Raw genomic sequence first — 144179 nt, forward strand, 5'->3', positions numbered from 1 at the left:
AGGGGTCAAGGTGAGCTGTAGGGGGGCAACATAGAGTTTCACAGTGACAAGTATCCAAATAACACTTACACTCAAAGGTTCTTGATTAAACAATTATTTTTAAATGTAACGTTCAGTTTGAATAAGCCTTCTTTAGAAGGGAGCAAATATGTAACACTTAAATATACTTCAAAATAAACACTCTCAGTTTCAATAAATCAGTGGATACCCATTTGGGATGGCACAAAGACACCTCCTACACCCTGAGGTGACTTCAATAACTAGGACACTGTGGACATTGATATATCACTGGTACATTTAGAGCAATACTGAGGTTGGTGTCAAAAGGAAAAGGTTAGGGAAGGAAACAATGGTTAACACGTTTCTCAAACAGGTAAGCACTTTTGAACCAACCAATGCAATGTAGATTAACCCTTTCCCAGCTATACAAGTAATGAATGTATGACTTTTTTCAGGGACAGATCAAAACACAAAGTCAGAGGTTAGAAGAGTCTTCAGGGAGCCAGGACAGCCAATGTCACTTGAGCAAAGTCTAGGAGAGCTGAGGCACTTCTTGAAGGTAAGTAAAAAGTCTTGTACAATGTTTTTAGAGAGTTTTGTAGAAAAAGAAATAACTGTTGGGCCATAAGCTAGGAGGCTTGTCGAAGGCAAAGCTGTAAGCAACTCTGCAAAGGGCAGCCATGGCAAGTCTCAACTGAGAACAAGTAAGTACCTCTTAGTTCACAGTACATTAGGTCTGAAGAAATTGATTCCAGCTGGCTTCTGCTCCTGTTGTAGTATGGCAGATCCTGTTGTTCCTGGGCCCCAGACGTGTGGACAAGAGGGAAGACGTCTGGGGACACCTGTACTAAAATTCGAAGGTCGGCGGGCGCAATGGGCAAAGTTCAGATCAGCAGCACTTCACGGTTTCAGCTTCTCACGAATAGCACAACCACGGTTCTCGGATACCTTGTGGGCTTTCCTTGCTTCTGGGGTCCAGCACTCTGTTAAAATGGCTCGGCTTGGTTTGTCCTGCTTGGAGGGAGTCCGGAGGATCTTCCTGGAGCTCGGGTCTGTCTTAAAAACGATGCACTCTATTCTGGTGTTCGTCTCCCTGGCACTCGGTGCATGCAGCAGCAAATGGAAGTACAGCCAGCAATGAGAAGATTTCCAGATGAGCTTGTCTTGTGGTGGATTGGTCCCACCAACCCAAGGAGAGAAGTCGTCCTTTGTAGGGCTTCTCTAGTCTAGGCGAATCCGAAGCTTCAGCACTGCAGCAGGACTTTACCGGGCAAACCAATGGTCCAGGAGTTGCAGCAAGCGTCTCTCCCAAGTTCTTCTTCAGATTCCTTCGTCCTGTGGTCGACTCTGCCTTCCTTGCAAAAGACCTCGCCTTTTATGCAAGTCTTCCCCATTCATTTGCAGGCTAGCTGTCACTCACACAGCAGGCTGGCTGTCCTGCAAGGACAGCCAGTTGGCCGTCCTCCAAGGACAGCCAGTTGGCCAATCACCTTTGGGTGCATTCCTGTAACCAAGGAGACTAAGTGCAGGGAATTTTGGGCACCTCCCTCGCTTCCTGCCCTGCCAGCCATGCTGGAGCAAGAGGCGGGCTTCACCAGTGAACCCTGCCAAAGACAAAATGAACAAAAGGACCAAACCTGGTTTGGCACACAGAGTAAATCTCAAGAAGGACCTTTTCAACAAGAAATGGCGAAAAAAGAAGACTGGGTCTATTTTGACAGAATGGGCACCCATGGGCGTCTTAATGCAGCTGCAATTGCAGCCTGAAGTAAAAACACACACTGGTAGGAAAAAGTAAACCACTGCCACGAGCCATTAATTGTAGAAAGGGTAACATAAAATATTACATGAGAAAGTAGTCAAAGGGGATAATAAGTTACCACTCCAGCACTCTCTGCAAGATAGTGTGTGCTGGGTCTACAAAGTTACAAAAGGTAATTAAAGTCAATTTCACTTTTCTGCTCTTGGAAAGAGTAGTTTAACCAAGGGATGATATTAAAACCTTTGGGAAATCTAAAGGACTTCCCGGTGCCACTGCACTGAAGGTGCTGTGTGTCACAATGTAAAAAGATGATGCATATGGAGTTTGTCAGACTCCAAAACCATAAGAAACACAGTGTTCAAATCAATGAAAAATACATGAGAGAGTGGGACAAAGGTCGCACTCTCTCCAGGATAAAAAATTAAAATTCCTAAAGTCCAGCAAAGGAGCTGGGGGTCTCTAAGGTATAAAGGAATGAGCACATCTCTGAGAATTCTCCCTAACAGAGGAGTAGGTGTGGGAAGTGTCTATCGAATAGGAAGAGATTGGACTGAGGGCCCTGGACCAAGACAGTGCAATTTAAGTAGAAATTGATGATGGTCTTGGAGGAGTGGAAGGGGGTCAGGAGGGCCTCCCACCGGTTCCACCATTAATTGGAGAGGAGGAAAAAGGAGAGAGAACAGAACAGAGACCATATGATGGGTCCATAGGCCTGGAGAGGGAACGTCAAAGAGGATGTCAGCGATAGGGAGGCCTGGGCTGGAGACCAGGATGTCCCTTTTGAGCTTCTTCCGACTTAGTGAGAGGGATAGGATAGTCGATAGAATAGCAGTTAGGGAAGATAGGTGAGACAGAGAGCACCATAGAGGGTATGGGGAAAAGAGGGAGGAGTGAGGGGGGGCAAGCAGATGGGGGTAGCGCAGGGGGAAGACAGTAGGAAGGCACAAGAGAGGAAAGCAAGGAGGGAGGCATAAGAGGGGTCACGCACAATTGAAGGGGAAGCAAGAAGTACAACACTGAAAAAGAACACTGGACCCTTGGGGGGGCCTAAAGGAGTGAGTGGAGAAACCAGATCAAGAAACAATTGAACACACACTACAGTTTACAAATCATCAGGTTATACTGAGGTTCGTTGCTTAGGTGAGATTGCTCTCCATTTTGAGATTGCCATTGTTACTTGGTCATGTTCTTTTCACTCATTGCTCACAACTGTAGTAATAATGGGTCTGTGACGATCACGTTTTTTTAGACCGCAGCCTATCGGGTTGGTCTTTTGACAGCCACTGGATAATTCCTTTGAAGCTGGACAGCACGTGGTTTCTGAATAAGGGATTGGACCCTTCAATTATTTGGGTGCGGTAAGCAGGCTACGGCAACTCACTACTCTTCAGAATTAATCGCTAAGCAGGAGGGAGTGGATACTCTTTACCTTTCTAATTCAGTTCTGGAGGCTGAGTTTCACTGCTCACGTCTAGCACCTCAATATGATCACTTATTATTGGTCTGAATAGGCGCACGGTTTATTATTACTTGTATTGATATGGAGACAATTATCTTCAATATGCACTACAATAGCATGAACATAATTACTTGAGTGAACCTTTAGTGAATCATGTATTGTTATGGAATTTTTGTGCAATATGGGGTGAACTCCTAATCTCATTGTTCCCTGTTTTTCTATTTTTCTCCAAAATTACATTGGTTCTACACGGACCTTTCCACTAACTGACTCCATCCCTCCTTTCCTGACCAGATGTACATCAACATATGGTATGTTTGTTCCTTTTTCTAACACTGGACCACCAACACATCCGTAAGTGTATGACTTCTATATGGAATATGTTGTTTATGTATTGAGTTATGAACTACATAATGTTTTGTGAATGGTATTTAATGACACAATGTCACTACATGTCATGGGTCATTGATATTTAATGTTTATAAATGATTGCAGACTTGAGGATGACCAGTTTGAGTCGAAACACGTGTCGGCTGACCAAAGGAAAATAAAACCGACTCTAATTTTGAGAACTCAAAGTGTCATACGACAATCTTTTATTACTCCAGTGGACTTTGACTAACTTGATGGTAGAGCGCAGGTTACCTCTAACCCTCCCAAACCCCCCTTTTCTGCACACTACAAAAGTACTCAAGGGTGTGAGAATGCAAGTATGATACAGAATACAATACAGCATACGCAAAACTGGTAATCCTAGGGGATCTGGAGGGGAATGCACACGATGCAGACAAGTATACAATACAATGGTCACACTACAAAACAAAATACGCAAACACTAGTAATCCAGGGAGGCCTGGGAGTAAGAGGAAATGCAAATGATGCAACAGATTGACAATACAATAGTCACAGTATAATAGGGCGAGGAATGCAGAGACACAAGCGGGGAACAATACACTGGTAGTGGCCCAAGAGAGCCTGAAGAGGAAGGAGGGAATGGAAGTGGGCCTTGATGGCGTGGGGAGCAGCGCTGAGAAGGATGCGCAATGCCGGGGGAGCATGGACAAGTTACGTGGGGAGCAACCCAAAGAGGGATGCACTAGGACAGGGGAGCGTGGGCAAGTTTCGTGGGGAACAACGCTAGAAGAATGCGCTAGGCCGGGCGAAAGGGGACAAGTCGTGAGGGACGCACGTGGCGTGCAAGATGGGGGGAGCTGGGCCTAGTTGCCAAGGGATAGCACATGGCACGCAAGATGGCCTAGGTTGCGAAGGATTGCAAGCAGGAAGAGGGAGAAGGGATGGATGCGCAGGAGGGAGGAAGCGGGGCCTAATTGCCAGCGAGTGCACAAAGGGAAGGGAGAAAGGACAGACGCGCAGGTGGGGGAAGTGGGGACTGTTGTGAGGGGGATGTGTGAGGGGCAGGAGGGAATCTCCTTCAGTCATCTCCCACAAGATGACCCCTACAAACTCATCTTTCGCTGGATAGCCTCTTCATTTTGTGGTGTAATTCACTAGATAGCAATGGGGTATCTTTCACTAGATATCCCCTCTCTTCATGCTGCAGCATCTTTCACTAGATAGTCCCTGCACATAGTGGCATATCTCACTTGATCACAATCTGGCATCTTTCGCTAGATAGCATCGCCACATAGTGCCATCTTTCACTATGTATCCTCGTCCTACTGAAGCATCTTTCACTAGATAGTCCCTGCACATAGTGGCATCTTTAACTAGCTCACAATCTGGCATCTTTCGTTAGAAAGCTTCCATACTGTAGCATCTTTCACTACATAGCCCATTCACACAGTAGCATCTATCAATGGATCACAATCTGGCATCTTTCACTGGATAGCCTCTTCACATAGTGCCATGTTTCACTAGGTTTTACTAGATATCCTTTTCACATGTGTGACAGGCAGCCCCGTTACATAGTGGCATCTTTTACTGGATCACAATCTGACATCATTCACTAAATAGCTTTTTCACATAGTGGAATGTTCACAATTAGATGAAAATCTGGCATTTTTCACCGGATAGCCTTTTTACATTGTGCCATATTTGGCTAGATATACTCCTCCAACTGTGGCATCTTTCAGTAGGTATCCCCTACACGTTGTGGCATCGGTCACCTGATAGCCCCTTCCCACCGTGGCCTCCTTCTCTAGATAGCCAACTCACATTGGGATATAATTGACTAGATCTAGATAGCAATGGGGCATCATTCACTACATAGCCCCTTTATACAGTGGCATCATTCACTACCAGACCGTCCTTCACATTCTGGTATAATTCAGTAGATAGCAAGGGGGCGCCATTCACTAGAACGCCCCTCAACCCTTCATGTATTTATTTATTTATTTGATTTATTTATTTTAACATTTATAGCAGCGCACACAGCCCACTGGCATCTAGACGCTAGTTACAGAAGTACAGAGTACAGAAATACAAAGTACAGAAACAAAGTCGGAGAACATGTAGAAATGGTTACAGCGTAAAGGTAGAGAGTGGAAGCATGCTCTGGGGAGTGGTGCCTCATGGTACAGGGCTACTTCTGGTGAGCACGAAGGACACGATAGGATAGGTGTGTATGCATAATCTGGAAAAGCCGAGCCTCATGGTACGGGGGGAGGGGGCAGCTACAGATGTGCCAATGAGTGGATCGCACATACTATAGTGTAATTCACTAAATAGCAATGAGGCATCTTTGACTAGGAAGCCCCTTCACATTGTGACATCTTTCACTAGACACCCCCATCACACTGCGGGCCCCGCCCATTGTGGTATTAGTCACCAGATAGCAATAGTGCCTCTTTCAATTGATAACCCCTTCACACTGTGGCATCTTTCACAAGACATCCCCTCCACACTTTAGTCCATTCACATTGTTGTATTATTCACCAGGTAACAGCAATGCGTCTTTCACTAGATAACCCCTTCACATGGCTGCAACTTTCACTAGACATCCCTTCACACTGCGGTCCCTTCACATTGTGGCATCCTTCACTAGCTAGCTATTCCCTCCACACTGTAGCTTGACCACAGTGTGGTATCCTTCACCACACAGCAGAAGGGCATCTTCCACTAGGTAATCCCTTCACACTGTAATCCCTTCCTATTTTGGTATTATTCACCAGATCCTAGCAACGCATGCTTCACTTGAGAACCCCTTCACATTTCACAGCTTTCACTAGATACCAATCATATTGTGGTATTATACAGCAGATAGCACTAGTGCATCTCTCACTAGACACCCCTTCACATTCTGGCATCCTTCACTAGCCATTCCGTTCACACTTTACCCTGTTCACAATGTGGTATTACTCACCACATAGCAATAGGGCATCTTTTACTGGCAAAACCCACCGAATTGTGGCATCTTTCACTGGACATCGCCTTCTCGCCGCAGTCCCCTAGCATTGTGATATTATTCACCAGATAGTAGCAGAGCATCTAATACCAGATAGCCCCATTTACATGGCTGCCCAAGCATGGGTTGCACTGGGGCCAGGGGCATGCCAAGAACACATAAGGCCATCTTTCTTTGGAAAAACAAAAGCAACAGTGAATAAGGCAACATGTTCACATCAAATAAGTTAGTCGTCATATTTTATTTCATATCCTGGACAGCATGGTTCATAACATTGGAGTAGTTAGCATGAAGGGGGGGCCCACTGCCACGCCCCCCGTTAGTGAGACCAGCATACTACACCCTCATAAGAAGCGCACAGCGATTACCATGAGCCACTTATTCAAGTAAGGCTGTTAGTTTATTCCAGCAATGTTATTACAGGTAATATCATCACAATAGGTCATCAGTAAGATACAGCATACAGACACCAGTCACCCATATGTTGTAATGGGGAGAAACCCCCCTATGTATCAGCAGGCGGATAGGCCAGGGGGAATCCCATGCCTAAAAAACAGAACAGTCCAGTAATGTGACAAAGTGCTGTTTCATTCAACAAAAACCATATAAAACATGGACAGCAATGTATATCACAGCGATTTCTGATTTTTTTCGACTCGCTTCAGGCTTGACAGCAGTTTTTAAGCGAGCATGATGTCACAATAAAAGATACATCCTAAAATCCCAGGGTGGGAAGGGATTGGATGAATGACTAAATTAGTTATAGATTCTATACAGGGTTAGTACTCTGATGGGTCAGGCCATATCTAGTAGCTACAAAAAGATACATGGGGAAACATGTCACCAGGGCATGCTGTGAGTGGTGGCTCTAACACTGTTTAGGGTGAACATTAAAGGTGAAGAGGGATTGGTCAGTAGTGGCGATCTCAGCCTTGGCACTCTGGACGGTTACCAGCACATGAGCAACAATTGAAATTGATGGCAATGGCCCCAATGTGCTGCTTATCCAAATACGATTATCATTCTATGATTCTTAGACCGCAAGCCAGGACATTTACCTTTAAACTTTAGACTGTCCCCAAGATATGGATGGGAAGGTCTCTGTCTGCCCATGTCTGGCTGTAATGAATAGGCTTTCTCTGCCGGCTGCAGCTCACGTGCCTAGGGACTGCTTTTTGACTTATTCTACTCAGTATTTTATGAGGATTGTGGCCCTTTTACTGTGAGAGTCATTACCTTCCTTAGCCTCTAGAGACTTGTTCGTGCTATTTGGTGGGAATTTCACCTTCTAGCAACATGTGTTTCCTTGCTTCCTTGGAAAGGATTGTGTCTCATGCCTGGAACCTGTCTACCGTCTGCACTGTTTGGGTGTCAGTCCAAATCTTTCCTCCCACGATAACCATGCAAAACGGTCCACTTGCAGTCTGAGCGGTTCAGACGTGACTTTTCTGCTGGCTCGGCGAGGCAGGTCCCCTCTGCAGTCTTACGACTTCTCGATGTCTCCCATTCACCTAAGTGTGGCTGCTTCCTCCATCTCGGTTTACATGGCTACTCATTTTAGTTGCGTTCTGCATTAAGCAAGCTTTATGTGTATTCTCGTGTGTCTTGCGTTTCAGCATAGAAAAGAGAGTATATGTTTTCTAACTTAGTGTATGCAAGCATGTTCTTTGAGCAGTTTGACCTAATTTTCATGTATCTTCGTGTTGGGTGTGTATGGGCTTCGTGTCTAATGTACCTACGTGTAATGGCCTCACGTCATTTCCCTTCTTCATGATTACAGCTCATTCAGTTGTTCCATCGCCTGTAGGTTTATTGCCTCGATGACATCATCTGAGTAGGGTTTGTAGGGCTGCCTCAGTGGGTAGTGTCTCTCACTCCAGTGGTACAATGGTGGTGAGGGGGTAGATGTCAGGAGCAATGTGCACCGTTCATGTCTATAATGTCAAAACGGGGGACGGGCCAACGCAATTATGGAGACGTTCATCTGCCTCTTTTCACATCCTACTTCTGCCAGGTATTTCCTTCAACTGTCCGTGTGGAACCCTCATCCGTTCAGCAGAAGAGAATTCTATGATGTCATAAGAGTCTGTGCTAAAGGATAGATGAGCAGGATATAACACATCATCTGCCATTACATTTTAAAGACAACATCATCACAAAGCATCACTCACTAATATGCCATAATAACCCCTGCGGTGCTCCTAGGACCTTATATTGTTATCAATATTGTGATCAATATTCTCTGCCAATAAGATGGAGAAAATTTAAATTTGGTCAGAAGATTGTAATTTTCTCAGAGGGAGGAGAGCGAAGGAAATGCCCATCAAATTAGCACTGCAGTTACTCAGAATAGGATAACGACCAACTCTCAAACCCAACCACTTTCTCAAAGCTGTTTATCAAGATTAAGATGATATAGTTATCAAAACAGAAATAAGGTGCAATCGTTAGCACTGGCGCAACAATAGTGCTGCCTCAATTTACAAGTGCTATCATTAGCACTGGTGCATGAATAGTGTCGCCTCAATTCAAAAGTGCAATCATTAGCACATGCGCAACAATAGTGCCACCTCAATTCACAAGTGCAATCATTAGCACAGGCACATGAATAGTGTCACCTCAATTCAAAAGTGCAATCGTTTGCACAGGCGCCATAATAGTGCTACCTCAATTCAAAAGTGCACCCATTAGCACTGGCGCAACAATAATGCCATCTCAATTCAAAAGTGCAATAATTCGCACTGGTGCAACAATAGTCTCACCACAATTCAAAAGTGCCATTGTTAGCACATGCGCAACAATAGTGCCACCTCATTTGAAACATGCAATGATTAGCACTGGAGCAACAATATTGGTGCCTCAATTCAAAAGTGCAATCGTCAGCACAGGCGCAACAATAGTGTTGCCTCAATTCGAAAGTGCAATGTTTTCATATGTGGGGGTCCTTACGAGTATGGCAGTAGGGACTTAACGGGACCGTTAAGGATGGTGGTGCCGTTAAGCCCCTACCGCCATATTCCGAGGTCCCTTAGCGGGTCCCAGCAGGAACAGCTGGTCTGACTAGCCGTTCTTTCAGGGACCCGTTAAGGGACCTTGGAGCTAATAATGGGCCTGCAATTTGCAGGCCCGTTATTAGCGCCTTCCCCATTCCCACTGAGCCCTATGGGGGCTCAAATGGGAATGGGGAATGGTTTACTGAATGGGGACTTACCGGGTCCGCATAGGTCGGAATGTCTCGGTAAGTCCCCATTCAGTGGGGGTCATTATGACCCGAGCGCAAAGGGATACCGGGCACCGGTAATGACACTGGTGCCGGTAATCCCTTTGCGCCCTATTCCGAGGTCCCTTTGCGGGTCCTTCCTTAACGCTTGGTTTTAGCAGGCATTAAGGACGGGACCCACAAAGGGATACCGGGGTCAATAACGGTACCGCAATTTGCAGTACCGTTATTGCCGCCTTCCCCCTTCCCATTGAGGGACATATTGACTGTAAATTATGTACCAACAGAAATGTTGGTGGATTCTGGTTAACCGTACATCATGATTTTATTTTATCTGTAGAAGAAAAGTTATGGAAAAAAGATGTCAACCCTCCAACCTCCTGACATCAATCCCAGTGTGTATGGGCAAGTGCCTATCAAGGTTTTGGCATATGAATGGGCTCGAAAACAGTACAAGGGACACAAGACTGAAGGGAAGTTGCATGTAGCGCACAAAAGAGAAAGTGTTCTGGGATAGGACGAGCAAGCCGCCTTGGAAATAGAAATATGCTGTGGATAAGCTATTCCGGTGTTGAGGGTGGAAGAGCGCAGCCTAGCAGAGAGCAATGTATCTGCAGATTACTTGAAGAGTGCATTTCCCGTTGTGTTTTCAGACAAACTAAGGATGTTGCATGGGTTTTCACACAAGATTGTACTTAAGAGAAGGGCAGTGCCTAAGGCCTAAAAAGTGAGAAGGGTAACGGAATTGTCTAGGGAAGGTCTGAAGGTTGAACTCTCTAAACTGATGGAGGCAGGGATAATAGAGGAGATCGAGTCCTCAGAGTTTTTGTCACCTGTGGTTTTAGCGCATAAACAGGATGGGGGTCTTAGAATGTGTGTTGACCTCAGGGAGCTTAACATGAGCATCTGGATGGATCGACATCCCCTTCCTAGTATAAGTGAGCTTTTGGAAACCATAGGGCAATCTGTGTGGTTTTCCACATTTTACTTGTCCTCGGCATACTATCAAATAAACTTGCACAAAGAGTGTCATCCCCTCACATTTTTTGTCTCGCCATTTGGGGCATATAGGTTTTGTTGGATGCTGTTTGGTTTGGCATCTGCATCAGCCGTTTTCCAGTGGTTGATGCAAGCATTGCTTGGGAAAGTCCATGGTGTAAGTTAATTCCAAGATGATATACTTGTGTGGGGTAAGGACAGAAGACAACATGATGAGAGAGTGTTGAATGTGATGCAAATCTTGCGCGAATGCAGTTTAACTGTGAAACTAGCTTAAGTGTCAGGTGTGTTTTCCCAGTGTTACGTTTTTAGGACACACATTGGATGTGAATGGCATAAAACCAAGGTACGGTTTGGTGAAGGTGATGAGGGAGGCACCATCGCCTGTGAACAAGGAGCAGCTCAGGTCGTTCCTGGGAATGACTGAGTACTACATGCAATCAATTCCGTTGTAAGCTGAACAAAAACTGTGTGCATGCGTATGTTGTTGAAGAAAAATTTCAAATTTGTGTGGTCATAACATTGTCAAAATGAGTTTGAGCAATTGAAGAAGGATGTAGACATGGGGGCGGGGGTCATTCCGAGTTGTGCGGTAAGGGATACCGGGCACCGGTAAGGAGACTGGTGCCGGTAATCCCTTACTGCCCAATTCCGAGGTCCCTTAGCGGGAACCGTAAAGGACGTGTGGTCTGACCACACGTCCTTTCCGGGTCCCGCTAAGGGAGCAGGGCGCTAATAACGGGCCTGCTATTCACAGGCCCATTATTAGCGCCTTCCCCATTCCCATTGAGCCCTATAGGGGCTCAAATGGGAATGGGGAATGTTTGGTTGAATGGGGACTTACCGGGTCCTCCAGGGTTGGAATGACCCGGTAAGTCCCTATTCAGCCACACTGGACCAGGACCCGGTATGGGATGCAGCCATGGTGCTAATTGGACTACAACTCATACGAACCTTTCATATTGACTATGCCAGCTAGGGCTGATGGGAGTTCCAGTCCAAAACATCTAGAGATCCAAAGGAAGCAGAACTCGACTCTAGAGTTAGTATGCTCCTGCAGTGGCAGAATGTTCATGTAGGGGCAGTCTATCCCTGTAGTGACAGTCTTTATCTGCAGTGTCAATCGTGTCATGTAGGTCCAGCCTCTTCCTGAAGTGTCAGTCATATTCTGCAGAGGAAGTCTGTTCATGTAGGTTTGTTTTGTATTATTATTTAGTTATACAAAATAACCTTTAACAATCCATAACAATCACAAAAAATGTAAAACACATAAAATAAATAATTACAATATCATTACAATTCAACAATTCATCCAATTATTAAAAACAGAATTTCATAAGAATAAAAGAAGAAATCCATATCACCTCATGTTCATAATAGCTACATAAAAACATGTGCATCCCTAGACAGTTCTAACTGTGAAGAATTTAAGAACCCAACCACTGCCTGTACAATTGATGTTGTGCGTCCAGCTAAAAAATTCCTGATCACCCAGAATCAATACATTCTGAAACTTCTTAAAAAGTGTGTCTCTTTCCTATTAAGGCATTGCACACTGTCAATAAAGGCTTTAAAGTCTCAGGTTCATCTGTCTCATTACAGAATCGGCAATTGGCGGAGGCCAATAATACCAAACCATAGTATTTCCCTGGTGTGTACTAAATTCCATTTAAATCTTTTAAAAAGACAGCTAGTCTGTCTATCTGGATAGATTGAGATATATGGAGCCAACACACAGGCTTGCTTGTGCTCCAAAGACAAATGGCTCAAGGAATCATATCCATGCATGTCTTCAATAGTGGCTATCCAGTCCAGTTCGAACAGACAACATTTCACTTTCACAGGATTCTCTATCAGGTCTTGACTAGATAAGCCAGTATTCATGATCAAGTTTTTTTTAAAGTAATCTTTATATGTATTTATTATTTTCTCCCAACAAACATGTTTACAACCAAACACAGTTTTCATTCATCATGAACCGTTTACAAAATACCCACACAGCCGCTCCCCTTCCCCCTAAACCTCCTTTTTCGTCACTGGGTACGATATGCACTGGCCAAACTTATGTTAACTAGATAGGAGCCAATCATTTGTCCATTCAGAGTCTTTTCGATCGATCTGACTTTCACATAGGCACATTTTACGAGTTTCAAGTGAGTGTTGCCATGTGGTAGAGACCCCATCCATCTCCAGATCGACCCCTTCTCCCCTATACTGCCTTCCCCTTCCCAGAGGCTTGCTGGGCCTTCAACCTCCATCCTTGCCATCCAAAATCCCCATTCATCCAGAAATGGCCCCAACCGGTCATTCACCAATGCTGTCAATTTTTCCATTGTTATCGTATCTTGGAGTTTCTTTTCCCAAGCTGATTTTGTTGGGAGCTGCTCCCCCTTTCAGCTCAGAGCTATGGTGAATCAGGCCGCCCATAGCACCGTTTTCTGGGGTCTGGTCAGTCAAAATTCCAGTTTATCAGTGGTCGGGAGGCCCAAGAGTATCTGGAGGGGGTCCAACTCAAGGGATTCCCCAGTAGTTTCTTTAATCCAGTTTAAGACCCCCGTCCAGAACAGTTGGACTTTTGGACAACCCCACCACATATGGGAGAAGGTACCAGGCTGTCTGGCCACATCATCTGGGAACATTTTAGACAGTATGAGATGGTCCCTACAGCATCCCTATGCCAACCCTGCAGGAGCTTAAAGTTGTGTTCTATTGTGGCAGTGAACAGGTTCCCGTGGAAGGCTATTTTATGTATCCTCTCCCATTCATCCCCAATATTTCCCGGCCCACGAGATCCTCCCATATATTTTAAAATGTTTGTCTCTCTTCCATGTCAGCTGTGATTAGCACCTTGCAAAGCTGTGAGACCATCCCTTTCCTACTTGTGGCCGAGGTCAAGGTTTTCCCGAAGGGCGTGTGGTCCCTCGATAGTAAGCCCTTCCATTTGGGTGTACTGATGATCCCCTTGAGACTCAGGTAGTTGAAAATTGGGATGTTTGTATAAGGCATGTCATTGCGCAAAGCTTCCATAGACTTGAAGCTTCCCTGATGAAAGAGCTGACCGACCCGCTCAAGCCCCTCGTCTGACCACTGTTGGGAGTATTTGAAATTCTGCTTGCTGAGGGGTATTTGTGGAGCCCAAACAGAGGTCAGAGGTGAGGGCCAGGAAGACAGAGCAACTGTTGCTCTAGCCCTGCGCCAAGTAGCCCACAGAACTTCCAAGGTTGGGTGGATCTTGAGGTTGGGTGGGATATCCCACAAGCAGTCTCTCACTTTCCTGGGATGGGTCTTGAGGTCCTCCAGAAATGACCAGTAGGTACCCTGGTCATCCCTCATGGGTTCAAACATTACTCTTAGCTGAAGCACGCAGTGGTATTCCTGAAAGTCGGGGAGACCAAAACCACCCTGGTCCCTGGGCAGAGTCAGCGTCGATTATTTAATTCTCGCTATCTTGTTTCCCCAGATGAACCTGGACAGACCCCGTTAATATCCCTGATAAAGTCATCTGGGATGATCACTGGGAGTGAGATAAACAGGTAGAGAAGGCGAGGCAGGATATTCATTTTCACTGAGGTCATTCGACCATACCCTGACAGGACCAGTGGCTCCTACCTTTTAAAGTCAGCTTTTATTGTCACCAAGGTGCCACATAACCTTGTCTCTTGTTCAAAAGCTAGGTCGGTCTTACCCATAGGCATCACCCAAGACTTGTCTGCATTTTTCTTAAGCCCTGAAAATGCTCCAAATTGTAAGATCTGAGACACCAGTTCTGGGAGGGAGGACCGTATATCAGAGAGATAGACAAAGATGTCATCTGCGAAAAGTGATAGTTTGAATTCGGTTCCTCCTTGAGTTATCCCTTTAATTTTAGGGTTGGTGTCAGAATGTACCAAAGTATTAACTGAAAAGGATACAACACTCAAAAGGATACAGGAGGTAGGGTCTTCCGGATCCCTGTTCACACGATTTGATAGTTGTGAAGTCAATTGAAGACCTTCCAAATGATACAACCCTCTGGCTGATAAAACAGGCAGAGCGATGGATCACTGGAAAGGGCGTGGGTAAGGATAGAAAGCCAGCCTAGGACAAATTAAAGTATCATGAATAACTGCTCCAACCTGAGTATGATGAATTAGATAATGACAGGAATGTTCACACTGACCTTTAGTTTAGGGTAGAATAATCCAGAAGTCTCTTGATGGATTTGAATGAAGAACAAACGACAAGGAAGGGTAAATTAGTAAGGGAGACTTATCCCGAACGGAACGAGGCTCACGCTAGATACGGGTTGAATTCACCACAGGATAGCGTCCAAAAGTTCAGTTCAATGTCACCTTCCAATAATCCTTGAAAAGCTTCCTTCCCACTATAGGGATCAATCCTTCTGTTAATTCCACAGATGCAGGAGTTAGAAATAGCGTTCTTTTTAAGGAAAAACAAAGTACACGCGGTTATAAACAGCCGCGAAGAAAATAACGTTTGAAGACAACGTGCGCGTGTGGATTTTACACGCGGGCAGGATTCGCGCAGTCTGGGCCAGCCGCGTGTGAAGACAACGTGCGCGTGTGGATTTTACACGCGGGCAGGATTTACGCAGCCATGGCCAGCCGCACTTGAAGACAGAGAGCGCGTGTGGATTTTACACGCGGGCAGGATTTACGCAGCCTTGGCCAGCCGCACTTGAAGACAGAGAGCGCGTGTGGATTTTACACGCGGGCAGGATTTACGCAGCCTTGGCCAGCCGCACTTGAAGACAGAGAGCGCGTGTGGATTTACACGCGGGCAGGATTTACGCAGCCTTGGCCAGGCGCGCTTGAAGACAGAGAGCGCGTGTGGAATTACACGCGGGCGGTGTTCCCGCAGTCCGGAACAGCCGCGTTTAGAGACAACGTGCGCGTGTGGAATTACACGCGGGCAGGATTTACGCAGTCCGGGCCAGCCGCGTATGAAGACAGAGTGTACGAGTGGATGTACACGCGGGCAGGATTCCCGCAGTCCGGACCAGCCACGCTTGAAGACAGAGAACGCGTGTGGAATATCACGCGAAGGAATAGCTCCAGGAATCAGCGTGTGGCGGAACACACGCTATTGAAGGCCCAAAAGTAGCTGTAGAAATATGCCAGGATGCAGATCAGAGGTTCAGCTACACAACGCCAATAGATTCGATCAGAAGCAGCGAGTGAAGTTTCTACGCTGCTTAAATACGTAATACCGTGGTTCACGTGACGAAGCAAAAGTCACGTGAAGTTAGCGACGTGAAAAGTGCAAACGTCGTTTTCCCGGTAACGTATCGAATAACCTCCATTTTGAATAGAACGGTCTAGCTGTTCTACGAGCGTAGCGTCCAGCATGCATGACAGTTGGCCCTAACGGAAATGGCCAAAGGCTCCATTGCCAACAATTTTAATGTTAATGTTAAAGGATATTTGTACTGCGCACTCTCACCAGCGGAGTGGTCCCCTGGCGCACTGGCGGTTCTGAAAGAAAGGGGAAGGAGGGATGAGTTAGTGGCAATAAGCTGGAAAAGTGCAAGAGAGCAGTGATGTGCTGTTGGTGGCTTCAGCCTGGTGGGTCAGTTGGCTGCGCTTAGGGTGTTTTACGATCGGTAGTCCTTGTGTGCTGTTGTACGAGTCTATGTGTGGTTTATTTTGTTGTTGCAGTGTAGTGAGGTTTGTGCGGATTTTTGTGTTGTAGGTTTATGGTTGTGTTTGGTTAGAGTTTGAGGGGTGTATGCAGAGGGGTGAAATTGTTAGTGGATTGGTTAATTGGCGTTGCTGTCTGGAACTGCAGTGTTAAATTTCTGTATTCTCTCCACGAGGGGGCAGGAGCGTCTCTGCCTCTCTGTCCTGATCTGTGGCGTCCGATACTTACAGTCCGTTTCACACTTGGCATCCACTAACATTCATAACCTTATCCAAGTTCAGCCTCGGCCACCTACGTAACACCTGTCTGTATGCGGGGCAGGTAGGCGTTTGTGTGTCGCTTTAAATCTGACCCAGAGAGCATTCCCAATCCAGTCGGTGCGCGGCGACGACTAGCCAAGGCTACTCCATCCATATGTGGTGGGTGGTTGGCATTCATCATCTTATTCAGTTGTTTTTGCATGCTTTTGCTCATAAGGGAATGGGAAGAGGGGGCAGCCCTGTCAAGTTCCTCTGGTCAGTCCGAACGGGGCGGACAATCTTCTGTTAACCTGTACGTGAGCCGATGGGGCTTTGTATAAGGCAGTAACCCAGCTTCTAAAATTCATAACCAATCCCATTTTCTTTAGGACTTCGGTCATGTATTGCCATTCCACTTGGGCAAAGACTTTTTCAGCCTCGATGGTGACAAGGCCCAGTTCACCATTCTCCTGTCCCATGCAGTGCATTGAGTCTATAGTTTTCCTAATATTATGTGTGCCTTGTCTGCCCTTAATGAAGCCTACTTGGTCACCGTGGATTAAGGATGGGAGCACATTTTCCAGTCTATTTCCCAAGAGTTTTGCTAGGATCTTCACGTCTACATTTAGTCTGTACGAGGAACAAAGTGCAGCATTTCTACCTTCCTTGGGGATTAATACTATGATTGCTCCTATCATTGTTTCTGGGGGGGTCACCTGCCTGGACCGCATTAAAAACTCTAATCAGAGAAGAGGCTAGGAGTGATTAATAACATTCATAAAATCTCACAGAGAAGTTATCGCTTCCCAGGGTGGTGCCCCCTTTCATTCCCATAATCATCCTCAGCACCTCATCTTCTTCTGCTGGGCCCACAAGGCCTACAAGGCTAACTCACCTGGGAGTCTGAGGATGGGGAGATCTGCTAGGAGGTCTTTTATGTCTGAGGTGTTACCTTGGTATTCCGAGGTATATAGGGTATAAATAGCTCTAAACTGTTCCCCGATTCTCTCAGCATCATATACCCTCTGGCCTTTGATGGACTCGACTCTAGCCACCATTCTACTCTTCCTTTCCTTCCGCAATTTCCATGCCAAAATGTTGTCTGCCTTGTCCCCTTGTCCCCTTCTCATAGTATTTTTGCTTGAGAAACGCTAGTTCCTTGTCTGTGTCCTGAACCAACAGTCCCTTCAGTTGGATTTTGTTCCTTCTAAGCTGTCCAGGGTTGGGCGGGGAGTGGCTGAGTCTTCCCGTGTTTCAGTTCAAATTCATGCTATCTGCTCCCTTAGTTCCTTTTCCCGTTCCACCCGTTCCCTCTTTCTATCTGAGCAGTCCTTATGAGCACCCCCCCTTATGGTCACCTTGAAACACTCCCAAAGGGATTGGGGTCCCACCTCCCCGTTGTCATTAATTTTAAAGTGCTCTTTGGCCTCCATGAGCAGGGCTTGTGCTACTTCATTATCTTTGAGGAGGAAGTCATTGCACATCCACCTCCTCTTGGGCCTCCCTGTAGCCGAGTCACCCACCACAACTTTCACAAGATCGTGGTCTGACCACGGAACTGATTTGACTTGAGAGCTTGAGGATTGGCCCTTAAGTGCAACATCCATCAATATCATGTTTATTCTTGAATATGAATTGTGAACCGGGGAGTAAAATGTAAAGTGTTTGGTTCCCCTATCTGTTTCCCTCAGGGTGTCAGACAACCAAAGCTCCTCATTCACTTTACGAAATCTCTCTGAGACTTTCTGACACTGTCGGGTTCCCTCGCCTGATCCTGAGTTAGAGCCATCCCTGACGGTGTCAAGGACCATATTGAAATCGTCCCCCAACACCAGACAGCCTCGACAAAGAGCTTCAGCTTGTCCCCCAGTTCCTCCCAAAACTGTACCTGACCCACATTAGGGCAATATACTGAACCCAACGACAACGTACAAGTGTAGTAAACCCCTGCTTCAAACAGTTTGCATCTCCTCATCCCATACAGGATTAGTCCCCCCCACAAAGGTCTCATTATGTATTATGGGTTCTCTCCATTCCTTTCGGTGTCACAAAACCCCCTTGCCCCACACTTTCACTGCTATGGGTAACCAATCACTAGCAAACACCATCTTTGAGGGTACATTAGCTAGGCCCCAGGGTCTGCTTGTACCGGGACCAGAGGGTAAGTAAGATGGTATCACAACTGGTGACCCCCAACCCTACACAGGAGTCAAGGAGACCTTATACTGTACACATGTTTAGTGACCACCTGGTCAGCCTTAATTCCAGAAGGTTCTTTCAGGGGGTATTACGTTTTCTGAACTTGCGGTAGAATGGGATTCAACACTTGTTCGACTGTTTAATGTGCCACGTGTTCTCCCTTTGTTGGCCTTCTCTATCTCCAAGGCTCCTTGTCTTGTCCCCCACCAATTCTTTAGTGACTCTGTGTATGTCGTCCTCAGTGATGAGCTGGTATTTGTATCCCATGTTCTCAAATGAAATCAAAAAGGAGAAAGCCCCCTCTGTAGCGAATGCCCTTCTCCGCCAGCCACTTGATCAGATGGGCGCACAGCCTTCCTCTCGTTAGGGTGTAGGATGACAAGTCTTGAAAGACAGTGATCTTAGCCTCTCCTTTGGACACCGGGCCCTCATCTTCTCAGGATGATGGTGAAAGCGAGCAAGCACAGATCTTGGACCTCTGGCTGCCCCGCCCGCTCTGTGGGCTCTGTCAATTTTTGTCTCGACTGTCAAATCCACGCCAAACAGGGCCTTTGCCACTTCATGAATCGGTCTCCCGAGGTCCCTCTCTTTCTCTCCCACTCTTTCTGGAATCCTGACGAATCGAAGGTTGTTTCTCCTCTCTCTATTTTCGAAGTCGTCCATCTTTAACGTAATTTCTGATTCTCTCCTCTCCAATTCCGATAGTCTTATGTCCATCTGTGACTCTAATGTGTCCAAGGAGGATTGTTTTCCACTTGTAGCATATCATCCATACTGTCCACTCGTTGGGTCAATCTGTCCAGCTTTCCATCTATATCAGCTCTTATACCCCTTATTTCCACCATTAGTGAGTCTATGTCTTTTTTAATGGACATTTGGTCACTGACTTTTGTAGCCATGGCATTGTCGTTCTCGGGTTGGGAGGGGGTAAGGAGCATGAATAGTTGACTTGTTGCTTAGTGGATCGCCGGTCCATATGCAGGAGGGAAGTCTGTAGTCAACAAGAAAGTGCAAGGCAGATCAAAGGGCTTTGAGGCCCCCCTGGGGGCTTCCATCCTATTGATGGTGTTGAGGGGCTGCTGTCTCCCACCTCTGCTGTGCTCAGTCATCTGCCTCCACTTCAAAGTGCCCCTGAGGCCTTCAGACCTCCGTGACCCAGCCCCTCGTTGTCTATTGACCACCCTCTTCTCTCACCAGCTAGGTCATGAATGGCTAATGGATAATGGGGCCAGGGAGTCGGGCCAGAGTCCTCCTCTCCATTTTTGCCGGCATCTCCTAGCCGTGTCACGGAGTCTTGGTGTTGTCCTCGTGTTTTGCGGTAGGCGGGCACATGCCCCTCTTCAAGGCCAGGGGGTCCACACCTCACCACTGGCATCCTGCACCCACATTGATCTCACTTTAACAGGGCAGGCATCTCCCCCTCTAAGGTGGAACGGGTCCTGGTCTTCCCAGTGGGCATCCTCCACCAGGCTTCTTGCTCAGAGTTATTGCACCAGCCCCATTTAATAATCACCCAGGCCTTTGATGAGTCTGCTCTGCAGGCGGGCACCATGAGCTACCACCAGAGGGGGTCTCCAGCCACCCGCTCCTCCTGTTGGACCCCTGTCTGCCTCACTTGCTGAACAGGGGTGTTTAACTGTGGGGGTGCTTCCAGCTCTGTCCCTCACCTGGACCAACGGTGCTTTCTCTTTAGAGTGTTACAGTCTGCTCTCCCTGCCTCTGTGAGAGTTTGATGGCTCTCCACAGGGGACTCCGGATCGCGTCATCTTCCCAGGCAGTCTCTGCTTCCCCCGGTGGGACCCACCACAAGCAGTGCCAGGTCAAACAGATCCCTGCTGTGTCCCTCACTGTACAATGGATGCCTCCTTGCTGATTCCCCAGCTCCAATCGCGTGGGGGTGGGGAGGACTCCAATGCTCAACTCACCCACTGCCCACCGTTTGTCTCTGGCCACTGCATCCCTCGGTCGGGGCCTCTCTCCCGCAGGGCCTGCACAGGTCTCCTGTGGTTTGCATCCCACGGTTCCCTTAAACCTTTATGGCACTTCCTCCTCCTTTGGCGCTGTTGGAAGGCAAAGTCAGCCGCTCAACCTGGGATTTTTCACAAGACTTGGGGCAAGGGTGCCCCAGGCACTTCTTTGTCGCTCTGAGGCAGGTCCAAGGGGGAGCTCAGTGTCCCTAAGCGTTTCTGGGGTCAGGAGCTGACGCAACTATTGACTAATCGCCATGATCCCCCTGCTGGCCTCTCTTCTCGATCAAGTTTAAGCAAAATTGAGAAACTTCACATATAAATCCATCACCATTAATATCTAGTATTCTTTTGAAAGCATAATACAGAGATTCACTCAAAGCATCTAAAATCTTTCTATGAAAGGATAGAAGTTGCCAATGAGCTCGGCACGTAAGCAAATAAATACTGAGTTTGTATCTTACAGCAGCCAATTGTATGGAATTCAAAAGTCTTAAAGGTCTACTCAAGATCAAACCCTCCAAATAAATTAAAATAATCTAAAACCCATAGCATCTGAACTTCTAATCCATGTAATATCTTAGGAACAATCTTTCCTTGATAAAACTTTAAAACCGGAATTATAGTGAATTTCCCATTCATGGCATCTACTAAGCTAAACTGACTAGACAACGAAAGTGCCCAACTTTTCATCCATTCTTTAACTTGTAATATATATTGTTTGGAAATAATTGGAAAACCAAGATAGATAAAATGATCTACCTTTTCTAACACATCATTGCCTATTCGTCACTGAAACGACAACGTTTTTTTTCTCTTGGTACAGTGCATTATGATAGTGTTTACCGAGGTCATTTTAAAGGCATACATTAAATACTGCAGATCCTTCTGAGTACAATCAAAAATTAAAAAGTCACCTGCATATGCCAACCATATTGTTTTTATGTAAACGATTTTAGGTGATGCAAATGAAACCAGGCAATGTAGCTCACAAGGGATTCCCCAAGTTTTCAGTTATGTCAATAAAATGCCTCTACCAACTGCATCCAATGCGGCTGAGGGATCAATCGTCACTATAAAAACAGATTCATGTATTTTTTTTTATTTTGTATTAGCTGAATTTAATCAACCTTTCAAATATCAAATACAAAAAATGTATACAACATGAATATAAAACCATAGACATATTATTTGCATTTACATCACAATTATCTTACATTCCACACAAACCACGAAAACCATGACGGAAACAAAACTATACATAATCATATAACCAATATATAATAAGGTCCACACATACATTTGATAATTTTCTTTCTATTTGTGGTTTCTCAGTGTCACAGCAAAATAGGAGTCTTTTACTATTGAAAATCACCAAAATTGATTCAACACATAAGTAATCAGATTTTTCTTTTTGTTTCCTATTCAGTGTCAAGTTTGGTTTTCGGTAGTCTCCAACTTTAGGCATGTCAAAAAGTTGACAGTTGCAATTTGTAAGGGTAGATAACAAGCACCCAAAATTAATGACCAACACAAATCCTGGTCTGTAACGCACAGATATTTACAGTGCCTTGTATAGTGTATTTCACGTAAAGATCGTAAAGCACCACATTCTGAAATGATATGTTCTAAAGTTTCACAAGCGTCTCTCATCAAACAAAAGCGGCAGTAGTTGTCATTTATGGCTATTTGTTTCCGCTTGGCTTGCACCTCCCTGGTGTTCCATAAATTAAAACGTAACCTTAGAATACCATTACGAATTCTAAGAGAGGGGCAACGGATCAAATAGGACGGCAAGGTTCATCGTTTTTTATGTGGAAATCGGGATATCTCTATATTATGATATGAGAGACATGTTTTTTAGACCATACATGATTTGTACATGTTTCAACATAAAAACATTTAGGTAAGTTCTCATGTGCTTTCTAAAGCCAGTCTGCCATTGTTTTATTCTTCAAAATTCTATTCTCAATGATTCCAGGTGCCCCAATAGCAAGGTTGCGAATACCTTGCTATCGGCATCTAAAATAGCAATTAGCCGAATTAATGGAATCAAATCGGGAGCCCTTCTTGTGAATTGGTACAATATGGATGCTGGAACATGATTTCAGAAAAATATGTGAGTCCACCACCTGCTTGAAAAGAATAGTCAAAATGGAGGACCAGACAGCTGGGTTACCTTTAAATAATACATTTGACAATTTATTGGGACCCGAAACATGAGAAGTTCTGATCTTCTTCAGCACTTCTAATATGTTATCGTATCCTAGATCCACTTTCCAATCTTCATTATTTACTACTAAATCAGGGCTCTTCCCACATTCAGGCAATTCAAGCACTGCAAACAATGCTTCACAACCAGAGACCCGGTCTTGCTCTGAAACTGAATTTAATTGTTGAGCAGGCTGGGACACATCCATATGATTAATCAACCCCCAAAAGGCTTGCAAATGTGTATTTCGTTCAGTCAATAGCATGCCATTGACAACCCTTTGACTCCTAATAGTCCCCTCTGCCAATTCTTAAAGTCATACTTCACCGTCTTGATCAAAGAATCATTTTTAGATGGGCTCGGGCCTCTCTTGGATTTTAAACACCTAATATGCGCTCACACATTTTCTTTCCTAACTGCAACTTCCGCATCGTATGCATGTGGGTGTTTTTTCGCACAACAATTTGTCCGAAGTTAAGGAACAACCATAGAAAGCTTCAGAGTATCTTCCACAAAGTTATCAAAATGATCCACAGAGAAAGTTTCATATTTCCAATCTAAAGAAGGTGCACTGAGACACAGGCCAGGGTACCATTACACTATTCCCCTTACTCACATACCAGGATACGCTGCAGGGTTAATAGTTAGATCACATGGACCTCGCTCACAATCATTCCTAAATTGAAATACAAACTCTACAGATAATGTACAATGATCGCTCCACTCAATCAATCGTAAGGCATTTGCATTTGTCACAAAGTCAAAATCCCACAGAATATTGTCAATGGTGGAGGTAAGAGTCCCCTTGCACAATGTATAATTATCAGGTATATCACCAGGAGTAGCGTCAGTAAGGCATGCATAAACCTAAACCTCCTAGACTTTTTAAACATTGCCATCCATATTATTGCTTTGCATGGATCTTTCCCAACCGTGGTATTTTCACCAGTAAAACCTTTGTATTTGTGTAAGTAGCATTCAAACTCACCTGATAGGATAACCTGACCACCTAAAAATGTGGCACTCCACTCATTCACACACAATAATGTATGTCTTTTATTTATTGGGTAGTTGTATGGCGCCTACACATCAGAAAGTGTTTCCAGGCACCACAAGACAAGAGGGAGTTGGGGTGGGGGGGGGGAAGAGGCGAAAAATAACAGTAATGGTCTTACTAGGCCTTGTGACATTCAGATTGTGCAAATGCAATAAACAGGAGGTGCTAGGAGATGGGAAGAGGGAAAAGTACATGGTGGGAGGGGGCCAGGGGGATTGGCAAGTGCAAGGGGGGCCCAGGACAGCAAAGGCTTGGGTAAAAGGTATAGGGGTCAACTAGTGCTAGGGAGGGGGTGGCATGGGACAAGAGGGAGACTGGACGAAGGAGTGCCTGGCCCCAGTAAGGCTCGTGAGGGATACAGGCAACCAGACATAGAGGTAGGTGGAACTAGCAGGGGAGGGGGATGGAGAAGGAGTAGGAGAAAAGGAAGGTCTTGAGAAGCTTCCAGAATTTAAGGTGATCCAGCTCAAGCAGGAGAGGGGAGGAAGGCCATTCCAGAGGGAGGCTCCTGCTGAAGACCGAGATCTACCCCCCACTCTCTGCTTGGAGAAGAGTCTGACTTGCAGAGAGTTAGAGCTAGAGGACCGAAGAGCTCTAGCAGGGAGGTATTTAGGGAGAGAGAGTTGGATGTAGCAAGGTCCCAGGCCCCAGAAAACCTTGGGATGATGCAGAGGGTCTTGAATTTGATCCTTGCAGCCACAGGGAGCCAATGGAGAGATTTTAAGGCTGGAGAGATGCAGTCCCCGGGCATGAGGCCCAGGATAAGTCTTGCAGTCCTATTCTGGATCAGTTGAAGAGGGCTGAACTGGATGATCTCCAAACAGCCCTTTAAGATGAGTAACAGTACCCTCGAGATAGATGGGGATGCAGATTCATACTCATGCATCAAATAATCAAGACAACTCAATAGTTTAGCAAAGTGAGTCCGTTTAATGCCAAGTCCATAAAACGGGGAGTACAACAAACATCAGCAATCGCTCGATCTTCTGGCTCTCTTTACTTTTAGAAAAAACACAATATTCATAGCAAAAACGTGTCATTGCTGACATACAACATGCACACGTACTAACATCAATTTACGTGGCAACCTTAAAAACCTAACATGCAACGTGATTGGTTATAGGAAGGTAACTTAATATAGGTACTATATCTGTATATGGTAACGGGGAGAGGGGATTGGATAATGTCAGGTGGGGCAACTAAGCCCTCCCTTCAAAATGGCCACTATGAATGTCACTAAAAGTATGACATCCCATTGGCTCTACTCACTATAGGACCCTAGATTACATGGTACACTATGATTAGGTTGGCACCAATGCCACTCATACTTTTCCACCTACGTCTAGCAGCACACAGAAAGCACATACAGGTGCAGAGAAGCTTGTCTGCACCCCAGCTTCCCACCAAATATGCTACCATCAATCATCACCTCAGTAGTCATGTGTCAATTACTTCTTTGTAGTTTGGCCTTGAGCCTGCTCTGTGCTCTGAGAACTTTTAAGGAGTATAGTCATGGTGGGGATCCATGCGTAGGTGTGAAAGTCTCACTCTTCCAGCCTGCCTTTATCACGTGACGGGACACCGTGAAATCTGCTTTTCTCCGTGTCTTTTCGTATATTTGATTTAATTCTACCAGTTCTCTGATGTCTGTGGCTTATCTTGACCTTTCTGAATGGGATCCTCTGTTCTCTTTTCTCCTTAATTGTATCCAATATCAGCCCATTTCAGCCAGATAAGACCTTGGCTTCTTGGCATGGTCTTCCTTAGCTGAGTTTTGCCCAGTCTCGATTCACGATTTTCTTGCTGTGACACACTCCATTTGAGGCCTTTGTAACCTTTGTTCAATTCTGCTCATATGCCTAGTGGACTTGCATTCATACATAAAGTGCTTCTTGAGGTACATACTTGTAAACGTTGGCGCTTGCCGCAATCTATTAACTATTAAGCATAAACTAGCTTCACGATTTCTTGGCCTCTTGCAGTTACTTGCATCTGTACACGTTTAAACTAAATAAATATCTTCATCATGTATGTGGCATATGTTTCTTCATCTTGAGCCCAAGCTGTCACTTATCCATGGTATCTCCTTTATCTTTCGCCTCTTGTCAGTTTTCTCAGGTCGTTATATCTTCTATATGTGCGTCAGTCCGATTTCTTATGACGTCACTATTCATCTTCCTTCATTATCTTCTTTGTTTCTTCGGGTATTTCATTCAAACAACCGTCATATTGTCTAGGATATGGCTTTCTTAATGGGTACCTTACTGTCCAGGTTTTCTTAGGTGTGGGTATATTAATAGGTGCTGTTACACTGATAGGTACTGGCCAGGGCCCATGTGCTGGTCTCTGCTGATTTAACTGTTCTTCATACGTCACATAATTTGGTGTGAACTCAATAGGCAATGGGAGGGGGGCAACTTCGTCTTTAGGACGGAGGGAGGAAAGAGGCAGATTAAGGAAGAGGCTATTACAGTAGTCAAGCATTGAGAGAATCAGAGCTCGGGAGACATTGAGTTTCTGGGGGAAGGTGAGGAAAGGGAGAATGCCTCTGAGGAGGTAAAGCTGGAAGTGAGATTTCTTGACAAGTTCAGTGATGTTAGCTGAGAAGGAGAGAGAGGAGTCAAAGATGACACCCAGGTTTTCTGCCTCACAAGAGGGTGAGGGGAGGGGGCCCATGGAGGGCAACCAGAGAGTAGGAGGGAAGGAGGGGGCAGGAGTCCCAATGAGAAGGATCTCAGTCTTACTGGCATTAAGGCAGAGATCATTAGAAGCACACCCTGTCTGAATAGTGGTCAGACAAACGGAAATAAGAGAGGAAGAGTGGAGGCAGAGGAGGAAAGCTTAAAGGAGAGTTGTGTGTCATCGGCATAGCAATACAATTTGATCTGTGAAGTAATCGAGATTACCAATTGCCTGGTGCCAGTACACATTTAGGATTAATATGTCTAAAATGTTGGACTCATTACCCTTGCATGAGTAGCTAAGACACCTTTGGTAACATTTCTACTTTTGATAATCACCAATTCCTTGCAGGACTTCATCAAGGGGGAGCAGACCCCCATATGGACGACCCTGACAACGTTTTTAAGCAGGTTGGAAACAAGAGCCATAACCATCAAATGACAGAACTTTCAAGAGCCAGATCTCTTGCCGTGAGATCAAACCATGTTTCTTAAAAAAAGGGTCCATGTTAATATTGGTTCATAGATGGTTATGTATATGAGAGTTCCAGAATATGAAACTTAAAGTCCTTTCAGGAAGACATTTGCTAGGAGCAACATGGTACTTGCCCTTGATTCACCAAGCATAATGCTTCTGATAGCCAGGACTAGTCCCTCATAGGTTCATCAACCAGTGGCCTATTCAGGATCAAGTGGATCTCTCGAGCATGACCTTGACTCAAAGAAATAACAATCTCCTTAGGTAAAAGTTGACCCCTCATTCCATTTTCATCAGCAAACCCCACTAAACCTCTTAAAGGATAAAGGGATATATTGAAGCCAAGTGCCTGTAGAGATTGAACCTCTTTCATAATATTTTTTACAAAACAATTTTCGAGTTGACACATAGTAATGCTCGATCAGTTCTATACAGATCAATAAAATCTACTCTATTTATCTCTTGTTGATATTTCCCACAAGGTTGGCACCTCCCCAAAGAGGCAGAGAATATTCAAGGCGTTTAACACTAAATGCTTATTTTCTGGTAACATGCTTTATAACTATTTTAAATGATTGGGACACTCCATACTTTTTATAATTGGGACAATCACCAACGTTCCTAACTAACTTTGGGCCTACAGGGAGTCTGGAACAGAGAGATTCATTCTCCGTTTCAGGACCTTTTGCGTCTCTTAAAACGCTTTATACTTGATCACTAAAGCCCACTTTATCCCTCCTTTGCCAGGCGTTCAAGCAATTGTCTCCTGTCACCAGCATACTCTCGGCTTGGGGAGGATTAAGAGTTGTGTTTCCACACGCCAAAGAGCAAACTAAGGGGAACTTAAGTTTTCTTTGCCCAAATAACATGGATAGACCGGCTGAGAGAATCGAGTGTTTGTTGTAGCTTCTCTAAGGTGGTCAATAAATTCTGGAGTTGTTATTTTTGGGGCTCACACAGTTGAGGGAAAATCTGTTTGAACGCAACGTGAGACTCATATTTTTTTTCCACAAACTGTAAAGACTCTGCTGACACAATAACACCATCCGCCTCTGATAGATCTGCTGATATAACTATGTCGTCCTCATTGGGCGAACATTCGGAATCTCTGGGGACACATGGCTGAAAGATGTTGATTTGGCAGTTACTTTCTCCAGAGCCGGTAGAATTGAGGTTTGCTTAAATATAGAGCGGGAAAACATTCTAGTGGCTTGCTTATTAATATGCCGCAGGGCCGTTTTTTTGTTTTTTGGGATTTGACTTGGTCTTTCCCCTGAGTTTTCTTATTCAACTTACTTCTGCCCCTTTATCCCTTATTCACCACTAAATCATCCATAACACCTGAAGAAGTTTTGGTAATAGTTCACTGCTTAGCAGTAATCTCTTTTCAAAGTCAGAAGTTTGCACTCCTGAACAGCTAACTTGATTCAATATTTCACATAAATTAGCACTTGACTGATGTAGGACTGGAAACCGCAAATTAACCACATCCGCCATGCCACCAAGTCGGGTTTCATGGGGTGAGGCTTGTACCATCACACTTCTTCCCTGATTACTTAGTCCAGGAAATACACTTGGCACTACGACACAGTCATCCTTAGGCACGTCCCTTGCGTGGTCACCTGTATACCCTGCACACTGACGGTTATGCAAAAATTCATGCAATTTCCTTTGTACATTGATGTTTTCAAACTTCAACAGGAGTGATTGCAATAACGTCAAATTTATTTTCCATTACGCCTTAAGGACTTCTTCTGAAACCAGAATCCAGAGAACTTGGTTTATTTGAGCTAGAATGCAATTCTGGTTCTCCATGAGATTTATATCCAGTTGTCTTAACGCTGCTGAAAGTCTCCTTGGAGGAACTGGGCGGGTGTAGAAGTATAAGATGAGATTGACGAGTCAAAGTCATGTGATAGAGTCCCAACCAAGTCAGTAGGAGCATCTAATAAACCAGAGTCATTACTCCGATCTTCTGTACATGGGGACAATCGTGCATCTGCTAAATAATGTTGTGTAATATCCATGGTTTGGGGTTCTTTGTTCGTCTGAAAATTGCTTGCGGTGAACTGTTCAAAATAAATCGGTTTGCATGCAAACAATTACCAGACAAAGAAAGAACCCTAAGCCCTCTTCACATTCAACCCAAAGGTGCCCACCCCCAGTCCCCCTCTATCAACTTACCTGCTTGCTCGCCTCCTGGTCCCTTGAAACCCTGCGGCGCCAGATCTGTCCCTCTACCGCGGGTCGGATCCGACGACGCTGCGTCCCTTTTTCTTTATTATTTTTCCAGTTCCCCGCCACCCATGTTGAGGAAGCGGGAGACACCCCCGCCACACCCAAGGCCAAAAATGACGAACATGGAGAACGGGGGACACCCCTGCAAACCCTGCTCCACATGTTTGTTATGTTTCATAACAGATCCAATGGAACTGGGCGAATTCGGTCAAATGCACCATTCAATCGATTATAAATGATCAAATAGGCTAATACCATATCCACAACATCAAGGACAGGCAACAGAGCATCATTAGAAATGTTCGGGCTCAAAGCAGTTATGATGGGCTGAGTTGGAGCTCCCACTTCTTTTATAGCATCAAGGGCAGTCGGATTAAAACAAATAGGTGATTTCCGTTGATTTCACTGGCTTTAATAATTTTGGAAGCTTCAAAATTCGATCCAAATTACTATCAGAAGGATAGGCAGACTTATTTTCATAACCGGTTGGTACACTAGATGTTCCCTCCCCAGAGGTAAAGGTAAGGGCAGATTAACCACCATCAGCAGTGATTCGTCCAAAAATTGGGGAATTTTGAATGCATTTGACTTGCTCCTTAAATTGTACATACAATATCCACCAATGTTAGCACACACGAGCGCAAGCTCAAATTTCAGCAGCAGCGCAAGCAAGGACTGAATCCCTCACCGGTATTAGGGGATCAGTTTGACCGACACACACCGGCACTCAGGAAGCGGCATCCCCGGCAATATAAGTGCTGAGGTAAGGCAAAGACCCTGCTGCCTTATGCCTCGCTGCTGAACTGCACACAGTGTGCTCACCGCGCCCGCTGCACGCTTAGATGATGTTTTAAAGTAGGATCTGGCTCTCTACAAAAACACTGTAGAAAGACTCCTTGCAGCACAAACTAAGTCCAGCAATGCCGCTGCTAAACTGCACACTGCTTGTGTACCGTTCATGTAGGTGCAGTCCATCCATATAATGTCAATATATTTCTGTAGTGTCTGTCTGTTCTTGTAGGTGTGGTCTAATGGTAGTGTCAGTCTATTTCTGCAGTGTCAATCTGTTCATATAGGTTCCGTCTATCCATATCAGTCTGTTTCTGCAGAGGCAGTCTGTTCATGTTGATTCTGTCTAATTGTAGTGTCAGTCTGTTTCTACAGTGGAAGTCTTTTCACGTGGGTGCAGTGTATCCCTGTAGTGTTAGTCTATTTCCGCAGTGTCAATCTATTCATATAGGTGCAGCCTATCCATGAATTATTACTCTGTTTCTGCAGAGGCAGTCTGTTCATGAATGTGCCAATTGTAGTGTCAGTCTGTTTCGCAGTGGCAGTCTGTTCACGAAGGTGCTGTCTAATGGTAGTCTCAGTCTGTTTCGCAGTGGCAGTCTGTTCACGAAGGTGCTGTCTAATGGTAGTCTCAGTGTGTTTCTGCAGTGGCAGTCTGTTCATGAAGGTGCTGTCTAACGGTAGTCTCAGTCTGTTTCGCAGTGGCAGTCTGTTCATGAAGGTGCTGTCTAACGGTAGTCTCAGTCTGTTCCGCAGTGCCAAAGTTCCTTTGGTGTCAGGTCCCTTTCTCTGATCCATGTGCAACACGGGGCCCGGCGGGAGGTCTGTAAACGGCAACACCTGTCCATTTCGCCCCTCTGGGCCCCTGTCTCGGGTTTCTTTCATGGCTGCAGACATGTGGCGGGCCTCTCTGTCACAGATAGGGACGGGGGGGGGGGGGCTGGTCGCCTTGTCCTACGCGCCTTGTTTCACGCTCTTTAGTCACGCCGATGGAGCCACCATTAGTCATTGGAGGAGCGGAGCTCAGGCGGGCTCGGCTAGGGGCCTAGAGTAGCGATACTGCCGACTTCAGGCGACAAACCCAGGGGCCTTCTACGTCTGGCCCATAATCGGATAGAGCTGCCTTTTGGAAAGGGTACGGGGAGCCCCGGGCAGAGCTGGCACAGACCAGGTGGCAGAATTACGGCGCACCGCACGTGGACCTCACTGTGGGGCGGGTCCCGCGTACTTCTCTGCCCGCCTAACCCCGTGCGTTCAGTCTATAAACGAGCGATAATGGAGGAAGGGCGCCATCTTTACATTCCGAAGTGCGAACATAGGGAGAGCCGTCAGACACCTCTGCGGCATATCTGTGAACGCGCAGGACACCCCCAGGCAAGGAAGTGGTGGGGGGGGGGGGCTCACATGCTCTGCAGCCTCTGGCCCTCCCATGATATCTCATGGACAGAGGAAAGGCACACTGCCTGGCCGTATCCACGCTTCCACCGAAGGGCGCCTCCTAACGGGTGTTTGGAAGATTGTCGGGCGACATTCCGAAACTCCCGCCCCTAATCGCCCGGTTTCCGAGTCGAAAGCTGCATTTGCCAAAAGTGGATACCGAATATGAAACCGTTTTTTCACACAGTGCAATTTTAGAACTCGAATTCAAGCTGTTTCTTCAGAACTTTCCATCCGCTTCTTAGCAGACTGTGTCCATGTAAATAATCAAAAACAAAAGAGCAATGGGGATAAGAACGCATTGGAGAGAGATATAAAGCGTTGGGGGTTCAGTTATTAAATGCCCCCTATTCGGCTCGAGCCTGGTACTCTGTCGAATAGTAAATATTCTCGGTGCAGCCCTATTTCTTCTCTACTCGGCTCCTTGACCCCCCTCCCTCCCTGCCTGAGTACGAAGTCCGGTCCAGGGCCAATGCTGTTTAATCACGCTTAGACATCATGCGTTTACACAGCATCTGACAGGCTTCAGCATTCCAGCACCCAGAGGGCACCCTGGTGTGTCCTGACATACTGGCCCTTGACCTCGTATATCAGGGGGTCCAGGCTGGGACACCTCCGCCACTCACGATGAACAGTGGCCAATGGGACAGCCCCACACTGGAGCCGCCGGTGACGTAGACCATAACACACACCACACACAGTTCGAGACTCCGGTGCCAACCGCAAAGGCTCGAGATGCCCACTGCACAGAAGATGGACGTCGTTTCCAATGTGCCTGGAAACAGCCCGTTCACTTCGCAAGGGGTCTCTCTGGTCGGCGTGGTGTCCCTACGCACGATTTGGCGTTGTCCGGGCCCCGCCCCACTGCAGTCCGAACTTTGGGACACCCCGTGTGTCAGGAATTGGGGGGTGTCTTCCGGCGTCGCCTCTCTCATTCCTAAAAGACGGGTTCCCACTCGTGACGTCGCAGGCCACCTTGTCTGCGAATTCCCCGACCTGTAATCTCGATGTAATCCACTATTTGCAGTTCGATTACATTCGTTTACACACGGCTTCCCCGAAATCCACCCGCTATAAGTGTGGTTAGAAGGCGTGCATCTGTGCCCACCTTCGCGTGACGCAACTTCCGGATTCTCCAGACATACGAATATTGCCATATGTTTCACGCGGGGGCATGGCTGTGGTGTCGCCATGTCACGCGGTACCTACACGCACCATAACGGCGAGATTTCTCGCGAAAGGCTCAGTTGTTCCCCGAGCAAAGAGTCAGGCAAAGGCGCCTGGAAGCAGCGCTGCCAAACCCAATCACGCTTATGATAACTCGGGCACCGTTTTTTTGAAATCACGGACTGGGTGGGTATAGTTTGTATATTAGCCCCCTGATGCCACCAGCACAGCGTGGACTCTATTCTACGATTTACAATGCAATCCCAGCCTGATCGGGTGGCAACTTCACATCAGCCCGGCATGGCTGCATTGGTCGCAGTCCAGGCCTTTCTGGGCCGCAGCTTCTTTTAAACCACTCCAGAATAGAGCAAAGGCACGCGCAGACTCAGATATTTGAGATCACAAGCTGCCGCCATGCATTTGCCCAAAGCGACGTGTTTCACTGCGCAGCAATGAGCCTGGTGTTAGCGCCTGGTGTCCATGCACATCTAAGTGGCATAGCGGCCCATGCCCCAGGGACCTCTGCAGGTGCCCTTTTGCCTGGCTGCCCCCGCCCCCACCTCGCTTGAGCCAGTGCCTCTCCCTAGTAATGACGTGATCGTTTCCAGAACAGAGGAGAGCGCGCTTATTTATGGGGAAAACATAGCAGGTATTTGTAAAATAATGAGGGCACCCGCTCTGTTCACATTTTTCGCTATAAACACCCGCCGGCGGAGCTTGCTTTGCTACCCCCGCGCCAGAAGGAAGCAGTTGCTGCACTCGGGCCCCTGGTGACTTCATTCGTTCCCCACTTGTGGCCGATTTTTTGATTTCCATCGCTTTTAATTCGCAGCGAAGCAAAGTGGGCACTTTACTCGGAGACGGCGTCATAAGACACGCGCGGTAAACGATGGGCAGCTGCGTATTTTATGAACTAAAATGTTTGCACATTTGTTTTGAAGCAGTTGCATCCACGTCTAGCGGTTACATACAGTTCAATTTACAGAGGCGCTATGCAAATGTGCCAATTCGCCTTACACTCTCACTCGCTCTCCATTCAACGCTTCGAAATAAGATGTAGAAAAAGCAAACTTTTCCCGAGCACCTAGCTATAGTCACATCTTAGGAGGCCACACACGCCGTGATGATGTGCAAATGATCAAAGGCAACGCACACACAATAAATAGAAGCTCAGAAGAAACATCACCCCATTATTTGCCAAGGGGGGAAACGTTTGGAGTTCTGATCACCAGTTATTATTGGCATTCCGGCGACCCGAGCTGATATCATAAAATAACAACACCCTTTATAAAAATAAAAAAATAATAAAAAAACGCATGAGTCTTCATGAGGATCAGTAGCCACCATGGAATAGGAGTTGGGTTACTCCGCCAGTTGCCCCACTGTATATTGTGGTTTTGGACGGAAGAATCCAATAGCGCAATCTTCTTTTTAAAGGTGACCATAAGCTGTCAAAACACCACCTGTACTATTCATCAGGTAATTAAGAAACAACCAAAAAAGAAAGGACAACAAGGAAGCAACACAATCTCAAACGTGCAATCAAAGCAAAAAGAATGCACACAGTCACAGGAGAAAACAACCAAGCAATGAAGCAAACAAATAAAAGAAGCAAACACACAGGAAAGAAGCGAGCAAGAAAAATACAACCAACAAGCATGTGATCAGAGAAATAAGCAGAACGAGCAAACACCCGGGAAACAGGAAAGCAAAGGGCAATCAAAAACAATGAACAAGTAAAGCACAAAAAAGTGCAAGCAAACAAAAACAGGCAAGGATGCCAACGAGTAAATAGCAAACGTGCCACTAAGAAAAGAAGCCAATAAGACATGACACAACCACGCAAACAAACTGAAACATTAACATTCCGCAGTCACTTGCAGTCTTCATTTGCAAACAGAAAAACAAGCCAATCGCGTTTTCAGCATGAAGACAATGTGAAGCGATTGCAGTGGCCATGTAGCTTGTGCGGTGCTGGATTGACTGTACGTGCCCAGGGCATTCAGGTACATTAACGCCAGAGGTCGAAGTAGGCAGCAGCGGTCGGGAGCGGCGCTCCTATACTTTTTATTTTTAAGTTTCACTGTTTCTATACTTTTATTTTTAAAAAGGAACCGTTCTGGAACGGTATAGTTTTAAAATAAAAGTGTAGAAAAAAGTTGAAGCTTGCACACTGCACTGAACATTCCCTTAAATAATAGGTGTGTTTGTTTGGGGGTATGGATTGTGTGTGGTAGGGTGCGTAGCGATGGGGTTTGAGAAGAGTGGGGCAGACCGGCAGGGAACATAGCTTCACCCACTGATCAACGCTCTCACCCCGTGGCCCTGGGGCGGTACACAGGGATGGGCTGGCAGAGGGCACGGCATGGCGCCCTCCCTGGGAGGTCTGCTGAGCTAGCGAGAGAGGCGAAACAGTAGCTGTTGCCCTCTTCAAATGCGTTCCTATTTCACACCCACGAGGGATCCCGACCCCGAGCGTGCAGGGGTGGCCAGGGAGGCCGGACAGACCCGCCTGGACCCCCGCACCACATTGCCCCACGCTGCTCAGCTCAAAGGCCGTCTCCCGGTACCTAGAAACGAGAATGACGCTTCCGCTTTTTATTACGCGCTTCATGCTGGTTTCTACTCGTCTTCTAAGCGCCGTATTAGTCGGCGGTTTCATCACCGGATTATATGGCAATCCATCTTTCCATTTCCGAAGAATGCCAGGAATCGAACCTGCAATTTCTGAGCTACATATGGATTTCCAAGAGGACATCTTAATTGGGTATGACATTTGACACAATCTCCCAGATCCAAATTCTTTGCGGTTCTAGTTCTTGGAGGGTTTACATTTTGGACGACTACGAATAATCTAGGAACGTTCTTTCGGGAAAAAAAAAAAAAACTGTGGAAAACAAGTTGGCTAGAAACTATTTGCAAGAACCCGTACGTTTGAAACATGTCTCCTTTACGTTTTAGGAATTTACTTTGCAACTTTGCTCTCGATTGAGAATACGAATTTCCAAAAGCATCGAATCCCCACAGCCCAACACTCTGGCACATGATGTAGCAGTGATTTGATGTCGGCCTCCATCTAGTCCGTGTGGCGAGCTCAGATTGCGCAGAAACTAGACATGGCGCCCCGTTCGTCATCACGTCCTTTCTTTCTTTTTACCAACTTCCAATTTCCCGCCCCATGGCATTGCAGGGTGTCAGACTAATGCAGTCCAGAACCCACCATTGCGAAGGGACCGCCCGGGCATCACGCCGATTCCTTGACAAATGAGACGATCCGAAAGTTATTTCGTTTTTGCGCCGACACCATGATGCTTCTTTTCTGTATAATATCAACATCCAGGCTGTTTCACGCCCCCTCACACCATCAGGGGACTCAAGCTTGATTGGGGAGGGGTGTGCATTTCGTAATGCTCGAGTTCCAGATGTCAAGTCACCAGGCACTAGAATATAGCACCGAGAGGAGCTGCGACCCCAGACAGACGGCCCTTTCCCAGCTTTTGCTTTTTAGGCGGCAACCCTCCTGGAACTACTCGCCGTAACAGAGCCAGAGATAGACACAGACTCACACGCAAAGGTTTTCGGACGACATTTTATGAACACACACCCACGCAGAGATAGTCACACGTTTAATTCATAATGGGCACATAGCCGCTTGAAAAGCTTTGTGAAGGAAGCAGTACACGAATGCACCCCAGTCTCGCGGATCAATAATTGTCTAGTTTTTCACCGGCTGCCATTACCACTACCTCCCTTTTTTGTAACTAGAAGCACGGATTTTTCCTGTACATTTGGAATGCCGTTGATTGTCATTTTCAGAGAGTGGATACGAGGAACACGGGGTAGGAGTTTTCCACTCTTCATTAAGGCCCACACGGCGCCCCCACCGTGTCCTGCGACTGTTGTGAACCACAGAGTGACTTGCCCAATTTTTCCCGCGTTACCTGACGAGCGCGTGTGCTGACATCAGTGCGGTTGGTGAAGTAATACCGGACGGTTTTAACGGAGCGCTATGGGTGCCGAGCGTGGGCACACGTTTAAGCCCAGAGTGGATGGGTCATACGAGCGTGGGCACACGTTTAAGCCCAGAGTGGTTGGGTCATACGAGCGTGGGCATACATTTAAGCCCAGAGTGGATGGGTCATACGAGCGTGGGCATACATTTAAACCCAGAGTGGATGGGTCATACTCGGAGACTGCGTCAGAAATCGAAGCGTGTTTACTGGAGCGAGTGAAGGTGTTTAGGACCGAGGAGTCGGTGGGGCACGGGTTACCCCGGAACTATTCCTGAACCCCTCAGAGCAGAATGGCCAGAAACACTGCCCACACGCTTGAGATCAGGCTGGCAACATGTCTAGAGCCTGATTTACAAGCATGTTTTAACATGGGAAAGTCCCACTGAAAAATTTTAGTAACTCAGAAGTCAGATGGGCATAAGACATAGATACTAAAAAGTTAAGTTTAGGGTGGGAAGGCATGTTTCATGAAAGGTGAGAGCAGGGTACAGAGAGGCAGTTACTGCAAGCTAGCCATAGATACTTGCTGAAAAGTTGGGAACCAGGGGAGGCGGCATCCATGCTTACTGAAAGCTTGAGTGCAAAATGGGCAGCAACATTTATTGAAAGAGTGAGAGCAGGGCACACAGAACCACTGGCTGCAGAGTTGAGAGCCAAGTAGGCAGGGCTATTTCCTGAAAGGATGAGAGCAGGATAGGCAGAAATATTCACTGAAACATTTGGGAGGAAGATAAGGAGATCTACTTACTGACGGGATGAGAGCAGGGTAGGCAGAACTATTTATTGAAAGAGTGAGAGCAGGATAGGCAGACACATTGACTGAAAGCATGAGAGCAGGATAGGCAGAACTATTTATTGAAAGAGTGAGAGCAGGATAGGCAGACACATTGACTGAAAGCATGAGAGCAGGATAGGCAGAACTATTTATTGAAAGAGTGAGAGCAGGATAGGCAGACACATTGACTGAAAGCATGAGAGCAGGATAGGCAGAACTATTTATTGAAAGCGTGAGAGCAGGATAGGCAGACACATTGACTGAAAGGGGTAGGACCTGATAGAAAGGCATATTAGATGAAAGTTTGAGAGCAGGATAGGAAGAACTATTTATTGAAAGCGTGAGACCAGGATAGGAAGAACTATTTATTGAAAGCGTGAGAGCAGGATAGGCAAACATATTTACTAAAAGGGGAAGGGCCTGATAGGAAGGCATATTAACTGAACGCATGAGAGCAGGATAGGAAGAACTATTTATTGAAAGAGTGAGAGCAGGATAGGCAGACACATTGACTGAAAGCATGAGTACAGGATAGGCAGAACTATTTATTGAAAGCATGAGAGCAGGATAGGCAAATGTATCTACTAAAAGGGGAAGGGCCTGATAGGAAGGCATATTAACTGAAAGTTTGAGAGCAGGATAGGAAGAACTATTTATTGAAAGAGTGAGAGCAGGATAGGCAGGCACATTGACTTAAAGCGTGAGAGCAGGATAGGCAGAACTATTTATTGAAAGCGTGAGAGCAGGATAGGCAAACATATTTACTAAAAAGGGAAGGGCCTGATAGGAAGGCATATTAACTGAAAGGGTGAGAGCAGTATAGGAAGAACTATTTATTCAACGAGTGAGAGCAGGATAGGCAGAACTATTTATTGAAAGCGTGAGAGCAGGATAGGCAAACATATTTACTAAAAAGGGAAGGGCCTGATAGGAAGGCATATTAACTGAAAGGGTGAGAGCAGTATAGGAAGAACTATTTATTCAACGAGTGAGAGCAGGATAGGCAGACACATTGACTGAAAGCGTGAGAGCAGGATAGGCAAACATATTTACTAAAAAGGGAAGGGCCTGATAGGAAGGCATATTAACTGAAAGTTTGAGAGCAGGATAGGAAGAACTATTTATTGAAAGAGTGAGAGCAGGATAGGCAGACACATTAACTGAAAGCGTGAGAGCAGGATAGGCAGAACTATTTATTGAAAGCGTGAGAGCAGGATAGGCAAACATATTTACTAAAACGGGAAGGGCCTGATAGGAAGGCATATTAACTGAAAGGGTGAGAGCAGGATAGGAAGAACTATTGAAAGAATGAGAGCAGGATAGGAAGAACTATTTATTGAAAGAGTGAGAGCAGGATAGGCAGACACATTGACTGAAAGCGTGAGAGCAGGATAGGCAGACACTTTGACTGAAAGGGGGAGGACCTGTTAGAAAGGCATATTAACTGAAAGTTTGAGAGCAGGATAGGAAGAAGTATTTATTTCAACGGTGAACTTACGATGGACAGAAAGATTTAATGAAAGAGTGAGCAGATTTCACAGATATAGCTGCTGAGGTCTATGAGCAGACTGAAGTTGTAAAGAAACCTGTGCAGTAATATTCTCTTCCTCTCTCCTCTGCTAATCTCACAGTTGCTTGTTTGGTGGCCAGGGCCCTTATGCATCCTCGGGGCCCTGACCTCCCACACCAAATCACCCCCAACTTCTGTCTATCCTCAGCACTTGACTCGGCTCACCTTCCATCCCTGCAAGATCACAGTTACCTTCCATTGCACTTCACCTGTTGTTCACCCTTGAGCCCCCAGCGCCTATCCCATTCCCTCTCCCTTCTACACCTGCACGTTCTGAATACTCACATGGCATATTAGGTTCGTCCTGCCCCTCCTACGTTATTTACCTTTTCCCATGTCCCCTCCCTGTTGCGCTGTGGACACTTTGAAATAGTTTTTACTTCCTGTATAAGTGCCTAACGAGCAAACAATAAATACATAAATACAAGTTTTTGAATCACAATATCCATCCGGCGGTCCCAGAAAGCCTTCACCACTGCCCACTCTGACCTGAGCGGGGATACAGTTTACCACCCTGAAAACTCATCCCAAAGAAACTTAAGGATCAGATAATCGCTCCACATGCCAGTGGAGCGATTCGTTTTGGCATGAGCATTAACGGTCACAGGTCTCCGAGTCTTTTACATCACAAATGCCACCTCTCACAGACCATTCCTTTCAATGCCCTGCCTCTCAATTTCCAAATCAACTGGTGCCGTTTAATGTCCTGATGTGATCCCCCTCTCCCTGTTCAAGAAGAGGGGTGGGGGATAACAGGAAGTACCACAACAGGACTTCTGCTAATTCCAATAGAAGGTGAAACCAGGACCTACTTAGCCGGAATAGAACCACCAAAATAGCTTCTGCCTTGTAACTTGTGATATTCAAAAGAACCATGTGAATCAATGGAAACAGATCACAAATGCATCAGGAATCACAGCCACAGAGGAGAGAGGGAGAGCACGTGACTTCCATGCTAATGGATCTGGCGCCTGCTGCAGATCCTGGGGAAAAGACCATTTACTGAGGAGGCTCATCAGTAGCTGACCAGATCTCAGAGAAATTTAGCAGACTGCTCTTGGGTGCAGGGACTTACTCTTAGACCATGACATATCTCTGGAGGGGGTGAATGCTAATTGGCCAAAGCTGGAACCTTGCCTATAGCTCCACAAATACACAACACCATGTGTTCTTCAATTTTCAGAACATAATGAGTTGTCACCAGCTCCTGATGAAGATGGTTCGTCAGATTGCTCTTCAGTCTCATTGACCAGTCCTCTGGGAGCCACACCATTGCCTGGTCTGGCTCCTGATAAAGAGGGTTCCTCAGTTTGGTCTGCAGTCTCATTGACCATTCCTCTGGGAGTAGAACCATTGCCTGTTTTGGCACTCGATAAAGTGGGTCCCTCAGTTTGCTCTTCAGTCTCATTGACCATTCCTCTGGGAGGAGAGCCATTTCCTGGTCTGTTGCAAATCGGGCCCTAGAAGCGCCAAGTCTTGTGATGGACCAGGTGCAGCTCCTCCCATTTGATGGCGAATCACAATGGTAAACAAGTGACAATTCCTCTTTTCAGGATGACTCTAGAATCAGCAAATTATCCAAATTTAGTAGAGCTGCAATTACTTCAAGATGGGACGAGGCCACCACTGGTTCAGGAACATTTGTGAACCCTCTATGACCAGTTTTAGACCAAAATGGCTTAGTCGCAAATTGTTAGTGCTGACCTTTTATTGCAAATCTCAGAATGATGTTGTGACTTTCAGATGGGAACATGGAAATCAGCATCCCTTAGGCTCAGAGAAGTCACGCAACCCAGTGATATTTCGAAGTGTGCCCATTTTGAAATGATCATTTAAAGCACACCTTTTAATACTCTTTAAACACAACACAATCTGTAAACACCTGGAAGGCTAAGGGACATTGAATATAAAGGACTAGGATCCTAGCCTTTCTTTGGGGGGATTATTAAAACCACGCCCCCCCTTTCATCTCCATGACCCCCCAAATAAAAGCCCCTCTTCTGTTTGGATGCTGAGACCATGGGTTTGGAAACAGCCCAGCTGCAGATGACGTGATGGCAAATCAAATCTTGTACCATATCTGGACAATTCTTAAGACCCACAGATCTATTGCCAGATTGGTACATGCCTCAGAGAATTGCTGAAGTATGCCCCCTCCCCCACCATAGCAGGCCATTTATCCTCAGTATAGTCACAACCTCTGTGTCCTGGTTTGCTCTCAAGATCGCTGGTCTGTCTCTGCTTGAGAAATCATATCTCTTCCTTAAGACCCAAATTGATTATTGGTTGACACCTGCGTTCAAAAGCCATGACGAAATCCTGATGACCAAAGACGAAACATCGGCCCCTTGAGTTTCCCCCGCAGTGTTCCAGCATTCTTGTCACCCTTGACTATCACATCAACCTCCCCCCCCAAGTTGGTCTCCAAACCCTGAGAATGTCAGCTTTAGGGCTGCATTCTGGAGCAAAGCATGGACATGCCCGTCACACATGTGAATGTGCCTCCTAACCATCACATATGCCCCTGAGGCCAGTGCTAATGCCCTGGTCCCATCACATGTCAGGTCAGATAGGAACTTAAACTGCTGGTTGATCATTTCTATTTTGGGGGGAAATCAGCTGGGAGTCACTGCCCCTTATTTGAATAGATGTGCAAGCCCTGAGCGATAGGTGAGCCTCTCTATGGTTCTTCCGAAGAGCGACATTCTTCTTTTTGTCCACAGGGTCTGTCATTGCTGCATCCTGTGAGAACGCAGAGAAACACCGGGTGAGGCTTGATAGCAGAGAGTGAACTGGCAAAGTCTCTGGCATTTATGCTGCCACCCCGCTCAATGGATATAATGTAGACATGGAACGTGGTAATTACATCCTTTCTCTGTCACTCTATTCCCATTGAAATCTATTTTAAATGAGCGTGAGGAGAGGAAACACCAAGGGAGCCATCCGATTAGACAGACCTAGCTGATGCTCTGATGGTTGTCCTGGTTGTTTCTGGGCCGGGAACCACATGCTATGGAGTATACCTTCAGCAAGGATTGCAGATACAGATACCTTCTCTCTTGCAATTTAAGACTCCATCTCATCCTAAGTGGAATCAGACCTTTCAAGGTCGGATGAATAAAAATAGGACAAAGACATTCCCCTTAACATATTGTCAAAGGCCATGAGACCTTTTAAAAGAATTTTACAATTTTGGGTGATTGGTTACTTAATTTTTTAAGTAACCTTTTTTAATGCAACTAAATTGCCATTGGTTGTTGAGTAGTCATGTAGTGTTTTTATTTGATTTGGTATTTTATAATGTACCATATGTATACAGGATACTTCAGAGGACAGACTAGATGTTATAATGAATCCTTTTAAATGCTTACTTTTGGGAACCTTTAGTTACACATATTCAAAAATATGGAGCTGATAATAACCTTTTCATGATTAAAAAGCACAAATGCAATAAAACACTAACATCAGGACAGGAGACATGATTAGTAAGTTCCAGATAAAGAGTGACAACGCTGCACCAGAGCCTATTGTATCATACACACAATACAATGGATGGAATAGCATCAATCTTTTATGTCGTTCAATTATTTGACATTATTCTTTAGACTTCATTAAAATAAATATTACAGTCCACTAAAAGACAAAACGCCTCATTATGAGTTTGGTGGTGTGTAAAAAAAGTGGTGATTATTCCATTCCCTATTTCATCAAAAGAAGGGACGTATACATACTTATTGACATGGACTGTTATCTTCAAAACTCTGGAAACACTGACATATACAACCACTCAACAAATGTGGGCTGTATGAAACCTAAACAATGGCATATATCAAAAAACAAGGAAATGTATCCTTAAAATTTCATCTTTTAATTCATTTATAAAAAAGCACAAATATCAAAAACATTAGTACATTTATACCATATAAAAAATATACACATATTTAAAAGTAGTCATTCCACCATATAAAGTCAAGTTGTACAAACACTCATAAACATATGCAGTAGCAACTTAATTCCTCTTATTTCCTACTGTATATAAACAATTAGCCCAACTTATATAAGTTTCTGTCCTTGATGTTGCTATTAACTGGACATTCTTCAGGGGCAGAAGAATTTTTGTTTTGTGCTTCCTGTAGACTTATTCTCTATGTTCCTGGTTCCTATAGCTGAAGATACATACAAACATAAAACATATTACTACATGGGCATAATTGGTTAATTCATTAAACCTAGCCAACCTAATCACCATTAGGATGCATCAAGAATATAATATATCATATACTAATGCTTCTTACTTGTAACAATAAATGTTGTTCAAGTTTATATGACAATTATACATTTGTCCTTCACTTTCACAATGGTTTTCGAGGAACAGCCAAATTGCTCACCAGATTCTCTATTATCATTATAGACTAATTCATACCTTCTCAAACATAGTATAATCATCAATCTCACTCGTAATATATGAAAAAAACCGGGGGTGAAAAAATCATCCAGAGTAAGATCTCACCTCTGTCCCAGTACAAGTTTTTATCTCTCTTGGCAAAGGTTTTGTAAATTCTTTTAGGCCCATCACAGGACAATGCATTTACCATGTGGGTTAAGCATAAGATCTAGTAAGAGCGGAAAAAAAACTCTATAAGTTTGTAAAGTGATGAGACGAAAAAAGACTTACATAAAAGACTTTCAAAGAAATGGAAAGCGGGTAGATCCACAACCATAACAAAAGTCAAAACTATTTACCTTCGTATCATTGGTTTTTAAGACATTATTATCTAGGATCTTATGGTATTTAAAATACGCTTCCAATCCCTGGTTTGTTGATCACTTAATGGGAGGGATGGCGTGTCACCTAAAACGATAAACACAGAAAATACCCCTCAATATTTACAATAATGGATTGTCTATGAAGGCTGAACTTATCCGCCCTTTCAAAATCCCTGGCTTACCTCTAAACAAGAGCTTTCTCTAGCAAATCTGCAGTCTGTTGTTCTGTATTACTGACTCGCCTGTAATGCGGTCCTTATCAAGCCCGTTTGTGCGTTGCAATCATGCGCAGGCCGATGACGTCATCACGTACAACGTAACGCGATGACGTCACGGGGAAATCGCGCCATTTCCTAGGTGATCCGCTGTGTATTTACTAACCCCTGTTCTAGTTCTAAGTATTTACTAACCTTTGTACACCGTAACGCGATGACGTCACGGGGAAATCACGCCATTTCCTAGGTGATCCGCTGTGTATTTACTAACCTTTGCTCTAGTTCTAAGTAGGGCATAAGGTAAGAGGATTACTTGCACGGCCACCCAGTTCTCTAAAACATCGTACTAAGGCAGATTGTAAAAGCCTATATTCAGGACCTATAAAAAAATTTTGTAACTACTCCATAGGACCACCCTACATTGATAGATCTATATATAACTCAGAGGACTAGAACATAATGTATCACCACCGATCATCGGTGTAAATTCATTTAAGTGATTACCCTACATCAATATGAAGTGTCAAGATTACATTACATCATTGCATATTACATAGGTATTGGCAGATATACACATTTTTAGTATTCAATCACCATCCTTAGGGACTGTCAACAGAGGATGCAAGGCTCACACAACCCAACCATCGAATATACGATGATAATTCATTTAATATTGTGCCATTCAATGTTTTCATTTAGCCCTGTTAAATGGCTGTTAGTTAGGAAAATTAATTTTTGTTCCAAGTTGATCAATTTTCTATTGATATCTTCCTGAGTTCCCACCACAGGCTTTTGGCAGCAATACAATTACTGATGTTTTTAGTGCACCACCAAATTCTGAGCTTGACCTTGAAGTAGAGGATTTATCTGCAGCATGTTGTTGGAGGCAAATCCTACACATTAAGACCAGAAATCGGTGGATTTTCCAAGAGAAAGTACCGCACACGATAAATGCACCAAAAATCCCCGTACAGTTCAAAGGGCTCCAAAAATGGGGATGTTCACTGTCATACCACTGCCATAATTTTGTGGTAATTCCACAGGACCGAGTGGTGGTAATGGAAAATGATTATGGCATCAAATTGTTAAAATGGTCTGGGAAATCCCAGTTTAGGCAGAAATGAGAGGACGGGAAATCATGCACTCAAATAGTCAAAGTGAAAGTCAAAACCCACTTTATTAATAATCCAACACAAAGCAGGGACAGTGCACAAGCATCAAATCTTGCGATTCTCGAAGGTTCTCATGCAAAACAACAGATTATAAACCAAAAACACATAATGATGATGAGCTCAAAATACAAAACCTATGAGGTAAGGGGATTGGCTAGGGGATAGCCTGCATATATATTTCTATAGGGGCTAATCTCCTAATTGGGTAAAACGTATCTACTGCCTTCTCCGGGGGCTACCACTAAATTGATAACAAACATAGGACATCCCTTTACAGGTAATGATTAGATAGGTTAATACTTTTTGCACAGCCTGGCATTGGGGGTTTTCATTTGCTGGCATCTCACTCACCAACCTTGAGAAACTGACAGGTCATTAAATCATGAGCCAAACTGGGAGTAGGGGAAGAGAGGCCCACAAGATGCTAATTTACTTCAAGAAGAATACCATCCCTCATCTCCCAGACCATCAGCCAGAGTGATCAGCTTTGTAGTTAACCTTGTATGGCGCCCCCAGTCTGGAAATATGTGTGAGGGTCCCAGCAGGTGTCTTATCTGTATCTGTACTAATGAATTGACAGTGTTCTTGAATCATGGGTCATGTGCGAGAGGACCACATTTTGAATTGTTTCACCCTGCATTTATGAGTATTTTACCTGTTATTAATTCAAATGTTATTGTTTTTTTATACCATAGGGGACCTGTTTCGGCCTACTCTTCACAGAATCTTTTAACCTATAATTAGCCACATCTGGCTCACAATGGACGGCTGTACTTTTCCAGACTTGAATTTCTTCTTGCGTCCTGAGATATTTTATCTAGTGTTTCGATGCAGCGTGCAGACCCTCCCAAATGTCTTCGTAACCTTTGCTGGGTTGCATAGCTATTGTCTGTGCAATGCACAAGTCTGTATTTCAGTGACTTCAGCAGTTTGAGTTTTTGTGGAGTCTTGAGGCCTTTCATTCACTTAACTGTGTGCTGCCGCTCCCATTTTGGAAAAGATGGCTGCCCATTACTTTTGTGTTTCTATGTTAGTTAGCTATCTATGCGTGGTATTTATGTTGCATTCAGCTTATACATGGTTTATGTTAGTATTCTTCATGGGTAGATGGATGCAATGGATTTTCCTCTTGTATAAATGTATATTTGACCTAGTGTATGTTCTTCGTGTTGAGTGCACGTGTGCTTCATTTCTAGTGGATGCGTGTGTATGGTTCTATTGTCTGTCTGGTCATTCTCGTCATCTTTAGCTCACATCATGCTCATCATTTGCTGCTGTGGGGTGAAATCTAGCCCATGAATGCCAGAATAAAGAGGCCAGCGTCATTTGTAAATGTTCACCAAAATATAAGGGCAGCACAGAAATGATGATATCAGACATAAGGCCTATTGAATCTAATTCACCAAGGAAAGAAAGTGGGCCTAAATTAAAAGTGCAAAGATGTGCGCAATGCATTTCAGGAAAAGGAAAAGGAAGACATGTGACTGACAATCCATGGAGAGCTGCACTGACATATAAAGAAACAGAAGTGCGTACCGTACCTTCAATGTAATACCTTAATTGTGCTCCAAGCAGCTGAAGTGAAACAGAGCCCATTGCATGTAAAATAAATAAAAGCATGTATTTTTTGTTTTTTCCCAAATTGACAGTATGCTAAGAGAAATGCTCACTACACTTTCAAAACTTGAATATGGTGTTCCCATATAACAGACCTATACATATGGACAATCCAGAAGTGATATGCATATATTTTGAAAACTGTGTGCCTTATAAAATGTCAATTAATTTGTAGTTGTTTGTAGTTGTTTGTGAGTTTAAAATGCCATGTGCTGCAGGGTATATGAACAGTTGTTTTTCCCGAACATGAAACTAACCTCCAGGACCTGCCCTCTGCTGCCCTGAAGACCCATGCCAGGTTGTCATGGAAAGGGGCTGAAAGCCAGAGATCAAAATGTTCGAGGCAGAAAAGACAGAAGATTATTTCTCTGAAATAACCTTCTGTCTTTTCTCCCCTAACCTCCAGGTGTCACGTCCGCTCCCTCTAGGAGGCGGCTCACGTGGACTTTCTGGCACAGGTGGAGGCGAATTTCATGCATCGCCTCTACCTCCTCCAACATGGCGGTAGCAAGGAAAAGCAGTGCTCCAGCCTTCCGAATCCGAGTGTCGGATGACTCCGCCCCCAACCTCGCAGAATGGATTTCCTTCGGCGGCGTGTTCGGTCCAGCGCGTTGCTACTGTTTTCAGAGGCCACGCTCCGTGAGTTCGTAATTCTACGATAGCTCTCTTTACCCTTCGAATACTCCGCTTGTCTGTAATCTTTCAACCGTCTCTCCCTTTTCTCAGTATCAGACTCCTCTGTCCTTGGTCCTCTTCCCTACCAGCTCTCCACACACTTACACCGAAGGCATTGGTTCTACACTCTGCAGTACGTATAGTTCCGTACCCCCCCAGCATACAACATACTTTCATTCATTCCATCACTAACCTTTCTCCATTCTTCAGTCTCTTCAGCAAGGACAGGGAGTTACTTTCTACCACGCGCTGAACAGAATACAACCTTCGTGCAAACCGTCTTACACCCCCTCAACAGACATTCAGACTTAAAGGTATATCGCTCACCAGAGTCCTACTGCAGCAATCTCTCCCTTTTCTAAACACCACCTGGTTTCTCTCTTCAGGATAGTTTGCGATCGCAAGTCCAACTCCCAAAGTCACTCCTGGGAATCAAGACTCGCCCATCGCTTCTTTTGAGTTCCTGGCACAACAGGGTTTTCTCCCCCACAAGGGTTTCCCTGACTTCCCCTTCTCGACCTGGGTTTCTCTGGCGCGGGGAGAGGAAGTTAGGTGAGCTTTCCATTCTTCTCTACGAATTCCTACTGGACCAGGTTAGTGTTGTCTTGTTGTTTATCTGATATCTGCAGTAGGGACTGTGAACACCAAACCTTTGGAATAAAAAGGTACATAGATTGTAACATCAGGACCTGCCCTCTGCTGCCCTGAAGACACAGGCCTGGTTGTCATCATCGATGAGGGACATTACTCAAATATATAGAAAGAAATACATAGGCTTAGATCGAAAACACAGTGAAGACCAGATAAGCCATGTCTGTTCTTGCAGCAGGAGTGACCTTGAGGTCACACGTCCCATAAAATGTCCATTAGTGTTGCTATGAGGCCATGAAGGAAGAAGCAAACATAAACACAGACCAGGCTCTGCCTAGTCACATGTCTAAGGAGAAATGAAACTGGAGGAGCAATGGTCGGGGCTGGAGTGAAAGAGGACTTTGAAGCTGGAGTTTAAGTTAATTGAAAAATACATTCAATCACATAAAAAGGGCAGTGTACATATCACAATGGCCCTTCCAGACCTTTATTAAAGGTGACAGTGACCCATTTTAACCATGCTAAAACAGTTTTGGTGTGATAAACATAACTAAAGTTATTAATGAAAATGTGATTTAGGCCTTCTTTTGATTCAGAGAGATGTGAAAGTTGCTATGAGCGTGCAGGTAATAATTAACATGGGAACTGTAAAGTGGCATATTTTTCACTGATATGGCTCCTGAGTAAATGAAGACAAATTGTATCTCTGCATAGGAAGGGTGTGCTGACTTCAGACTAGCCTTATCTGATTCACATTAAAATGTAGTTCTTAAAAATATATTCATATATGTAAAGATTAGAAAATGTAGGATACTTGCCATGTTGAGAATTTTTTTAGTTTAAAACATGACCAAGCCTATCTGTCAAAGTGGGATGATGAAGCTCTCTCCTCCCACAGCTGTCCCAAATCACTCCCACATCCCCTTGTCCTGTTGGCGTGCAGGTGGGAGGTTGGTGGTGAAAATGAGCCAATCCTTTTCGCGAGAATCATGACAAGTTTGTAATATCATTTGCCCTATACCTAGATCAGTTTGCAGTAGATTTGGACTTCTTCCACTAATTCCGAGAGGCAACATGCTGCTGATATCTGGTGAGAAAGATCCCAGCAGAGATGCCTAAATCTTGATTTGGAGGCAGGAACCATGGTACAAGCTGACTGGGACACTCTGGAGGAGATCATTGACTGACCCCCTGACTGCCCACTTCAAGACCTCTCCTGCAAGTAGAAGTACCCCAAAGCCATAGATTGTGTAGGCTCTATACTTTTCCAGCATTGTTTCAGTTATTTCCCCATAGAAAAATATTCTGTTTGGCTGTGTAGATCCCTAGTATATTTAATTACAGTAAACCAATTATTTCCCCTATAGTGATCATGGGATGGGTATTGTTGGAATTTGAAACCAACAATATTTTACCGGTGTGTTGTGAGCCAGTATAGACATAAAGATTTACCAAAATAATCAATTCGAAAACCCTGCTTCCACGTGAGTGCGCAGGGTGCAACACAAAATTCCCCCATTGATCCCCTTCATTTTAAATCAGAAGGGGAAGCCTAGAAGCGCCCTTGCAAATTCAAGGTGCAAAACAAAATTGCCGCTTTGTACCCATTGTGCTCTGACCAAAACCCCAAAGCCCTGCATGTTCTTGTTAGGTGTGGCAAAACAAATTTCCCACTGCTTTTCTTTCCTTCACATTGCAGCTGTGCTTAACATCCCAAAACCGATTTTCCCATTGTGTTCCCACTCTCTGCCACTGCCTTCTATTTGGAGGAGTCCAGTCTAATTGATATTTGGAGGCTGGGAGTTAAATAATATAACTCAAATCAGAAATCACTGTGTGTCTTGAATTGTTCTTTTTCCATATTGGTGGGTGATTTAAAAAGAAATAACTGTGACTGCATATCTCAGTGTTATCTCTGTGTCGGTGCCTTTACGGAAGTCATTTTGTTCTTGTGTTGCCACAACATTGGTAGCTGATGTTAATCTATTCGTGAAATTTGGTTTAAATAAATGTATAAATATGTATATCCCGAATACACACCGGCCTGCTTCCTAGTCCATTGTGGCACCAGGTACTTGTTGGGGTTAGGTGCGAAACGGGTTGGAGGCCTTACCACATTGAACCATAACAAAAACTAAAAGTGCTTTATTGTGCACCACATTCATCGTGGGGAAAGGAACTCCCAGAGTTGGGTGTGACCACGTAATAAACCGCAATAAAACTGGGGGCTCGTCCGGGATTGGTAGATGGTTTCCACTTGTGGCAGTGAAGTAGCAGCAGACTATTCATTTAGGTGTAAATTGCATTTCAGTGGGTGGAAAGTTGTGTTGCATTGTGAAGGCACCATTCAGACCTGTACCCTAGGTTCCAGGACGGTGTGTAGATAAATATTAATTGACTGTCATTGTAAGTACAAATTAAACAGGAACAGGGTTAAAATTTTGTCCTTGCATAGAGAGAATATTAGATGCAGAACACATTTCTGAATGAGCACCGTAGAAATTAATATGGCCAGGAAGCACCTCCTTTCCAAACTGTTTATTAAGGGTGAATGGGTAGAAAAGGAGCAGACATGTGGCAATATAGAATGATGCAGTAGGTTACCAATGTAAATGTTGATATGTGGCAGGATAATTGGCTGTTACATCAGGCCCTGACAGACTTTTATATGACACAGACCACCAGAGATGAGAAAATTAAAATGGCTCAGCTCACGGCATATATGTACTTCCATATGATGATCATGGAAGAACGATACCAGGAGAGTGTAGCCTCTGTGCAAAAACAATCTGAGTTTTTGGATCAAGCACAGAGAGAATTGAAACAATCAGAGGAAAAAGCGCAACAGAGCCAACATTCAGAGTTAAAATTAGAAAACATTATTCAGCCGCTAAAAGATGAGTTAGTGACACAGCAGGGAGCGAATTTAGAGCAAGAGGCTGAATTTTGTGCACTGAAAGAGGATTATCAAAAAGGTGTTCAAAATCTGAGTCAACAAAAATTAAGTGAGAAAGGTGTGCACAATAGAGCCTGTTTAGAGAACATTTAAGCAACTGAAAGATGAGAATTGCCAGTTGATCATTAGGGATGTCAATTCCCAGGTGGAATTCGATGAGGAGCATCACAATTTGAATGCTCTGAAATGACACAGAGAAAACCTCAGGGAAGAGAATAGCAAATTGTGTCAGGAGAAAAGTGCCCTGTGTCAGAAAGTTTGTCAGTTAAAGACAGACACAGAGAAAAGTGAGTTATTTTCTCAGGAATGGACTGACAAGAGAATGCAAAATAAAAAAATAAGGGAACATGTGAGGCCAAGTAGAAGTTGACATAGATCAGGCAACACAGGCCAAAGGTGCACAAAGGGAGGCGATAAGTCTGCAAAAGAAGAGGTCTGAATATGCTCAGACAATGTAAGCCTCACAGAAGGAAAACAAGTCCCTTTGTGAGGAGATAAAGGGACTCAGTGACCATGTAGTGGCACAAAACAAAGTACTAGAGGCTACTCAAGCCTTGATAGCAGAGTTGAAAACGCAGGTCTCTATATATCACCAAAAGATAGGGGCTGAGAAAAACAAATCTGAGAGACTGGAAAAGGAGATGGCCAAATACAAGTATGCTTTGAGGCAACCTGACCAGTTAGAGTATGGAAAGGCACCCTCCGATCACAGAGTGATGTCCTCTTTACCAGGGACCTCAAGCCAACTCACCACATTATAGGTACAGGGTGCTGCTCACTTCATGCCTGCCATTTTGCAAGAACAGGGAAACAATGAGGTAGCTGGAATCAACCAGGCCTAGTCCAACTGAGCCGGAGGGCCAGTCCTTATCAGATATTGATGAATATTCATCTTTATGCCGATTTAAAAATACCCTAGCATGTACTTCTGACTTGGAGGGCTCCTATGATGAAAGTATCAGGGAGTTAGACTGGAAGGAACAAAAGTTATAAAGGGACCACCTGGTCCACTTTTGCAGAGAGAGCAGAACCAGAGTCCAGGTCTCAAAAGAGTATTTTAAAAACCTTCACATGTTCAGGGAGGTGGGGGGAATTCTCCAACATACCTGGAAGAAGGGATGAGGAAGATGAGCACTCACCTGTGTGAAAAGGGGAGCCCAAGGGAAGTGACCCAGAGAGTCCACAGCACAACAGGGGAGAAGAGAGCAGACCCCATCATTCTGGGAGGAATTCCCAGTCTCATAGAGGTAGCAAGCACCTAGAGGACAAGGAGGGTACCACCAATTGTAGCAGCTCTGAGTCAGAGGATGAGTGGACTAAGGTGCAGCGGAAAAGGAAGACTACCAAACAGAAGAGAGGTCTTGTAAAAGACCCAATTCAGCAAATAAAAGCCACCAAGAGCTTTATGACAACATATCACAAAAATTCCAAATACTCAGTGTGGAAGCATCTAAAGCTGTATGACCGAATGATGACATCTTTTGGTATAAAGAATTATCAAAATTCCATGGAGTTTGTCAAATGAACATTCTCCCTGGAATACTCCAGCTTCTTTGCTGGGCTGGAGCACCAAGATCACCAAAAATGGTCCACCTATAAGGCGGCTATCATAAAGCAATTCTCCATGCACATGAACCCTCAGGAGGACAACAAGGAACCCTACAACCTGCAGTGTGGAGAAGAACAAGCACCTAGAGAGTTTGTACAACAGCTGAAGTGGGCATTTGCCCAGACCTCTAAGCGGGTGAACACAAATAGCCAGGAGTTCATTAATGCTTATTTCCTCTACGGTCTTTAATAAAGTTATCCAGCAGCAGGCTGAGGAAAAGGACAAGTTAGGTCCACTATCCACAGACATAGTTAGGTTGTTCAACGGTCTGGAGCAGACAAACTGGCCCCTTTACAACTGATGAAGAAGCCGCCTTCTCACTGTGCCCCCTGGTATACTCCCGCACTCCGGGCATTACACCCGCAGGTATGGCAGGCAGAACGGCAATGGAGGAAAGGATATGAGGCTCATCTTCATCAAAGGTATAAACAGCACTGCGTTATCTACCATAATGCTTTAAAAACAGACAAGTCTATTTATTTTGAGGATTCAATCCAAGCAGCAGTGAACATCCCCAAACAATTATATGAGATAATTAGCAAATTGACTAAACCAGATAGTAATACACAGATAGCCACCTCACAATTTTTGTGTGATGAGCTCTCTACCTTTTTTATCAGTAAAATTGAAGAAATTAGGAAGGGAATCGTGGGTAAGGAAAACCCAAGCAATTTACATTATACAAACGTTGAAAGTGGCATCCTATGATGTTGGCCGGAAAAAGGCAGATGCCCTTTTTTCTGACTTCGCCTTAACGAACAAGGAGGAGCTAATTAAGATAGTTGCAAAGCTTAAATCGGTGTCTCCCTTAGATCTCATTCCACCGAGACTGTTTAAATCATCGCCTATGGAGTTTTATGACACACTGGCTGCTGCAGTAAATGCGTAATTGCAGTGGGGCGTAGTTCCATCTAAGCTTAAAGCGGCTTTAGTTACTCCATTGCTGAAAAAGCCATCACTTGTTCCTCTGATTTTGGCTATCGGCCTATTTCACTCTTGCCCTTTCCTATGAAGGTTTTGGAAGCAGTAGTGACCCCCAAATTGAGAACTTTCTTGGAAAGTCAAGACATCTTAGATAACATCCAAATGGGCTTTCGCCCCTTGATGGGAACCAAATCAGTTGTGATATCGGTATTGGATGATCTTACCATGATTAGGGATGAGGGCAGCATGATAGGTCTCATTCTTTTGATACCATTGATCATGGAATATTGATGGCAAGGCTTGATGAGGCAGGACTTGCTGGGGCAGCTCTGAATTGGTTTCATGCTTTCTTGACCTCTCACTCGCAGATAATTTCCCTTCACCCCTACCGCTCCTCTCCGGTTTCTGTCTCCTGCAGTGTTCCGCAGGGTTCAGCTCTTTCTCCCATGCTTTTAAATGTATATATTCGCCCTTTGCTCATCTTGATTCATCCGTTTGGCTTTAGAGTCTTCTCATATGCAGATGACACACAGATGCTGTTTAGACTTGACACTAAGCAGGGTCATGTAAGAGATAAGCTAGAAAACTGCCTGGAAGCCGCCGGAGTCTGGATGGAGTCAAATTGGCTCAAGTGGAATGGTGGGAAGACAGAGATTCTGATTTCGGGCCTGCCAGGGCCTGCTTTTGGATGGTCCGATGCTTTTTGGCCTGCATCACTGGGCCGTTACCTAAGCCTTCCAAGACAGTTTGTAATTTAGGTGTAAAGCTTTCGGAATCCCTGTCTGTGGAGGCGCAGGTTAACTCAATGTATGGTGCAGGCTTTGTTAAGCTCAAACAGCTAAAGAAAGTCCTCCCGTTTATTTCAGATAAATTTCATGCTCAAGTAGTGGCAGCCTGTGTTAATGGGAGCCTGGATTATTCTAATGCCGTTTACCTGGCACAGCCTGCCTTTCTTATACACCACCTGCAGGTGCTACACAACGCAGCAGTGTGTTTGGTTACCCACTTGCCAGCCAGAGCAGGAGTAACAAAGACTAGACAATCTCTCCATTGGCTCGGGTACAGTTTAAGGCGCTTTGCATTATGCACCATGCACTAGGTGGAAATGGATGCTTAGCCATCCAGGAGAAACGTTTTAGATATAGCCCGGTGCGTTCTTTGAGATCCTCTAATGCTGCACTCCTTCAGACACCCAAGTACAGGAAAGAACATTTGGGTGGCCGGGCCTTTTCAGTGGCCGACCCCAGGCTTTGGAATTCACTGACTGAAAATTTTAGAAAAATTGAGGGTTTCTTATCCTTCAAAAAGCATCTTAAAACGTTTCTCTTTAGATGAAGCTCAGAGATACTTACCCCCTTTGACACCTGGGTTTCGTTTACATCTATCCAGACTATCAGTTGTTTGAGCAGCATGATGCCTTGAGTGATAGAGCACTATACAAACAAATTGATTGATTAATTGTTTGATGCACTCCAAAAATACATCATGACCCAACTGGCAATTGGGTGATAGAACAGGCCATCCGCATTTATGAAGTACAAATCCATCTGAGAACAAAAATAACCCCACAAAACCTAAACCGTCAAACACACCAGCTGCTGCAAAGGTGGCAGAGGTGAAAAATACCCCCATATTGGACTTGGAAATGGGGGGGCCTAAAAAAACTCCTCTCGCTAATAAGCCGAATGAGAGGCAGAGAAGAGCCTCTGATCCAACACAATCGGGTGGTAGCCAGGCATTGTATCCGACCAATGCTCCATCTGACCCGGCCACCTGTATCAGCACTAGATACAAGGGTAACAGACCCATCTTGGGGTATGTATGGACTCCCCCGGGACATGGGGGTCTAATCAGGTAAGTACTGCCCCAGGAAACCTCCCTCAAAACTTCCCTAAGAATTTCCCTCGTGAGGGAAGAAATATTCAACCCCCAACCTAAGTTTCTTTCCAAGATACCCTTCAAACCCCAACTTCCAGAACAATCCTCCTCTCTCTCCCCACTTTCAGGACAATAGATTTCCAAATCAGGAGAAGGGAGACCAAGGATGCAGGGTTATCAGGGAAACTGTGAATACCCAAGGTACTCTGGGAGAAGGGACAGCTACCCTTTCTGGGAGTAGCAAAGGTATGAATCTAGACCCCTATACCAACCAGAAAGCATGTTTCAACTGGGGCACCAGTTCCAACTTTTGACACAAGACTTGGGTCGCATGTTTAGGGCTCAGCAGAGCGCTCAGATGGAAGTTGCTGACTAGAACAGCTTTACACCCAGGTCTGGTGCCCCGGAGCAATGATGGGAAGAAAACTCCAACAACCAACAGGTTCCAGAGGAGGAGGACCCGGGGGGAAAAGGAGATGCAAAGCCATAGAGGAAGCTTCCTTTCTCACCGGAGCGAAACCCCTGGAAACCTCTGATCCCAAATGCAGATCTCCTACCCCCAAAAAGCTGGAACCTAGGGCACAGAGGGTAAGTAGGAGAAATCAAGAGCAAAGGAAAACCCACTTTGTGGAGGAAGTCTGGGTCATCCCGTTCAAAGGGAAATAATCCTGCAGGATTCCGGGAAGAAAATCTTCTCTTTCAGGGATGGAGGGATCCCTCCCAAGGAGAAATAGGTCCCAAATGATCCTAACTAATACAGGATAAGTATGGAGACTGACTCAGAGCAACCAATTCTTGAACCCCAACAATGTCACACAGAGAACTCTAAAAGCAATGAAGGATCCTCCCCCCAAACAGGTTTGGGCAACTGTCTCCAGGAAAAGGGGGACAGCAAAGAATCGGGGGAAAAAAGGAACTCCCACCAGCCCATTTTTTTTGCTGGCTTCAAAACTTTCTTTACAGAATCCCAGACTCCGACACAGAAAACTGTCCAAGATCAAAATAAAAAAAAATAACTACCAAGCTCGCATAAAATGCACATTTTCCTTGTCCCAATTAAGAGAGAGAAAGCAGATTTTATGCCTCTGTCAAGGCACAGGGTCAATGTGCATTGTCAGCGCTGGTGGATACTCAATCCCAAGCCATCCTCCTGTCCAACAAGGCCTTTGTCCAAATGAATTCAGGAAGGGGGGGAGTCACCAAATTCCCCTCACACATCTTCCTGGACAACTCCAAAACTTCAATGGAAATAATATTTCCATTGAAAGGACTGCGAATCTGGTTATCAAAATTGGGCGACATAGGGTGAAACACCTGGTGATAGTTATAACTCCAGAGGCTGTTCTCACCAGATTTGGCCTGAATAACAGAAGAAGTTTCATCAGTGAAGCATTATTCAGGAAACTCACAAAGGATCAGACCATTCCAACGTTTAAGTTGATTGATAAGTGGGAAATGGGCCTGGAAACTCCAAATTCCAAACATCTCCTGCCTAGCAGGTGTATGCTAAAAATGTCCATTGGAGACTAAAGCATAGAACATAATTGTTGGGTGGTGAGAGATGTCCCCTCTGCCTTTTGCTTAGACAGTGGCATTCTCAATCGAATTGCAATTAAGTTGGTCCTAATTAATTACAAATCCTGGTCCCGACTGGTGGGTAAACCCATGGGCTTTGACAACACTGAGAAAGCATTTGGGTCAGCTCAATTGCTGCTGTATGTGGTTGAAGTTCAAATGGGCGAAGAGGTCACCATCCCAGGACAGGTGCGACAATTTACAATTCCCCTAAAAATGAAGCGAGGACAGAACCTCAAAACCAAGGACGCTTATATTCATTTTAATTATCACCTCTAACCGCAAGGTTTGTATTTATATCCGACACCACTAGTTGACCTGGAATATGACACCATTCGAATATTGGTGGATAACAGCGACCCTAGAAGTATCACACTGGGCGCAGACACCTTTGTTTTGAATGGCGGTTGATGCCCAACATTATTCTATTGACTTAGGTAATGAGATCATGGGACCAATTCCAAAAGACTGTTACAATTGTGACAACAATATCCCTCCGTAAAAGATTATCACCCGGCAAGGGTGGAATTTCCTGGTGTACTCCTCTTGCCCATATGGTGGGTAAGAGGTAACCTGTGACATCAGGAAGGATGAGGTCATATTTCAAGTACACAGTGACTATCTCCCTTCCTTGAAACCTCTTGTCCAGGCCAACACCATAACAAGAGCTCTCTCAACACAACTGGAGGATCCTGCTGAAATTGCCAAACCCAAGGTCTTTCCAGGCTGTAAGCAGATGGCCGAAGAACAAATCACTCTCGCTGATGCCTTTGAGACCGAGGAGCAAAAGCAGAAGCTGAAACAGGTGTTTTGGGATTTTCTGGAAATCTTTGCTGTGGATTCGTACCACTGTGGGTGCACAGTGATAGTTTCAACCTCCATATCAACAGACCTTGAGATGGCTCCCATATTTGTGAAGCAATACTGGTTGCCTCTCGCGTGTATGGAGTCACTCACAGAGATTATAAAAAATATAGAATTCCGTGGGATAATTCGTCCAGTCCACAGTACCTTTAACAACCCGTTACTGGGGATACTTAAACCCAATGGCCAATGGAGACTTTGCGCAGACCATAGAGAGTTAAATAAACGGCTCCACATGTCAAGATGGCCCCTTCCCTACATCGTTAGGGACTGGCCCAGATCTAATGGTCAAAGGTGTAAACTGCCATTGACCTGACCAACGGTTACTGGACAGTACCTATGAGTAGGGAAGTCCAGTACAAGCTGGCCTTTACGTTTGGGGGGCAGCAATACACATGGACCCAAACCCACTTTGGATACATAAACTCTGGCAATGTATTTAACATCTTCCTACATAAGACCATGCTAGACTTGGGCGAAAGGGGAAACCTAGCCTATGTAGATGATGTTTTAATCAAGAGCAACTGTGGAGGAATATATAGCTGAAATACAGTATGCTCTGACTCAGTTGCAGAAAGATGGAGCAAAACTGTCCTTCAGAAGGCATAGTGGTGTAAGACCAGCGTGAACTTCTTAGGGCATGAAATCACCCCCTGAGGGTCTCAGTCCCCCAGCAAAAAAGGTGGAAGCCTTACTTAAATTAAAAGACCCTACTAGTCTGCAAGAACTACTAAGCCTTCTTGGACTCACGAATTATAGTAGAAAGTTAATTGAAGACTATGCAGAGGTCACACGACCCTTGGTCCATTTACTAAAGGCTGGGGTCAAGAGGGAGTGGGGTTCAGAACAATCTGAGGCAGTAAAACAACCAAAGAGAAACCTTTCCCAAGCGCTTTGTTTGGCTTACCCCACAAAGAACAAGGAATTCTTCTTGGAGACGGGCTTCTCAAATACATGCTTAACAGCAGTATTATACCAAAAGTATGACAAGTTCAACAAAGTAATATTGTACACGAGTAAGACTTTGTCCTCTGTGGAGGAAAAATTCAATGGTTGTGAACGGGCACTCCTGGCAACAGTGTGAGCGTTGAAGAATTACCACCCTTTCATCCAGAAGGAGCACATCATTGTCGAGAATCCTCACCAGCCCTTGCAATATCTCCAAAGTAACTGAATCCAGACAGGGAACGTGAGTAATTCCAGAATTACTTCCTGCATTCTTTCCATGCAAGGCTTTCCTGTGGGGGTCAGATATGGCCATAACAAGAAGAGTTCCCTAGCGCAAGGTTTGGCTGACTAGCATGACTGTGCTCAATAAAACTTGAGGACGAAAGTCTAAAGACTCAAGACAACATGGAGGCGTACCTTACTTCCCAGCACAACGTCTATGAGCAAGACACGTGCAAGGAGATACCCACAGTTTATGTGGATGGGTGCATCTACCATATTGATAATCACAGGGTAAAAGAACTCGTGTCTGGCGTTGGTAATGCCTGGATGAATGACCTCCCAGAGCCCTCTGCCGGGTACAAAATAGGTCCCAGAAGTAGTCAGGTGGAAGATTTGATGGCAGTACATCAAGCCATCCTCCCTGCCGTGGAACACCAACTGAAATAACTGGTCATAATCACTGATTCAGATTATGTCAAGAATGGGTTCGCAGAGCACCTGATTAATTGGAAAAACCGAGGCATGCTGTGTGCGAATAACCAACTGCGCAAGCATGGGAAGTTAATCCAAGCAATTGATGATCTGGTCACCTCTAATGAAATGACTATCTATTGGAAAAAGATCAGAGGTCAGTCCAGAATGGATGGACCAGACAAAACTGGAAATGACTTGGCTGACCAGTTGGCCAAAACCGGAGCCATCCATGGGGATCTCATAGAGACTGAATCCCTGTTGGGGGAAATCCAGGTCGCTGTTGTCACCAGGTCCCAAACACATGCCCAAAATGAACTCTCAACTGCCCAGTGTAGTAACTAAACCCCAGATCCTGATTTGACTACGGCACAAAAAGAGGACCCGATTATTGGGAAATGTTATTGAAATATTGAAAACCCTGTGAGTTTTCCTCTGACTGAATCCGATTATATCAGGAAAGAGGATCTCTGGGTGTTGATGAAGTTTTCAAACATTTTCCAAATCCAAGACAGTTTGTTGGCACGGAGATCCATATCTGGATGTGACCAGTGGGTGGTACCTACCACATTCCGAAGTATGATTTTAAGTCACACCCATGACGCGGCCACTGCCGGTCCTAGGGTGTCTCATACAACATCAGACATTTTGCGAGATGTCGCATACTGGCCACACATTGGTCAGGACCTCCACCTATACTTATAGGGGTGTCTTGTGTGTGCTCAGTTTCAGCCAAGTTCCCTCAAACACCAAGCTCCTGTACAGAAAAGGGGAATGACACTGTCTTGGTTGGATTTGCAAGTCGATTTCATCGGGCCAGTGATTCGCTCCTCTATAGGAAACAAGTACATGTTGACTGTGACATGCTTGTTTACGAAGTGGGTGGAATGTCTTCCGGCCCTAAATTGTGAGGTGGAAACAGCTGCCGCCCTAATGATCAATCACATCTTTTCGCGTTTCAGCCTTCCCCAAAGGATTGAGTTGGACAGAGGAAGTCATTTTACCAGTGAGGTGATGGCAAAGATGTTGGAGATTCTCAGGGTAAAGAGAAAACTCCACATTGTCTACCACCCAGCCTCGAGCGGGGTAGTTCAGAGGTACAATAAAATGATTGTGGGCATCTTGAAGAAGTTTGTGTCGGACTCTGGACCTAGTTGGGACATCCGATTACCGCTTTTCCGGATGGCCATCAGGTCTACACCATCTTCTACAACAGAAATGTCATCATTCGAGCTAATGACTGGACAAAAAATGGTGCAACCTCAGCATCTGCTCTACAGAACTCAAGAGCAGCCCTGATCAATGTGTCCACGACTCATGAATACATTGAGAATTTATGAAAACACCTTGAGCATGCTTTTGTTTACGCTCAGCAAAATTTAGACAAGTCGGCAGAGGGGATAAAAACCCTCTACGACTTAAAGACCACCAAGAAAGAAGATTCCGAAGTAGGAGACAGGGTCTACCTGTACAATTTCCAAAGGAACCAGACCAAAGAGCGGAAGTTCCTCCCCTCCTGGCGTGGCGCTTTTGAAATTGTTGATAAAATCTCACCTGTCGCCTAAAAGATCTGCATCCCTAAAGGGGAACAGATGGAAGAGAAATCAGTTCACATCAATCAGTTGAAAAGCTGTCACCGCAGCCAGAACCTGTGACTGATTGAAGAACCCAGTGAGGGTAGAGCACAGGAACCACCTGAAGAATAAAGGTAAAGTATGGGATCCCGGATGGAGAATATAACACATTTACAGGGAGTAGAATACTTATCAGAAATGTACAAAAAAAGAATTGTCATTGTTTGAAAGTGTGTATGCCAAAGGAAATGTGATGTGTAACTTGTTGTGTTGTTGTCAATTCGCATGTCAATACTGGGGAAAGTAGTACTGTATGAAATACTTAACCTCTCTTTTATTCTCAGCAGATTAAATAACTCCTTGCCTTTACAGGCCTTAGGTGGAGCAACCGGAAAGGGAGGGGTCCAGGACCAAAACACAAAATCCGAAAAGAGTGGACTGCAGACCAGCATGCCACTCCTTCAGGACAAAGAAATGAGCAGACATGCTCCCACATCGATCCCTGGAATTAAGCCAGGCCACAAGGAAACAGACATCTCACTCTCTCCTTGCTCTTCTCTCTGTCTCATTGGAATCAAAGACCAGTAGGGGTGATTTGTGGGGTGAAATTTAGCCCCCGAAGGCCAGAAATAAAGAGGCCAGAGTCATTTGTAAATGTTAACCAAAATATAAGGCATGCACAGAAATGATGATGTCAGATAGAAGGCCTATTGAACCTTAATCACCAAGGAAAGAAAGTCAGCCTAATTTAAAAGTGCGAAGATATGCACAATGCATTTCAGGAAGGAAAAGGAAGACATGTGTCTGACTATCCATGGAGAGCTGCATTGACACATAAAGAAACAGCAGTGTGTACCATACCTTCAATGGAATACCTGAATTGTGTTCCAAGCAGCTGAAGGGAAACAGAGTCCATTGCATATAAAATAAAGAAGAATGTAATTTTCATTTTTCCCTCATCCAAATTGACAGTATGCTAAGAGAAATTCTCACTACACTTTCAAAGCCTGAACATGGTATTCTCATATAACAGCCTTACACATTTTTTTAAAAATATTCTTTATTAATTTTAACAATTTGTAACCAAACATATAACTTTATCAGTGCGACGTTCATGGTTAACATATCTTAATTCCCCTTCCCTCCCCCCCAAGACTGCTATTTGTTCACCAGTCCTCGTTGTGCCAGCTTCCGGACCTGGGCTATTCGCTCCATCTGAGGTAGCGTCTGACGCATTGGGATGGAGCAATGGCACTGTTAGCGCTATCCATTGGTGCAGGCCTTCACTAGTGTCTAGTCTCTGTTCTTGTATTGCAGTTTCCCATGCTCCGGTTTCGTCTGTTATCCACCTAGTAAGGTCCCCCCACCATTGTGCTACGCTTGGATTTTTGGGGCTCTTCCATTCCATGGCTATGCACCTTTTTGCCGTTATATATATTAGATCTTTAAGCCTGTTCAGTGGTTTGTTTTTACTGCTGCATTTGTATCTGCCCAAGATGCAGGCCGCCAGTGTTTGCACTTCCACATCGATGCCCGCTCCTGCCACTCTTGCTGCAGCTTGTGCCCAGAAACCTCGTATCACTGGACAACCCCAGAACATGTGGGTCATTCCCGCCCTGGGTTCATTACATTTGGGACATACCTGGGTTCCTGCGCCTCTAAACTTTGATATGGCTTCTGGAGTGAGATATGCTCTATTTCCAATTTGGCATGTCTAAGGAGAAATTAAAATGGAGGAGCAAGGGTGGGAACTGGAGTGAAAGAGGCCTTTGAAGGAGTTTAAGTTAAAGGAAAAATACATTTAATTGCATAAAGAGGGCAGCATGTCACAACGGTCCTTACAGATGTTTATTAAAGGTGACAGTCACCCCCTTTTAACCATGCTAAAACGATTTTGGTGTTATAAACATAACTAAAGTTATTAAGGAAAATGTGATTTGGGCCTTCCCTTGATTCTGAGAGATGTGAAAGCTGCTATGAGCGTGCAGGAAATAATTAACATGGGAACTGTAAAGTGGCATATTTTTCACTGATATGGCTCCTGAGTAAATGAAGAAAAACTCTATCTCTGTATAGGAAGGGCGTGCTGACTTCATACTAGCCTTATGTGATTCACATTAAAATGTAGATCTTAAAAACTATATTCATATATGTAAAGATTTGTACTTGCCATGTTCACAGATTTTGGAGTTTAAAACATGACAGAGCCCATCTGTCAAAGTGGTATGATGAAGCTCTCTCCTCCCACAGCTGTCCCAAATCACTCCCACATCCCCTTGTCCTATTAGCACACAGGTGGGAGGTGGGTAGTGAAAATCAGCCAATTCTTTTTGGCAGAATAATGCCAAGTTTGTGATGTCATTTGCCCTATAACTAGATCAGTTTCCACTAGAACTGGGCTTCTTCCACTAATTCCGAGAGGCAATCTGCTGCTGAAATCTGGTGAGAAACATCACAGCAGAGAGCCCTAAATCTTGCATTGGAGACAGAAACCACGAGACAAGCTGACTGGGACCCCTTGGAGGATTCAGAGGAGATCCTTAACTGCCCCCCCTGGCTGTCCCAGTGATGCCCCGATGGTCCTTGATGCCCACTTCAAGGCCTCTCATGTAAGTAGAACTACACCAAAGCCATAGATTGTGTAGGCCCTATATCTTTCCAGAATTGTGTCAGTTATGTCCCCATAGAAAAATATCCTGTTTGGCTGTGTAGATTTGTAGCATATTTAATTACAGTAATTCAATGAATTCCCTTATAGTGATCACAGGATGGGTATTGTTGGCATTCAAAACCAACAATCTTTTCCCAGTGTGTTGTGAGCCAGTATAGACATAAAAATTTGCCAAAAGAATCAATCCCAAAACCCTGCTTCCACATGAGTGTGCAGGGTGCAAAACAAATTCCCCATTGATCCCCTTAATTTTAAATCAGAAGGGGAAGCCTGGTAGCGCCTTTGCATATGCAAGGTGCAAAACAAAATCGCCCCTTTGTACCCATTGTGCTCTGACCAAAACCCCAAAGCCCTACCTGTTCTTATTAGGTGTGGCCAAACAAATGTCCCATTGCTTTTCTTTCACATTGCAGCTGTGCTTAACTTCCCAAAACCGGTTTTGCCATTGTGTTGCCACTCTCTGCCACTGCCTTCCATTCAGAGGAGTCCAGTCTAATTGATGTCTGGAGGGCTGCTGGGAGATACATATTATGAATCAAATCAGAAATCCTGGTGTTTCTTGAATTGTTCTTTTTCCGTTTTTTGTGGGTGATTTAAAATGAAATAATTTTGACTGCATATATCAGTGTTATCTCTGTGTCTGTGCCTTTACTGAAGTCATTTCGTTCTTGTGTTGCCACAGCATTGGTGGCTGATGTTAATCTATTTGTGAAATTTGGTTTAAATAAATTAAAAAATATGTATATTCTGAATACACACCGGCCTGGTTCTTAGTCCATTGTGGCACTGGGTACTTGTTGGGGTTGGGTGAAAGATGGGTTTGAGGCCTTACCACAGTGAACCTTAACAAAAACTAAAAGTGCTTTATTGTGCGCCACATTGATTGTGAGGAAAGGTTCTCCCTGAGTTGGGTATGACTGCGTAATAAACAGCGACACTGCACCTCCTTGGGAACTGGGTGGTATGGTTGCCTCAATGAATAACATTTCTCAACTGGGCGGTATTGGGCTGGGGAGGAGTATTAGCTATAGATGACATATTCATATGTCCCTCAACAAAACTTGACTTGGAATGACACTCCGAATCCTCTATAAATACAGAGAGGCCTAATAGTAATACATCATGTAATAAAATGTTACAGTAATGAAAGAAAAACACAGCTTCAGGGTTGGGGAATTGTGTTAGCAAGAAAGTCTCAATAATAGCTGCTTCCTGGGCTATTGACAATATGTACTCATTAGAGCGATAATTGCACAATATCAAATTCCGAGGGCTGCCTACATTTTCTATTTCATTCTACCAACAGGGGATCTTGAATCAATGTATGGGTCATCTCTTTCAAGTAAATAAGACATATAGCCCTCATTATCTGGAGAAAGTTTTCAAATGCACAATTGATGGCATGTTTTCAAGCATTGCAGCCACATTACTCCAGTTATCCTAAAACTTAAAACTGAATGCAATAATAATTATAACCTGTCACGTGAATCACAATTGTGCCCTTTCCTCAGCAATCTGCTATTTGCTACTCAGGGTTCGTCAGCCATTTGGTACAATATGGCCGTGGCTCCTCATGGGGCATCTTAGTTAATAAAGGGATAACATGGGTTTGAAGTTTAATAACATCCATGCCACTTTTGTACATGTTGAATACCAGTTCTGTTGTTCCTCTTTGACCAAATGTGCTAATGCAAAAAGAAAAATGTGCTGCATCATTTCATAATACATTTAACTCACATTTTCCCAATTTTAAATGGAACTACCATTAGCTAAATACACATCACAACACATGATGCACATGATGTATTACTTCTTACAATTTCCAGTTTCTATATTATCTGTCTATTTGTAAAATCGCTGTAAAATGCTTCAGCACATGGTAAATGCACTCTGTAGTTGTCTGGAAACTATGCATTTTGTGACTTGGCAGGCTCCACATAGATACTCTGGCTTATATGAACTGTTGTATGTTTGTGAGGGTTTACATACAATGTTTACTACTCATCTATGTACAATCTCTACCCCATGTTCAATACAAATGTATGTTGGAACTTTGCACAAGTACTGGGTAGAATATGGCCTTGCAGATCAGCATTAGGGATCTATATATTCTTTTCTGTATGGATATGTGCTGGGCATTTTGACTGGCAGAGTGCCCTTCACAGTTCATATCTTTTTTGAGAGATTGTTGGAATAGAGTTGTGGGTGTCCGCTGAATCCATCACCCTGAAGAGGAGGGCCGAGTGCCCTCCCAGGCATTTGCACCCCTGGATCAGGCATGCAGAGGCTTGGAGACATGAGGCAAGGATTCAGAGAACAGGTACCTGGACTGATTTTCAAAACATCATATTTATTCAGACATCAGGAAAAAACAGCAACAACCTCTCAGCATCAGCTCCTGTTATACCATTTCAACGCTGGTGTAATTTCGTAATGTATTACACAATACATTCTGATTGGGTCTGACAACTAAAGACAAACCCTTCTCCAGTCAAGGGTTGGTTGGCTTGGCTGCCACTCATCAGTTCCACAAAATATGTCTGGGCATGTCTCACTTGGCTGGCACAGAGCAGTGAACTTTCAATGACCTGCTCTTAGAGAATTATTTAATTATTTGAGCATGACTAGGTGAAATTCCACCATCTTGTTTTTCAGCAACCATTTTTAAATCTGCCTGCCTGTTTCTCAATCTGAATGCCTGATTCAACTACAAAATGGCTGACCACTCTGTTTTGAAGCAGAACTCATATTCTGTTCTGTTTGCAGCCTAGATTTTTGATATCCACAATATACGTATAATACCTGAGATACCCTCCGACAGCGTAAGGCATTCTGACCCTAACAAACATATGTCACCCTTAAATGTGGTCTTTTGGCCTAGAAAGCACTACAATTCTGATCTTTACAATACTGGAACTATTGATCAGCCTGACATGTTATCTCCATTCAGTGTGTGGGAGGGGGGTCTCTAGTATCATCTCTACAACCCTTTAAGAGAGATGCCTGGGTTCCTTGTCTGCACAGTGCGTGTTTGGTGCATGTCCTGAACATTTGTTTGAGATCTGCCTGCAAGACGCATAGATATATGTGAGTTCATTGTCATGATACAGTCGGCTGCATTGGCCATGAGATGTCTACAAGAGCTACATATACATTTTTGCTTGTGGTTTGTCTTTCGTCAGCTTGCTTCTTACCGAAATGCTATATTAATTTAAACAACATAAGATTTTGTAAATTTGTCAATGCGCCCACATCAAACTTTAAGTATATCGGCCGATGGTGGTCACATTATCTGTTAGATATTATTTATTAGTTATGGGTTCATATGAAATCTTACCTTTGAAAGCATGTGAAGGTTTCAATGTTCTAGGCTGAAATGCTCATTTGGCTTTCTTTGTCTGACACTTGAGTTGTTTTTGTCAGGGCTGAGTGCTGATCTAATCATTCTTCGAGTCTTTTGTGATGGTCCTGGTGATGGGCCATAATATCACAGACCAACAGGGAGGATATGCAAACAATGATTAAGTCATGTCTATTAGACTGGCAGAAATGCAACCGTGAAGAATGCAACTGGAATTGGGAATGTTGGTGAAGGCAGATTCTGGATTTGAGGAAAAAATATTGCCCGACCAGTTATGATGGTCTGTGTGGCCACTAGATGTGTGGACATCCTGGGGACGTCAAATATGTATACACCTATACTGAAAGGCAAGCAAATGCACTTGTTTGACCTACCATGTGATGGACTATTCTCGAAAAGATTTTTCATTGACATAATTGAAGCATTCAGTGAATACGATAAAAGGGTATGTGCATTTCAAGCTTCCGTTACACCATTTCAAGGTACAGTGCAGTGGGATTCAGCGTGATTACCACCACCTGTAAAAGTAGAACACAGAAGGCTATCAAAGGGCATTCTGAAGTAAAGCCCCTGGGGACTGGACATTTGTTCCTAATGCGTGAACATAAATACATTTTGATGTGATAGAATGAACCTAAATCACATACTCAACAATATATAAATCAGAGTCAAGAGTTGGTTTATAGCAGATATCTGGATTAACACAGGAGATTCAGTACTCATCCACATAACTCTGTGTATATGCCCCTCTCCTCCTATTGGTTAGACATGTATCCCTCTAACGAAATATTCTAAGAAATTATGTACAGGACAACATGTTCTATCACTTTTCTTTGTCTCTTTATAGATACCTAAATATGACACTGACTGTCCTTTCATTTAGAGTACACTTTGACAGTAGTAATGTGGTCGAAAGCATTGCTTTTCCCCTCTTGAATGAGTGAACAGTCTCCAGCACCCAATGACTACATTCTTGAAGAGATTTGTTTCAGATTTCAAACTGAAATAAACCTAAAGATGTACTCACAAATTCCATGAAAAGGACGTAAATGCAGTTGATCTGAGAAAATAAGTTAAGTACCGCGATCCTAAAAGACACATGGCCCATCTTAACATATAGAAACAAATCATGCATGCATCGAGTCTTCACAGTGAACCATTCTCTAAACAGACATCTCTATAAATTCTGTTTTCTCTAGAGCAGTTCTGAGAATGTCTGTCCACTAGAATCATGTTCATTTTGTTCTCTGGAATGAAACAGATGTGTAGCCTAATTTTTCCATTTGCTGTTGGATTTTGTTTTAGCTGGCTGGGCACCTGGAGTTACTTGTCTAGCATCCCCTGTGTGCAAGTTCTCAATGTGAAATTGAACGGTGACAATCCATAATTGATATAGGTTAATGAATGACGGTGAAGACAGTTTAACTAAGCATTACTGTTGTCTATGTGCAGAGAGCTGAACATCTGTTCTTCTCAGTCCTGATTAATGCATTTTAAACATATTTCTATGTCAAAACGTGCATGTCAACCACTTAATGATTATCAGCCATCACTAGACGTGTCTCCAACTAGAAGTATTAAGAATTGATTTGATGAATTGCCTTTCTAATATATATATATCTGTCTAGTCAACTCCCCTTGACCCCCACACTATTGGAGAAATAGACAAGGAGCTATAATTGGGAACCCATGTACAAGGCTATGCAACATGTCCATACCACAGTGACTGTATGAGAAGCGATATGCCCACAGGCAGCCATTCAGAAGATACCCTCACGTTGAGACAGTGCAGTGGCGTCAACTTACCAAGAGGGATGTTCTTTTCTGAGTTTTCGAAAAGCCGCCATGAATAAAATGATGCACAACATAAATGTATGTTAAACAAAGCCTAATAACAGCAAAAGAATGTCCAAAAGAAGATCTATGACTCTATGGTGAAACAATATGAAAATACGTAAGGATAATGATTTCAATGAAGTACAAAGAGAAACATATACTCCATGATGCAGTATTTGCGGATATAAAAAAGAATAAAACGCTGAACTGCAAGGTAGAAAGAATACATAGGAGCTTACGTAAGAGAGGTACATATTCAACGTTTAGGACTACCATTAGAAAAAGACACGCGGCAGCTTATGTCAATCAACCCAGTTACCTCAAAAATACGAGCCCAGGATCTTAAACGTGGAGAGACGATGCAAAAGCTTTTTTCCTTGCGAATTGTGGGAGTACATTGGCTTTCAACCAATGATACTATTTTGAGAGATGAAGAAAAAGCGCAAAGTGAGTCTTTGAGAAGACCATGCGCAAGGACATATTTTCAAAAGATTAGGAGGAACACAAACATATATTGATGCCAAATATTGAGTGATTAAAAGGCATTCAGTCAATATGGGATAGAGTGAGCAAGTCTCTAAAGGACAGAAGGAGAACTGCACCCAGTAAACATTGATGAGCTCTCAAACAAGGGCTATTCATTAAGTTTAGAGAAGGATAACAGTGTACCTACACCCCCTTTGATGTCCCAAGACTGTGCAGACAGGCAAGGTCAACTTTCAAGCAGAAGACACTGGCATGATGCCTACCGATGAAAAAGATGGCCTAATTGCGAAACAAAGAAAGAGCTGCCGTTTCTCCAACCACCTGGGGTTCATTTCAATGTACATGATGCTAGCAAGCCAGATGTCCAAGGTTGGATTTGGGTCACCAACCAATTTCAATAGCCTGCCATGCACTTTTTTATATAATGTTGCAAAGTATTAGTCAGCTGGCCCATTTTCTGCTATGACGAGTGCTGTATACCATGGGATTAGACTTAGCTCGGGGTGTGTCTCAGACAGAGACCACCAATGAGGGACCAACACGCACATTTTCTATATGTAGACATGATCTCCTAAACCAATACCACCCGTTGATAGGGTTTTGCAGTTGCCACGTAGGGTGACATCATAGATGACACATCTAGTATTATATAAACTACGGATGATTGAAAAAACAGTGGGCGTCATTACAAGTTAGCCGGTATGGATTTAACGGTGCTGGTAAAACCATAGCAGCACTGTTTACGGACCGGCTATCTACGAATTCTGCGGCCGGTATAGTTAGACCCGCCCGGTCTGACCTGGCGGGCATAATGCCACCGGCCGCAGATGGACGTGGAAACACCGGCGCCATTAATGCATGTGTGACTCCACGGGAATGGGGTGGGTAACAGAATGCCAGCTCTGGAATTACCGTACCACCGGGGCTGTAATGCCCCAATAATTCCAGCAATTTCGGATCCGGTAATTCATACCATGTCTGGCGGCAACCTGCTGGTTTTTCCGGCTCGGTTACCGCCAGACTTGGAATGAGGCCCAGTGTGTTCCTGCATGAGTCTAATTGATGAATGTATATTCGCACTGATTTACTTCTTGAGATTAAAGCAGTATTTTACCACCTTCTTTAAGTTTGTCTGGTTATTGGGTAGGAAGTATTTTTTTATGTTAATTCCATCATGCACAAACAAATGCTGCAAGGTGCTACAGCACAAGCCTGATCGAGAAGATGAGGATGAAGACCACACATTTACAAAGCTGAGCTGTAAATCAAGGAACATTCAGCCTGTGCACCCCTATACAAACCCATGAGTCACTAAGCATGTGCTTGCATCTAAGTCTGGGACGAGGTGGCTGAATGCAGGGATTGTGACTTCATTTCACCCAAACCAGCCTGTACAGTTGAAGTGTTGCTGCTCATCCACTGGGAGAAGTCCTTTTTGACTACATGGGAATAATCAGAAAATGAGAATTCTTTTCACTGCTTTCTCTTTAGCTAATACATTTGAGTGACCGAAGGTTCCGTGCTTTAGTCTTGCTTAAAGAATTATGGACCCATGGGGTTCGGCAGGATATTTAAATGTTTCTGCAGGCCGTATTTGGTAATTGAAGCTGAACCTGCGATGGCATGCGATGAAAGCAGCAGTGGTGCAGTGTTTGTCTCTTCTGCTTGGTTTGTAATCTGCCTGGTGTTGAATCTCTGAAAATTACCTGCCATTGTGAGAGCTCCACCTAGTGCATGGGCTGTCATGCACACCACTGGTGGGTACTCTGGTTCCTCTGGCATCATCATTGGCTGCCTACTTTCATGTGCTGTGGCATCGTGCTGGTGAAGCGCCTGTGTGGGAAGGGGCCTTTGCTGCCAGCCTTCCGTCCTTTGCTATTTTGGGCCCCACTCTATGGGTATGTGCCTTGCCTTACTGTGTTCACACTTACATATCTGCAGCTTCCTCCCCTCCAGGCACATGGACTTCCCACTTCCCGTCATTTCATTGGCATTCCAGTGTGAGTGCGCCTCTGGTTGGAATGGTGGGGAGTCTCATTGGACTAAGCAACCTATGACACACAATTGGGCATTGAGGAGATTGAGTTCTGAAAGCATTCTACCATACTAGTTGGAACAAATAAAATATGTGCTCTGTAAACTTAAGAATTATTTCAAATGCCAAATAAGAATTATGAATTGCAAAAACATTTATACACAATTGAAAACAAGAAACAAAGTCAGATTCCCGATGGACCTATCCAACCCAGGTATCTACAAAGGGATCCTCAGAAAGGAAACATTAGCATTTTTGATTCTCAAATGGATGAACTGCTCACTCACAACAGGAATTGTTCCTAAAATATTTATGATTAACTATGTCATAATGATGCTAAAAAACACAATAGGATACCTAGAAGATCCATCCATTTATCGACCTAGCTCAATTATGCAAGACCCAGACAAAATTCTAGAAAACTACATGTACAGCCACATTACGGACCACATATAGTTTATTCACCTATCAGAACACTCACAAGTCAGTTTTAGACACATGAGAGGGACACACTTATCTCTAGTGTCAATCTGGAATGATCTGAAAATCAAAGCAGATTAAAGCACTGCCTCAGCGCTCATCCTTCTTGACATCTTAGAAGCCTGAAAGAAACTGGACTCCATAACACCTCTTTTCATTGGATGAGGTCCTTCATAATGGACAGGACAGTTATCGCCTGGTTCCCTCTTTTAGGTCAAACCCTCAAACTATAATTTGTGGAGTATCTGAAGGATCAAGCTTTTCTTTGATCATATTCAACTAATGTATTGTGCCAGTGATGAAGATCATACAAGCATATGGGCACACTTATTACAACTATGTGGACGACACTGAAATCAAACAGAAAATGAAAGGCTAGGAAAATTCCAGAACCACCTTCATCAATTGCCTCACAAACGTAAGGGAATGGAAGATGACTAACAACCTGAAACTCAACCGATACAAAACAGAAATCATGTTAGTCTGTCCCACACCACACCTGAAACACCTCTGCCAAATGGCCAACTGCACTAGAACTTGAAAAGTGATTAAAGATCACAGTTTACAAATGGAAAACACCCTCATTTTGGAACCCCAAGTCAACGAAACAATCAAAACGTGCTTCTTTCATCTGTGCTCAATCAGATGGGTTATGCCCTAGCCTTCACACACAGAGCATTGGCTGTTATTTCTTTGGTTTTCTCAAAAATTAATTATGCCACACCATTTATCTAGGTATACTGGAATACCTTATGAAAAACAATAATGGATCCAAAAACAATTGCTAGAGTATGAGACTTAACCCGGTTGGAACACAAAATATCAAGTTTTAGAGCATAGGGTAACAAAAAAAAGAATTCATTTCCAGACCCTTTGCATCACCCACAGAGCCCTCCAAGGCCAAGGAGCAGAATTCATCTAAAGCAAAATCTTCCATTACCAATCAACTACAGATATAAGATGCAGAAATGCTGTGCTAATAAAGACTAGAAGATTCTGCATAGAAAGAGGCGGCATCTCCACCCTCTCCCTCATGTTCGTTAAACTTTTTAAACATGCTACCAAGTTAAATCTGAACATTACAGGGCCACTTGAAATTCAGGAGAGCGTCTAAAAACCTGGCTCTTCAATTCACGTTTAAGGGAAATTCCCCAATTATCAAAAAGCAGCAGTAGCAGCAACTCTCCATTGAACAACTACATCATACAATCACTCTCTAAAGGAACACCATGCCTGCACCTGACTACTCAGTTCCAAACCAGAACGCGGCATTAACAAATGACTAGATTATGACATTGTTGGGCACAGCAATGACTCTGAGAGAATGCCTCCCCCTTCAAATTTAAAGTCCTTGGGATATCAGTCTTCAAAAAATGACAAAGAAGCTTAACACCTCTCACCACAAAACAACCAACAGTGGAATAATACTCTTGCACCTGATTGGGACAGTAGTTAGCCCAGCAGCTTTTCTTTGTCGACTAATCTCTAATTTCTCCACCATGGGCACTACAGTCAAACCTAAAGTAGCCACCCATAAAACAGCTTTAAAGATCCTCTAAACAGACTCCAAACATCACAAACTCTACACCTCTAACACCAACTGACACTTGTGCTGCGGGCTCATAAAATGGACAACCCAGACTAGAGTAAGAGCACTGGCCCTAATGGGGAGGAGGAAGCCCTCCCCTGCTTAGCTGCCAGAAGTTTCTAGTACACATTTCACGTGACTTGGTAGCTATCAGCCGCTGATTCAGAGCCCAGTAGACGTCTCTTCTCATCTGATTACAATGCTGAGTTTTGCTCTGCTGAAATGGGTTGATTGGGTTTGTTTGTTCACCTTGTAGGGGCTCCAAGAATGCACCCCTCTCCAACCATATACACAAACTAGGGGTGTACCGAACTTCGGCTTCGAGTAAGTATTCGGCCGAATTCCAGCTGAGAAAAAGCTATTCGGCTCCAGCCGAATAGTTTCTAGCTATTCGGCTCTTGCCGAATACTTTGACATTCTCATTTGAATACAATGCAACATGAACTCAGAAAGGCAAATATAGACTTCAGTTTGCAAAACTGAATAGAATTAGACCAGACAAATTGCTATCACACAGCTGAAAAATATCTGATATTGTAATCTGCTCTTTAGGGCATGTTTTGGTACAAATTCTTAGACAAAAAAGGTGCTCATCATTTATACTTAGCCTGCAATACAGGAACATCTTTTCTTTTGGCAAATGTTTATATGCAATGTGCACTTTTTTCAGTTGGAAAAAACAAACTGAAAGAAATGTGCATAGATACCTCAGTTCCTGTCATGTCACTTCCCATTGCGTACGTCATAGTCCCCCCTTTTCTTTTTTTAAGTACTTGAGGCCTGAGTTTAACATTATCTGATATTTTGTCAGGAAATTATAAGTTGCATATGTTTGTGTATTGACGAGAAAGAGTGGCAAGGATAAGTGAAAAGTGAGCAGCATTTGTTTGGGTCGGGTGAATAGTTGTTAGATGTAGTCCACACATTTCAGATTTCCTCTTGACTTGTGTCCTGCATGAACGGACATTGACCATTTTATACATTTCTGTGTGAGCTGCAAAAAAGTTTCAAAACGCGACCACATGGACTTTGCAACTGGATAGAGAATGCAATGCATCTGATTCACAAAGGCAGTCCTTTTTGCATTTGTGAAGCATCCTACTTTAACTGGCACTGAATATGCAACAATCTTCTGTACATTTGGTCCCTTCATGTTGGTTAAATCTGCTTTATTTCTGACTTTTATACTTTAAATAAAGATGCTACATTAATTACAATGAAGCGAAATAAAAGTATAGAATGCATTTAAAATGGTGCTTTATTTGTTTTTTTAATTAGTGTGTTTTCTGAAGTTTGGAACATGATATATTAAATAAAGCAACTATTCAGCTTCATATTCGGCTTCGGCCGAATAGTTGACAAACTATTCGGTATTCGGCCGAATACTAAATATGCTATTCGGTACAGACCTAACACAAACACATACAAACGCAACCTTGTTACCTCGCTATGCACTCACTGGATCTGCACTATGTTGATTACAACATTGCAATGCACTTACCCATAAAGCGATAGGGAAGAAAAAACAGAATGGCATCATTGAGAAAGAGGCATAATGGTTTGTCATCATACTTTAAGATTATTTATTAGTGTCTCCATACCTGAGTCAACAATGACTAATGTTGTATAAAAGAGAACATTTGTTTCACAAGTATAAAAGCCCTCCATTTGTTCTCACTAAAGTGGCCCACCAAGTCAACATTTATGATCTCTTCAAAAACCAAAAAAACAATGTTGAGCCCCACATGGGGTATAACTCACAATTCTCTTTATGAAAGACCCAAGGTCCTATCCAAGCCTCAACACCAATTAAGTCCAAAGAAACATGTTCAATTCAAATTCCCAAACTAAACTAAACCATAAGCATGCATCAGAGAATCATCATTAAATGAAATGCAAAAATTAAAACAATGCATCAATCATCTGTCTGAAAATAAAGAAAGACCAGCATTACCACACATTAGGTCAAGCTATTTCCAAGCAGATTAACCTATAAATGCAACCATCTAAATAAAGCAGAAATATAGCATCTTCTTTGATTTGTCTGACAGGTCTGTCAGCAGAAGCCCCTCTTTCCAACTTGTCCTATCTGATCTGCCAGCCCCAAATGGGCTTTTATGGAGTTTATATAATGACCTAATTGAAAACCCATAATTACTAAACTTACATGTAACTCGGGATGCAGTTCCTCAGCATCTAATGCAAACCAATGTTGCTTGGGATTGAACCCTGCCCTTAATGTGTGATGTATGCAAGCATCCTACAAAGACACCTCCTCATCAGCATGGAGCTACAATAACAATTCTCACTGTCTGGTGTCATATCAGTTGTTCGCAAAGCACTGACAAGTGTCAACTTGTTATCAACTTTTAGAAAGGCATTCTGAGTGATTGCCAACTATATAACCAGTTACAGGCCTGCAGTCAAGGACCTCTTCTTGTCATCCCCAGCATGGTGCTAGGAGTGTCTAGCCACGTTATCATGGCAAAGCAATAGGCTTGATACAGCATTGTGTTTGTAGGTTGAAAGTTAAGGACTTGTACACGGTGCCTCTAACTTCATCAGAAAACTGCTATTTGATTCTTTTTATGAGGAATAAAAATGAAGTTGCTTGCATGGCATGCTGGTTCAAGATGTAAGCAAATATAGACTATGCAGGACTAAATATTAATGCATTTGTATTTATGTATTTGCATATATATATATATATATATTACATGGCCACGGTAGTGGCCATGTAGTTATGGTTGAGTTGCTGTTTCCATAGGAAGAGCACTTTTTGGGCGGCTTATAACTTCGCTCTCCCTGGACGGATCCTCACCAAACTTTGCAAAAAAAGTAGTTGGGTCACTCTGAATTTTTTTGCAAAGTTTGGTGAGGATTCGTCCAGGGGGGGGCAAAGTTATAGGGGGGGGTCCCAAAACTTTTTTTTTCCCCATAGACATAATGGGAAAAAACTTTGCGCACGGCTACAGCCCGAACCGCTGGACGGATTTACACCAAATTTGTGGCAGGAGCGGCGGCCTGGTCCCAAAAGCGTGCTTTTGTAAATTTGGTGTAAATCCGTCCAGTAGTTTCTTTAAAAATGACCAAAATGTAAGGCAAAAAAATTAGTGATATCTGCCTTCGCTTCGCGGACGGACTTCCCTGTTCGCTCCGCGGACAGCACCCCGATTGGCCCGTGGGCTTGCGTCATGTCCGCGGACATGCGACATGTTCGCTGATTGGACGGCGAGGGGCGTGGAGCGCGTCAGATTTTCTGTGGCGCCCGCCATCTTGTATTCGCAGTCGACCGCGTACAGCGCAGTGAAACGTGGATAAAAAATTGTATTTAGTGCCGTGTGTTGGTGTGTAAGAGTGTTTGGGGAGGGTGGGGGAGTATGAGATAGGTTCAATGCTTTGTTTTTTTATGTGCTAGACCTTTTTGTTGCGTTCGATTTGTCCGTGGAGAACACGGCTGTTCTGACATTTTGTAAATAAACTAAATGGTGGGGTGTTTAGAGGACGGAGTATGTGTCATTTTTGTTCGCAAGGAAGGTAAAAATGAGCTATGAACACTCGCGGCGCACTTAATTGTTCGTAAATACACAAACTGGGGGTGTCCTCAGTATTGTAATCTGTCTAGTTGAATGTGTTCTAAGAACACTCGCAGTGTCCCGAAATGGTTGCAATTACACAAAATGGGGGTGTTATGAGAACGTTTTTTGTATTGTTCGTTGTCAGGGTGAAAGTGTTTTAAGAGCACTCCTTTTGTCCGCTAATAGTACAATTTCCTAGGGGCGTCAAGCGACTTTTTGTCCACTAAAGAAATGATTAATCCAGCTGGTGTGCGTCGACATTATGTGATAAACGTATGACTGGCGCTATTGACCTGGGTGACTTGCTTTTGCGACACTAAATCATATCTCCCGCCACTAAGCCTGATATTATCAAAGCATTCATATTCCCCGCCTCTCTCCGTGACGTTACAGGGTGCGTCATGAAACGCGCCCAGTCGTCTGCAGTAGTACGCGACTTTACACAGAACCCGGAAGACAACACACATTATGTCACAACACAGCGCGCCACAATTCAGAATATGAAACTGTGATTTAAAAGCAAAGAGCAAGATTGTAAATGTTGTAAAGTACATTTATTTGACATCAAATGTTTAGAGAATATTCAGCAATTTGCATTTGTCTTTGTTGTCGATCCGCAAAAGTTCATGTTGAGACACGCGATGTTCCTTTGCGGTACAGAGAGTGTTAGATCAGGTTACAACTCAGTGCGTCACAATTCGGAATATGAAACTGTGGTTTAAAAGTAAACAGCAGGATTGTACACTTGGTAAAGTACATTTATTTCACATGAAATGTTTAGTGAATATTCAGCGATTTGCTATTGTCTGTGCTGTCGATCAGCAAAAGTTTATTTGGAGCCGCGCGTTGCTCCTTTGTGGTAGACAGGCTGTTGGTTTATGATAAAAGCAGTAAATGGTCTCTCTGATAATCGGAAGGTTGCTCCAACAACGAGCCATTAGACCGCCGTATTGGTTGGAATGTTGTTTGTAGCCGCTAGTACTGCGTAAGGGCATATTGGTCCTTGGCGATTGTCCCATAAAATGGTGAGGGTCATGAAGTTGCATATTTGGACTTGCACCTGGCAGTTGAAGACCCCATCCGCTGGAGTCTGTAAATCGTGACACAGACAAAACAGGGCCACGTACCTGTTTTAAAAAACATAAATTAGTCTCACCAGCCGATCTTCATTAAAAATCATCATTTCATTTATTAGGGCGTGAAACTATTTGCTATCGAGGATAGTGCAACAGAGTATGTTAATAATAAAAAAATAATATGTTCCCATTCATATAGCGCTAAGAAATGTGAGGTATCTAGGCGGTGCTTATTATTAACCACGCTGTGTGGTCCTCATTTATCGACTACGGAAGGATGAAAGGCTGAGTTTGGGCTTGCCTGGATTCGAACTTGCGTTAGCAAGCTGTGCACGGATGTCAAAGCGAGCGCTGTACTCGGTGTGCCACTTGACAGGCTACAGTAAAGTGGCACAGCGAGTAGAGCATTTGACCGCCTATAGACCGGTTAAATTATTTCTATTAACCCACCCTGTGTCGTCTGCCTTTTTCAGAGCCCTCTAAACGACAGGGGATCAATTCGGCGGTGATAGTACGAAGTAGAAAACATTATGCCACTTTCAACGAACAAGTTCAACTTCAGCGGTCTTTAATTCTGCGCTATTGTAATTATATTTAGTATAAAGTAATGTAAAGGGTTACTTACAGTACAATTGCAATTTCCATTGTCTACGAGTGGTGCAGTCCGAAAATACGACTCCGCGTGTGCCAACGATCTTTCGCATATTGATATAATATGTAAAAGTGGTTTCGTTTCAGAAATTTCATCTTTATCTTCTCTTACGTTTTAGCCACACTCCTTCAAGAGAAGTCTTTCATCACAATCTCTGTCTGTCAAGGTCAAAACACAATACAACCTTATAGTCCGCTTCGTGAGCCTCTCCGGGGCCCGAGCAAAAAATGAAGCAGCTTACCTTCACTGTGAACGAGCATAAATTCTTACTTTGCAACATTCTGTGTAAAGCCATCTGTAGAAGTTGGTTGTTGCAAGCCATGTTTGTGTATTGTTTGCGTGATATTAAAAAAAGTTTGTTTAAAGGACGTTATGGTCCTAAGTACAGCCGAAAACCCCCTGAAAATAAGAAGTTATGGTAAGGTATGTAAAATAACTCGCGCCAACACCATGCACTGCTAAGACTAACACCCAGGACATCGAAGATGACATCGCAAATGTCATTGATGACATAACTGATGACATCACATGTGTATGTACTTTTCATGGAATTTGTGTACTAGGGATTTTCATTATAATGTTCCGAAAAAAGTGTCAAGGATATTGCAATAAATATCATACCGTTATTAGTGCTTTGCACAATGCATTTATATCAATAAATAGCATTGTATTCTGGAATTCTTTGTGGTATACTGAGCTGCTAATGGAGAAAGATAGCATTGTGTGCAGAGTACAAGATAAAAGTATAATATTTATAATGTTAATATGTAGAATAATGAAACGATAATTGTCCTGAAATGTTGGAAAATTCACAAAATGGGGGTGTTCTGAGGACGTTATTCGTATTGTGTGATTGCTTAGCTGTATGCAATGAGGGAATGGTACAGAGAGTAAAGTGGACGCCGTCCGCGGACACCGCGGCTGTTCGTGGACAGGGCGTGGTAAATCCGGGTTTTTCCAGGAAATCCAACATGGAAAGAAGACTGTACGGATCAGCCAATCAGATGTCGAGGTTGTGGATTTGTGTTGAAAGAGACTGTGTGTGGTGAAGATGGCAGAAGTGGAGAAAGTCAGGGTGTTGGTGCTTGGAGATATGTTTGTGTATGGTTTACAGCAGTACGCTGAATGCAGGCATGTTGCAAACAACTTTGATGTCAAAGGAGTGGAGGTGGTGTGGAGCACTGTGCCTGATTGCAATGTACAGGGAATTGTACAAGTTTGTGCGGATATGGCCACGATGAACAGTCCGCATGTGGTAGTTTTGCACTATGGTGCTTTCCATTTGGGCAACGTCAGTGCCCCTACTTTGTTGGCTGATTTGGAATGCTTGGTTCAAGCCGTAGTGAAGATCCTTCCAAATGCGAAAGTAATTTTTTCCGGATTACTACCTAGGGCAATATGGGACAATAGTTCAGTTTTTTGTCCTCAGCAAAACATTGCTAGGAGTGTCATCAACCGAGGCATGTGTGTTTTCATGCTTAGAGCTGGTATGTTCTTCTGTAACAATGAGAATATTGATGCCAGTAATGCTGTTCATTTTAAGGAAGATGGCATTTCTTTATCTTTTACCGGAAATGCCTTTTTATTTTGGAATGTAAGGGTTGCTTTGGAGAAGGTTATGTGAAGATTTTAGGAGTAAAGTAAGAAAAAAAACAAGAAAAAAAATATAAAAAAACAGGTGTTTGTCAAGCATCTGAAAAATAAAAGCGGCTCTTTTCAGAGCCAACTTTAAAGGGGAAATGGGGCACACTATTTAAATTTACAATCATCACGCTCAGATTTTCGATGTGTCCGCGGACATGGCGGTAGTCCACCGACATGAAAATCACTACGAGGGGGTTAGTATGTTCTATGTTACATGTCAGGGATATTATGGTTAAGTTGTGTTAATAAAAACCTATGAAATTCAGTGAAAAAAACTTTGTTACAGGGACGTTATGGTTAAGTTGTGCTACTAAAAACCTATGAAATTAAGTGAAAAAAACTTTGTTAAAGGGACGTTATGGTTAAGTTGCGCTACTAAAAACCTATGAAATTCACTGAAAAAACTTTGTTAAAGGGACGTTATGGTAAAGTTGCGCTACTAAAAACCTATGAAATTCAGTGAAAAAACTTTGTCAAAGGAACGTTATGGTTCCAAGTAAAACCGAAAAACCCTTGAAATTCGCCAGTTATGGTAAGCTAAACAACCATAACTCACGCCACCACCGTGCACTGCTAAGACTAACACCCAGGACATCAAAGATGACATCACAAATGTCATTGATGACATCACTGATGACATCACATGTGTATGTACTTTTCATGAAATATGTGTACAAGGGATTCTTATTATAATGTTGCGAAACAAGTGTCAAAGATCATTGCAATAAATATCATACCCTAATTAGTGCATTGAACGATGAATTGATATAAATAGCATTCTATTATGGGGTTCTATCTATTATACTAAGCTACTGATACAGAAACATAACATGGTGTGCAGTGTACAAGATGAAGGTATAATATTCGTAATGTTAATATGTTGAGTAATGAAATGATAATTGTTTTCTTAATAGATTTTTGTGTACTGTGAAATATGTAATACGTAGCTAATAAAACATTACTATAGACAAAACACAAAGACACAAGAACACATACCAATATGGGTATATAGAGGGAAAGTGAAGTTAGCAAAAAAGCACAAGTAGTAGCAGAAACAATTCATAACCTAACTGATTATTTTTATGCAAATAAATGATTGCTGTTTCAAAGCTGCTATTTACCCTATGTATATGTATCACTTGATGTGATTGGACCCTAAGGAAAGTAGTGTGAGTACAATGTAAACAAATATGACCGTATACAGGGAAAGTAAAGCCATAAAAAAACAACAGAACTATCAGAAAGTGCTCATAAGTCTATTGATTATCTTTATGCACAAAAAGGATTGCTGTCTTTCAAGCTTGTGTCTTCCCGTATGTATATGTTTCATATGATGTGACTGGACTCTAACAGAATTACTGTAATAACCTACTTGAAGGATACGTCTACAAATAAAATAAAATGTTTAGTTTCTGACTGTTACTGAAGAAAACCATGTGGCCTAGATATGTCAGCAAAAGAAAAAAGAGTGAGGCAGACATGTGATGTCATCAGTGATGTCATCAATGACATTTGTGATGTCATCTTTGATGTCCTGGGTGTTAGTCTTAGCAGTGCATGGTGGTGGCGCGAGTTATGGTTGCTTAGCTTACCATAACTGGCGAATTTCAAGGGTTTTTCGGTTTTACTTGGAACCATAACGTTCCTTTGACAACGTTTTTTCACTGAATTTCATAGGTTTTTAGTAGCGCAACTTTACCATAACGTCCCTTTAACAAAGTTTTTTCAGTGAATTTCATAGGTTTTTAGTAGCGCAACTTAACCATAACGTCCCTTTAACAATGTTTTTTTCACTTAATATATATATATATATATGTATATATATATATATATATATAGAGCTAAACTCACCCGAAGGCCTCAGAGCACTGACAAACAGATGGAGAAAATGCATGACATAATATATAACAGGACAAAGAACAAAAACCTGAATCAAAAACAGGCCGAACTATTGGATCATGCTACTAGCAAAGAAAAAGAATGGGAACAAAATAATTCCAGTGATCATAAAATCATGAGGCATACATTCACAACTGAGGTCCGACAAGGGAGTCTAGGTCCTAGACCAGGTCAAGTAAAAATTTTAAAATGGATGGGCCATTGGGAATATCACAAAGAATGCTCAAGAAATGTGGGAGATTAGTACCACCACACTCCACAAGGACCGTCTCTATTGTTCAGGGAGAACCAGCTGTCAATTTCAACCACATGCAGACTCATAAATGCAGACTCATAAAGTCAAATGTTCTAAAGACCCCTGGCCCAGTCATCGATCTTAGCCAAACCAGCACTTTATTTCTAAGGGCCTCCTAAGGTTCATGCCCTGTGGGCTGTCTCAGCATCGGTGATTACTAAGTTTCTTCTGTCCATGCCAAAACCACTCAGTGACGTGTCCAGTGTCACAGGCATATAGTCCTTACTCCCTCACAACCTCTTAGAAAAACAAAGTTTTTGTTTGGAGTGACTCATCGGCTAGCACAAGCAGTGTTGAAATCAAGGCGAAGGCATCAGACATCACCTTCGGCGTGTTGACAGATTTATCTTCCAGGAGATTAACCTCACTTAAAGTTGTCTGACAAGACTTGTCCACGGTACCTGAAACATTCATGTCCCTATGATCTTTCAGTGGTTGCATAGTAACCTCGATTCCAACTGATTTCAAAGGTAACTGATTGGTTTGACAAATTTGATCAGCCTTTTCCGGCCGAACCTATAATGTGCATTTATCTGCTCATACATAGACATCTGCAAAATGAGTACATTGATTAAGATAGCGTATAATATTTTCCTTCACACGAAGCCATTGCCCAGGGCTGATTCCCTCAATTTGCTTGTCATCCAATCTCACATGGTCTGTGGGAGGTTGTAGAGAGGATTCCGAAGCAACTTTCTCCATTCTGTTCGATGGAGATTGTAAGAACATAGATATAGATGCACCCATTGTTTCCAGGCCCACACTTGGCAAAGGTGAAACCGTGCTCCAACTGGGTTCATCCTCTTGTCGGAGAAGCCAGCTCCATGGTCCTGAAGATGCTGTCTCCTCCACGCGCTCCGTGCCAGGACTACAGACAACGGATTCCTCTTGGACATTGGAGAAGTAGGTGGAATACTATACTCCATGGTGGCCAAACTCCCAGAAATAGGTATTTCTTGGAGAGAACCCTTTCTTGACTCTAAACCCCCATTTATAAACTCGAGAGGTGGGGAGGCTAATTCAGCTGCAAGCTCCAATGTCATCATTCTTTAAATATAAGCTCTAGTTACAGGCATGTTAAATTCACAGTATAAACCACGCAGGCGATGTACCCTCCCAATATGCAGGTACAACCTACTTACTGCTCAGGGATGGCAACTACCACAGGAATGTACACACCACTCCACAGGGCTCCACCCCATTAACCTCCTCAAAGCACACCAATGACTCCTATAAAACCCTGCCTCCAGAGATCCCAGTTGCTATGTATCCACACCAACCACACCAGCACAAACACGTCACGGTGCCCTCAACAGGGAAATAAATCCCAGAACAGGGCGGTTTTAAATATCGAGTCTCCTCGACTAAGACAGAGTTGTCATTGTCAAACAGACACCCATTAGGCGAACGAAGGACACTAACCCCGAGACCTACTTTCCAGGGTGACGTTTCAGGTGACAGCATCCAGGGACCAGAGACCCGGCAGCAGCTCCCTCTGGGTGCAATCCTCAGCCTGTTCTTCCATGCCATGTTGGAACGCCAAAACAAATATCCCCTGCTGAGAAATTGCACTAGAGGAATGGACCTTCAGATGAGGGAGCCATCAAGCTGCACTGACAAAGGCCAGTCGCCTCTGACAGCCACTGGCATTGTGAGTTGTGTTTGCGTGCATGTATTTTTAAGTAAGCAGTCAAGCTTCTATGAGTTTTTCTATAATGAATGATATATGTCCACTTATGTAATGCCCCCAGTGACTGTTCCATTTACTTCCCTCCACAACCTGCTCAGAATGTCCTTCAAACCCATCCTATTGTAAGAAACTCCCTGCTTCCCGTTAAATCTGATTTCTTATCTATTGCACGTTGTTTTGTGATCAACAAAAACATTGTTCCCTATATATATATATATATATATATATATATATATATATATATATATATATATATAAAAACTGGACAACAACGCTGAAGCAAGCGCTGGGGATTTACACTCAAAGTAGGCTCCCTGTGTCAGGCAGATAAATAAAATTGCCAAAAATTGCTTCTTAAAAACAATTCCAGTTTATTAGGGCGTCACAAAGGACTGAATAAAAGTGAAAAAACGACACGTTTCACAAACTCCTGGTTTCTTTTTCACGTATATGTAGGTTCCTTAAAAACACATACCTCACTAAGCGGCTGCTTTGCAAATGTAAAGCAAATACAGGTTAAACAGACGTCTAGCGCACTGAGCGCTTCCTGTTGTTTAAAGAACTACATTGCAGTATAGATTGCTCTCCAAGTGTATAGCCTTCACTAATCTCTAAGCACTACATTCTACTAACAGGCCTTGTCTGGCCTATGCTAGTTAACTATATGAGGCGAATTCTGGCATGTAATGGTATCTCATATGTTGCTTATGTGCTGATTTTCCCATGTTACTTGATGCCTCCAGCCAATGCAAACCCTCATTGAAAGCATAAGGTGTGCCCTCTAAACAGCCCTTGATTCTCCTAAAACCTCATACAGAGAAAGCTTTCACAAAGGCACAGATCAGGGTACTTTGGATCTGTGCAGCTTCATTAACACACAGCTCTGCTATCTCACCTTTTACCTCTCCTCCTTTCCAAAACCCAACCACTCTCTTCCACATCCTCCAGAGCACCTGGACACCATGCAAATTGCAAATGGCAGTGATTCATGGAAAACATCTTAATAAATAACACAATATGACATTTGAAATTATTAAGTTTAAGTTTCCAGCGGAATCATTGTTGCAATTAAAAAAGGAACAAATATGTTTTTAATTCCATTAATTATGATATAGTACAACATGTTTACAGCTTCACCCCTTTTTCAAGCACTGAAATGCAGATTAAAGTTGATAGCTATTACTTAATAGATATTTCTAAACTTGTACACACTTCTATACAACAAGACACCCTAAAAAGGCGTACCTCAATTCTATCTCAGTAACTTCAGATAAATATATTTGTGTCCAATTGATCAACATGCAATTTGTGATTTTGTGAATAGATAAATTCATCCGAAAAAAAGACCTACTTAAGATTCTTTTTATAGCAGCTGAATTGTCAAAGATAGTCAATCTGAAATGAGGATTGCATTGCCCTCCATTTCAGAAATTATGTTCAAGCTTGGGTATGTCTCAAACTTCATGAAGACACTTTATGAGTTCCCTTAACTGCTATATTTCATTCTTTCTATACTGTTAATTCAATTTAAATATGTCCATTTGAATAATTGAAAGCACATTTTTCATATTTCATTTAAATTATACCTTAACTTGGAGAAAGAAATGTTAAATAATCCTTACATAGTTTTCCGCTTCATTTACAAAAAAGCTACTCCACGTCCTTCTATCGAACTATTTCATTCAGACTACGCACTTAAATTGAGAGCAATTTTGAGTGACGTTTTTATATTCATTGTCTTCATGTCATTTCGCCACGCTATTTAAAGTGCTTACGTTACAGTATTTGCGTGAAATGTTTACCACTAGTTCAATACATTAGTAAACCAAATTTTATATTATTTGTGGGTTAATTCTTTTCTAAGAAACGCATTTTAAAAAATAAATATTGAACTTTTTTAAACCTAAATGACTGAACCGATTATTTCTGAACTTTATAACAGCGAAAACAATTTAAATAAAGACAATATCCTGCTTTTTGTGAGTGTAAATATATATCTACATCTTTAGGAATTAAACGATCTTCCCATCTCAGCTAATCAACACTTTGGCATAGGGAGGTAGGGTGGGCATCACGATAGTACAATGCCACTGGAGGAGAAGGTTCCTGTGGGATATGATGTTTCACCTGCATAAAACAAGTGAAAAAGAGTGACTAAGAGAGACAGGAAACAGTGCAATGGAGGGGAAGGGTAATAGCATGGAACATTGCTAATCTTGTTGACATGTTGACTGTTATGTGGGTGATATTAAGGTTTTGTGATCACAATCACTTGGCCCACAGGTCTTAATGTGGCATTGTTCATCAAGATATGGTAGAAGGCAACACTTGTCAGCTTCATCCTAGCCCGTTTAATGGGAGGCTTGAAAGTGATAGCTTTTGATGTTACATGTTCAATTGCTACACCAAGCACAGACACATGTTGAGTTATCTGATATCTAAGAATCCAAATGTTGCATTGCTGCAATAAACATGGCTTCAGGTGGCCCAGTGTTATGAAGTTCCTTAACTGAATTTAGGACCTGGCAGGAGGTTTCAGAATTGGCCCGGTACTGTCCCAAGCCAGTGGACACTGGGCACAGAGGAGGTATAAGAGGGTTCCCAAGACCACCCTTGCTGAGTCTCCGGCTGAAGGCAGGGTATACACATAGTGAGAACCCCGCCCACATCAACCATATACGTCTGCTTGGGAGAGCTCAAGGGAGCTAATACAACCCAAAACCAGACCTAAAACCATCAACATAGAAAAAAGCTAAATGTCTCTTTAATGGTAATCATTTTCAGACACTTGACACCAATTCATTAGTGATTTCATTCATGTGAAAGCCCAGACAGCTGAAAAGGAAGTAATTTCTTGAAAATGTAAGTACACATATTGAATACAGGAGCTCTGCAGATATAATAAAATTACAGTTCATTGCTTCCTCAAGCAAAGAAAGAAAGCCACAGGAAAAGAGTTACCGAACCATTGTTCCCCTACAAACATTTACAAATACCATGTACAATGTTTCAGTTTCTTTAAACAGGCAGTGTCTACTGAAAGAAAAGGGTTCTTTTCACTTACCAGAGGATTCATCGGCTTCCCGTTCATATGCTCCAGCTAAATGCAGGCTGAACCAGGGACGGTCACAGGGGGGAACTGTAATCCAAGATGGCGGCAGGCACTAAACTAGACAAGAGTCAGCCTTCTTGCTCTCCACATCACCCAGGTCACATTAACCAATACGGCTGAGCCTAGTCCAGGATCACAAAGGTTTAGACCCTCACCAAGAGTCCCAAAGAGGGCGTGAGGGAGATCACTGTCCATAAGTCAAACATTCCATTCTGGCAGTGTGAGTTGTGAGAGAGAAGATTCTTGCAGAGCATGGAGAGGAGAGAGGGGACATAGATTGTGTTTGGAGTTTGAAAGGTGATAATCAGCAGGGGAAGGAGAAGCCAAGGAGAACATGGAGGCTGGAGGGTGAACATCAGTAGAGGAAGCAGAAGGTAAAGGTCAAGTGTACCGTGGAGGGAGGGCTCCAACTAAGGCTCTGTTAGCAGAGTGCGTGTGCTTTGGGAAGCGGGCAAAGGATAATAGGGAATAAGCCTGGGAAAAACTATACCGACATAAACCAAAATTCCTGAATATTGCAGTTTTGACGAATCAATATGTTCTGAACATTATTAAGGGTTTTGATAAAGTTTGGCATGTGTTTCACACTAAAATAGTATATATGAGGCCTACATAGTTTGATTTCAAGATCAATCTTGTTCTTTAGACTTAGAGACGCAATGCTACTAGAATAGTTTAGGGAATGTGCATTAGCTAGGATAGAGCTAGAACATAAATAGGTTTGAGTTTAGGGGAAGGTAGAAAATAAAAATAGGCCTTAGGTGAGAGACACATAGAAAATTAAAATAAGACTTATTTGAGGGGCAGGAAGGAGAATGAAATAGAATTTAGCAAATCAACAGGTAGGAAACTGATATTGGATAGGCCATGTTTTTGTCACTACTGCAGAATTTACAGTATCCTACTGACCACCATGCATTACATAAATGCACCATTGAAATGACTTGTCAGTGTGAAGGGAGTCAAGGTATTAGATTACAGTCTGTGGCTGTACGTGACTACATTTTACTTGGGTGGGCATATCAAATACTATTTGGGGAGAACATGTTTTACATTTTATGGGCTGCAGGGAGAAGATTGTATTCAGTACCTGTAATTGAGTGTGACCTCTTTTGGTGGCTATTACATGTAGCAGGTAGTAGTTACATAGACAAAGTCTCATACTTCTTGATCGGCAGGAGGAAATTCTATTCAGTGGCTATATATTACTGCTCCATCTTTTTGGCGACCATGAACAGCTTCTCACAAAGCTGCCAAGTTGCAAATAAGGAAACATATGATTCCTATTAGGCAATAGGGTGCATTCAGTGTCTAAAACATAATGCATCATCTTTTTGTGGCACTGCCAAATAATAATTGCACAGAAAATGTTTTGCATTCTTGGTTGGCAAGACGAGATTATATTTAGTGTCTATAATGGAGTGCATTGTCATTCAGTGGCCAATTCTTCTTAACCCAGAGGTGATTAAATTCAGTGGCAATTTGTGACTGCACATAAGATTCATACCCAGAGCAAATACTAGTTTCAAGTTGCAGAGAACAATCTCATAATTCTTGGTATCCAGGAGGAGGTTATATTCTGTGGCTGTAGGTGATCACATCATTTGTATTTTTTTGTATTTTGTTTATTTGTAGAGCGCGCCTTGCCCAAGGGCATCTGGGTGCATATCTTCAGGTTACACAGAAAGGTAAATATTACAAACAAAGAAAATACAGAGTACAGTAGGATTTCAAAGTATGTATAGAAAAAAATTAATAAATCCCAAAAATGCGACTTGGACATTCTTGGGATTCAACCCATTTACTTTTTGCATCAGGTATATTTTGACTGGGAACTGGAGTGCGCTCCTTGCCTTCCTCCCTTTTTCACATAATGATATGGGAGTGCCAGGCTCCAGAGGCAGCAGCACCAGGGTTATTGTGCCCCACTTTGGAGAGCCATAATGATGGTTTTCCCCCACCCTCCCAATTTTGGGAAAGAAGTGTGCTCCAGGAGTGGTGTCGTTCCTGGTCACCTGAATTGAAAAAATGTTCTCACTACAGCTACCAGAATCCTTAGAGACTGAAACAGCAACTAAATTGGTAACACCTGAAAAGAAACACAGCCTCCCTGATGATTGTTTGTGACAAGAAAGCGCTTGGAGGAGAAGAACTAAAGAGCAACTGAATGGCAGCACTTGGAATTTAACCCTGTTAATACTTGCAACTGAACTGCAGCAGTTGGGATTCAACCCTGTTAATACTTGGACATTCTTGGGATTCAACCCATAAATATTTTGCATCAGGTATATTTTGACTGGGAACAGGAGGGCTCGCCTTGCCTGCCTCATTTTTTCATGTGTAAGTGCAAGCGTTTTCAAGGAGATTCTTTGAGCAACAAGGAGCCAATGTAGATTGCGTCTGTGATCAGAAATATGCTGATTTCTAGGGATATTCAGAGCAGCTCTAATAGCATTATTCTGTGTGAGCTGTAGTTTATATAGGTTGAATTGGCTAGTTACTAAATACAAGGCACTACAATAGTCAATCTTAGACTTGACAAGGGTTCTGGCCAGGGTAGTGCTATTGGCAGCGGTGAAGAAGGGTCTGCACGCTGTGGTAAGTTTGCAGGCATAAGCAGATGCTGAGCTGACAGCGTTAGTTTGTCTAGACAGAGATAGTGAGGAATCAAGATAAATTCCTAAGGTTTTGGTATCCTTGGAGACCTTGATGGCGTTGCCGTCAATGATGAATGACCTGAAGGAAGGGTCAAGTTTGCTAAGACGTTGGTGGGATCCTAAGATAAGGAGTTCCATCTTGTCATCATTGAGGCAAAGTTCGTGTTGAGCCATCCACGCCTGTACAACAGTGTAGATATAATTCAGGGATTTGGTGTTTGCTCCATGGTCACCCGTGATAGGTATGAGCATCTGGGTGTCATCAGCGTAATTAGTATACGTGACGCCCAGATAGTTAAGGATATCAAAAAGTGGTTTAGTAAACACATTATAAAGTGTCAGTGATACACACAAACCTAGGGGAACACTGCAGTGAATGGGGGAAGGCTCTGCAGATGCTGAGGGGGAGAATACCCGCATAGATCTGTTATCTAAAAAGGATCTAATCCAGGCAGTGGCAGAGCCTGAAAAGTAGGCAGCTGATTTGAGGTGCTGACAAAGAATTTGGTGGTTGACCAAATCAAAGGCTGCTGAGAGATCCAATAGGAGTAGCAAGGCTAGCTTCCCATTGTCTTTCAGAACCTCAATCTGAGTTTTTAGGTCAATGAAGGCAGTTTCTGTCCCGTGCCTAGGACGGAAACCAAATTGCCTAAGGCCAAGGAGTTTGTTAGCTTCCAGGTAGTTCCGGGTCTGCAAATAGGCAGCTCGGTCCAATATTTTGAGCATGAAAGGCACCGTGGTGATGGGCCTATAGTTTGTTGGTATACTGGGATCAAGTGATGGTTTTTTGAGCAAGGGGATGACCCATGCATCCTTTAGGTTGTTCAGGACAATGCCTGATTTGAAGGAGGCATTTATAAAAGTGGTAATGAACGGGGCTAAATTGTGTGAAGCCTCTTTGATGATAGGGGCTGGGCATGAATCACCATGGCAGTTGGAAAGATTTAGCTTGTTGATGATACTTTCAACATCAGCGGTGGTCAGTGGAGAGAAGCTGAATAATTTATGAGTGGGGGGTGGCCTGAGTATTAGAGCTGGTGAGGGGATTCGGTTGCTGGCCTAACTGCAAGGAGTTTTGCCTCATATTAGAGTGCTTTTTGTATGTTTGAGCACCATGTGCTATCTTTGGTGCAAGAATCAGGTGGGGCTGCAGGGGATTCTAGTTCTTTCAGAATCTTGAACGATTCTTTGGTATTAGAGTCCGCTTGTCTAATACTCAAGTTGTATGTATCTTTTTTAGCTTGGAAGATGGCCTCTTTGTAGTTCAGGGATGCTATGACAAGGCTGTCCTTGTGGGCATCAGAAGGTTGACTTTTCCATCGAGATTCAGCAGTACGTTTTTCTTTACGTAGCACTCTCAAGTGTGGAGTAAACCAAGAGTTGAGATGTGCATGTGGTTTAGATTTCCAGAGTTTAATTGGGGCAATGGAGTTAAGTGCTGTGAGTATGGCATGGTTGTAAGTGCCGATTAGTGCAGTGGGGTCCGAGCAGGATGGGGCAGGAATGATTGGGGGCAGTAGTTTAACACAGGTGATGTCCCTTTTGTTTCTGGTTTGCAAAGTGGGGGCGGTGGGTGGTTTGTTACGTTGGTTAGCTTTTATATTAAAGGTAATAATATGATGGTCTGACCATGCGCAAGGTGAATTAGACTGTAGCTGATGTTGCAATTAGTGTCAAGTAACCAGTCAAGTGTCCTCCCTTTGGTGTGGGTGGGTTCGAGTATGTGGTGTGTGAAACCTAGCTCTGTTAGCGAATTGGCAATGTCAGGTGCAGTACAGTCATTAGGGTCTTGGAGGCCCAGATTGAAGTCCCTTAGTAGGATGATTTGCGAATTAATTTTAGATGTATCCACTAATAAGGATGTAATGTCATCCTGGAAAGTGGTGATAGGGCCAGGTGGTCTGTAGATCAAGTGTAATGTGGCAGTTTGGTTAGCTGAAATAGGAAGTTTGACTGAAAGTAGCTCCGCTGAGGGAATCTGTTGGATGGGCATCGCTCTAAGGCCAAGTGAGTTTTTATGGATAAATGCTACATCACCGCCTCTCGATTCAGAGGTGTTGCGGTCACATCTAGAGATGGAGTAGCCTGTCGGTATAGTGAGGGAGAGCAGTGGTCCGGAAACTGCATGTAGCCAAGTCTCGGTAATTGCAAGGAAGTCAAGATCTTGAGTGGTGATGAGGTCTGCAATGTCCAACGCGTGGGTAGGTGGTGACCTAGCGTTGACCAAGGCGCCTCTGATTGAGCTATCTTTGGGTAGGTTGGCTGGGGTGTCATGAGTGGATGTGGGTCGGGAGGTGGTAAGCATAGGGTGTCTTGAGCTAGGTGGTGGAGAGTTAAGAAGTGGTGCAAGGCTTCTGTATGAGGGTGGTTACACAGGGGAATCTAGAGCCCAGTCCAGTGTTTCTCAGGGACAGCTCGCAAGGTTGATTGTTGGTGGGTTTCGTGGCATAATGTTCTAACCATACGGCAGGTGAGTTTAGATAAGGATTGGAGAGAGGATGTGAGGTGCTAGGCATTGTGCTGCTGATAGGGTCATCATCATCAACATCATCTTTGTATGGCCAGGCAAAATACTTTTCACATGTTACAAATTTGTCAATAATAAATCTTACAATTCTTGTTAGGCATATACTGCATTCAGTGTCTGTAACAAAGTGTGTCATCTTTCAGGGGCCCTACCAAACACTAGTTGCAGAGACCAGGTCTTATTTTTCTTTGCAGTCAGGAGCATATTTTATTTGGTGTCTGTAACTGAATGCACTATCTTTTAGGTGACAGACCATAAACTAGCGAGCAGCTTCAGAGGAAAACTCTTACCATTCTTGGTAGACAGGGGGATATTATTTTCAGTTGTTCTATGTTTTGGTATCATATTTTATTGGCCTGACCAAATATATATTGTACGTTGCAAATAACAAATCTTACAATTATTTTGAAGCAACTGAGTGCATGTTGTAACTGAGTGTGTGTATTTTAGTGTTCATAACAAATAAGTTGGTACTTGTAGAGAAAATGTATCATTATTCTGCATAGGACTGAGAAGTATATATGGGCCTCATCACAAGTTGGGTGGTAGCCCTTAAATGCAGTGGTAATGGGGTTACCACCACATTTAAGGGCGTGTATGGCGTGTTTACCCCCAGCTCGGAGCTGGGGATAAACATGGCAGAAAAATGACGATTTTTGGTGCAATTACCATGTGGTAAAACCGCTGGTAGTAATTCCACTGGACCCAATGGGGAATAACGTTTACCGCCCAACCCGTGATCCGGCATTAATACCGCCAGACGGGTGGCCAGTAACATAAATAAAGTTGGATGGTATCCCAGTCAGGATACCGCCCAACTCGTGATGAGGCCCTATATCGAAATGTGCCAAACCAAATACTAGTTAGAAGTTGTAAAACAAAAATACATGTTTATTCTTGGTAGGCAGGAGGAGATTAAATTCAGTGGCTGTAAGTTACCCTGCCTTCTTTTAGTGGCAAGACCAAATTCTGCTGTGTGTTCTTTTGGAGCAACCCGGCTAGAGTAAGAGCTCTGATCCCAAAAGGGGAGAAGCCCCCTGGCTCCCAGCTTAGTTAAGAGTATGTACTAGCACACTTCTATGCTACAGGGAAGCTGCCAGTCACTGAAACAGAACCCAAATAACTTCTCTCTCGTCTGAACTGATTTTGAACTTGCGACAATGACTTATAATTGGATTTGGGGGCTCATAACAAATTTCCCTTCACACCTCAATTACATGGATCTAATGTACAACCCTTTCACCTGTTTAACCTTACTCAATGGTTCTGTAAGACGTCCTCATAGGTTCTCATTGATTTTAATTCGCATATTTAGAGGGATTGGAAGAGAACAGAAAGAGAAACATAATATGCCTCACATACCACTTTATTGTTAGCATTTCACTGTACCAATGTTTTAGAGCCAAGAATGACTAACACTGTAAAAAAGGGAAACATATATTTATATATAAAAAAGCCATTGTACATTCTTTTGAGAATACCACAATATTCCAACTCTCCAAGTTCACACGAAATTCAAACACATTTGTTTGCCTGCTGTATAACAAGTCTCAGTTTCGATAATCAAATCAATCTATATCAATTTCCGTTGCATGAGGCTTCAATCACATGGGCTGTTGAACACATAAAGCCCAGTCCAACAAAACATGGGGCTTGCATTTTATTCCTTCTGACAAAGACACAAAAAGCCCTGTGCAATGTTATTCTCTTGTGCTTACGGAAAATCTAAAGGCAAATCACAATGTTCAAACCTCTAAAACCTACTTTACAGCAAATCATAATATATCAAGCAATACTTTTGAAAGTATATCAGTATCATGGTTAAATGCAAAGAACAATTTTACTGCATCATCCAAAAAGAAAAGTCCAAAATTTGAGCATTAGAAAAGCCCAAATGAGGAGCACATTGTTCGGTCAAGCAAACCACTTTGCACCCTTGCTACATGGTACATGTTAATACATGCACCCTCTGACCAACTGACAGGATCTCAAAATAACTCAAAATCAGCCAGCTCCTTGTGTGAGGCTGTCGTGGCATATTTATAGGGGTATTCTGGAAAGTACCTTACCACCAAAACTGATGCCATGCATTGGGCAGACCCCTAGCTTCTTGCTAAATTTTGAGTAATGCCTCCTCTTTAGCAGGTTGTTAAATGATCAGCTCTTAGAGTCTGGTGGGAATACCAGTTCTTCTCAAGGTTCTCCAAAGCCTCCTGTCATTTTATCAGCGCAGCTCTTAGCACGGAATCACATCTTCAGTCCCAAGCGAAACACTACAATATCTATGGATGGCTTAAGGCAAGGACTCATTGTTTTTCGCTCTGTCTCCTAACGATGGATTCAAATTCACGGCCTGCTAGTACAGGGATTTAAGCATATGTGGTTATTGCATGGACCTGCTTTTAACTACATATATGAACATTTTTGCATGCACGCATGCATGAATGAAAAAGCTGTTCAAAGCTGCTAAGTGTTTCACTATAATAAATGGTTAGACATAAAGCACACTTCTTGCTAGGTGGCTTCTTTGTAATCTAGGCTAAGACAAGCCTCTAGTTTTGAGCATTAAAGCGCTTTCAGTATACTTCAGCTGTTTGAAGCACCGCGTTGCTATGCAGTATAGACTGGCCTTTTGTGTAGGCGCTATATTGAATTCAGCCCTGCCAAACTAATGCTGGTGTACTGTTATTAGGGGAATTCGGACATGAAGTGGTATCTTTATGTGCTGCTTTTACTGCGGAGGGACAGAATGGAAGAAATCCTGTTTCAATACTTGTCGCAAGTTGAAAAGTTGTGAATAATAGATCTTAGAATGCATTTTTGGAACAGACAGCATTCAGGGTCTGTGACTGAATATGTCACGCTTTAGTGGCCATGCCAAAATACAGTTTCATAGAAAAAGCCTTACAGTTTTTGGTCGGCAGGAAGAGATTTTATTCAGTGCCTTTATCTGAGTGCACTGTGATATGAAATTGCATTTATAACGCGTATGTACAAAAGTGTTTCTAGGCGTCACAAGACAAGGGAGGGAAGATACAGGGAAGACAAGCCACGCGATCTTACTTGTGACATTCAGATCGTGCAAGTGAGAACGAGAGCTGCAGGGGGAAGGGAGCGGGGGAAGTGCAAGGGAGAGGGTATGGGGAAGTGCAGTCAGGACCAGTGAGGCTTTGGGTAAGTGCGGCCATGGCGGCTCTGGGTAAGTGCAAGTCAGCAAGGGGGCTGTAGATGTTACAGATTACATCCCCCAAGTGCGCAGTAGTCCAGACGGCAGTGCAAGGAGGACTGGTCATGCAGGAGCCTGGTACCTAATTAGACGCTGAGGGTACCAAGCAACCAGTCGGTGCATCAGACAGGGACGTTAGCAGGGCAGAGAGAGAAAGAAGGCAGAGGAGAAAATGAGGGCCTGGAGCTGCTTCTGGAACTTTAGGTGGTCTGTCATGTCTGAGGGGGGCAAGGAGGCCGTTCAAGAGGGAGGTACTTACAGAGGAGAGAGATCTACCCTCCACTGTCTGTCTGGAGAAACGCCTGACCCTTAGAGAGTTGGAGGTTCGCTGAGTGAAGGGCTCGAGAAGGAAGGTACGTAGGCAGAGAGAGTTGGATGTAGTGCGGGCCGCGGTCCCAGAAAGCCTTGTGGGTGATGCTGAGGCTCTTCAACTTGATCCTTGCAGCCACCAGGAGCCAGTGGATAGATTTCAGGGCTGGAGGGATACAGCCCCTGGTCTTGAGGCCAAGGATATGTTTAGCAGCCCTGTTCTGGATTGGTTGCAGAGGGCGGAGAGTAGAGGCAGACAGATTGAGAAAGAGGCCGTTGCAGTAGTCCAGCCTGGAGAGAACCAGAGCTCTGGAGACTGTGAGATTCTGGGGTAAAGTGAGAAAAGGTAGGATACATCTGCGGAGGTGCAGCTGGAAGTGTGCCTTCTTGGCATGGTCCATGATTTGAGGAGAGAAGGAGAGAGTGAAGTTGAAGATGACACCAAGGCCTTTTGCCTCACAGGTAGGCGAGGTTAGAGGGCCCAAGCAGGGCGGCCAGAGTGAGAGAGGGAAAGTGGTTGCAGGGGTACCAATGAGAAGGATCTCTATCTTACAGGCATTAAGGCAGGGGTCGTTGGAGGAGCACCAATTCTGAATCGCGGATAGACAATCATCAATGAGCAAGGCAGGAGAAGCGGCTGAGGGATGCCTGAGGGAGAGCTGGGAGTCATCATCATATCACTGAAAGTTGGAGGAGAAGGAGGAGACCAGGTGGGCCAAAGGGGCCAGATAGACATTGAAGAGCCAGGGTGAGAGTATAGAGCCCTGGGGGACCCCCCATGTAGAGAGAGTGGTGGTGGAGAAGAAGGCCCCAAGTTGGACCTGGGAGGGTCAGTCTAAGAGCAAGGAGGTCAGCCATCCCAGAGCGTGATCCTTGATGCCCAGGTTCTTTTGATGTCGATTGATCAGGGTGCAGTGATTGACTGTGTTGAAAGCAGAGGAAAGGTAAAGAAGGATGAGGACAGAAGGGGAGCTAGTGTCAAGATTAGAGAGCAGATCTTCACAGGTGATCAGGAGAGCAGTTTCTGTGCCTCTGGCTGCTCTGACACCAGACTGATGGTCATTGAGGCAACCAACATATTCAGTGTGAAGAGTAAGCTGGGAGATGACCAACGTTTCCAGGAGTTTGCCCAGGAAAGGAGTGATAGAAATGGGGCAATAGTTTGCCTGACAGGTAGGACCGGCAGAAGGCTCTTTTAGGAGGGGGTGCACACAGGAGTGCTTGAGGAGAGAGGGGAAAGATCCAGTGGCAAAAGAGTTATTGCAGTAATCGCCCAATGCAGAGCAAGCGTGTCAATGTGGTGCTTGATGGTTCTGGAAGAGCAAAACAGCACCTGTTTAGACGAAACTTTCATAGATCAGACTTGTCTTGAAACATCATCAGGTGTCGAAAGAGAGAAGAAGGAAAAACGGAGAGGAGAAGGAGTGGTGGCCAAGGGAGGCCTGAGAGAGCTAGAGGAAGAGGAAAGTGAGAACAGGATGTCCTGAGTTTTTGTGGTGAAATGAGAGCCAGCGCCATGCAGAGGGCCTGGGAGGGGACATGAGAGGTGGAGACTGCAGTAGGATTGGCCAGTTCCGTGGGTTGTAGGTCAAAGGTTCGAAAACAAAAGGCTCGAATGCCTTTTTTTCAACACCAAAAGGACCGAAAAAAAGGGTCACATTTTTTTCATTTTGTTCATGGGGGGGTTCCCCCTAAACCCTGTTTACTTTTTATAAATAACTTTTTATTTACACTAAACTTAAAAATATATAAATAAATAAATAAATAAAATTCGACCTTTTATTTTTTCGGTCCTTTTGGATTTGAACAAAAGGTCCTTTGATCCTTTTGATTCGATCCTTTGAACGGACACCGTTCCGTGTAGATTTGAAAGAGTCTGGCCATGGTGTTACGGGTCGCATTGAAACAGGCTTGAATGTGGACTCTCTTCTTGGAGAAGGCAGAGAGTCTGTGTTGCCTTTAGAGCAGGCAGCAGGTCAGTTTGTCAGAGGATGAACCCAGAGCCCTCCACTTCCTCTCAGTCTCCCTGCACTTGCGTTTCATGGCGGTGCAGTCAAAGTCATACCACGATTTGCATTTGGAGGTAGGCTTCATACGGATTCTCATGACAGGGGCAAGGATGAGAGTATTGGAGATAGAGAGATGCAGGTTAGAGAGTGCTGTGTCAGAGTGTGAGTCCAGAGTAGGAGGAGCAGAGCAAGTTAAGGCAAAGATATCCACTGACACTCACTTCATGGGCTGAATGACTGAGAACGAAGGTGGCAGTGCTGGGGTAGGCTTTGCAAGTGGGACATTCAGAGTTATGTGGGAGGACAGCAGAAAGTGGTCAATCCACGAGAGAGGAGTGGTGAGAGGGTTAGAAAGGCAGATGTCTGATGAGATGTGAGCATCCAAGGTGTGGCCGGCAGAGTGTGTCAGACCAAAGGGAAGAATGGAAAGAGAGAGAGAGTCGCAAAGGTTGCGGAAGAGCCCAGAAGAGGGATTCGGAGCATCCAGGTGCATTTTGAAGTCTCTGAGGAGGAGAACCTGAGAGGTAGAGGCAAGGAGAGAAGATGAGAGGTCAGCCCATTCAGAGAGGAATAAGGCGGCCTGACCAGGTGGCTTGCAGATGGTGGCCACAGTCAGAGAGAGACCAGGAGAGCCTGCAGACCAGGCATTCAAAGAAGGAGTGGGCCTGCATAGGAATGACAGAAGCAGGGACCCACTCCAAAAAGATCAGGGCCACTCCAGCAACGAGCCTGTAGGTTCTGGGCTCTGAGAGGTTCTTGACTTAATGAGAGGGATAGGCTAGTCGATAGAGTAGCAGTTAGAGAAGATGGGAGAAATGGAGAGCACCATAGCGGGTGCAATGAGGAAAGTCGGAGGAGCTGAGAGAGAGAGAGAGAGAGAGCGAGAGAAGAAGAAGGAGAGGAGCACCGCCCAGTACTGCGCACCAGCAGGATGTGCAGGTGAAGGGGGGTGGTCACAGAGGGGAGCACAACAGTAGGGAAACACAACATGAAGCAAGGCAGGGCACACAACAAGGGGGAGCACAGTACAGTAACAACAGTAACCACTGTGGAATGGGAACCTAGAGAGTGGGAGAGTCTAGTGGAGCAGCAGAGACACAGTAACAACAGTAACAACCGTGGAATGGGAACCTAGAGAGTGGGAGAGAGCCTAGTGGAACAGCAGAGACACAGTATCTAAAGTAACAAAAGAGGATTGGGAACCTAGAAGTGGGAGTGAGTCTAGTGGGTACAGTAATAGAGCAGCAACAATGTCAGAGGAGTAGGACCGTGGAAGGGAACAGACCTAGAACACAACAGTTAGCAACAGCAGATTAGGGACACAGCAGGGAGTCCGAAAACACAAAGTACGGCTAACTGCAAGGGAGGGGAAGCCTAAGGTTGCGCAGAGACAGAGTACGGTAAGTCAGGCATAGAGGTGGAAATACATAAAACAGCCATGCAGTTCAGTAGAGAGCAGTAGTTACTGCTCTCACTGTCCGCACCTTACTTACATTGCGGTCACTGCTGGTCGACGGCTGTGCAGTGTACTCGCACTCTGTACCAATACCTCCTGTTTGCTGCTGGTCGACGGCTGCGCAGTGTACTCACACTCTGTGCTGATCCCCTCCGGTCACTGCTAGTTGACGGCTACAGAGCATACTAGCAACTTGCACCACTACCGTTTCGCTGCCAAACATTTGCGGCACAGAACACTGTGGCGTTGTCCTGTACGGGCTTTGTCCCTGGGGGTCCGATCCTCGGTTTTTAAAGGATGCACTGTGTGGATGTAGAGCAACGTGCAACGTATCAAATGGCCAGAGTCGCTTGTGGTCCTGCAGCGCACAACACCATGGCCATCTTTAGTGGCCAGACCAAATACGTGTCGCAGGTTGCAAAGTTGGCAATAACAACATTTAGAACTATTTTGAAGAAGCAGCAGAGCACATTCAGTGCTGCAACAGAGTGCCAAGTCTTTTAGGGGCTGTACTTAAAACGAATTGACAGAAAAATGTGTATATTTCTTGGTAGGCAGTGGAGATTTATTGAATGTCTGTAATTGAGTGCATTGTCTTTTATTTTAGTGCCCATGTCAAATTCAAGTTAATAGTTGCAGGTACAAGTTCCTAATTTCTTTGTCCGCAAGTGGAGATTATAGCCAGTGTTTGTACCAGAGTGCAGAGTTTTTTAGTGGCATATGAAATACTAATTAGTGGATGGAAAGAAAAAGTATTATAATTGTTTGTAGGCAGGAGAATTTTATATTTGATAGTTGTAAGTGATTTGTCTTCTTACTATAGTGACCAAACCAAATAGTAGTTGCAGATTAAATGTCCTATGCGTCTTGGTCAGCAGGATGAGTTTATATTCATTGTCTGTAACTAAATGTGTTGCCTTTCAGTACCCAAAGCAACTGCTAAATAGTAGCACATAGAAAAAGTATTTTAATTCTGTATATCTTTAGGTGGCCAGACCAATTCATATTTATTTATTTATTTATTGTGCATTTGTAAGGTGCTTATACATCAATAAATTGTGTTTCAAAGTGCCCACAGTGCAAGGAGGGAAGTGAACAATAGAAAAACAGGCAGGTAGAAATAAAACTGATGGACAGGAAAGATGCAGTCCTACTGGGCCTTGAGAGCATTCAGAACGTGCAAGTGCAGAGAGAGAGAGAGGGAGAGGGGAAAGGGGTAAGTGCTAGGAAAATTCACAGAGGGGGAAGTGCCAGTGAGTAAGGCAAGTGCATGGCAAAGATCACTTGGTGAGTAGTAATTGCGTGCTAATGCATTAAGTGCAGGCGTGTGAGGAAACACGGGCCAATGGTTTCCCATAAGACAAATTCTGTGAGAGGGGGTAGGCTGAAGGCGATTGAGAGGGAGGCCAGTAACCGGAGGCATACATAAGGCCTATGCCACCAATCTCAGCAACAGTGGGGTTTAGCATGGGAGGTTGAGAGGGAAGGCAGAGGTGAAGAGGAAAGTCTTGAGGAGCTTATGGTATTTGAGAGGATCTGGCTTCAAGATGAAGAGGAAGGGTAAGGCTGTCCCAAAGGAGGGAACCAGCCGAGGATACAGAACGGCCTCCAGCTCGCTGCTTAGGGAAACACTTGGCGTGCAGAGAGTTGGAGCTGGAGAAGCTTAGAGATCTGGAGGGAGAGTATTTAGTGAGAACAAGTTGTAGATAGTGTGGTCCCTGGCCCCAGACAGCCTTATGGATGATGCAGTGGAATTTTAATTTAATCCTGGAAACAACCAGCAGCCAGTGAAGAGATTTTAGGGCTGGAGAGATATGGTCTCTGGGCCTGAGGCCAAGGATACATTTCACAGCCCTATTTCGGATAAGCTGGAGTGGGCAGAGCGAGGAATAAGAAAGATTGTGGAAGAGGCTGTTGCAGTAGAGCTTCTGTGGAAAAGTGAAGAAAGGAAGGATACTTCTAAGGAGATGGAGTTTAAAGTGGGCTTTCTAGGCAAGGTCCAAGATGTGAGGGAGGAAAGAGAGGGAGGAGTCGAAGATGACTCCAATATTTCTGGCTTCAGATGAAGGGGGAAAGCCCATAGCAGTTTTAAAGAAAAGTTCTTATAATGTTTAAAAGGCAGGTGGAGATTATATACAATGACTGCAATTGACTACACCATGTTTTATAGGCCAGACCAAGATGTGGCACAAGTTGATCAATTGATGATAATATGTCTTAGAAATATTTTCATCCAGTGTCCACAAAGGAGTGTGCTATCAGTTTGTGGCCACACCAAATACTAGTGTCACAGAAAATCAAATATTGGTTAGTAGTTGCATACAAAATGTCTTGTAATTCTTGGTAGGGAGGAAAGATTATGTTCAGTGGGTGTGGCTGTGCCATCGTTTAGTGGCAAGGCCAAATATGAATTGCTTGAAACATTGTGAATATCACATTTTTTATTCTTTTGAGGTAAATGTGTTTAAATTCAGTGTCTGTAACTGGGAGCATTTTCTTTTTTAGGCCAGCAGGAAAGATTTACATTTCTTGGGTGGAAGGGTGGAAGGAGAGATTATATTCAAGACTGTAAGCGAATGTGACATCTCATTATATTGACCATACCAAATTCTAGTTGAATATTACATTTTCTACGTTTCTTGGTAACCAGGATGAGATTATATTTATTATTTGTAGCTGGATGTATTGCCTTTTAGTGGCTATAGAAAATGATAGCTAGTAGTGCATAGAAAAAGTCTTATAATTATTGCCAGGCAGGAGGAAATTGTACTGTGTGTCTGTAAGCATCTTCTTAATCTTTTAGTGTCCAGACCAAGTAATAGTTTGAAGCTTTAGAGAAAAAGTATTCTAGTTCATAGTAGGGAGGCTGAGATTATAGTCAATGGATTCATTGACTGCACCATTCTTTTTAATGGCCAGGCCAAAGTTTGTCACAAATTGCAAATTTGCTAATGAAATATCTTCAAAGTATTTTGAAACAACAAAGAACATGCAGAATGTGAAACTGAGTTTGTTGTCTTTTAGTGGGCATATCAAGTACTAGTTGCAGAGATAAAAATATAATATTTCTTGGTAGGAAGGATGGGAATCTATTCATTGTCTGTAATTGATAGTTTTGTCCCTTAGTGGCCCTACCAAATATTGATTAGTGGTTACAGAGCAAAGTCATATCATTCTTGGTAGGCAGGAAAAATGATGTTCAGTGGTTGTAAATGTGCCATATTTAAATGGCCAGACCAAATCCTAGTAGGTAGTTGCAGGGTAAAGGTTTTTTGATTCTTGTTAGGCAGTAGAAGATTATATTCAGTGACAGCTAGTGTGCCATCATTTGATTACCAAACCAAATATTAGTTGGCTGTGGAGTAATGAATAGCAAGTGTTAGAATTAATTTGGGGCAAGAGAGTACATTCAAAATCTGTAACAGAGTGCTTTGTCTTTTATCATCCTTACCCAATACTAGTTAACACTGATTAAACACCATATATATATATATATATATATATATATATATATATATATATATACATATATATATATATATATATATACATATATATATATATATATATATATATATATATATATATATATATATATATATATATATATATATAGGTAAGTAGGCGATAATATTCAGTGACTGCAAATGATTTCACTGAGGCCAAAGTCTAATGATGTTGTTTAATCAGAAGGAGATGATATACACTTCCTTTATCTTGATGGTCAGACCAGATATTTGTCAGAAGTTGAAAAGATGCAAATAACAAATCTTAGAATTTGTTGAGGCAACAGTTAACTGAATGTATCATCTTTATTAGTCATTCCACCTAAACTTTGTATTTCCTGGTAGGCAATAGAACATAATATTCACTGCTTTTAATTGAATGTGTTATCCTTTAGTGGCCACTCCAAATACCAGTTGCAGAGAAAAGTCTTGGATTTCTTTGTAGTAAATGATGTCTGGGAAAACATTGCCTGATTAACTTCTTTTTGGTCTGGACTAACTACTTTCACTCTAATTAAATCCTTTACTCCTTTCTCACAATGTTTCAACTCCTTTTTAGTTCTGCTGACATTGGCATAAGGAATAAGTTTCTTCAACTAATTGTGACAGTCTGGTATACTTTCACAATATTTTGGGACCTTATTTCTGGCTCGTACAGCAGTCACTCTACCTGCCATTTTCCTACACTTTTGCCCAATGCTGAGTCAATCATCTACAAGAGGGTAGACTGGTACTGGAGCATGTGACCCTTCAAGTCATACATCACTGCTGTAGGACCTAGCTCCCACAGACTAAAAGTCATCTGATAATACAGGCAGATATTACCTACGTCTATGACACATTTGGTCACTCAGTGCTTATCCAAAAAGCACCACACCCATAGGGCTATGAGCAGCAATATGCTGTGGTGGTGGTACTCGTGGTGGAACAAGGACATTCTGGATTATGGTGCCACTGAAGGGAGGGCATGGATTCCTGCCAGACTGAGAGGACCAGGTACTGAAATGAGGCTCACCATGAAGCTCAATGTTATCTGGGACCTGCAATAGGCATGTGTGTTCTCCAGTGGGAACACTCCAGCATTGCCATCCCTGCTGCGGAAGTGTGTGGTCAAAGACGGCTTAATAGAATCTTACCTTCCTGCATTAAGAATACTAAAGCAAGACCTTCATTCCATTGTGCACTGCTGTGGTTTCCAAGGAATAACCAACCATTCTTTGGTGAACCCCATTTCACTATATGTTGCAAATCTGGCATATAGCAATGTCTTCATGTACACTCATTGTTATTCCCTCTGGCAACCTACAGTTCTCTCAGACCCATGACAAGGTGAACTGTAGCTTGGCCTGTGGTTGGGATGCCCCTGTGATGCCTGACAATTGACAAGGGATGCGTGTGTATGCAATTCCCCCTCTGCAAGACCATGCAGAAGGTCAGATGCCTCAGCCTCTTCCACCTACTGAGACATCTGCTGTGAGACCGCCTTTGATTCCACTTCTTGCTCTTCCATCTCCTCCTGCAGCACTAAATATAGTCCAACACTTCTGCTGCTGCTCCCTCTCCCTGCATTACATCACTCTCATCTCTAACTCCAAAGTTGGTTAAGGCATTGGAGGTACATATGTATGGAATTTGTGTAGACTTTTATAACACAAGGGACACATCCAGGGGTTCACAATTAGAGTACAGAAATAGGAGATGATCTGGTATGCACTGGGGACTCGGATGGGTGGGGTCCACAGGGGAGATATAAGATTGAGTGGAGCAATCAATGAACAGAGAGTTACATTTTGAAGAGTATGGTCATCAGGCCCTTTCTGAAGTGTAGGATGGACAGGGCCAGAGTTATCTACAGTGGTAACATGTTCCAGATGCAAAGCACTGAGCTGGTAAAGGCCCTTTTCTTGTTTTGTCGCTATTGCAGTTCTTTGTTTTCAGTCTGGCAATGTTGTGACTTCCGGTGGTGTACTTGGAGATGATGTGTGTCAGGTAAAATGGTGCTTTGATTGTTACTGCTTTGTCAGATTATCTTGAACATGATACATGTTTGAAAGGTTATCCAGTTCAGCTTCTTGAATATGAGAGTGATTGGGTTGAATTTTCCTAGTCTTATGATAAGACATGTTGCAACATACTAGATAACTTTTGGAAGAGGCGAGGTGCCATCTGGGACTCCTTAAAATAAGACATTGCCACCATTTAGCTGGGAGATTACCAGAACATGGACAACTGTTTTGAATTAAGGGGAGTTATGAAAGGCTTGACTTTGACGAGGAGTACAGTCTGCTTCTATGATTTGTGATGTGTGTTTTGAATAGGTTCCAGTCGACAGTAAAGCTGATAGATTTTGCACTTGGTGAGAGTTGAGGCATGAATCTGTTGAGCTTCATCTCATTCAACTAATTATGGACTTGGTAGGGTTTCTGAGGTGAAGAGTATTGTTCTTTGTCGGGTTGACCTTCAGGTAGCCACTTGAAATACAGGCTTTTGTGAGGGACAGACAGTACTTGAGTCGATATATGGTCATCTTTTGGTAAAACAGCATGTCATCTGTATGTTGGTGTATCTTTATGTCTGTGTATTGGCGAGGAGTTCTAACAGAGGTGGCATAAGGGTTCCCTCAGCTGTCCTCTTGTGTGGCAGTGGCAAACACTCCATGTCTATCATCCCTATCTTCACCTCCATCTCTTCTTCCTGAGACATCTCCCAAAGACTCTCCCACTTCAGACCACACCTGCTTTGGCTGTTCACAAGTGGAGGCATCGTGTATTTCTGTCTTTATAAACCGTCAGACCCCACAGACATGTTAATGATTGGTTCTTACTCACGCTGACACTGAGAAGACCCAACAAGAAACAAAACTTCTCTCAACTACCTGAGCATTCATTTAGATAGTTTGAGGACCTAATTCATTTTGAAAGTGACAAATTATTGTCAGAGAGAATACCTGGTGGACACTTACGAAATAAGTTAAGATTGAGGGAGATACTAATCTATTTAGTTCAAACTCCACTTGGAGGTGCCCTGGAGTACCTCAACTGCATGATTAAAACATGCATATATTTTTTAAAACTGAATTGAATGTAACACTCAATTAATTTATATGTTATGACCAATAATGGTTTGAAGATTGATTCTCAACCCACAAGAATAATCTTTCTTGCTTTTTTGATGCTGTACCCTTTACACTACCTCACCAGTCTAACACTCTTTCAGTTTCCTTTTTTCTTTCCTTTCCCTACACACTCTGTAGGTCAAATCACTGCTCTGTCTTTTTCTCGTGGACTCGCTTTATACTTTTTGTACTATTTCACTTTGACATTTATTGCATAATCTTTATGTTGCTTTTCCTTGTTAGGTACATGCCAAATGAATGATACATTTGTTTCATTTGTAATTCACACAATGCCATCATACTTTACCTTTTTGTTTCTCTACTCATATTATGCAGGTGATTATTGCGCAACCTCGATGTAAGTGCATATGCAATTCTTATTGTCATTGATATCTAACTAGTTATATTCCTGTGGAAGCATCTGTTGTGTTCTCAGAATGATACTGAACCCTGCAGGGGGATCTGTATGGGAAAACCAATAAGATGTGGAGCATGAAAGATAAGATGGAGTGTGGCATACATGAATTTCCGCCTGAAAGCCGGTGCATCATCCCATGGGCTAAAGAGGGTACCATGGCTTTTTCCTTTGAGCAGTTTCAGGCTAGAGCCAGGTGAATGGGGGGAACACAGATGTTTAAATGCCCTCCCCCACCTCACAACTGCCCACACATATACATTAAGAAGAAACTTTATGTTGACCTGGGGCATTCTGCCTAGCATAAAGTCTACTTGTGTGTTGTGAAACAGTCGATATTTCACCCCTTTAAGTCAGGTGGCAAGTACAGTGCATACCATGTTCATGACCAAGGTGGAAGGTGCGAAGGGACTACATGTAGTCCTTTCTCCCTTTCCATGGCAGCCACTCGTGGAAATAACTCTGGAATGCAGCGTGCACCGAGCATAGCCCGGCGGGTAAGGCCCGGACGAGGGCCAATGAGCTTGATCTTTACAAGCTCGTTGACCCTCGCCGGGTACTCATTTCCTATAGATCAAGATATAGAAAATTGTGATATATTCAGCAACAATGGTCAAAATTACTAACTGCACAGTAAAGTAACTCATCAAACTGGTCCACATTGGCCAAAATGGTGGCCCATTTTGACTGGCCCACACTAGCATTTTACATTTTTGGTACAAGCATTGCCCTATAGGCCAGTCGGAGCCTGGCGGCTCATCCATAATGGCGAGGGGGAGCCCACCCATTGCCCCTCACCCATTATGGAGAAGCTAAGAAGTCAGCCCAGTGAAACAGTGAGCACTCCCTCAGCTGCTTTTTCCAGCTGATGGAGTGCTCCTCGGCTGGCTGAACTGTCAAAAGGAAACACTGTTTCCCTTTGACAGTTCAGTTTAGTTCCCCAGCCGCACATGCTCACCGAGCCATGCAAGTGCTGGGGCCTTTTGCTTCACCAGCATTGCATAGCTCATTGTAAATGCAGGCTGGGGCACTACATGTCTGTATGTCCGAGGGGGAGCTCCTGCGCCTCCTCGCACATACGGACAGAGCAGCCTGGAGCAGGGTGTTTCAGCACTCACACGCAGGCCAATGCAGAAGCTACGTTTATGTTCTTTTTTTATTTAAACATGTTTATGGATGCGTGAATACTCATGTTATGAGTGAGTGTATGGTGATGGATGCTCGTGTGAATGATAGAGTGATTGCTGTATGAATGTGCAGCGGCTTGCATACACACATAATCATGTTGATTGTGTTAGGCCCAGGGGGCAGGGAGACATGGATGGTATCTTTTTACTGGACATCTATTATAGATGTCCAGTAAAAAATGCCATGCCTGCCTCCTGGGCCCCCCAGCACCAATTGCAAACTGTTTGTCTTTACCCATTTTTTTGTTGAAAGTATGCTCTACAATGCAATATTTTAACGCATTATTTAAAAAAAATTCACAGTGGAAATCCCCCCCCCCCCATAATCCCCTTTATTGGTTCGGGCTCCCTCACTATGCTCGGTCGCTATGGCATTTTTGGGGGAAATAGTTATGCCCCTCCACTTAAAAAAATCACCAGCCGCCACTGGCCCTCAGACTGTGTTGGGAACGGGATGGGGGGAATCCAGGGACTATTATGGTGGGAGCACAATGGGCGGGAACCATCGGATAGTGGTGGGAGCAGAGTGGGGAGAGCCCAGGGTGTGTGATGGGGTGGGGAGAGACCAGGGACTGAGTAGGAGTGGGATGATGGAGCCCAGCGACTGTGATGGGAGCAGGTGACAGTGCCCAATACATACTGTCCATTTGGCAATTTGGCATTTCCAGGGGGCCCCGACCTGCCCAAATTTTGCTCAGGGGGGCCCCGGCCAAAAAAGTTTGAAGACCACTGCTGTAGAACCAGTATCCAAGTTCACAGTATTTTAGACGGTCGTTTTGACATCATGAAGGATTAATAGGCCCCGAAGGTGTGACGTGCCCATTTTGCTTTCATTTATTTAAAAATGGCCACATGAGTTTAATGCTTGATGCAAACACACGAAAAAACATAGGGAAAGACATGTTTTTGTTTTTCTATGAAACTCAACAGTTTGCCATGCATTGCCCATGATACGATAACATGAGTCTGTTAATGCAAGTCTTCAATACCATGACATTTGTGATGGTTTAATTCTATAAAAAATCAATTTTAGGATCCACAAGAAACTGTATGCCTCACACTTTACAAGAAGTAATAACGCACATTGCGTATATTTTTTCATTAACATTCAGTGTGGGTGCGTGACTCCAATCAACAAGCTGCAAACATGGACTGAAACTATTTATCCAAGCTTGCATTTTAGCGAGCTAACTCCCCACTTGACCTTGCTCCTTACTAATGTAAACCCCCATTTCCTGTGGGGTTCACTATGCATGGGCTGTGTATCCCGTTCTGGTGACAGTCTTGGTTGGTTGTAGTCCTTCCTTGTTGTCCATTCATCTCAACGGGGTGTGTTTTGAGTGCGCAAAATGTTTGAGAGCCAGTAGATGGTAGGCTCCACCAGCAGGGGGAGCGGTGCCGCCCGTGAGGTGATTTCACCTCAGGGTTTGTGCGGGCTCCCCTGCTGACGAGCGCTAATGGGAACTGCTGGTAGGGCATAAGAGCCTGAGCGGGCTTCTCCTCGAGGGAGAGTGCCAGCGGAGATGAGAGGAGGCGGAAGCTCCTGACTTTCACAGAGTGCACAGAGGTCCTCTGCCGAGTCGGACACCCGCCCGATCCATAGGCTGTCCGTCTATCGGCAGGTTGGCAGTTCTCTCTCCCCCATCCGGGGTCGAGAGAGAGAGTAATCCGAGTGAGAGGAAACGAAGCACTGGCGGCGCTGCCTCTGGCCCGCCCCGCTAGTAAGAGCCAGGGAGAGCGGGGTCCTGTGCGGTGCTGCCTAGTCCCGTCAGGTAGGAGAGGGAAGAAGTGAATCAGAGATACCGCATCTGGCGTGTGCCAACCCTGGTTAACACGCGAGAAATAGTTTTTATGAGAATACTTTAGGTAATATTCCCTTATCCGGGCGTGTGGCTCTGGGGAGTCGGGTTTTTTCATTACAGTAGCGCAGTAGAAGCAGGTTTGAACGTTCACAGTGGACACAGCGCGTGAAGGCCCATTGGGTGCCATGTAGGTGTTGGTCCACGGTGAGTGGCCCATGTCCGGCCATTCCCCTGGAGCCTTTGCCGACCTGGTGAGCAGTACCATTCTGCCTTTTTCAGTTGCCCCCGCTCTGGGGCAAGTGCTTATCCCATCAGAGACTGGCACTCAGCCGGCTCTGTGAGGGAGAAAGATTCCCTCCAGGGTAGAGGAGCATACAGAACATATGGCGTCACTGTTGAGTGAGGCGTTTGTGCTACTTAGGAGATACGGGTGACAGGAATGTTTATGTACTTATCAAATGTGAAATGCTCATTCTCAGGAGACCTGTGACAGGAATGGTTATGTACTAATCAAATGTGAAAGCGCTCAGTCACAAGAGGTACCTGTGACAGGAATGGTTATGTACTTATCAAATGTGAAAGCTCTCATTCTCAAGAGGTACCTGTGACAGGAATGGTTAGTTATTTATCAAATTTGAAAGCGTTCATTCTCAGGAGATACCTGTGACAGGAATGTTTATGTACTTTTCAAATGTGAAAGCGCTCATTCTCAAGAGGTACCTGTGACAGGAATAGTTAGTTATTTATCAAATTTGAAAGCATTCATTCTCAGGAGATACCTGTGATAGGAGTGCTTATTTATTTATCAAAGGTGAAAGCGCTCATACCCAAGAGATACCTGTGATACGAGGGGTTATTTATTTATCAAAGGTGTGAGCGCTCATACTCAAGAGATACCTGTGACAGGATTGGTTATCTATTTATCAAATGTGAAAGCGTTCATCCTCAAAAGATACCAGTGTTAGAAATTGTCATTTATTTATCAAAGGTGAAAGTGCACATACTCAGGTGATCCCTGTGAGAGACATGGTTATTTATTTATCAAATGTGAAAGCGTTCATTCTCAGGAGATACCTGTGACAGAAAGGGTTATTTATTTATCAAATGTGAAAGTGTGTATGCTCTTAGGAGAGCCCATTGCAAGGATTGTATTATTTATTAATTACATGTAAAGCTCTATTCCCTTAGGTGATCCTCAAGGATCCATGTGTGTTTGTTTATTTATTTATATTACGTGCCTGACCGAAGGTATCTGTGCGCATTACAAGAAGGTACAAGTCTTAGGTTACATATAGAGACAGAAACAATCAGTAGAGATACAATAGTGGATATACAAAAACAAGCCAAAAGCATGGTGGCAATACGTGGTGGGATCACGCAGTGTTCATGCAACAGACAGCAATAGATGAGGCAGTCAACAGTCGTTTGACACTATCAATTTTTTCATCCATGTGATATGCTAATGAACCAATGTGAAGCCAATGCTATGTGAAGGGAACCAATGACAACAGTAAAGGATGATTTCTTTCTTGTAATAGCAGGGTGCAACTCTGTTAGTAGTTTAACGTGTAATAGTGATGCTGTGCTTGTATTATTTATTTAGCATATTTCATTACATAAACAAAAGCGGATCACGCTAAAACGAATAAGACTGTGGGGGTCACTACGAGTATGGCGGTAGGGGCTTAATGGCACCGTTAAGGATGGCGGTGCCGTTAAGCCCCTACCGCCATATTCCGATGTCACTTAGCGGGTCCCAGCAGGAACGGTGGTCTGACCAGCCGTTCTTTGCGGGACCCGTTAAGGGACCTTAGAGCTAACAACGGACCCGCAATTTACAGGCCTGTTATTAGTGCCTTCCCCATTCCCATTGAGCCCTATGGAGGTTCAAATGGGAATGGGGAATGGTTTACTGAATGGGGATTTACCGGATCCGCATAGGTCGGAATGTCCTGGTAAGTTCCCATTCAGTGAGACCGGACTCGGGTTTAAAGGCAGCCATGGCTCTAATAGCGCCATGCCTACCTCCAAACTCGTAATGACCCCCGTTTGTTCATTGGGACAAAGGTACCAGAGCAGAGGCCTTCCTTGAGGGCAAACCATCGGAGAACCCTCACTAGGCCTCACAGACATTACAGCCACCTTCTCCCACCCCTTGGGCTACTCATTTTTCCTGCACATGTGTGCAGTAAGGTGTTATACTCCTTTACTCAGGTCTCCTACTGGTAGCTACTCATTCATTCCTACAGAGAAGGATAAAATTACAGGGGGAAACACCTTACACTTTTTGGAGGCACTGCTGAGATCTCATAGGGGGAAAGAATGACCCAACTGGAGGGTGTGAAAAAACAACACACAGAGAAAAATAAAATCCTTATTAGTTAAGATACACATATAGTCAAGATGGCACATGAATACGTGTTACAGTGGATTTGAGCTGAGGGAATTAGCCCCGAGGCCTGTTTCATCATAGGTGAGGTTCCTTTACACATAACCACAGATAAAATTTTAGCCATGACTGGTCCTTTAAAATCCGTCATTGGTAAAGTGAAAAGTGTGGGCCGCATACCAGGGCATGATACCAAATGTTATATGCTATATTACTGTGGAGTTTCTCTTACAGGTAAAACACTGCCCACCGAAATTTAGTGCGGAGAACCTGTGTTTACCTGCCCTGTGTGGCAGCTAGACTCTTGGCCCAGGATACCTCCACGCCATGAAACTGAAAATCCCACCAAAGATGCCATAGTCATCGCTGCTGCCGTGGCTGAAGCGGTTAGGGTAACTATGGAAAGACAATCACGATTGCCCTTGATTAATGAACATGGAGCCTACACCCGGTTGCGTCCCTTTTCTGCTGAAAAACCGGTGCCCGAAGGATATGAAGTTTGGACCGATCTTGCTCAAATTATGCTTCATGATTGGAAAGGGTCAGAACAAGAGAAAAGGAGGCTTGTGATCGAAGCATTGTGAGGACCTGCACTACAGACGGTACAGTCCCCGTGCACACTCAGGAATGTCATTTCACCAAAATGCCAGGGGTAGCGGAAGTGACATCACACGACCCTTGACCCCCCGGATGACATCACAGGAAGTGATGTCATTTGACCCCACCCCGAAGTGATATCGTGGGAAGTGATGGAAGACAACCTTTCACCCGTTGACAAAACAGGAAGTGGCATCAGATAGCTACACTACGAAAAATATGGTTACGATATCACTATAATATGATGTACATTTCAGACAAGAATGGATCGCCATATGTATCGTTAAGATCAGTGTCTATAGGCCTATATTACCAAATTACTGTGAATGCAAGCAGACGTCCATGACCAAATGATAATGATGTGTTATTATATGGCCCCTTACGCTTAAGTGCTTTATATAGAAAAAATATACACCCAATATCACCCAACCTGTGTTGGTACTCATTTATCGACCTCAGAAGGATGAGAGGCTGAATTGAGGCGTTTAAGAACAGATTAAATCAGTGACTCACCCCCTGAAGTGTGCCTGAAATAAACCTTTAATGAGTCTAGCAATTATTGTATAGAATTCCAGAAAGACACCTTATTTGGTATTCCTCTTCTTTCTTATTTAGGGTCAGTGCTGAAAGTTTTAGACTTGTGGCACTCCTGTTATTATTTTTCTTCTTTTTATAAGGAGCCTGATCAAGAAAGCCAGCCACATCAGACGTAAAGAGCCACATGGTGCTGGCCACAGCCCAGGAGGTTGTTACAAAAAAAAGAAGAAAAAAACATTGTTTTTGTTCTTTTTTTTTAGAGGTCGCAAGGGAGACCACAAAGGTCGCAAGTGAGACCTCAGAGGTCGTAGTTGCGACCTCTGGCGACCCCTAAATGACATCCCTGTACACACTGAGTCCGGATCCAACTTCACTGCAAGTGATGGATGCATTGGAAGGAGCGTTTGGCACTACTGAGCCGAGGGAAGATTTGATGATGAGGTTCCATGCTACCTCACTGAAGCAGGGAGAGAAATTATTTGAATTCCTTGTGAAGATTGAACGCATTTTGCACTTGGCCTTCCATAGGGGAGGAGCAGAGACTTCCCAGCTGAACTGTTGTCGCTTGAAGCAGATCCTTAGAGGGGCCAAAGATGCTGTCATACCCATCTTCCAACTGAGACTGTGTGAAAAGCTGAACGCGCCATCTCCGTATGAAGAGTTACTAAGATCAATAAGAGCTTTGGAAGAAGAAACCGGTGATGTCAATGCCCAGAGTCACCCTGTCCAAAGCAAGACTCTATCTCCTAACTGTGCCCTCTCACAGCAGAAACAGATAGAGGACCTGCAACAATTGGTGAGGAAATTACAGACCCAGTTACTACCCAAGGAACATCTGAATGTAACTCCACAGCGGGGCAGAGACTTTTTCCACTCATCACATGACAGAGAACATCAAGTATACAGACAAGCTTGAGAGCCTCGAGAATATGTTGCCTCATCGTCTGCTCCTTTACTACCCTGAAGATTCTGCCATCGATGTGGGGATGACCGTCACTCAACTCGTCTGTGCAACCAAGACCAAAGCTATGCTCGAGTAGCTGCTCGATTTACTGCCCTGAAACCAAACCCAGCAGGAGCGTTGTTGGAAAACGCACAGGAGGTTTTAGCGGAGGAGCAGCTAGAACCTCGAATACAGGAGTAGGCTCTGCTGGCAATAACACCTGTATATCGGTACGGGCCCACAATTCCGCTATGCTGACTACCCAGTACCCAGTTAAGGCTCAGTAGGGTCCCATAGCTGACCATCTCTGGTTAGTCTGTGAGCTCTGCAACACCTGGAAAATGTCAGCAGTGTAATGCGACAGACTACGAACTCAGACAAAGTCTTCCAGAGGCATCCCTGAGGGCTTTATTGGACCACCCATGACAATCCCAGTTGAGCTCGAAGGGCGAAGGACTACAGCACTATTGGACAGTGGCTCCCAGGTCACCATTGTCTATGAGCCCCATTTTCGAAAACATATGTCACATCTGCCCTTGGAACCGCAGGAGGGGTTAAACCTGATGGGAGTCAGTGATGCTGCTTGCCCCTATCTGGGGTACATTTGCGTGAAGATCCACCTAGATCAAGAGGTGGCTGGAGTATGCACCACTTTGAGCACACTGGCCTTAGTATGCACCACCTAGAACCAGTATCCAGTAGTACACCTGATTATGGGCACCCACTCCGCTCTGTTTAGTACCCTACACCGGATGTGTATGGAGATGGCCGGTCTGCAGTTTTCCCATTCACTATCAATGCATCCCGCCTGCCAGCAAGTCTACCTTAAGAAAAGTAGGGGGAAGGCGGTACCCTGCGATGGTCCCGTGGGAGAAGTGAACACCACTAACCACAGTCAACTTGACATACCGCCTAGTCAGACCATCATGGTGCCTGGGCGTGTACGACTCCACGGTCAAAACCGTTACTGAAGAATGGTGATGGAGGCTCTTGTAGGTGAAGAACTGCCTGGAGGCTTGATGGTCCAACACAAATTGATAAGGGATCCTGGTGCAGAAGTGACCCACATACGAGTCTCCATTACCAATGTCACTGATAAAACAGTGCATCTGGCAGGAGGTCAAACAATTGTGCAGTTGCACATTGCTGACTCGGTAGCTCAGACGGCTGGAACCACAAACTCATATCCTACCTTGGATGTGGGAAAGATAAACTTTGGGGACTCCCTGTTGTCAGAACATGAAAAAACTAATCTTCGAGAACAACTGGCCATGAGGGCGGATGTGTTTTCAACCAGTAACTGGGATTTGGGGGAAGATAAGGGAGTGCAACACCACATCCGTCTGAGCGATACCGCCCCATTTCAAGAAAGGTCAAGAAGGCTGGCTCTGGCAGATGTAGAGGACGTCCGGCATTATCTCGAAAAATTGCTGCATGCCGGTATAATCTAGGAGTCGAGAAGCCCCTATGCGTCCCCGATAGTGGTGGCGTGAAAAAAGAACCAAGATGTGCGGCTGTGCATCGACTACCGACGGTTAAACAGCAGAACCATACCAGACCAATATACCACCCCCCGAGTGGATGAGGCCCTGGACTGTGTAGTTGGGAGCAAGTGGTTTTCAGTCCTGGATCTCCGCAGCAGGTATTACCAGATTCCCTTGTTACTTGGGGATAAGGAGAAGACAGCTTTCATTTGCCCACTAGGATTTTACCAGTTTACCCGAATGCCACAGGGGATATCAGGAGTGCCCGCCACATTTCAACGCTTGATTAAGCAAACAGTGGGGGACATGATCTTACTTGAGGTGCTGGTTTACCTAGACTATGTGTTTGTGTTTGGAAAGACTCTGCAAGAACATCATTAAAGATTGCTGAAAGTTTTGGATCGTCTTCAACAACAAGGACTGAAAGTATCCCTAGAAAAACTTCAGTTTTGTCGCACCAGTGTGAAGTATATTGGCCATGTGGTGTCGGCTGATGGGGTGAGTGTGGATCCCACCAAGATGGAAGCCCTGGAGACTTGGCCTCGCCCGCAGATCCTGCGAGAGAGGAGAAGCTTCTTGGGGTTCTGTAATTATTACAGAAGGTTCATTCCTGATTTCGCCAGAATAGCCCATCCGCTCAAAGATTATCCAGCTCCACAGAAGAAGAGAACTCTCCAGGGAAATCATTCCATGGCCCTGTATCATCCTAAAGAGGTCTTCGGCCTGCTCTGGAATGAGAAGTGTGAACTGTCCTTCGCTCAGTTAAAAAAGACTGTTACTGAGGCACTGGTACTGGCCTACGCTGATCCGCACCTACCCTACTTATTAAATGTGGATGCCAGTTCCGAGGGACTGGGAGCCATACTCTATCAAGAGCAACAGGTAATTGTCAGGCCTTTGGCGTTCACCAGCTGCTGGCTGAGCCTTGCCAAATCAAACTATCCTACCCATAAGCTAAAGTTGTTTGCCATGAAGTGGGCCGTATCTGAGAAATTACAGGACTACCTGTATGGAGCTGCTTTCACAGTAAGAACAGACAACAATCCCCTAACATACATCCTCAAGTCCGCTAAATTGGAAGCCACCGGCCTACGATGGTTAGCGGCTTTGTCCAGGTACAATTTCCAGCTACAATATCGCCCTGGAGTAAAAAACATCGATGTTGAGGCACTGTCCCGAAGACCCCCGACTGACGACAGTCACGCGTCCACCTCTGCCGAAATAGCCTCGGTGGCTGCCATGAAAGCCATCCCTCAAATAGCAAATGGCCGGTTTATGGTAATTTCATCTAAAACCATTGCATCTAATGCCATTTCATTAAAATGTTTCCATCTAAAAAATTTCCATCCAATGCATTTTTTTTCTTTCTTTTTCTTTTTCTTTTTTTGCCCCCCCAAGCCCCTTTTATTTAACCTTTAAAATTAACCTGAACAGAAATTAACCCAGAACGTCGAACCAGCATGTTGTATCGACTGCCTAGGAAGGATTGAAGAAGGTGTTCCCATGAGCTATTGTGACGCCACCAGTTTACTGGCTCTGGAAATGCTGCACTTAAACAAGATGGAACTGAGACAAAAGCAATTGCTGGATAAGGAACTAAGAGAAGTGCTGCTGGGTAAAGAGAACAGCGCCAGAGGCCCACCAGAAAGCAGGAACAGGCCAAACTATCAGATATATCGCAAAGCTGGAAATCGCTGGTGATGAAGGGAGGAGTGCTGTATAAGGAGAGTCAACTCCAAGGGCGCCTGACACATAGACTTGTGTTGCCACGCTCATTACGACCCCTGGTCCTGCGCACTCTGCATGACCAACATGGGCACCTGGGAAGTGAACGGACATTGGACTTGGTATGGAATCGATTTTACTGGCCTTGCCTAGGCCAAGAAGTGGAGGATTATTACCTGTGCACAATGCATAGGCCGAAAAACCCTCAGTCATCCTGCTGCAGCCCTTCAAAACCTACAGAGCTCTGGACCCATGGACCTAATTTGTGTGGACTTCCTGAGCCTTAAAACTGACACCGGAGGGATTGATAGTAACTGATCACATCACCCGCTATGCCCAAGCATATGCCACCAGAGATCAGAAGGCAATGACCATAGCAAAAGTACTCGGGGACACATTTTTCGTGCATTATGGCTGGCCGTCTCGCCTACACTCAGATCAAGGGCGACATTTTGAGTCCAAACTGCTCAAAGAACTTATGCAGTTGGTCAGAATAAAGAAAACCAGAACCTCCCCTTACCATCCACAAGGAGATGCATAAGCGGAACATTTTAATTAAACATTATTGGGTATGCTGGGGATACTGAGTGCCACAGAAAAACTGAAATGGAGCCACCATGTATCTACTCTAGTCCATGCCTATAATTGCACCAGGAATGACAGCACTGGATTCACTCCATATCTTCTAATGTTCGGTAGGGAGGCCTGACTCCCCATCGACTTGAGATTTGGGGTCTCTTCTGATGGCATAGGGATAGAAGGCTACTGCAAGTATGTGAAGGACCTTCAAGGACAATTGTCCAGAGCCTTCCAACTAGCGCAAGCCTCTGCAGAACTTAATGAACAGCAGAACAAAGAGAGGTATGATGAGAAAGTCCAGTTCCACAACCTGCAACCCGGGGATCAAGTGCTCATCAGGAATTTAGGGAAGAGAGGGCAAAACAAGCTGGGCGACCGCTGGGACTCGCAGCCCTATCTGATTGAGCGACAGCTGACAGGGTTGCCCGTGTTCAGACTAAGAAAGGAGGGGCCACTGAGGGATGTTAAGACCCTCCACAGAACTCATCTCCTGCCCATATGGGATGGTGTAGAAATGGATCCGACTGTTGCGGAAGTTCCTTTTTCCACCAGCAAAAGGAACACCAAAGGTTCTCAACAGGAGCCCCTCCATGGGGAAATCCAGCAACCTACTGGCCCATCTCCTGTACCATCTGTAGCCTTCACGTCCAGAAAGAAGAGGAATGCAGAAGATATAGAGCCTGCCCCCATTGAACTAGCCCTCAGGCCCTCAGACAATTCAACTGGTACAGAGGAAGAGGAAGAAGATGGTAGTGCTGAGGGTTTAAACTTCGGCTACTGGTATGGAAGCGAGGAGACATATCCAGTTTCCGCTAACAGTACGAAACAATGAGAGAGGCATCTGAGTTCGGGAACCCCGACACAGTCCTCACCATTCAAGGGGAAAGCCAACCAATGTTACATCCTGTTATCGGCGCTGGTCTTTCTGGCACCGCGGCCGCTCTGCCATGACTTGTTCATGGGTCCTTATAATATGGCCGATTAATTTTCCCGTTTCTCTCTGGCCGACTGTGCAGTTTCTGCACACACACTCTTGGCGTTGTCAGCTGATCTTGTGACAGCTTATAGCGATCGGAGGACAGCGGCTCAGTGCGCCGCTACTCTTAGGAAAGACGCTTCGTAAGTTGCCACTTACTAGCATTACAGATTGTTTTTCTGCTTCATATCTCAATTCTAATCTTTCTTTCTTTGTGGGTACTTAGATCTGACCATTTTCGACTACAGCGGTTCTCCGCTATTGGAGATTATTCTGTGAATCCCTCCGAGGTTCCGCACCAGACAATTGCTGTAAACACTCTCTAGCCGTCCCCCTTGCTGCCGTTTCTCAGACTTCATACGCTCCCACCTTATGATACTGAGTTTTGTAACTATTTACTTTAAGGATATCTTCTGACATTTCCATAGCGCTCAACACTTTCAATCTAACCCATCTCACCTGTTTAAAGGAAGTTCACCTCTTCTAAACCTGCTGCTCATCAGAGTACTCTTTCTCTGTTTTCTTGCCGGACTGGTTTGAGATTGGAGCTGCTCTGTAGGTATTCAATTGGCGTTTGTCCTTTTGCCATTTAGGATTCTACCCCTTCCTCACGTGTTATTCTCTTTACTAGGAAGTTTTCCGTCTATACCTGCATCATACCTTGCACTTACCTGTTGCAGATCCTATGTGGGTGGTATTTCTGTGGACTTTATTGTGCCTTTCTTCAATTAGATCTCTCTCTTACCTTTTACTTTATCCCTTCATAGTGTAACCTAATCCGTGGAAGTCATTGCGAGAAGTCAGGTCAGTTAGAATGTTGAGCTACGATGCACCTCGAGCTCAAACTGAAAGTTTCCGAAGGGCACTGCCTGTTTACCCAAGTACATGTGTAGTTATGTGTACTAATGAGCAAATGAGTTGTTCCAGACAATGGTGGACTATGCCATTGCTGGGGAATGAGAAATGTCATATTGTACTGCATGCACTTTGGGAATAGAGAAACCCTTAGGGACAAGGGTTTTGAAGGAGAAGGGGGTGAGTGTAAGCCCCCATTTTCTGTGGGGTTCAGTATGCATAGGCTGTGTTTGTTTCGTTCTGTTAACAGTCTTGGTTGGTTGTAGTCTTTCCTTGTTGTCCATTCCTGCTAACGGGGTATGTTTTGAGCGCACAAAATGTTTGAGAGTCGGTAGATGGCAGGCTCCCCTAGCAGGGGGAGCGGGCCGCCCATGAAGTGATTTCACATCAGGGGTTGCGCTGGTTCTCCTGCTGGCGAGTGCTAATGGAAAATGCTGGTAGGGCATAAGAGCCCGAGGGGATTCGCCTCAAGGGTGAGGGCCAGCGGAGATGAGAGGAGGCGGAAGCTCCTGACTTTCGCGGAGGGGACAGAGGCCCTCTGCTGAGTCCGGGGGCACCTGCCCGATCCATAGGCTGTCCGCCTATACAGGGGTTGGAAGTTTTCTCTCTCCCCCATCCGAGGTCAAGAGAGAGAGTAATCCGAGTGAGAGCAAACAAAGCACTTGGTGGTTGCTGCCTCCTGCCCATCCCGCTAGTAAGAGCCAGGGAGAGCGGGGCACTGTCTAGCGCTGCCTAATCCCATCAGGTAGGAGAGGAAAGACGTGAATCAGGGATACCGCACCCGACGTGTGCCAACCCTGGTTAACACACGAGCAATTGTTTTTATGAGATTACCTTAGGTAATATTCCTCACTCTGGGCGGGTGGCTCTGTGGAGTCGAGTTGTTTCATTACAGTAGTGCAGTAGAAGTGGGTTTGAACGATCACGGTGGACACCGCGCGTGAAGGCCCATTGGATGCCCTTTAGGTGTTGGTCCACAGTGAGTGGCCCGTGTCCGGCCATTCTCCTGGAGCCTTCGTCGACCTGTTGGTCGTGAGCAGTACCATTCTGCCTTTTTCAGTTGCCCCTGCTATGGGGCAAGTACTTATCCCGTCGGAGACTGGCACTCGGCCGGCTCTGTGAGGGTGTAAGATTCCTGCTAGGGTAGAGAAGCATACAACACGGGTGGCATCACTGTTGAATGAGACATTTGTGATACTCAGGAGATCCCTGTGACAGGAATGTTTATGTGCTTATCAAATGTGAAAGCGCTCATTCTCAGGAGATACCTGCGACAGGAATGTTTATGTACTTAACTAATGTAAAAGTGCTCATTCACAAGAGGTACCTGTGACAGGAATGGTTAGTTATTTATCAAATGTGGAAGCGTTCATTCTCAGAAGATACCTGTGACAGGAATGTTTATGTGCTTATCAAATGTAAAAGCATTCATGTTCAAGGGGTACCTGAAACAGGAATGGTTATGTACTTATCAAATGTGAAAGCACTCATGTTCAAGGGATACCTGGGACAGGAATGGTTATGTACTTATCAAATGTGAAAGCGTTCATTCTCAGGAGATACCTGTGTGAAATCAAAAAGAAGATATCGAGGCTGAGTACCCCAAAAGGAAATACACCAAACGCGGGTTACAAAGAAAGATACAAAGATCTTTATTCTATACTGAACAGTTTCAAAGGACAAAGCAACAGATAGCTATTGGGCCCTCAGTACAACACAGCGAACTCCAGCCCTGTTCGGTATGCTCAGTGAGTGGGACTGTATATTAGAATAGTCACACCTTTTATACAGTTTGAAACATGATGTCCAGTCCACCTGCAAGTTAATACATCACGGATCTAGGGTTCATGCCGAGTTCATGCATCTATACATTTACGGTTTACCATTAATACATTCACAAACAAGTTACAATGGCAACAGTGTGTCTTCGTATTTCTTGTTGATCCTTCTCATACATCTTTATACAATGCAGTTAAACAAGTGTTCACATTTCAGTATTTGAATACATTATATTTAACATGTGCTCACGGATTAGCTTCGGTGGCACAGGTAATCCTCTATACACAGGTCAACGAAGGACAAGGTCTCAGTTCATGACCCCAACATGTGGCCTGCAGGCAAGTTACATATTAGTTTGTACACAGAGGTCAAGCCGGCCATGTTACATTCGGAATGACACTGTCCACCATCTTAGAACACAGGGTGACTTTAGAGAGAGAATCCAAAATGGCAGGCAAACCTAAAATGGCAGCTATACTGATCTAAGGTCAAGACTTTGTAACGCGGATTCCTTCGCAAAGCGGCTTGGCTTAGGCCAATATACATATATTCATACTGTATAGGAGGCACGATATGTTTACCCGTTTGACAAACCCTCCTTTTGGCCTATGCCAAGTGCCAAAACTACTTCTGATCACTCTACGAACAACTCCACGTCTCAACGTCCATGCACCCTGAATCACTATCGGAAATATCGATTGCCATTAGATCAGTTATCAAAATTTCTTTCAGCACATACTCATTGGAGTTCTTGTCTGGAGCGTGTACCTTGCGTCCTAATGTACCCATCGCCTGTGCGCAACATCCTCCTAACATCGAATATATACTAGGAAGACACTGTATACAGCAACAAAGAAACAACAAAATTCCCAAAATGATCAGCAAGACCGAAAGTACCTTCCAACCCCAAGATTGCAAGAAGTGTCATGCTTAGCTGTAGCCAGCTTTCTGTCCGTAATATCCAAGTCTTCCTCCCCCTCCTCCTCACCTGTCTCTTCTGAAGAGATTTTGTGCTGAATGGTCTTTCCTTTAGTTTTCTTCTTTTTTGTGAAGAGATATGGTCGTCCGCTGTAGGAAGCCACTCTGATTCCCTGTTAAACAGGGAAGCTGGGGACCCCTCTCCTGCGGAGACCCAACGAAGAGGAAAAAAAGCAACAGCTTAAAAAAAACCTCTTCGAGTGGATTTGTAGCAGACGATCAACCGGTAGTCTGGATCCGTTCCGGTTCTGGTGGCTGGTGGACCGGAGGATGCAACAAGGAGTCCCAGGAAGGTACAGGCGATGTGGCAGATGATCGTTCTCTGAAGGCGAGAAAGTCTTGGAGTAGTAGCAGTCGGACGAATCCTGGCCAGCAGGATGAAGAGGAGGTGCCGTGAAGGTAGGCACCGGTTCGGACACAGCACAGCGCTGCCCGAGTAGCAGGAATATAGCAGAGAACATAAAGAAAGCCAAGGAGGAAAGGGAAACAGAGGGAGGTGGGAGAGAGAGCAGGAAGAGACGAGGAGGGAAGGAAGGTAAGAACCGAACTAGGCAGATACGAGGGAGGAGAACAGGGAAGAAAAGCAAAGGTGAGCGGGAAAGGGAAGGCGAGCAGCGAAACCCCAGAAAATGGGGAAGAGTCAGGAAAAAAAAACACTGGAACGGGGAAGCAGCGGCAAAAAATGCAGCAGCAAGCGGAACGGAGCACAGCAACAAACCGAACGGCAAAGTTGCAACGCGTTGTTCCAGAAACTAAGGCGGGGCTAAATAGGGAAGTAAGTGAACACAAGAAAGACTAGACCATTAACCAGGAAGGAGGGAAGCTGGAACGGAACACTCTAATGGTGTCGCAAACGCCAAGCGTTCCAAAGACGCCAGCGGAATCTGCTGGCTGGCGGCAACATAACAGTATGCCCCCTCCCAAGGGACACCCCACCCGGTTTACCAGGGAACCTACGCCCCAAAGTGGGAGCATGTACAAAAGAAACCGGCTCCCACAAATCCTCGGAGTGAGGATACCCCTTCCAGTGGATTAGATACTCCAATCGACCCCTCTATAACCGGAGTCTCGGATGGAGGTCACCTCATACTCCGCTGGAGGAATCACTGTAGGGACTGACATGCGGGGTAATGAGCGACCAAACGGGTTCACTCGGTACTCCTTCAAAAGTGATGAATGAAACACCGGATGAAGCCGACGCATATGGTGAGGCAACTGAAGGCGGAAGGCAACAGAATTGATCCTGTGGGTAATGACGAAAGGACCCAGGTATCGGAGGGAGAGCTTAGATGGTCGTAACCAACGGGGTAGATATTTGGTAGCCAGCCATACCTTGGTACCATTTTGCCAATTAGGGGGAGGTAGGCGCCTGCGATTGCATTGGGTGCGGTAGCGAAGGCCACTAGCTCGCAAGCTCTCAACCGCAGTCCTACATGCCTCTGAAACGGTAGATAGCAGCTGGTCAACAGAGGGATAGGAGAGGGAGTAGAGAAAAATAAGGGATGATAACCATAAGAACTAAAAAAAGGACTGAGCCCAGTAGCGCTGTGGGTGGCATTATTATAGGCGAACTCCGCAGTGGACAACAGACTCACCCAATTGTCTTGCTGAGAATTTACAAAGCAGCGAAGATATGGTTCTAGAGAGGCATTAGTCCTCTCCGTCTGTCCATTGGTTTGCGGGTGAAAACCGGATGACATGGCCCTCTCTATGCCTAACCTCTTGCACAATTCTTTCCAAAAGTGGGATGAATATTGGGTGCCCCTGTCGGAGATTATTTTCTCCGGAGTGCCATGTAATCGGAAGATGTCCCTGGCAAAGACTGATGCCATTTCCACTGCGGTGGGTAATCCAGCCAGAGGTGAGAAATGAGCCATCTTCGTGAAGCAGTCTACCATCACCATGATACAGGAACATCCCTCCGATGGTGGCAGTTCCACAATGAAGTTGGTCAATATAACGCTCCAGGGCCTCTTGGGCACCTCTTCCTGTTGCAGGTATCCAATAGATTTCTGAGTGTTGTATTTTGAACGACTGAATGCCGGACAGGAATGCACATATTCTGTCACTTCCTTTGTCATCCCAGGCCACCAGAACTGACGTCGAACCAGATCCAGGGTGTTCTTAACTCCCCTGTGTCCCGCCACTGGGTCATCATGGCACCACCTTACAACTGTGCGCCGTGTCTGGGTATTGGGTAGGAACAAGTCTTGCTTGTAGAAGTGTAAACCATCCTTGATCACCAAGTCTTTGGAATAAGTGGATGGAAGTTTCGAAGAAGACGAAGCACTGTGGACCTCCTCCAGAAAGGAGTTTATAGAATAGATAACCCTAGTATCAGGAAACATGGGACTGGGAATTTCGTCTTGGGTAATGCCAGGTTATAGCTTTCTTGAGAGGGCATCCGCTAGGATATTCTTGAAACCAGGTAAGTAGGTTAGCGTGAAATCATATTGAGCGAAAAAATTGGCCCATCGGGCCTGTCTAGAATTGACACATTCCATGCTCTGTATGGCCTTGAGATTCTTGTGGTCCGTTCTTATTTCAAAAGGGTAGAGGCCCCCTTGTAAAAGGTGACACCATTCTTCACAAGCAGTTTTTAGGGCCAAAAGTTCCTTTTCGATTACAGAGTAATGGGTCTGGCTGTCGGTCAAAGCTTTAGACAAATAAGCAATGGGATGTTCTACACCGTCATGCTCCTGGAGAAGAACAGCCCCTAGAGCTGAGGCGGAGGCATCAGTCTCAACAACGAAACTAGCATTTTGGTCAGGTTGATGAAGTATAGGAGCAGCGCAAAAATCTGCCTTCAAAAGTCGGAAGGCCTGATCGGCCTCAGCGGTCCAAAAAAAAGGGAGCGAGGACTTCTTCAATAAGCGTGTGATGGGTAGTACTCTGTTGGAGAAGCCTGAGATGATTTGCGATAGAAATTCGCAAGCCCCAGAAACCTTTGCACCTCCTTGACAGATCCAGGTGTGGGCCAATGTAGAATGGCATCAACGTTGGAGGGATCCACCCTTATGCCTTTGTGAGAAAGGATGAATCCTAGATATGGAACTTCAGAAACTCGGAAGACACATTTGTCCGTGTTGGCCTTCAAATGGTTATCCCGCAGACGTTGTAGCACATGGTGAAGATGAGTGGTATGTAGTTGAGCATTCTTGGAAAAACCAGGATGTCATCGAGATAGATGATAGTACAATGGAACAGGAGATCAGAGAATGTGCGGTCCATAAAGTGTTGAAACACTGAAGGAGCGTTCACTAAGCCGAAAGGTATCACGCAGTATCCAAAGTGACCAAATGGTGTGCGAAATGCAGTCTTCCACTCATCTCCGGAGTGAATTCGCAACAGATGATAGGCTCTTCTGAGGTCAATCTTGGGGAACACCTTGGCTCCTTGTACAGCCTCCAAGATATCCTTGATTAGGGCCCTGGGATACCGATCCCTGATGGTAACTTGATTTAGACCTCTATAGTCTATACAAGGTCTCAGTTGACTCAATCCCCTCTTTGGAACGAAGAACAGAGATGCTCCAGCAGGGGAATGGGAATGTTGAATGAGGCTGTGGTGGAGATTCGAATCGAAGTACTCCCTAAGCGACTCTTTCTTCCCTAAAGACATGGAGAACATGCGCCCAAAAGGAACAATGGCATTCTGCAATAGATCGATGAGGCAATCCTCCGGCCTGTGAGGAGGTAACTCGAGAGGATCATCATCATCAAAAACTTCCTGGTATCGAGCAAACTCCTTGGGGATATTGTTGATCTTCAAAACTTCCCTTGTTAATGAGGGTTCAGGAAGTGTGTGGACAGTGGCATATTGGTTTAATGAAGAACAGGATTGTCGACAAAACTCAGAAGACAAGGAAAGTTGATTCTGTTTCCAGTCGATAATTGGATTGTGCTTTCTTAGCCATGATACTCCCAGGATCATGGGGAAGTGAGCCGCCCTTATCAGATCGAATTGAAACGACTCAGTGTGGTGAAGAATCTTCATTTCCATCGAGGAAGTGGTATGCGTGATGAGGTCAGAACTCAGAGGCTTTCCGTCGATCCCCTCCACCTTTTGGTATTCCTCTTTCTCCAGCCTACCGATGCTGGTCTTGTCTGCCCACACAATGTCCATAAAGCATCCTGTGGCGCCACAGTCCAGAAAGGCCAACACCTCAAAGGTCTGTCGTGGGAGACACAACTGGACCGCTATCACCATGAGCCGGTTATCCTCGGTGGCATTAGCAGGAGTGACTGACAAAGACACATAGGGACTTGGGAACCCCCCTCGGTAACTTGCCCCTACTAGTTCCGAGGGGTGGTGTTTCCCGACCGTCGGGGTGGCACATCAGGGCAATCCCTCAGGATATGTTGGTTAGATCCACAATAAATACATAGGTTGTTATCCCTGCATCGTTTGCATTCTTCTGGAGTAAGTGGTCCCCGGGTAGTCCCAATCTGCATAGGTTCTTCTTTACTTTGACAGATGGGAGTGGAGGTGGGAATACCAGGCTCCAGGGAACGCCTTTCAGATAAACGAAAATCCAACTGTTGGACTGTAGACCAAAGCTCACTAAGAGTAGTAGGCCTCGGGACCCTGGCTAGTTCATCCTTCAGGTCCTCTCTTAGACCCTGACAGAAAATGATATATTGTGCGTTCTTTTGCCAACCCGCATCTGCAGCCACTCTTTTAAAGCGTGAGATGTAGGACAACAAATCCAAATTGCCTTGACGAATGTCCAAGAGTTGTTCACTGGCGACCACAGCCGTCTCCTGCCTTTCGAAGGCCGTCTTGAACTGGGCTGTGAATCCGGAGTAATCTTGCAGCAATGGACTAGCACTAGTCACGAGAGGGGCTGCCCAGGATAAAGCGTTTCCGGTTAAGTTAGAAACCAGAAAACCAATGCGGGCCTGATCCGTGGCATAAGTCTGGGGTCTAAAAGTGAAGTGGATTATACACGCCTCCATGAATTCTTTGAATTTGTGGGGAGACCTGTCGTATTTGCCACAGGACAGGGGCATGGGAGGGAGACCGCTGCGGGACTGTTCGTAGCGATCATCCCTCTGTCTAAGGGCAGTGTTCTCAGCTTTGACAGCCTATAGTTCTTGAGTCCAATTGTGTACTGCGGAAAGGAGTTCCTGGACTTTTTCAGGGGATGCCATGGTCTGGTCTAGTTGGCGTTGCAAACTGTCATGCTTAGCTGTAGCCGGCTGTCTGTCTGTAATACCAAGTCCGCCTCCCCCTCCTCCTCACCTGTCTCTTCTGAAGAGATTTTGCGCTGACGGATCTTTCCTTTAGTTTTCTTCTTTTTTGTGAAGAGATATGGTCGTCCGCAGTAGGAAGCCATCCTGATTCACTGTTAAACAGGGAAGCCGGGGACCCCTCTCACGCGGAGACCCAACAAAGAGGAAAAAAAAGCAACAGCTTAAAAAAAACCTCTTAGAGCGGATTTGTAGCAGAAGATCAACCGGTAGTCTGGATCTGTTCTGGTTCTGGTCGCTGGTGGACCGGAGGATGCAACAAGGAGTCCCAGGAAGGTACAGGCGATGTGACAGATGATTGTTCTCTGAAGGCGAGAAAGTCTTGGAGTAGTAGCAGTTGGACGAATTCTGGCCAGCGGTATGAAGAGGAGGTGCCGTGAAGGTAGGCACCGATTTGGACACAGCGCAGCGCAGCCCGAGTAGCGGGAACGCTGCGGAGAACATAAAGAAAGCCAAGGCGGAAATGGAAACAGAGGGAGGCGGGAGAGAGAACAGGAAGAGACGAGGAGGGAAGGAAGGTAAGAACCAAACTAGGCAGATACGAGGGAGGAGAACAGGGAAGAAAAGCAAAGGTGAGCGGGAAAGGGAAGGCGAGCAGCGAAACCCCAGAAAATGGGGAAGAGGCAGGAAAAAAAAACACCGGAACGGGGAAGCAGCAGCAAAAAATGCAGCAGCAAGCGGAACGGAGCACAGCAACAAACCGAACGGCAAAGTTGCAACGCGTTGTTCCAGAAACTAAGGCGGGGCTAAATAGGGAAGTAAGTGAACACAAGAAAGACTAGACCATTAACCAGGAAGGAGGGAAGCTGGAACGGAACACTCTAATGGCGTCGCAAACGCCAAGCGTTCCAAAGACGCCAGCGGAATCTGCTGGCTGGCGGCAACATAACAGTATGCCCCCTCCCAAGGGACACCCCACCCGGTTTACCAGGGAACCTACGCCCCAAAGTGGGAGCATGTACAAAAGAAACCGGCTCCCACAAATCCTCGGAGTGAGGATACCCCTTCCAGTGGATTAGATACTCCAATCGACCCCTCTATAACCGGAGTCTCGGATGGAGGTCACCTCATACTCCGCTGGAGGAATCACTGTAGGAACTGACATGCGGGGTAATGAGCGACCAAACGGGTCCACTCGGTACTCCTTCAAAGGTGATGAATGAAACACCGGATGAAGCCGACGCATATGGTGAGGCAACTGAAGGCGGAAGGCAACAGAATTGATCCTGTGGGTAATGACGAAAGGACCCAGGTATCGGAGGGAGAGCTTAGATGGTCGTAACCAACGGGGTAGATATTTGGTAGCCAGCCATACCTTGGTACCATTTTGCCAATTAGGGGGAGGTAGGTGCCTGCGATTGCATTGGGTGCGGTAGCGAAGGCCACTAGCTCGCAAGCTCTCAACCGCAGTCCTACGTGCCTCTGAAACGGTAGATAGCAGCTGGTCAACAGAGGGGATAGGAGAGGGAGTAGAGAAAAATAAGGGATGATAACCATAAGAACTAAAAAAAGGACTGAGCCCAGTAGCGCTGTGGGTGGCATTATTATAGGCGAACTCCGCAGTGGACAACAGACTCACCCAATTGTCTTGCTGAGAATTTACAAAGCAGCGAAGATATGGTTCTAGAGAGGCATTAGTCCTCTCCGTCTGTCCATTGGTCTGCGGGTGAAAACCGGATGACATGGCCCTCTCTATGCCTAACCTCTTGCACAATTCTTTCCAAAAGTGGGATGAATATTGGGTGCCCCTGTCGGAGATTATTTTCTCCGGAGTGCCATGTAATCGGAAGATGTCCCTGGCAAAGACTGATGCCATTTCCACTGCGGTGGGTAATCCAGCCAGAGGTGAGAAATGAGCCATCTTCGTGAAGCAGTCTACCATCACCATGATACAGGAACATCCCTCCGATGGTGGCAGTTCCACAATGAAGTTGGTCAATATAACGCTCCAGGGCCTCTTGGGCACCTCTTCCTGTTGCAGGTATCCAATAGATTTCTGAGTGTTGTATTTTGAACGACTGAATGCCGGACAGGAATGCACATATTCTGTCACTTCCTTTGTCATCCCAGGCCACCAGAACTGACGTCGAACCAGATCCAGGGTGTTCTTAACTCCCCTGTGTCCCGCCACTGGGTCATCATGGCACCACCTTACAACTGTACGCCGTGTCTGGGTATTGGGTAGGAACAAGTCTTGCTTGTAGAAGTGTAAACCATCATTGATCACCAAGTCTTTGGAATAAGTGGATGGAAGTTTCGAAGAAGACGAAGCACTGTGGACCTCCTCCAGAAAGGAGTTTATAGAATAGATAACCCTAGTATCAGGAAACATGGGACTGGGAATTTTGTCTTGGGTAATGCCAGGTTATAGCTTTCTTGAGAGGGCATCCGCTAGGATATTCTTGAAACCAGGTAAGTAGGTTAGCGTGAAATCATATTGAGCGAAAAAATTGGCCCATCGGGCCTGTCTAGAATTGACACATTCCATGCTCTGTATGGCCTTGAGATTCTTGTGGTCCGTTCTTATTTCAAAAGGGTAGAGGCCCCCTTGTAAAAGGTGACACCATTCTTCACAAGCAGTTTTTATGGCCAAAAGTTCCTTTTCGATTACAGAGTAATGGGTCTGGCTGTCGGTCAAAGCTTTAGACAAATAAGCAATGGGATGTTCTACACCGTCATGCTCCTGGAGAAGAACAGCCCCTAGAGCTGAGGCGGAGGCATCAGTCTCAACAACGAAACTAGCATTTTGGTCAGGTTGATGAAGTATAGGAGCAGCGCAAAAATCTGCCTTCAAAAGTCGGAAGGCCTGATCGGCCTCAGCGGTCCAAAAAAAAGGGAGCGAGGACTTCTTCAATAAGCGTGTGATGGGTAGTACTCTGTTGGAGAAGCCTGAGATGATTTGCGATAGAAATTCGCAAGCCCCAGAAACCTTTGCACCTCCTTGACAGATCCAGGTGTGGGCCAATGTAGAATGGCATCAACGTTGGAGGGATCCACCCTTATGTCTATGTCTATGTCTATGTCTATGTGTTTGTAACGCGCCGACAGCCCGCGGGCATCAGGGCGCGGAGAGCATCTGAGAAAAGAGTCTTGTAGATCGCCATAAGAAAAAAAAACAGTTCGGGGAAAGAACAGGTGGTCGTCTAGATACTAGTGGGAAGTCCTGACATATCTGGAGGTTATTGGAAGAGGTATGTTTTCAGAAGTTTCCTGAAGTTGCCATAATTACCTTCTAATCTAAGAATCCCTGGGAGGTTGTTCCAAAATTTGGCTGCTATGAATGGGAAGGCTCGGCCCCCCCCTGCTGCTCGTTTCACCCTGGGGATAACCAGGAGGCCTAAGTCGGCTGATCTCAGGTTTCTTCTAGGTGTGTAAAGTGCGAATTTCTCTTTAAGGTATCATGCCTTTGTGAGAACGGATGAATCCTAGATATGGAACTTCAGAAACTCGGAAGACACATTTGTCCGTGTTGGCCTTCAAATGGTTATCCCGCAGACGTTGTAGCACATGGTGAAGATGAGTGGTATGTAGTTGAGCATTCTTGGAAAAACCAGGATGTCATCGAGATAGATGATAGTACAATGGAACAGGAGATCAGAGAATGTGCGGTCCATAAAGTGTTGAAACACTGAAGGAGCGTTCACTAAGCCGAAAGGTATCACGCAGTATCCAAAGTGACCAAATGGTGTGCGAAATGCAGTCTTCCACTCATCTCTGGAGTGAATTCGCAACAGATGATAGGCTCTTCTGAGGTCAATCTTGGAGAACACCTTGGCTCCTTGTACAGCCTCCAAGATATCCTTGATTAGGGCCCTGGGATACCGATCCCTGATGGTAACTTGATTTAGACCTCTATAGTCTATACAAGGTCTCAGTTGACTCAATCCCCTCTTTGGAACGAAGAACAGAGATGCTCCAGCAGGGGAATGGGAATGTTGAATGAGGCCGTGGTGGAGATTCGAATCGAAGTACTCCCTAAGCGACTCTTTCTTCCCTAAAGACATGGAGAACATGCGCCCAAAAGGAACAATGGCATTCTGCAATAGATCGATGAGGCAATCCTCCGGCCTGTGAGGAGGTAACTCGAGAGGATCATCATCATCAAAAACTTCCTGGTATCGAGCAAACTCCTTGGGGATATTGTTGATCTTCAAAACTTCCCTTGTTAATGAGGGTTCAGGAAGTGTGTGGACAGTGGCATATTGGTTTAATGAAGAACAGGATTGTCGACAAAACTCAGAAGACAAGGAAAGTTGATTCTGTTTCCAGTCGATAATTGGATTGTGCTTTCTTAGCCATGATACTCCCAGGATCATGGGGAAGTGAGCCGCCCTTATCAGATCGAATTGAAACGACTCAGTGTGGTGAAGAATCTTCATTTCCATCGAGGAAGTGGTATGCGTGATGAGGTCAGAACTCAGAGGCTTTCCGTCGATCCCCTCCACCTTTTGGTATTCCTCTTTCTCCAGCCTACCGATGCCGGTCTTGTCTGCCCACACAATGTCCATAAAGCATCCTGTGGCCCCACAGTCCAGAAAGGCCAACACCTCAAAGGTCTGTCGTGGGAGACACAACTGGACCGCTATCACCATGAGCCGGTTATCCTCGGTGGCATTAGCAGGAGTGACTGACAAAGACACATAGGGACTTGGGAACCCCCCTCGGTAACTTGCCCCTACTAGTTCCGAGGGGTGGTGTTTCCCGACCGTCGGGGTGGCACATCAGGGCAATCCCTCAGGATATGTTGGTTAGATCCACAATAAATACATAGGTTGTTATCCCTGCATCGTTTGCATTCTTCTGGAGTAAGTGGTCCCCGGGTAGTCCCAATCTGCATAGGTTCTTCTTTACTTTCTCAGATGGGAGTGGAGGTGGGAATACCAGGCTCCAGGGAACGCCTTTCAGATAAACGAAAATCCAACAGTTGGACTGTAGACCAAAGCTCACTAAGAGTAGTAGGCCTCGGGACCCTGGCTAGTTCATCCTTCAGGTCCTCTCTTAGACCCTGACAGAAAATGATATATTGTGCGTTCTTTTGCCAACCCGCATCTGCAGCCACTCTTTTAAAGCGTGAGATGTAGGACAACAAATCCAAATTGCCTTGACGAATGTCCAAGAGTTGTTCACTGGCGACCACAGCCGTCTCCTGCCTTTCGAAGGCCGTCTTGAACTGGGCTGTGAATCCGGAGTAATCTTGCAGCAATGGACTAGCACTAGTCACGAGAGGGGCTGCCCAGGATAAAGCGTTTCCGGTTAAGTTAGAAACCAGAAAACCAATGCGGGCCTGATCCGTGGCATAAGTCTGGGGTCTAAAAGTGAAGTGGATTATACACGCCTCCATGAATTCTTTGAATTTGTGGGGAGACCTGTCGTATTTGCCACAGGACAGGGGCATGGGAGGGAGACCGCTGCGGGACTGTTCGTAGCGATCATCCCTCTGTCTAAGGGCAGTGTTCTCAGCTTTGACAGCCTATAGTTCTTGAGTCCAATTGTGTACTGCGGAAAGGAGTTCCTGGACTTTTTCAGGGGATGCCATGGTCTGGTCTAGTTGGCGTTGCAAACTGTCATGCTTAGCTGTAGCCGGCTGTCTGTCTGTAATACCCAAGTCCGCCTCCCCCTCCTCCTCACCTGTCTCTTCTGAAGAGATTTTGCGCTGACGAATCTTTCCTTTAGTTTTCTTCTTTTTTGTGAAGAGATATGGTCGTCCGCAGTAGGAAGCCATCCTGATTCACTGTTAAACAGGGAAGCCGGGGACCCCTCTCACGCGGAGACCCAACAAAGAGGAAAAAAAAGCAACAGCTTAAAAAAAACCTCTTAGAGCGGATTTGTAGCAGAAGATCAACCGGTAGTCTGGATCTGTTCCGGTTCTGGTCGCTGGTGGACCGGAGGATGCAACAAGGAGTCCCAGGAAGGTACAGGCGATGTGACAGATGATTGTTCTCTGAAGGCGAGAAAGTCTTGGAGTAGTAGCAGTTGGACGAATTCTGGCCAGCGGTATGAAGAGGAGGTGCCGTGAAGGTAGGCACCGATTTGGACACAGCGCAGCGCAGCCCGAGTAGCGGGAACGCTGCGGAGAACATAAAGAAAGCCAAGGCGGAAATGGAAACAGAGGGAGGCGGGAGAGAGAACAGGAAGAGACGAGGAGGGAAGGAAGGTAAGAACCAAACTAGGCAGATACGAGGGAGGAGAACAGGGAAGAAAAGCAAAGGTGAGCGGGAAAGGGAAGGCGAGCAGCGAAACCCCAGAAAATGGGGAAGAGGCAGGAAAAAAAAACACCGGAACGGGGAAGCAGCAGCAAAAAATGCAGCAGCAAGCGGAACGGAGCACAGCAACAAACCGAACGGCAAAGTTGCAACGCGTTGTTCCAGAAACTAAGGCGGGGCTAAATAGGGAAGTAAGTGAACACAAGAAAGACTAGACCATTAACCAGGAAGGAGGGAAGCTGGAACGGAACACTCTAATGGCGTCGCAAACGCCAAGCGTTCCAAAGACGCCAGCGGAATCTGCTGGCTGGCGGCAACATAACAGTATGCCCCCTCCCAAGGGACACCCCACCCGGTTTACCAGGGAACCTACGCCCCAAAGTGGGAGCATGTACAAAAGAAACCGGCTCCCACAAATCCTCGGAGTGAGGATACCCCTTCCAGTGGATTAGATACTCCAATCGACCCCTCTATAACCGGAGTCTCGGATGGAGGTCACCTCATACTCCGCTGGAGGAATCACTGTAGGAACTGACATGCGGGGTAATGAGCGACCAAACGGGTCCACTCGGTACTCCTTCAAAGGTGATGAATGAAACACCGGATGAAGCCGACGCATATGGTGAGGCAACTGAAGGCGGAAGGCAACAGAATTGATCCTGTGGGTAATGACGAAAGGACCCAGGTATCGGAGGGAGAGCTTAGATGGTCGTAACCAACGGGGTAGATATTTGGTAGCCAGCCATACCTTGGTACCATTTTGCCAATTAGGGGGAGGTAGGCGCCTGCGATTGCATTGGGTGCGGTAGCGAAGGCCACTAGCTCGCAAGCTCTCAACCGCAGTCCTACGTGCCTCTGAAACGGTAGATAGCAGCTGGTCAACAGAGGGGATAGGAGAGGGAGTAGAGAAAAATAAGGGATGATAACCATAAGAACTAAAAAAAGGACTGAGCCCAGTAGCGCTGTGGGTGGCATTATTATAGGCGAACTCCGCAGTGGACAACAGACTCACCCAATTGTCTTGCTGAGAATTTACAAAGCAGCGAAGATATGGTTCTAGAGAGGCATTAGTCCTCTCCGTCTGTCCATTGGTCTGCGGGTGAAAACCGGATGACATGGCCCTCTCTATGCCTAACCTCTTGCACAATTCTTTCCAAAAGTGGGATGAATATTGGGTGCCCCTGTCGGAGATTATTTTCTCAGGAGTGCCATGTAATCGGAAGATGTCCCTGGCAAAGACTGATGCCATTTCCACTGCGGTGGGTAATCCAGCCAGAGGTGAGAAATGAGCCATCTTCGTGAAGCAGTCTACCATCACCATGATACAGGAACATCCCTCCGATGGTGGCAGTTCCACAATGAAGTTGGTCAATATAACGCTCCAGGGCCTCTTGGGCACCTCTTCCTGTTGCAGGTATCCAATAGATTTCTGAGTGTTGTATTTTGAACGACTGAATGCCGGACAGGAATGCACATATTCTGTCACTTCCTTTGTCATCCCAGGCCACCAGAACTGACGTCGAACCAGATCCAGGGTGTTCTTAACTCCCCTGTGTCCCGCCACTGGGTCATCATGGCACCACCTTACAACTGTGCGCCGTGTCTGGGTATTGGGTAGGAACAAGTCTTGCTTGTAGAAGTGTAAACCATCATTGATCACCAAGTCTTTGGAATAAGTGGATGGAAGTTTCGAAGAAGACGAAGCACTGTGGACCTCCTCCAGAAAGGAGTTTATAGAATGGATAACCCTAGTATCAGGAAACATGGGACTGGGAATTTTGTCTTGGGTAATGCCAGGTTATAGCTTTCTTGAGAGGGCATCCGCTAGGATATTCTTGAAACCAGGTAAGTAGGTTAGCGTGAAATCATATTGAGCGAAAAAATTGGCCCATCGGGCCTGTCTAGAATTGACACATTCCATGCTCTGTATGGCCTTGAGATTCTTGTGGTCCGTTCTTATTTCAAAAGGGTAGAGGCCCCCTTGTAAAAGGTGACACCATTCTTCACAAGCAGTTTTTATGGCCAAAAGTTCCTTTTCGATTACAGAGTAATGGGTCTGGCTGTCGGTCAAAGCTTTAGACAAATAAGCAATGGGATGTTCTACACCGTCATGCTCCTGGAGAAGAACAGCCCCTAGAGCTGAGGCGGAGGCATCAGTCTCAACAACGAAACTAGCATTTTGGTCAGGTTGATGAAGTATAGGAGCAGCGCAAAAATCTGCCTTCAAAAGTCGGAAGGCCTGATCGGCCTCAGCGGTCCAAAAAAAAGGGAGCGAGGACTTCTTCAATAAGCGTGTGATGGGTAGTACTCTGTTGGAGAAGCCTGAGATGATTTGCGATAGAAATTCGCAAGCCCCAGAAACCTTTGCACCTCCTTGACAGATCCAGGTGTGGGCCAATGTAGAATGGCATCAACGTTGGAGGGATCCACCCTTATGTCTATGTCTATGTCTATGTCTATGTGTTTGTAACGCGCCGACAGCCCGCGGGCATCAGGGCGCGGAGAGCATCTGAGAAAAGAGTCTTGTAGATCGCCATAAGAAAAAAAAACAGTTCGGGGAAAGAACAGGTGGTCGTCTAGATACTAGTGGGAAGTCCTGACATATCTGGAGGTTATTGGAAGAGGTATGTTTTCAGAAGTTTCCTGAAGTTGCCATAATTACCTTCTAATCTAAGAATCCCTGGGAGGTTGTTCCAAAATTTGGCTGCTATGAATGGGAAGGCTCGGCCCCCCCCTGCTGCTCGTTTCACCCTGGGGATAACCAGGAGGCCTAAGTCGGCTGATCTCAGGTTTCTTCTAGGTGTGTAAAGTGCGAATTTCTCTTTAAGGTATCATGCCTTTGTGAGAACGGATGAATCCTAGATATGGAACTTCAGAAACTCGGAAGACACATTTGTCCGTGTTGGCCTTCAAATGGTTATCCCGCAGACGTTGTAGCACATGGTGAAGATGAGTGGTATGTAGTTGAGCATTCTTGGAAAAACCAGGATGTCATCGAGATAGATGATAGTACAATGGAACAGGAGATCAGAGAATGTGCGGTCCATAAAGTGTTGAAACACTGAAGGAGCGTTCACTAAGCCGAAAGGTATCACGCAGTATCCAAAGTGACCAAATGGTGTGCGAAATGCAGTCTTCCACTCATCTCTGGAGTGAATTCGCAACAGATGATAGGCTCTTCTGAGGTCAATCTTGGAGAACACCTTGGCTCCTTGTACAGCCTCCAAGATATCCTTGATTAGGGCCCTGGGATACCGATCCCTGATGGTAACTTGATTTAGACCTCTATAGTCTATACAAGGTCTCAGTTGACTCAATCCCCTCTTTGGAACGAAGAACAGAGATGCTCCAGCAGGGGAATGGGAATGTTGAATGAGGCCGTGGTGGAGATTCGAATCGAAGTACTCCCTAAGCGACTCTTTCTTCCCTAAAGACATGGAGAACATGCGCCCAAAAGGAACAATGGCATTCTGCAATAGATCGATGAGGCAATCCTCCGGCCTGTGAGGAGGTAACTCGAGAGGATCATCATCATCAAAAACTTCCTGGTATCGAGCAAACTCCTTGGGGATATTGTTGATCTTCAAAACTTCCCTTGTTAATGAGGGTTCAGGAAGTGTGTGGACAGTGGCATATTGGTTTAATGAAGAACAGGATTGTCGACAAAACTCAGAAGACAAGGAAAGTTGATTCTGTTTCCAGTCGATAATTGGATTGTGCTTTCTTAGCCATGATACTCCCAGGATCATGGGGAAGTGAGCCGCCCTTATCAGATCGAATTGAAACGACTCAGTGTGGTGAAGAATCTTCATTTCCATCGAGGAAGTGGTATGCGTGATGAGGTCAGAACTCAGAGGCTTTCCGTCGATCCCCTCCACCTTTTGGTATTCCTCTTTCTCCAGCCTACCGATGCCGGTCTTGTCTGCCCACACAATGTCCATAAAGCATCCTGTGGCCCCACAGTCCAGAAAGGCCAACACCTCAAAGGTCTGTCGTGGGAGACACAACTGGACCGCTATCACCATGAGCCGGTTATCCTCGGTGGCATTAGCAGGAGTGACTGACAAAGACACATAGGGACTTGGGAACCCCCCTCGGTAACTTGCCCCTACTAGTTCCGAGGGGTGGTGTTTCCCGACCGTCGGGGTGGCACATCAGGGCAATCCCTCAGGATATGTTGGTTAGATCCACAATAAATACATAGGTTGTTATCCCTGCATCGTTTGCATTCTTCTGGAGTAAGTGGTCCCCGGGTAGTCCCAATCTGCATAGGTTCTTCTTTACTTTGACAGATGGGAGTGGAGGTGGGAATACCAGGCTCCAGGGAACGCCTTTCAGATAAACGAAAATCCAACTGTTGGACTGTAGACCAAAGCTCACTAAGAGTAGTAGGCCTCGGGACCCTGGCTAGTTCATCCTTCAGGTCCTCTCTTAGACCCTGACAGAAAATGATATATTGTGCGTTCTTTTGCCAACCCGCATCTGCAGCCACTCTTTTAAAGCGTGAGATGTAGGACAACAAATCCAAATTGCCTTGACGAATGTCCAAGAGTTGTTCACTGGCGACCACAGCCGTCTCCTGCCTTTCGAAGGCCGTCTTGAACTGGGCTGTGAATCCGGAGTAATCTTGCAGCAATGGACTAGCACTAGTCACGAGAGGGGCTGCCCAGGATAAAGCGTTTCCGGTTAAGTTAGAAACCAGAAAACCAATGCGGGCCTGATCCGTGGCATAAGTCTGGGGTCTAAAAGTGAAGTGGATTATACACGCCTCCATGAATTCTTTGAATTTGTGGGGAGACCTGTCGTATTTGCCACAGGACAGGGGCATGGGAGGGAGACCGCTGCGGGACTGTTCGTAGCGATCATCCCTCTGTCTAAGGGCAGTGTTCTCAGCTTTGACAGCCTATAGTTCTTGAGTCCAATTGTGTACTGCGGAAAGGAGTTCCTGGACTTGTTCAGGGGATGCCATGGTCTGGTCTAGTTGGCGTTGCAAACTGTCATGCTTAGCTGTAGCCGGCTGTCTGTCTGTAATACCCAAGTCCGCCTCCCCCTCCTCCTCACCTCTCTCTTCTGAAGAGATTTTGCGCTGACGGATCTTTCCTTTAGTTTTCTTCTTTTTTGTGAAGAGATATGGTCGTCCGCAGTAGGAAGCCATCCTGATTCACTGTTAAACAGGGAAGCCGGGGACCCCTCTCACGCGGAGACCCAACAAAGAGGAAAAAAAAGCAACAGCTTAAAAAAAACCTCTTAGAGCGGATTTGTAGCAGAAGATCAACCGGTAGTCTGGATCTGTTCCGGTTCTGGTCGCTGGTGGACCGGAGGATGCAACAAGGAGTCCCAGGAAGGTACAGGCGATGTGACAGATGATTGTTCTCTGAAGGCGAGAAAGTCTTGGAGTAGTAGCAGTTGGACGAATTCTGGCCAGCGGTATGAAGAGGAGGTGCCGTGAAGGTAGGCACCGATTTGGACACAGCGCAGCGCAGCCCGAGTAGCGGGAACGCTGCGGAGAACATAAAGAAAGCCAAGGCGGAAACGGAAACAGAGGGAGGCGGGAGAGAGAACAGGAAGAGACGAGGAGGGAAGGAAGGTAAGAACCAAACTAGGCAGATACGAGGGAGGAGAACAGGGAAGAAAAGCAGAGGTGAGCGGGAAAGGGAAGGCGAGCAGCGAAACCCCAGAAAATGGGGAAGAGGCAGGAAAAAAAAACACCGGAACGGGGAAGCAGCAGCAAAAAATGCAGCAGCAAGCGGAACGGAGCACAGCAACAAACCGAACGGCAAAGTTGCAACGCGTTGTTCCAGAAACTAAGGCGGGGCTAAATAGGGAAGTAAGTGAACACAAGAAAGACTAGACCATTAACCAGGAAGGAGGGAAGCTGGAACGGAACACTCTAATGGCGTCGCAAACGCCAAGCGTTCCAAAGACGCCAGCGGAATCTGCTGGCTGGCGGCAACATAACAGTATGCCCCCTCCCAAGGGACACCCCACCCGGTTTACCAGGGAACCTACGCCCCAAAGTGGGAGCATGTACAAAAGAAACCGGCTCCCACAAATCCTCGGAGTGAGGATACCCCTTCCAGTGGATTAGATACTCCAATCGACCCCTCTATAACCGGAGTCTCGGATGGAGGTCACCTCATACTCCGCTGGAGGAATCACTGTAGGAACTGACATGCGGGGTAATGAGCGACCAAACGGGTCCACTCGGTACTCCTTCAAAGGTGATGAATGAAACACCGGATGAAGCCGACGCATATGGTGAGGCAACTGAAGGCGGAAGGCAACAGAATTGATCCTGTGGGTAATGACGAAAGGACCCAGGTATCGGAGGGAGAGCTTAGATGGTCGTAACCAACGGGGTAGATATTTGGTAGCCAGCCATACCTTGGTACCATTTTGCCAATTAGGGGGAGGTAGGCGCCTGCGATTGCATTGGGTGCGGTAGCGAAGGCCACTAGCTCGCAAGCTCTCAACCGCAGTCCTACGTGCCTCTGAAACGGTAGATAGCAGCTGGTCAACAGAGGGGATAGGAGAGGGAGTAGAGAAAAATAAGGGATGATAACCATAAGAACTAAAAAAAGGACTGAGCCCAGTAGCGCTGTGGGTGGCATTATTATAGGCGAACTCCGCAGTGGACAACAGACTCACCCAATTGTCTTGCTGAGAATTTACAAAGCAGCGAAGATATGGTTCTAGAGAGGCATTAGTCCTCTCCGTCTGTCCATTGGTCTGCGGGTGAAAACCGGATGACATGGCCCTCTCTATGCCTAACCTCTTGCACAATTCTTTCCAAAAGTGGGATGAATATTGGGTGCCCCTGTCGGAGATTATTTTCTCCGGAGTGCCATGTAATCGGAAGATGTCCCTGGCAAAGACTGATGCCATTTCCACTGCGGTGGGTAATCCAGCCAGAGGTGAGAAATGAGCCATCTTCGTGAAGCAGTCTACCATCACCATGATACAGGAACATCCCTCCGATGGTGGCAGTTCCACAATGAAGTTGGTCAATATAACGCTCCAGGGCCTCTTGGGCACCTCTTCCTGTTGCAGGTATCCAATAGATTTCTGAGTGTTGTATTTTGAACGACTGAATGCCGGACAGGAATGCACATATTCTGTCACTTCCTTTGTCATCCCAGGCCACCAGAACTGACGTCGAACCAGATCCAGGGTGTTCTTAACTCCCCTGTGTCCCGCCACTGGGTCATCATGGCACCACCTTACAACTGTGCGCCGTGTCTGGGTATTGGGTAGGAACAAGTCTTGCTTGTAGAAGTGTAAACCATCATTGATCACCAAGTCTTTGGAATAAGTGGATGGAAGTTTCGAAGAAGACGAAGCACTGTGGACCTCCTCCAGAAAGGAGTTTATAGAATAGATAACCCTAGTATCAGGAAACATGGGACTGGGAATTTCGTCTTGGGTAATGCCAGGTTATAGCTTTCTTGAGAGGGCATCCGCTAGGATATTCTTGAAACCAGGTAAGTAGGTTAGCGTGAAATCATATTGAGCGAAAAAATTGGCCCATCGGGCCTGTCTAGAATTGACACATTCCATGCTCTGTATGGCCTTGAGATTCTTGTGGTCCGTTCTTATTTCAAAAGGGTAGAGGCCCCCTTGTAAAAGGTGACACCATTCTTCACAAGCAGTTTTTAGGGCCAAAAGTTCCTTTTCGATTACAGAGTAATGGGTCTGGCTGTCGGTCAAAGCTTTAGACAAATAAGCAATGGGATGTTCTACACCGTCATGCTCCTGGAGAAGAACAGTCCGTAGAGCTGAGGCGGAGGCATCAGTCTCAACAACGAAACTAGCATTTTGGTCAGGTTGATGAAGTATAGGAGCAGCGCAAAAATCTGCCTTCAAAAGTCGGAAGGCCTGATCGGCCTCAGCGGTCCAAAAAAAAGGGAGCGAGGACTTCTTCAATAAGCGTGTGATGGGTAGTACTCTGTTGGAGAAGCCTGAGATGATTTGCGATAGAAATTCGCAAGCCCCAGAAACCTTTGCACCTCCTTGACAGATCCAGGTGTGGGCCAATGTAGAATGGCATCAACGTTGGAGGGATCCACCCTTATGCCTTTGTGAGAAAGGATGAATCCTAGATATGGAACTTCAGAAACTCGGAAGACACATTTGTCCGTGTTGGCCTTCAAATGGTTATCCCGCAGACGTTGTAGCACATGGTGAAGATGAGTGGTATGTAGTTGAGCATTCTTGGAAAAACCAGGATGTCATCGAGATAGATGATAGTACAATGGAACAGGAGATCAGAGAATGTGCGGTCCATAAAGTGTTGAAACACTGAAGGAGCGTTCACTAAGCCGAAAGGTATCACGCAGTATCCAAAGTGACCAAATGGTGTGCGAAATGCAGTCTTCCACTCATCTCCGGAGTGAATTCGCAACAGATGATAGGCTCTTCTGAGGTCAATCTTGGAGAACACCTTGGCTCCTTGTACAGCCTCCAAGATATCCTTGATTAGGGCCCTGGGATACCGATCCCTGATGGTAACTTGATTTAGACCTCTATAGTCTATACAAGGTCTCAGTTGACTCAATCCCCTCTTTGGAACGAAGAACAGAGATGCTCCAGCAGGGGAATGGGAATGTTGAATGAGGCCGTGGTGGAGATTCGAATCGAAGTACTCCCTAAGCGACTCTTTCTTCCCTAAAGACATGGAGAACATGCGCCCAAAAGGAACAATGGCATTCTGCAATAGATCGATGAGGCAATCCTCCGGCCTGTGAGGAGGTAACTCGAGAGGATCATCATCATCAAAAACTTCCTGGTATCGAGCAAACTCCTTGGGGATATTGTTGATCTTCAAAACTTCCCTTGTTAATGAGGGTTCAGGAAGTGTGTGGACAGTGGCATATTGGTTTAATGAAGAACAGGATTGTCGACAAAACTCAGAAGACAAGGAAAGTTGATTCTGTTTCCAGTCGATAATTGGATTGTGCTTTCTTAGCCATGATACTCCCAGGATCATGGGGAAGTGAGCCGCCCTTATCAGATCGAATTGTAACGACTCAGTGTGGTGAAGAATCTTCATTTCCATCGAGGAAGTGGTATGCGTGATGAGGTCAGAACTCAGAGGCTTTCCGTCGATCCCCTCCACCTTTTGGTATTCCTTTTTCTCCAGCCTACCGATGCCGGTCTTGTCTGCCCACACAATGTCCATAAAGCATCCTGTGGCCCCACAGTCCAGAAAGGCCAACACCTCAAAGGTCTGTCGTGGGAGACACAACTGGACCGCTATCACCATGAGCCGGTTATCCTCGGTGGCATTAGCAGGAGTGACTGACAAAGACACATAGGGACTTGGGAACCCCCCTCGGTAACTTGCCCCTACTAGTTCCGAGGGGTGGTGTTTCCCGACCGTCGGGGTGGCACATCAGGGCAATCCCTCAGGATATGTTGGTTAGATCCACAATAAATACATAAGTTGTTATCCCTGCATCGTTTGCATTCTTCTGGAGTAAGTGGTCCCCGGGTAGGCCCAATCTGCATAGGTTCTTCTTTACTTTGACAGATGGGAGTGGAGGTGGGAATACCAGGCTCCAGGGAACGCCTTTCAGATAAACGAAAATCCAACTGTTGGACTGTAGACCAAAGCTCACTAAGAGTAGTAGGCCTCGGGACCCTGGCTAGTTCATCCTTCAGGTCCTCTCTTAGACCCTGACAGAAAATGATATATTGTGCGTTCTTTTGCCAACCCGCATCTGCAGCCACTCTTTTAAAGCGTGAGATGTAGGACAACAAATCCAAATTGCCTTGACGAATGTCCAAGAGTTGTTCACTGGCGACCACAGCCGTCTCCTGCCTTTCGAAGGCCGTCTTGAACTGGGCTGTGAATCCGGAGTAATCTTGCAGCAATGGACTAGCACTAGTCACGAGAGGGGCTGCCCAGGATAAAGCGTTTCCGGTTAAGTTAGAAACCAGAAAACCA

This window comes from Ambystoma mexicanum, chromosome 3p, assembly GCF_040938575.1.
Source record: "Ambystoma mexicanum isolate Mex_15411 chromosome 3p, UKY_AmexF1_1, whole genome shotgun sequence".
Classification (NCBI taxonomy): Eukaryota; Metazoa; Chordata; class Amphibia; order Caudata; family Ambystomatidae; genus Ambystoma; species Ambystoma mexicanum.